Genomic DNA, 144,179 nt, shown 5'->3' on the forward strand with positions numbered 1-144,179 from the left:
AGAGGCTTACTCTGGGAACAGCAAATCATTGTTAATTACAGAACTTTGAGGCATTGGACAGGGAGTCTCCAAGCTGCTGCGATACCCCACCATGTTTATACCTTGGCTGACTCCCAGGACTTAAGGGCTCTTCTCTAAATGGGAGAAAACAAATACAAATTTCCAAAAGTGAAGACAACCAAGAAATGTCCCTCTAATGGATAATGCTTGAGAACCATCACACTTTTTTTTTATGCGAGGATACTAAACAGAAGATTTTTTGGCTTAAGTGGCTCAAGAAAAAGACCTTGTGGGTTCATCAGGGAAACTGTTTCCTGAAGTCGTGGTGAAGTGCAAGAAATGTCAATGAAGAAACTGGCTTCTAGTGAATCATCGAGATGAAGGCAAAGGGCCTTTTGGAAAGGTAGGCTTCCTGCTTAGGGTGTCCATGGGCTAGAACCAACGTCAGGGGATCAATGGGCTCTGATTATAAAAGGGGCAAAATATGCACCCATGTTTTCTTCAGCTAACATAAGGTGCTGTCCTCCATTAAAAGATAAAAATCATTTCCTCCAACAAAGAAAGGAAAATAAAACAGAAATGCAAGTAAAAAAAAAATAGGAGACTATCACACCCAAAACTATCAGTTATTGATTCTTTCATCTGACAATTTTAATTTCTGGAGTCTAAGTTGTTGTTTACAAGGGGCAAAACTCAGGGTAAGGTGCTGGCAACAGGTAAGCTCAAAAGGGAGAAGGCTGCCCACAATAAAGTTGGCTTGTTCAATGTGATTCACGCTGAGCAACCATAGCACCACAGGGCACCTACCTTCAACTGCCAAGGGGGGAAAACAAACAACAGAAACAAATATAAAGGAAACACAAAGCATAACAAAGAGAAAGTATCTAAAATATACTTTAAAAAAATTCCATCCATTTAGGATGAGAATGTATGAAGCCCACCAATCTTGGGTGTGGTACGGTTCCAGGGCATGCATTTATGGCTCAAGTGATTTAAGAGGCCTTGGAATAGGGTGTCAGTCAACATCACTGTGTTCCCCACACCAAGCAGATGGGGAGTACATATTATCGCCTAGCATGATGTGTGACTGTTCTGCACCCTCTTATTGCCTCCTGAGCTTCGCTTCCCTGATAATTATCTTCATCTATACCTTTTGGCTATCATTCCGCCTCACAGGTCTACATTAGGCTGTGCCAGATCAGTTAAGCCTGATTTGTGTGAGTAAAATGAAGAATATTTCTATGTACCTGCTGCCTATGTCCCTCAATCAGAGGGGTAAAGGAAGACAATGGGGGAGCTTCCCACAATAAGTCCATGGGATAGCTCTGCTGGCCATCTCATTTTTCTATGAAAAAGTCATGAGCCTCATTGTCCTTTCCTACCCTCTGTACCAAATCAATTCTCCCGACTGACCACACTCATGCCACATTTTCCCAGCAACTTGGAACCTCGTCACTCCTTGGTGGAATTTCTTTACCAGTCAGTGTTGCCCTAGCAACATCCAGGCTTCTCTCTCAGGTTCCTCTGGCCTACTATGCTCATGGTGAGAGATCTGTTTTTTCTATCTTCTGATGGAGGCTAGGGGCTTCCATTGAGATCCTGGACTGGTGGAGAAGTAAGGAAAACCAGTACAAAATACTACTGAATTACACAACGACCTTCTCTCTGTATTCTTTAAACTGATCTTAGCCTCCAAAGCACTCTCGCTGTAGCCTAGATCTCAGGCATGCCTCTTCCCAGCATCTCAACTGAACAGTTGTGGCCATGGCTCCTTGAGGCTCCTTGTACATTATCTAGGATTTGTGTATCCAACCACATGTGTGCCCAGAAGGGAGAATTGTCCTGAAACAGTCAGAAGGCTGGACCCAGGGAGTAGCAATGCACTGTTATTATTTATTTATTTATTTATTTATTTATTTATTTATTTATTTACTTATTTATTTATTGTCACTTGAAGATATTTTTTTTCCATTGCTTTTTAGAGTGGAAGGGAAGGGGAAGGAGAGAAAGAGAGAGAGACAGTAATATGAGAGAGCCAAATTGATTGGTTGCCTCCCACACACACACTCCTACCATAGCTGGGCATTGAACCTGCAACCCAGATACATGCCCTTGAGTGGGAATCGAACCCATAGCCCATTTGGTGCATGGGATAATGCTCTCGCCACTGAGCACACTGGGCAGGGCATAATGCACTATTATTATTATTTTTAAATTCTTTATTGATTAAGGTGTTATATATGTCTCCTTTTTCCCCCATTGTCCCCCGCCCCAGCATATGCCCTCACCTCCCTTGTTTCTGTGTCCATTGGTTATGCTTATAATGCACTATTATTTAAAGATAACAGAACAAGTAGATGTTGATGAGGGAGAAACTTTCATGATTAAGAGGTTTTCACCTTGACCAACCACATGACTGAAGTCCTGCTGTTGAAAGAGAAGTTTTAAAAAGTATATAATATGAAAAATATAGTAAGTAACTATTAGTATCCTTAATGGGATAACCGCTGAAGGCCACCATTCCTTTGTGTGGTGCCAGGATACTTAGAATAAGACTTTATAACTTAAGTAGATAATGAAGTGAGAATACAAATTTTTGTGTTGGGGAAAGGAAGAGGTCTGCCAAAGGTCTGGCTTCCAGTCAATTAAAAAAAGCCAAAATGCAGAGAGCCTCTTGGAAAGGCAAACTCCTTGTTTAGAGGGTTCCTTGGCCAGGCCTGAAGTTAGGGTTTAAGAAGGAGCAGAATGCTCAGATTAAAACACTTAGGGCTCCAGCCAGGTTGGCGTGGCTCAGTCGTTGAGTGTCGACCTATGAACCAGGAAGTCACGGTTTGATTCCCGGTCAGGGCACGTGCCCGGGTTGCAGGCTCCATCCCCAGTGTGGGGCGTGCAGGAGGCAGCAGATTGATGATTCTCTCTCATCGTTGATGTTTCTATCTCTCTCTCCCTCTCCTCTCCTCTCTAAAATCAACAAAAATATATATTAAACACACACACACACACACACACACACACACACCCCAAAACAAAACACTTAGGGCTCCAGAATATGCAGTCATCCATGAGAAAATGTTTAGGACTTCATGAGGAAATATGTCTAATGCATGATGCACACTTGTAACCAATGACATGTTAGCATTCTTTGTTTTAAATAAAGATAAGAATCTGTCCCTTCCCCAAAAAGTGGAAAAATGAAAGAAGGGGAGTCTACCACATTGAGACTTCCCAGTTGTACATACTTTACATTGCAAAGCCCAAGAGTGCCAAGTCTGTCCCAAGGAGTGTCCCTTGGCCTGACCCAAGGAGTAGGATGTGCTATTACTTAAAGATTAAAGATCTGGTTAGAAAGTCTTTAAGTTTTTAGGACCCACAGGGGTTCACCTTGACTGATAAAACAAAGGAGATATTTTTTTAAATAAAATAAAAGAAACATTTTTAAAACTATATAAAATGGCAACAGAAAGTATTGATGCCAGGGAACACTCATGAATTCTACCACTCCTTTGTGTAATGCCAGGACCTGTCTGAGAAAATAGGACCTGTCACACAAAATTAGATTGACTGTCTAATATGGTGAGGCCTGAGGAATCTCTCAGAATACTGTGAATCAGGGGGAGGGGGTAAAATGAAGAAGCTATCCAAGAAACTGGCAATATTGAAGACACAGAAGGTCTCCTGGGTGAGCAGCTGGCCTAGACTAGGCAGTAAGTGGTAAGGAAGTCGCTTAGCCTTAACCTATCTGACCTGTTCTGAATGCCTGCTTTAGCAAAGCTGAAGTGATCATCCTCTGTTAAAAGATAAATAATAGCTTCCTCACACTACAAAAGGAAAATAAAGTAATTAGCAAACAAACACTGCATATCATTAAAAAGTCACTAAAATGGGGGCTACCACACTGAAACCTACCAAAGATGTTTTTATTTCCTGATAATGTCATTTGTTTTTGTGTCTGTTTGTCTCTTGTGAAAAGCTACCAATTGTTTATTTTCAGTGATACAATATTTTTTTGAGAGCTTCCTTTGTTCCCAAGGGGAAACATTGGAAAACATTCCCTACCCCTGCCCAAAGGAAAAAACAAAACAAAACAAAAATAAAACAACAAAATAAATGGCAATAAGAAAAGCCAGCGGGAAAACCAGGGGCTTATGCACACAATAAACCCTACACTTTGTATAAACTCTACACTTTGTTTACTTGATGTATATATTGAAAGAATCATTTTTATAGAAATTGCTTGAAGAAAGAAAAAGAACACCTGGAGTCTGGGCATTTGGGAATCCCACAAAGGGGAAAATCAGGTTATATGCATCAAGGATCACTGCCCTTTTGGGGAACATGAAGAAAAGCTGATGCAAGACTCAGTTAAAGATACAGTCCTTCTGTGAGTCAAAAATGCAATTGTCATCTCTTATTCTGGGCTAAATTGGAAGCTCTGAAAAGGCAGTGGTTGCTTTGAATAACATCCCATGTTTTAATGATTTTTAGCCAAGCTTAGACCAGATGACCTTCAGGACAATTGGCCCACTAATCAGCAGGATGCCTCATGATTATTTGATGTCATTCAGCTCTCTATTTTCACACAAAACTCTATTATTAGCCTTATTTCTATCAAAGAGCCACAGGAACAAAGCCAGCTATGGCCAACCTGAATATTTGCATTTACAGGAAGAAGCTGTTCTGAAAAGAAGGAAGTCAGTGAGAACTGAAGCTGGCTGTGGTGGGGAGATGAAAGTGGAAGTGCCTGTCACTGGTAGAATGATAGCTGCAGCAGTGAGCTTTATTGCCACTGCCCTGGCTTGTGAGTGGCCTTCCCTACAAGCAGTGTTCTCAGAGATTACTTTGAAGTATCCCACTCGAAATAATTGCCCAGGAGCAGCTGTGGAACACAAGCACTCAGATATAAGCAACAAGGTTCATTCTAAAAGCAGACTGTTATATTAGTTCAGAGGACCTGATTTTCAGATAAGCTGATTACAGATCTAGTAAGAGTACTTATTTTATAAATTCCCTTCCCTATCCTCACAGAAAATACTTCAAAGACCTACACTAGCCTAGACCTCCACCAGCCTTGAGCACAGCCAACTTGGGATTTTAAGGTCACAAAGAACTCTTGGAAAAAGATGAGATGAAGGAGGTTTAAAGGTTTGAGAGTCCATTAAGCTCCATTCCAGTTCAGTAGTGAGAAATATCAAAGACTCTTAAAGAAGGACTTGAGTTTTTGAAGCACCTTCTCATTGGTCAGAAGTGGTTGCGTAGATTCTCTGATATTCTACAAACCTCATTCTCTGACGGTGCCAGACACACCCCTGGGTGGCATAGAACCTGTCCATTAGTACACTGAATTTACAGGAAACATAATAAAATACCTTAATTTACATACCTAACTTCTAGAACAGCGATTCTCAACCTGTGGGTCGCGACCCCTTTGACAGTTGAACAACCCTTTCACAGGGGTCGCCTAAGACCATCCTGCATATCAGATATTTACATTACGATTCATAGCAGTAGCAACATTACAGTTATGAAGTAGCAACGAAAATAATTTTATGGTTGGGTCACAACATGAGGAACTGTATTTAAAGGGCCATAAGGTTGAGAACCACTGTTCTAGAAGGAACTCAGGCACCTTCTCTTACTCCACAAGAGGGGAGCACCACAGAGCCAGAGGGAGACAGTACAATGTGGGGGGCTAAAAGTAAGAGCTGTGCTGCACATTGTAAGCAAAAGAGAGCAGGGATAGCTATACTAATATCAGACAAAAGAGACTTTAAAAAAAACTGTCACAAAAGACAAAGAAGAAAATTGTATGATGATAAAAGGATCAATTCAATAAGAATATATAGTAATTATAAATATTTGTGCAGCAAAGCTCAGAGCTCCTAAATGTATGAAGTAAATTTTGACAGAATTGGAGTTAGACATAGAGAACAAAATAATAATAGTAGGAGATTTCCATATACCACTTTAATAATAGGTAGAACAAACAGACAGAAAATGAATAAGGAAATAGAAGACTTGAATGATACCATAGATTAATTGGACTATTAGACATACATAGAAAACTTTACCAAACAACAGCATAATATACTTTTTTCTAATGGAACACATGGAACATTCTCCAGGATAGACCATATGTTAGGCCACAAAACTAGTCTTAATAATCAAAAAGATTGAAATCATACAAACTATTTTTTCCAATCACAATATAATGAAACTAGAAATCAATAGCTAAAGGAAACCTGGAATATCCACAAATATGTGGAAATAAAACATTCTTAAATGAACAATAGGTCAAAAAAGAAGTCACAAGGGAAATTAGAAAATACTTTGAGACAAATGAAACACAATATACCAAAACTTATGTGATGCAGTAAAAGCAGTGCCAAGAGGGAAGTTTATAGCTATAAAAGTGTACATAAAAAAGGGAGAAAGATTGCAAATCAACAATCTAACTATATCTCAAGAAATAGAAAAACAAGAATAAACTAAACCAAAATCTAGCAGAAAGAAGGAAAAATAATAAAGATTGTAGCAGGGATGAACAAAATAGAGAATAGAAAACTAAAAAGAAAATATATGAAACAACAAGTTTGGTTGTTGTTGTTTTTTAAAAAAATATATTTTTTATTGATTTCAGAGAGGAAGAGAGAGGGAGAGAGAGATAGACATCAATGATGAGAATCACTAATAGGCTGTCTTCTCTCCCCCCTCCCCACTGGGGATCTAGCCCACAATCCGGGCATGTGCCTTTGACCGGAATCAAAACTGGGACCGTTTAGTCCACAGGCCAATGCTCTATCTACTGAGCCAAATCAGTTAGGGCAAAAAGTTTGTTTTTTGGAAAAATAAAGAGAATTGACAAACCCTTAGCTAGATCAACTAAAAAACAAAGAGAAAAAATTTAAATAAGAAAAATCTGAAATGAAAGAGTGAACTTTACAAGTGATACTATAGATATGAAACAGGCTTATAAGATAATCTAATCTAATAAAAGGGGTAATATGCAAGTTAACCATCACTCTGCCACAAAGATGGCAGTGCCCATAGCGGCCAGGGCGGGATGCTTGTGTCATTGCCCCGGTGATGAGGCCAGTGTCCCGTGCCTTGGCTGTGGAGGGAGGGAGGGTGTCTGGGCAGGCAGCACACCCCCAACCCTGCGGACACTATGCAGGGGGGCCTCTGCACATGAGCTGCAGAGGAAACACCTTTTCTGTCTGCTCATTGGCTAAGCTCCCTGTATGCCACTGGTAATGTTCTTGGTAACGTGGGTAATAAGAATCTAAGAAGGTGATCTAGGGTTTTTCCACCACACTCCTGGAGGAAAAAACTTAGGTCCACTGCTGGAGGGGCTAAGAAATGTCATATCCTGCCCTAGCCAGTTTGGCTCAGTGGATAGAGCCTCAGCCTGCTGACCACAGGTTACAGGTTTGATTCTGATCAAGGGCATAGACCTAGGTTGCGGGATCCTCCCTGGCCAGGGCCCAGGTCAGGGCTTCATGCAGGAGGCAACCAGTCTAAGTGTCCCTCTCACATTGATGTTTCTCTCTGTCTTTCCCTCTCTCTTCCAAGCTCTCTAAAAATCAATGGAAACATATCCTCAGGTAAGGATAAAAGAAAGAAAGAAATGTCATATCCTATGAAAGACACATCTTGAAAATGCCTAAAGAAAGTTGTCATTTTTTCGTGGTGAAGGGACTGGAGTCCGTGTTAATGAAAACACTTTGGCGGCTGTGGTGGCTGGCAGTGGCTGCAGCAGAGGGGTGATGGGGCTGGCGCCTTCCCCTGATCAGCCCTGTCACCTCCTGCAGAGGGAGGCCATAATGTCCTAAACCATCAGTAGGACATCCCCTGATGGCTCCCAGTCTGTGATAGGAGGCAGGCTGGGCTGAGGGACCCCCACCCAGTGCACAAATTTTGTGCATTGGGCCTCTAGTACTTTAATAAAAATGTTAAGCTTGATGTAGTTCCATTTGTCAATTTTAGCAAAAGTAAAAAAAAAACAAACAAAAAACATTATCCTAAATTTCATATAGGATTTCAAGGAATTCCAAAATAACCAAAACAATTTTGAAAACAAAGAACACATTTAAAGGTTTCACACTTTCTGATTTCAAAACATATTACAAAGCTACAGCAATTAAAACAGTGCGGTACTAGCAAAAAGACAGACAAATAGACAAATTGAATATAATAGAGAACCTAGAAATACACCCTCAAGTGTATGGTAAAATGATCTTTGACAAGGGTGCCAAGACCACTTACTGGGGACTGCTCTTCAACAAGTTTTATTGGAAAAACTGGATATCAGCGTGTAAAAAATGAAGTTGGACCTTTATTTCACACTATATACAAAAATTAATTTCAAAATGTATCAAAGACCTAAATATAAGATCGCAAACTCTAAAACTTTTAGAATAAAACAGGGGAAAAGCTTCATGACATTGGGCTTGGCAATTATTTCTTGTATATGACACTAAGAGCATAGACAAAAAAAGCAAAAATAGACAAGTGAGACTTAATCATACTAAAGAACTTTTGAACATCAAAGATAAAAAACAGAGTGAAAAGATAACCTGTAGAGGGAGAAAATATTTGCAAGTCATTTATCTGATAAGGGATTAAAATTCATAATACATAATAAGCTCCTACAATTCAAGAATAAAAATCAAAAAACCCAATTGAAAAAATGGGCAAAAGACCTGAATAGGCACTACTCCAATAATGATATACAAATAGCCTACAAACCTATAAAAAGATGGTCACTAATTATCAGAGAAATGCAAATCAAACCACAATGAGATATCACCTCATACTAATGAGGATGGCAGCTATAAAAAATAATAATAAGTGTGGACAAGGATGTGAAGAAATAGTAACCCTTTAGCACTGCTGATGGGACTGTAAAATGGTGTAACCACTACAGAAAACAGTATGGCATTTCCTCCACAAATTAAAAATTAAAGTACCATATGATTTAACAACCTTACTTCTGGTTATATAACCAGAAGATTTGATAGCAAGGCTTCAAAAAGATATTTCCATATCCATGTTCATAACACTATTCACAATAGTCACAAAGTGGAGATAACCCAAAAGTCCATCTATATATATAAAAGGCTAATATGCAAAGTGTCCCCTCGGGAGTTCGACCAGGAGACCGGGAGTTCGATCGTTCCCTATGATATATGCTGACCATAATGGGGAGGCACGGAACATGGCAGGTGACCAGCAGTGGATGAAGGAACAAGGGAAGGAAGAGGCGGGGAGGTGGGGAGGAAGGGAACCTGATCAGCCCTGAATGCCGGCCAGGCCTAGGGACCCTACCCATGCAAGAATTTTGTGCACCAGGCCTGGAGTTGACAAATGAATGGATAAACAAAATGTGGTATATACATTGCTATAGAAGAAATTCATTTGTTAAATTTTGTCATATATGCTCCCAAATTCATATTTTACATTCTAACTTCCAATGAGGTGGTATTAGGGATGGATCCTTTGGAAAATTAGATGATGAGGTGAAGAACTTATGAATGGGATTAGTGCCATTATAAAAAAGACTCCAGAGAGTTCCCTTACCCCTTCTGCCATGTGAGGACACAGGCAGTACATGGCCATCTATGAACCAGAAAGAAGGTCCTCACCAGACACAGAAACTCTGCTGGTACCTTGATCTAGGACTTCCCAGCCTTTAGAACTGCTAAAAATAAATCTATGTTGTTTAAGACATCTAATTTCTGATATTTTGTTATAGCAGCCTGAACAGATTAAGACATACATACAATAGAATATGATTCAGCCTTAAAAACGAAATCCTGTCACATGCTACAACATGAATGAAATAAACAGACATTATGTTAAGTGGAATAAGCTAGTTATAAAAAAAGACAAATACTATATGAATATACTGACATGAGGTATCTAAACTAGTCAAATTCATATAAACAGAAAGTAGAGTGATGGTTAACAGAGGCTAAGGGAGGAGACAAGGGAATATTTATGTTTAATCAGTTTAGAGCTTCAGTTATACAAGATGAAAAAGTTCTGGAGAGCTTTTGCACAACAATATGAATATACTCAACACTGTAAAATTGTACAATTAGAAATGGTTAAGATGGTAATTTTCTTATGTGTGTTTTCCACACAAAAAAAGTTTAAAAATTAAGGGCACTGAGATCTGATGACTAAAATTGGACATTGTTAGGTGTCAGTATTTTTTTTTAAGTTGTTAATCTTTTATTTTTACTTTTTTTTCATAGAATTTAAAAAGTGATCCCCCAATATTTCAAGAACTCACTTGGCACCAGACATAGTTATTACAATATTATTGAATATATTCCATATGCTGTACTTTACATCCCCGTAACTATTTACAACTACCAATCTGTACTTCTCAATCCTTTCACATGTTCCACCTAGTCACCCAACTCCTCTCCCATCTGGCAACCATAAATCTGTTCTCTGTATCTATTAGTTATTTTCAATTTTGTTTGGTTGTTTATATTGCTCCTTAGATTCCACATGTAAGTGAAATCATATGGTATTTGTTTTTCTTGGACTGACTTATTTCACTTAGCATATTACTCTTTAGGTCCATCCATGTTGTTGTAAATGGTAAGATTTCATTCTTTTTTATGGATGAGTAATATTCCATTGCATTTATGTACTACATTATCTTTATCCAATAATACTTTGATGGGTTGCTTCCATATTTAACTATTGTAAATAATGCTGTAATGAACATAGATCGGATACATGTATTTTTTCAAATTAATATTTTATGTTTCTTTGGATATATACCCAGAAGTTTAATTTCTGGGTCATAAGACAGTTCTATTTAAAATTATTTTTAGGAACCTCCATACTGTTTTCCCTCATGGCTGCATCAACCTGCATTCCCACTAACTGCACAAGGGTTCCCTTTTCTCTATGTCCTCACCAACACTTGTTTGTGCATTTGTTGATGACAGGCATTCTGACATCTGTGAGGTGATATCTTATTGTGGTCTTAATTTGTATTTCTCTAATGATTAGTGATGTTGAGCATCTTTTCATATGTCTATTGGCCATCTGTATGTCCTCTTTGGAAAAGTGTCTGTTAAGGTCCTTTGCCCATTTTTAATTGGATCATTTATTTATTTGGTGCTGAATTATATGAGTTCCTTATAAATTTTGGATATTAAGTTCTTATCAGATGTATCATTGGCAAATATGTTCTTTCATTCAGTAGGTTGTCTTTTCATTTTGTTGATGGGTTTCTTTTGTTCCCCTTGTCTGAGCAGGTATATCAGAAAAAAGTAGTACTAAAAATACTGTCTGAGATTTTACTGCCTATGTTTCCTTCGAGTAGTTTTATGGTTTTGAGTATAACATTTAAATATTTAATCAATTTTGAGTTTATTCTTGTGTATTGTGTAAGAAGGTGGTCTAGTTTCATTTTTTTTTTTGCATATATCTGTCCAATTTTCCCAACACCATTTATTGAATAGACTGTCTTTACCCCATTGTATATCTTTGCCTTTTTTGTCAAATATTAATTGACCACATTGGTATGGTTTTATTTCTGGGCTCTCTGTTCTGTTTCATCGATCTATGTGTCTGTTTTTATGCCAGTACCATGCTGTTTTTATTATTATGGCCATAGTATAGCTTGATATCAGGTAGCGTGATTCCTTCAACTTTGTTCTTCTTTCTCAATATTGCCATTGCTATTTGGGGTCTTTTGTGGTTCCATATAAAATTTTGAATTATTCGTTCTAGTTCTGTGAAACACTTGACTTCAGTATTTTTTTGAGCTGAGAAATCTAGGACAAGTTTGTTATAGCCATTTTTCAGTTCTTCCAATTATAAAAAGTGGATGATAACATAGTAGCTACTACACAGGGTTGTTATCAGGATCAAATTAGATAATCTCTGTAAAAGCACTTACCACAGTGCTTACTAGATTGTAAGTACCAGTATTTGTTAGCAATAATTGCTAGCTAAGGACACCTTCAGGCTACAGTTTTGAGTAAAGGTTTTCATATGATAAGTGAAACAAAGCTTAGATGACCAAACACTCTTGCTCTCTTTTCTCACAGACCTCAGGTGGGTCAGAGAAGTAGCATCCTGAAAGGATACAGAGAGGACTTTTTTGTTATCATCTCTAAAGCAGTCAGCTACATAAGTGGTTAACCAAAGTTGTCCATTAAATTCACCAAAAAAAAAAAAAAGGTGTGAAGAGCATACCAGTAACTTCTAGAAGGATTTCAGAGCTCCCTCTCCTCACTCAATAAAAGAGGAGCACTCCTGGGACTTAGAGGAGACAGGCCAGTATGATAATGTGCTTCAGAGCAAGTTTAGATTGACAGAACTTGAGTACTCCTTATTTTTTATAAAATCTTAGGCAAGGGTTTGACCCAGTTTTGCCTCAGATTCCTCAATTTATAAATTGGGCATTTTAACATCTTCACTGGAGTATTGTGTGGATCAAATGAGACAACCTATGTGAATCTAGTTAGCATAATGGCTGGCACAGAATAAGCATGTAATAAATGTAGCTGTTAATGTTAACCAAGGTGATCCTAGGGCCACATTTCTGGAGAGTAGAGGTTTACTAGTAGATGTCAAGCAGGAAGCTATCAAACTTCCATGTCCTTGGAAGCTTACTGTATCCTCTCTCTATTACTCATTTGATTCCGTTGATGTCTCTGGAATATTTAGTGGGGGTTGGGAGGAAGCTTCCACCCTGAATGGGACTAGGGAGGGTAATTGGACTAGCCTTGTTCTAGATACAAGGACGTTTTATTTCTCCCCCAATTGTTTTAGGGCTGTGTGTTCTTGATTTTAGAGTAGTAATTTCTAAAAGGAAAGAAAAGGGCTTGGGCCTAGTGCAGTGGTCGGCAAACTCATTAATCAACAGAGCCAAGTATCAACAGTACAACGATTGAAATTTCTTTTGAGAGCCAAATTTTTTAAACTTAAACTATATAGGTAGGTACATTGTTATTAACTTAATTAGGGTACTCCTAAGGCTTAGGAAGAGCCACACTCAAGGGGCCAAAGAGCCGCATGTGGCTCGCGAGCTGCAGTTTGCCGACCACTGGCCTAGTGCAAAGAGGCCAAGGAAGCTGCTTACTGTATGTTCAAACTTATGAGCCTTAGGTCTGCATGGAATCTTAGGTGGATGGCATCCTTAGGCGATTTCTATGTCTGCCCCTTCACTATTCTCCTATAACATTAACCTGCTGTTTGTGATAACAGCTTATTATGGAGATACTAGTGGCCCGGTGCATGAAATTCGTGCACATTAAAAGGGAATTAATTAGAGGAAATATTTTAATATTGCTATTTTCCCTTTCTCTATAATAGATGTGTCAGAGATGAAAGAAAATTAGTAGAATGTATGTGAAAATCTTGCTCCTATAAGAGTCTGGGGTGCGCTGCAGGACCCAGAGTCAAGTCCTCACCCATCTGCACACCCCTAGAAATCACACGAGACCCAGACCTGGCTGGTCCCCCACCCCCATTGGGTGAGATCCAGACCTGGCTGGCCCCACCCCCATCAAGCCCCACCAGGCATGGGGGCACAGCCTCAGGTCCCCTGGCCTAGTGCCAGGTGGGGGGCACAGCCTCAGATCCCCTGGCCTGGCACCAGGCAGGCGGCACAGCTTCAGGACCACATCAAGCTTTAGGGCCCCTGTAAAGCCCTGTTGGGTGGGGGGGCACAGCCTCAGGTCCCCTGGTGTACCCTCAGGTCACCCAGCCTGGCCCCTGGCAGGGGGTGTGGTCTCAGGTCCCCTGGTGCACCCTCAGGTCACCCAGCCTGGCACCTGGTGGGGGGTGCGGGTTGAGGCCCCCCAGCCCGGGCTGGAGTGGGGGGCATGCCTTGAGGTCCCCCATCAAGCCCCACCAGGCAAGCGGCATGGCCTCAGGTCCCCTGGCCTGGTGCTGAGACGGGGGTCTTGGCGTGAGGTCCCTTGGCCCAGGCCTGGGTGGGGGATGCGCCTTGAGGTCCCCTGTCAAGCTCCGCAGGGTGGGGAGTGTGGCCTGAGGTTTCCTGGCCTGGTGTCGGGTATGGCTTCAGGTCCTCCAGCCTGGTGCAGGGTTGGGGGTGCAGCCGCAGGTCCCCCAGCCCAGAGCTGGGTCATGGGGTGCAGCCTGAGGTCCCCTGGCCTGAGCCAGGGTGGGGGGCATGCCTTGACATCCCCTGTCAAGTCCTGCTAGGTGGGGTGTGTGGCCTCTGATCCCCCTCCCCCCCCACCCAGTCCAGCACTGATCGCTTGTAATGGCTTGTTATGGGAACCCCGCCTCTGCTGTGGGTGCAGCCATTTTGTGTTACGGGGACCCTGCCTCTGCTGTGGATGCAGCCATCTGTGATGGTGTGAGAGTTAATTTGCATATCACCTCTTTATTATATACGGTTATTATATAGGGTCATTCACATACCATTTAATTCACCCATTTAAATGATTTTTACTATAACCACAGTGTTGTGGAACCTTCACCATTGTCTAGTTTGGGAATATTTTCACCATTCCTAAAAGAAAGCTTATACCTATTGAGCAATAACTCCCTCATCCCCTCCCTCAAGTCCTTAGCGACCGTTGATCTACAAATTTGCCTATCCAGGGCATTTCATATAAAGGAAATCATATGAAATATGATCTTTTGTGTCTGGCTTATTTCACTTAACATAATGTTTTCAAGGTTGATCCAGTTGTAGCATGTGTCAGAATTTCTTTTTTTTAATGGATGATTAATATTCTTTTGCATGCATATGCCACAACTTGTTTATCTATTCATTAGGTTATGGACTTTGTGGTTATTTAAATCCTTTTGACAATTGTGAAAAGTGTTGCTGTGCATGTTAATGCACATGTTTTTGTTTGAATACCTGTTTTCAGTTTTTGTTTTTGTTTTTGTTTTTGTTTTTTTGGCATATACCTAGGAGAAGAATTGCTGGATTATATGTTCACACTATGTTTAACCATTTCGAAAAATTGCCAAGCAATTTTACACATAAGCTGCATGATTTTACATTTCCACCAGCAATATACAAGGGGTCTAAATTTTCCACTTCCTGTGACATACTTATTTCCCATTATTATGACTACTAGGGTCCCGGTGCACGAAATTTTTGCACTGGGGGCAGGGGGCGTCCCTCAGCCCAGCCTGCCCCCTCTCACATACTGGGAGCCCTCAGGGGATGTCCTACTGATGGCTTGAGCCTGCTCCCTGATCCCCTTGGGGATAGGGCCTAAGCCGCAGTATGGCCTCCCTTTGTGGGAGATGACCGGGCTGATCAGGGGAAGGCGCCAGACCCATCACCCCACTGCTGCAGCCACTGCCAATCACCGCAGACACCAAGGTGTTTTCATCAACATGAACTCCAGTCCCTTCACCATGAAAAAGTGATAACTTTCTTTAGGCATTTTCAAGATGTGTCTTTCATAGGATATGACATTTCTTTATTATTTTTTTTATCCTCACCTGAGGATATGTTTCCATTGATTTTTAGAGAATGTGAAAGAGAAAGGGAAAGACAGAGAGAAACATCAAAGTGAGAGGAACACTTTGATTGGTTGCTTCCTGCATGAGTGCTGACCTAGGCCTCAGCCAGGGAAGAGCCTGCAACCTAGGTACATGCCCTTGGTCAGAATTGAACCCAGACCCTGTGGTGGGCAGGCTGAGGCATTATCTACTGAGCCAAACCAGCTAGGGCAGGAAATGATGTTTCTTAGCCCCTCTAGCAGCAGACCTTCGTTTTTTTCTCCAGGAGTGTGGTGGAAAAACCCTACATCACCTTCTTGGATTCTTATTACTCAAGTTACTAAGAATATTACCAGTGGCATACAGGGAGCTTAGCCAATGATCGGTCAGAAAAGGTATTTCCTCTGTAGTTCACACCGATCCCTGGTTCGGCCCCTGCCCAGGCCTAAGGCCTTAGGCTGGGCATTAGGCCTGGGCAGGGGATCCCCAGCCCCATGCAATTGCCAGCTCTGCCCCTGCCCAGGCCTCAGGTTTCTGGCAGGGTGTTAGGCCTGGGCAGGGGACTCCCAGCCCCAGGCAATTACCGCCTATGCCCCTGCCCAGGCCTCAGGCCTCTGGCTGGGGCATTAGGCCTGGGCAGGCCACCCACAGCCTGCTCAGATAGCAGGCTCCACCCCTGCCCAGGCCAGAGGGGCATTAGGCCTGGCAGGGGACCCCCAGCCTGCTCCGATTGCAGGCTCTGCCCCTGCCCAGGCCTCAGGCCGCTGGATGGAGCATTAGGCCTGGGCAGGGGACCCATAGCCTGCTCTGATTGCAGGCTCCACCCCTGCTGAGGCCTCAGGGCTCTGGCCGGGGCATTAGGCCTGGACAGGGGACCAACAAACCACTCCAATCACCTACCCAGGCCTTCGGCCTCTGGCTGGGGTGTTAGGCCTGGGCAGGGGACACCCTGGCTGCTCTGATTGCAGGCTCCACCCCTGCCCAAGCCTCAGGCTTCTGGCAGAGCATTAAGCCTGGGCAGGGGACCCCCAGCCCTGTGTGATCGCCAGCTCTGCCCTTGCCCAGGCCTCAGGCTTCTGGCCAGGGCGATCGCCAGCTCCGCCTCCTCGGGTGGCATCTGGCGCTGCCTGCCCACCTCCCGGTCCCCAATCTGCGGCCCGGATCCTTGGGGGCATCTGGTGCTGCCCCCCCACTTGCAGTATGCAAATTTAACAGCCATCTTTGTTGGGTTAATTTGCATACTCTTCTGATTGGCTGGTGGGCGTAGCAAAAGTACGGTCAATTAGCATCTTTGTCTTATTAGTGTAGATTTCTATTATTATTATTATTGACATTCTAGTAGATGTAAAGTGGTATTTCATTATTGCTTTTGCTTTTTTCCTAAATACTAATGATGCTGAGCATCTTTCTATGTGCTTATTGGCAATTTATGTATCTTCTTTGGAGAAATATCTACTCAAGTCCTTTCCCATTTTGAAATTAGGTTTTCTTTTTGTTGTTGAGTTGTAAGTGTTATTTTTGTATTCTGAATACTAAGCACTTATCAGATGTATGATTTGTAGTCATCCCAGTGGGTTGTCCTTTCACTTTCTTGATAGTATCCTTTGCTGCACATTTTTAATTTTGATGAAGTTCAATTTTTTGTTTTACCTTTAATTTCTTATTTTTGGTGTCATATGTAAAACACATTGCCTTATCCAAGGTCATGAAGATTATGTTCAGGTATTCTTCAATGAGTCTTATGGTTTTAAGCTCCTATATTTAGGTCTTTGATCCATTTTGGCTTCATTTTTGTATATGCTTTGAGGTGAAGTCTCTTTCTTTTGTATGTGGACATCTAGTTGTCCTTAAACTGCTTTTAGTTCCTTAAACACTCTAAGTAATTTAATGACATGAGACCTCTTCAATTTCTGTTTCTTTTGCCTGAAAACTTCTTACCTGGCCTTTTCTTAGCTTTTAGGTCTCATGTCAAATATCACCTTAGAACCTCTTCCAACTACCCAGTCTAATCTAAAGTTGCCCTTATTTGCACCCAACACCCTATCTTATAACCACTTTTTGTTTTAGAGCATATCACTGTGTTTTATTAATTGTTCACTTGTTTTATTAGCTTTCTTTCCCACTAGGATGTGAGCTCTGTGAGAGCAAAGACCTTGTCTATCCTGTTTTACCACTGTACCTTCAGTGCCTGACTCATAGGCATTCACATAATCATTGTAGAATGAAAATAATGGTCCTATTATTAGTATAACACTGACAACAATGTCCTCCAAATTATTTTGCAACTTAATGACTTGTGCATGAGGATGGTTTTTTATTTTCAATTTTTTTTCTAGATGGAAAATTAAGTTCTGGAAAGGGTAAAAGTGATTCCTCAAGGTCAACAGAGAGGCTTCGATTTGTGGAATGATTTTTACAGCATCAATTTAACTGGCAGTATCCCACAAGGGAAAAAGGAAACGACACAGGAGACTCTTCAAGGCCAAATCAAAGGTGCTTGAACCTGCATTCAGCCTCCTTGTTGTTCCTCTAAATATTTCTAAAGTCAAGAAGGAAAACCAGGTGGTTATAAGTTGATGGCTCTTTGCCAACCACAGCAAACACTGGCTACTTAAAACTCATTAAAAATGAAAGAAACTTGTTAAACAACCTGAAAATACAGCCGCATTTCTGAGTGAGATTATTTTCTTACAACTCATCCTTGGTTACTTCCAGACAAAGGTTGGTCAATGAAGCTCTTAACAATGAAGAATTTTTAACCATTCAGTCCCCCTCAACCCTTATATCCTCACATCCTTCCTGAACCGCCACCATGGCTGCCTCTGCCTCAGCCCCCACCACCACGGCTTCATCCGGAAGGTCGTCCAGTCTAATTTGCATATTATGCTTTTATTATTATAAATAAGCATCTTGGTCATCTATTCTTAGGACTTGTATTCCACACTTGAACTCTTAGCCCTGAACTTTCCTCCGAACATGTATAACTATTTACTATACACTAGGATGTTCCAGAGATGCTTCTATCTTAATAGCCAAGTCAACTCAATTATTTACAGCTCTTCACTGCCTATCACCAAAGAGAAGGGGTGCAGGCAGGTCACACTGCAATCTACCTTTATTCTTATCTTAATTAAGGATATCTTCATACACCCTGTTTCTCAAAGCAGAAATGTAGGATTCATACCATATTTTCCTTTTCCCTCATACTGCTTCTGGCCCCTCCTGTCTGTTCCCATTTGGCCTGTCTTCTGTCTCCAAGTCCTTTTCTGAATCTATCACTTAGTAGACCTAGAGCTCTGTGGTTTGGGGAAAGTCATTTAACTTTTCTTTACTTGTAATTTTATTTTTCAATTGCAGTTTATATTCAATGTTATTTTGTATTAGTTTCAGATGTACAGTATAGTGGTTAGACAATCATATACTTTACAAAGTAATCCCCCTATATTTCAAGTACCCACCTGGCAGCATACATATTAGTAGTTATTACAATATTATTGACTATATTCCCTATGCTGAATTTTACATCCCTGTAACTACTTTGTCACTACCAATTTATACTTCTCAATCCCTTCACTTTTTTCACTCAGCCCCCAAACTCCTCTCCCATCTGGCAACATCCACCTGTTCTCTGTATCTATGAGTTGTTTCTGGTTGTTATTTCATTTATATTGTTATTTAGATTCCACATATAAGTGAAATCATATGGTATTTGTCTTTCATGAGCTGATTTATTGCACCTAACATAATACCCTCTAGGTCCATCTATGCTATCCCAAATGGTAAGATTTCATTCTTTTCAATGGCCGAGTAACAGTCTATTGCATATTGTATATATGTACCACATCTTTTTTACCCAATCATCCCATTGATGGACACTTGCTTCTATATCTTGGCTATTGTAAATAATGCTGCAATAAACATTGAGGTACATATATTTATTTTTTTTTCAAATTAGTGTTTTCAGTTTCTTTGGATATATACCCATAAGTGGAATTTTTATAAACACAGTCTATTCAATAAATGGTGCCGGGAAAATTGAAAAAATATATGTAAAAAAATGTAACCAGACCATTTTCTTACACCATATACAAGAATAAACTTGAGATGAATTAAAGACTTAAATGTTAGACTTGATAACATAAATATGCTAGAAGAAAAAATAGGCAGTAAAATCTCTGGTATTTCTCTTAGCAATATTTTTCTGATATTTCTCCTTGGGCAAGGGAAACAAAAGAAAAAATAAACACATGGGACTACATCAAACTAAAATGTTTTTGCACAGCAAAGAAAACCATTAACAAGATTTAAAGACAATCTACTGAATGGGAGAAAACATTTGCCAATGATACATCCAATAAGGGGTTAATATCCAAAATTTATAAGGAACTCATACATCTCAACACCAAAAAGAACAAACAATCCAATGAAAAAGTGGGCAGATGACCTGCATAGACAATTCTCTAAAGAGGACATATGAAAATAGACATACGAAAAATTGCTCAGTGTCACTAATCAGCAGAGAAATGCACATTGCATAATGTGCATAATGAAATATCACCTCACACCTGTCCGAATGGCTGTCATCAATAAATCAACAAACAACAAGTGTTGCAAGGATGTGGAGAAAAAGGAACCCTCATGCACTGTCAGTGGGAATGCAGATTGGTGCAGCCACTGTGGAAAACAATATGGAGATTCATCATTTAACTTTTCTAAGTATCAGTTTCTTGCCCTGAAAATGGGGGTAATGTCTACTTCATAAAGATCAACTTTATTATTCAAATTTAAGGGACAATTACTCAGAAAAAGGCAAGTCCTGCTTGCAAAGATTAGGAATGCTTGCCCACAATTCCCAGCAAATATCCATGACAATAATTTCATAGACTAGTCTTCTATTTAGAATCCCTGATATGCCTATGATGTTCCCAGGAACCAGCATTACATCTCAGAAAGAGATAGAACAAAGTTTGTGGCTGTCAGTTGAATTTTCTCACAGCTGCTATGAAAACATGGTATATACTGCAGGTCACTAGGCAAATGCCCAAATGCTAGTATGCTCTGGGGAGGTATTATCCCAGTAGCCACATGCTTACCTAGAGAACAATGCTCAGTTTCATAGAATAGGGCCTTTCTTATTGTGTGGTCCTTGTTTCTTGCAGCTGTTGCTTCATGGGATTTTGTGGGCAAATAGTCTGGTTCATAGTGCTGTCTCCACTGGCCAGCCACTAGCCCTATCAGATTACCCTTGTGGAAAATTCTGTTGTATATTTCCTGAGCTCTACATTTCATTTCCTGAGCATTTTTGCTTATCCTATCACCCTTTTCCTTCAGCCTTTAACCAATACTAAAATGGCAGGAGACACACACATTGTTTCATCTCTTTTAATGCCCTTCTGTTGTGTGGTTTACCCAGGTCTTTTTGAGTAGCCTGGCTGGCTACACCATTGGGAAAAGCCCCAAAGTGTAGTAATGCTGTAATAACCAACTGGATACCTATAAACCAGTCTTTGTGAGTGAAATCCCCAAATTGACAAAGCTCTGTGACTTGCTTTAGGAAGCAGATGCAAGAATAATAAGCATTTGTTGGTTCTGGAATGCCATTTCTCTTGTTTCATTGTAACGCATATACCCTAGTTAGATTATTCTCTGGAAAATGAATCCGGGTGGTTTAGAAAATCAGTTGTGCTACCAGTGACCATGCCTCCACATGGTTTGGCCAACTGTGAAGATGGGAGCGCTAGGGCTAGAAAGGCTTAAAAAATACTGATGGCTTTCCCGGCCTGCAAGGCTCAGTGTTTGAGCTTCGACCTATGAACCAGGAGGTAATGGTTCAATTCCCGGTTGGGGCACATGTCCGGGTAGGGGTCTTGATCCCTGCTATGGGGTGTGCATGAGGCAACCAATCAATGATTCTCTCTCATCATTGATGTTTCTATCTCTCTCTCCTTCTCCCTTCCTTTCTGAAACAAATAAACAAGCAAACAAAGCCACTGATGGCTTTTTGATGAGAGAACTGGGATGAGGAAGTATAACAGGAAATACTGTTGATAGATTTAGGAGGAGACCATTTGTTCTTTCAGGTATCTGGAGCATCATTTAGGACCCTATAGGAAAACAGAATCTTAGTCAAACCTTGATCAACAGGAGTATGAGAGAGTGGACCTACTATTCCTAGGCAAATCAATCTCATAATTAGTTCAGCATCAGGGTACCTTGAATGCAGGGGCTAAAATGGAAATGAAAAATGGAATTTGAAAGTTGTAGATGCAAGATGATCGCTGAGAGAAGAAGAAAGCTTTGAGAAAGATCTGACACCTGAAAATGCCATTATAAATTTCTTATTTTACAAGAAGACAGTTTTCAAATGTGAATCAGATAATGTTTTAAACCAGGTAATAGCTTCCCATTGGTCTGTGATAGGCCAGACCAGAAAGCATGGTCAAGGGTCAAAGAATCGTGAAGATAATGACTCATCCTAGGTCAAGGAAGCCTAATTAATAAAGTTTACTAACCTCAGGCCTAAGTAGCAAATCTCAGCTTACTACTAACAAATCTGTTAAAAATAGTACCTCAAAAATCCTGAGACAAAAATAGGATTTGATGGCTGTTTTTTCCTGTAGCTATTCCTGTTTTTATAGAAGTGTGTCTGAAGTTGTGTGGTCTTTTAAAAATTTTTTATCTTTATTGTTGAAAGTATTACATATGTTCTCCCCTCCCCATTGACCCCATCCACCACACCCCCAACCCCAGGCCTTCACCACACTATTGTCTGTGTGGATGGGTCAAGCATATATGCATATATAAGTTGTTTAGTTAATCTCTCCTCACCCACCCACCCACCCCTGCCTTCCCTCTGAGTTTTGTCAGTCTGTTCCATGCTTCAATGTCTCTGGATCTATTTTGTTCTAGTGATGTGCTAGAACTGGCTTGTACCAGCTCATAAGAGTGTGTATATATATACATATATCTTCCCAACTTCACTTTCATTGAGTTCAAGTTGGTAGCTTGAAATTGGCCATTGGTGGAGTATTTATAGCATGGGAATCAACAAATGCCACAAGCAGCACTTTCTTGCTCACCCAAAACCAGTTATTAAATATTTATCAGCACACCACATTGAAGGTTAACACTATCAGTTCATCCCTCTGAGGTCAATAAGGAAACTCAACAAAAGAATTGTCAGTTCTGCTTTTTATAAAAAAGAAATATCAGTTTAATTTCTAGGTTTTTGATCTCAAACTGAAACTATAGTATAGGCAAGGTGTACCTTCCCTATGCAACCTGCATGGGTGATAGGTCATGGAGTCTATGTGGTTTTACATTTCTAAGCATTTATTTGCAAACTTTCCAAATTTCAAGGGCAATGGGACTCTAGAAATGATTTAAGAAATAAATGACTCCCTCTTCTAAGACTAGAGCAGAACATACACCCACAGTAATAAGAAATTGTATTTATTTTTTTTAATTTTTATTGTTGAAAATATTGTATAGGCCTTCATAGGTCTTCCTTTCCCCCCCATTAACCTCTTCCAGCCTGTTCCCATTCCCCCCGCCCCCCGCCCCGCCCACCATGCCCGGGCCTTCACCACTCCATTGTCTGTGTCCATGGGTTATGCATATATGCATAAAAGTTCATTGGTTGATCTCTTCCCACCCACCCTCCCCTGCCTTCCCTCTGTGAAATTGTATTTAAAAAAACAAAACAGCAACAACAAAAACAAAAGACCCAAGTAGCCCCCAAAGAAGAAGCAGCTCTGACAAAAGAGAAATAACTTAAAGTCTATGCTAACAAGATGGGGTTTGTGTTGGAGGTGATAAAAAATGTTCTTGAATTAGATATTGGTGGTGGGTTGCACAAATTTGTGAATATATGCAAAACAGACCACAATGTTCTATATTTTAAAAAGGTGTACATATGGTATGTGATTTATATCTTAGTAAAGTTTTCAGTAAAAAACTTAGGGTATACAAGAGAACAACATAAACACAGGCTTAAAGGAGAGTTAGCAGAGAAATACATTTTCATAGGTTTACCAAATATTTGGCTTATTTTAATTGATAGTGCATTACCTTTACAGATTCTAAAGAATGGTGAGGGTTGACTGGCACATTAACAAAGCTGAAATCAAGCAGTGTTTATTCTTATTTCACTCCCCTCTTATTTTTCAAACCATTTCTTGTAACAATTAACATAATGTCTCTACTACACTCTATTGGTGTGGGTCTAAACCAGTGGTCAGCTTTATTTTTTTCTGTAGAAAGCCAGATAGTAAATATTTTAGACTTCATGGCTCATAAGATCTTTGCCACAACTACTCAACTCTACAGTTGTAGCATGAAAACAGCCATAGATGATACGCAAATTAATAAATTGTTGCTTTGTGCCAATAAAACTACAAAAATAGGCAGCCTATTGGAGTTGCTGCATACCTAATCCCTTGTCTAGACTGTGAAATGTAGTGGGAACGTTGATTTTTTTTACTGTGTTTTTATTGTTGACACTATTACAGATGTTCCCCATTTTCTCCCTTTTTTCCCCCCTCCCCCCAGCCCCCCCCTCCCCCCTGGCCATCACCACACTGTTGTCTGTGTTTTGCTACTATCTTCTTATTTTTTAAATTTAATTTTGTGTTCACTGTGGGAGAGGATAAATGATTACTGTTTTAAGCTCTTAAATTAGGGGTAATTTGTTACACAACCAGCATCACATTTTTAAAAATGACATGAACAGGTTGACTAGATCCCAGGTTCCTGTCCTAAACACCTGAAGTGATTATTTTTTATTGTTGACTGTATTACAAATGTCCCCCATTCCTCCCCTTTGCCCTCTTCCACCCGGCCCCTGTCCCCCCTCCCCTGGCCTTCACCACACTATTGTCTGTGTCCATGGGCTATGCATATATGTTCTGTGGCTAATCCCTTCACTCTTTCTTTCCTCCAATCTCCTCCATGCCCCTCCCCTCTGAGGCCTGTCGGTTTTTCCCCTGTATCCATGCCTCTGGTTCTCTTTTGTTTGTCAGTTTGGCAGTTTATTTTGTTCATTAGATTCCACATATGAGTGAGAGCATGTGATACTTGTCTTTCTCTGACTGGCTTATTTTGCCTAGTATAATACTCTCCAGTTCCCCCCATGCTGTCTGAGAGGGTAAGGGAGACATCTTTTTTGCAGCCACATAGTATTCCATGGTTAAATGTACTACATCTTTTTTAGCCATTTGTCTACTGATGGGCACTTGGGCTATTTCCAGATCTTGGCTACTATAAATGACTCTGCTATGAACATAGGGGTGCATACATTCTTTCTGATTGGTGTTTCAGGATTCTAAGGATGTATTCCCAGAAGTGGGATCACTGGGTCATTTGCTTGGGAAATTCTATTGTATAGACCAGTGTTTTGTGAATTAAGGGTGGGGGTGGGCATATGTATCAGAATCACCTGTCACAATATCTTGTCTTTGCAGGATCTCTTATTCAAGGCGGATCAAAGACAGAAATGTGGTATTCCCTAGGTCCATGACCAATACCCATTTAAGCAATATTATAAATATTATATATTATCTCATTAATTCCTTACATAAATTACAAGAAGTGTTCGGTTCTCAATCTTTCCCACATGTTCTTTTGTATGCAGGACTGAAGAGTATTTTTATGTGGAAAAAAAAAAAGAGCCACAAGATGCAAGCAATTTTTTTTCTGAATGTTCATCCATTATATTAAAAACAGAAAACAAAACTTTACCCAATAAATTTTATGATTATTTAGTATGCATTTAAGTTTCCATATTATTCAACTTAAGGTAACTGGAGGCATATAGCATAGAGGATAAAAAATGGCAAGTAAAATTTAGCTTTTCTTAGATCTGCAAATAGTAATCAGTTTCTCAAATGATAAGGGCAGCCACTAAGCAAAGGACAATATTTACTTTTGCATAAAGTGGAAGCAACTATTTTCTTATGTCAAAAAATTTAGCCATATTTCACACACAGTTATTATGCATATGTTAATATTGACTTATTTTTTTTAATTAAATCTTTATGGTTCAGATTATTACAGTTGCTCCTTTTTTCCCCCCCAATAGCTCCCCTCCACCTGGTTCCCACCCCACCCTCTGCCCTTACCGCCCCCACTGTCCTCATCCATAGGTGTACAATTTTTGTCCATTCACTTCCCGCACCCCTCACGCCACTCCCTTTCTATGCCCCTGATTCTATTATATTCACCAGTTTATTCTGTTCATCAGATTTTTTATTCACTTGATTTTTAGATTCACTTGTTGATAGATATGTATTTGTTGTTCATAATTTTTATTTTTACTTTTTTCTTCTTCTTCCTCTTCTTAAAGGACACCTTTCAGCGTTTCATATAATACTGATTTGGTGATGATGAACTCCTTTAGCTTTTTCTTATCTGTGAAGCTCTTTACCTGACCTTCAATTCTGAATGATAGCTTTGCTGGGTAAAGTAATCTTGGTTGTAGGTTCTCGCTATTCATCACTTTGAATATTTCTTGCCACTCCCTTCTGGCCTGCATAGTTTCTATTGAGAAATCAGCTGACAATCTTATGGGTACTTCCTTGTAGGTAACTGACTGTTTTTCTCTTGCTGCTTTTAAGATTCTCTCTTTGTCTTTTGCCCTTGGCATTTTAATTATGATGTGTCTTGGTGTGGTCCTCTTTGGATTCCTTTTGTTTGGGGTTCTCTGTGCTTCCTGGACTTGTAAGTCTATTTCTTTCACCATGTAGGGGAAGTTTTCTGTCACTATTTCTTCAAATAGGTTTTCAACATCTTGCTCTCTCTCTTCTTTGGGCACCCCCATAATTCGGATGTTGGTACGTTTGAAGTTGTCCCAGAGGCTCCTTACAATATCTTCATTCTTTTTGTTTTTCTGGTTGGGTGTTTTTTGCTTCTTCATATTTCAAATCTTTGACTTGATTCTTGCAATCCTCTAGTCTGCTGTTGGATCTCTGTATATTATTCTTTATTTCAGTCAGTGTATGCTTAATTTCTAGTTGGACCTTTTTCATATCCTCAAGGGTCTCACTAGATTTATTGAGGATCTCCCTAAATTTATTGGCAGTTTCTAGAAAATTCTTGAAAAACCTTATAACCGTAGTTTTGAACTCTTTATACAGTAGTTTGTTTTCCTCCATTTCTGTCATTTGTGACCTGTTTCTTTGTCTCTGCATTTTGGCTGCTTCCTTGTGTTCATAGAGTGGCTTTCTGTGCCAAGTGTCCTATAGGGCCCAGTGGCTCAGCCTCCCCAATTACCTGAGGTGGACAGTCTTGGTGCACCCCTTTGTGGGCTTTGTGCAAAGTCTTGTTGTAGTTAAGCCTTAATTCTTGTAGGTATCACTGGGAGGACGTGACCTCCAGGCCAATTAGCTGTGAGAATCAGCTGTGTCTATGGTGGGAGAACTTCTGTGTTAGAGACACCCTTATGGGGCAAGACTTGCTTTAATGGGGCTTTGGTGCTCACTGAGTCTGCCCCCTGAGTGTGTCCCTTATGGATCTGAGGAGTTGTAATCTGGATGGTCCCACTCTGACCACTGGGTACACTGGCTCTTGGATCTCTAAGGAGGTGCTAATTTAGCCTCTGCCTGAGGTTACCCAGCAGGAGTTATGGAGAGATCTGCAGATTCCTCTTCTTTGTTTGGGGTTTGGAGGTGCCCAGATGAGGCCCAGCTGTGAAGCAATGCATGCTGCTGTGGGGCTTTGGGCCTTCTTTTGGATGTTCTGGGTCTTTCTGACCCAGCTGCAGTTTGTTAGGTAATTTTAGATTGCAAAAGGCCAGGCCATTCATATGCAAAAGCTCTGCACACAGCTTGGGTGGGGCGGGGTCTCACGGAATCAACAGGGTGGAGCAAACAGCTATGGCTGATCCTCAGCCCTGCCCTAAGAGGCCCCAGGTCTCAGAGTCTCGCGGTAGTCGCTGCAAACACCTCTGAGAGAAAGCCGCCCTAGAGTTCTGCCCGATGCCAAACAGAGCAGTTTCTCCCATTATGAGTCTGGGTCCCCAGAGACTTGCCTGTAACTGGAGTTCATAGCAGTCAGGAGCTTTTGTCTCCCTCCTGATTGAAAAAGACAACCTTGTCCTTAATTGCCAGCCCTTTCCGTGTGCACCTCCATACCTCTGCACTTTACATCTGCACCTCCTCTGAGTCTCAGTGTGCTTTTCTCTTTCCTTCTAGTTGTAGAATTTCCACTCAGCCAGCCTTCCTGTGGTTCTGGGTGATGTCCGTTTTGTCTTTTAGTTGTATTTTTGAAGTGGTTGTGCAAGGCAGCAATTTCAGCTATTTACCTATGCCACAATCTTGGTTTCCTCTAATATTGACTTATTTTTATTGAGAGAGGGTTTGGCATTTCTCTTTACATAGCCCTATATCTGAAGCAGTGATTCTTAAGGGTACACCAACTGAGAAATTATAAAGTTATCTCAGGAGATTACACTGTCAAAAGTCTGACATTCCACTTAAGGAGTCCTCTCTCACTCCCCCCAAAAAACTGTTTTAAGTTAACCTAGTTGCCCTTCATCCTTCCAACTCATTTTGTTATGCAAAGTTATCTGTTCACAAGGTATCCAGGAAATGAGACACATATGCAAACGAACAAACAAACAAACGAACAAACAAACAAAATGCACCTGATTCCCCCCCCCACACACACACACACACGAATACTAGTATAAGGTAGAAAGTGATAAGTTTCCCAAAATAAATATGGAGTGTCAGAGACATTCATAGGTGGGAGAGATGAAATTACGTTGGAGCAGAGTGTCAGGCAAGCTTCATTAATCTTTAGACCTCTCAGCTCCTTTCCCAAGCACTAAAGCAGTTATTGATGTTTTGGGATAAGTTAGACACTGCCTTTTGGCAGTACTGCTATTTTTTAAAAAATGTATTATTAAGCCTTCTCAGTGTGTGATTTTTGGTTTCTTAAATGTGAACTTGTTACATTTTGGAGCCATAAATTTCTCTGTTGGAGTGCCTTACCCATTAGACAGTGGAAATTATTTTGGGAAAAGAGGTTATTCTGTTTTACTCAGTTCAGGCACGTGTTTTCTGAGTCTTTTCCATGCACATATATCTGCTACCCAATATGTATAGTGGAGATAGTTTAGGGCTTTGGGGGAAAGTTAGCGAGAACCACTATTCCTCAGCAGGCATTCGGGCAGCAGATGCAGAAGTGAGACAGTTATGTGGACACTCCTGTACACACGGGCGCGCGCGCACACACACACACACACACACACACACACACACACACACACGTACACACACACAGCTGACTTGGCAGCTGTGAGCATGGGGGTGGGGGGACTTATTGCCTGTTAAGCCAAATCAAGCGCCTGCATGTCTCAGGCTGGATTGAAGCCTCCAGCGTGTTTGGAGTTAATTCCCATTAGGTTGGACTCCGCCCCTCTCTCCCAAAGGTAAAGCAGGGTTTTCAGGCAACCCTGCAAAGAGCAGCTGGGATTCCCATCCCCTTCTGACAAGCTGTAAGGAGAAGTTGTTTCTCAGATCTGAGTTTGAAGAGAGGAAACAAGTCAATCAGCCTTTGTGGCCAGAAGGTAAATTTGCAGCTTGGGCCAAATGCAATTGAAACAGCTGGATAAAAACTGCTTTGCTCTCCCCTTGCTCAGCCTCCTCCTCCCCTTCCTTTCCCAGGCTTCCCGTCCTTTCATCTCACAGCTCAGAGAAGCTGTTTCTTCCCAAAGGCAGCCTGGTACATTTTTGCTTCCACGTAGTTTGTTGTTTGCACAGAGGCTAAACGGAATCAGGGCTGGGTTCCTATTTCATACTGACGTGGTTTGAGGACCTAAGGGTTAAATGCTAGTTGGTTTCCCCAGAAGAATTGGTAACTTGAGGAGAGGAAGTGCATGTCTCTGGGAGTGGACAGAGGGATTTTGTTCTGACTTGTCTGTGGAAGTAAAAGCGGATCTGGTTTGCTGATGTGCTGGGGTTGATCTCTTAGACTTGCCTAAACTGGGGCTATGAGACTGAAATGGGGTAATGGCGTTAAACTGAAATGCAGATGTTGAAATCAGTTGAGGCTAGAAATAAAAGAATGCATTCACTCAGTAAATATTTGTGAGTTCTTAACTATGTGCCAAGCATGATGACTTCCAGAAAACCTGAGATAGTTTAACTATAAATCCGTTCTTGAAAGAACACTGGGCCAAGTGTTTCCATTTTGTGGTGAAAAACTGAAAGCAGAACGAAGACTAGGAGTGAGGAGAAATTACTTAGAGTGTTTGGGGAAACAGAGGGGGAGGGGAGTGATGTTCTACTTCTTAGATGACCTCAAGTCTTCTCTGATACTTATGGGAAATGGAGTATTCTCTGGTAGGGGGAGAATTGACAGCTATCCTAGTGTTAGGTTGACCACAGATATTACTTCACTCTAACTTTACATTCTATTATCTCATTTTATAGAGGAAATTGAACCTCAGAGGTTTTAAGTGATCCTCTCAAGTTCATAGAACCTATAAGGGACAGACCTCAAGACTCTACCAGATCTGATTCCAAACTCTTGGCTCTTTTCCACTAAAACAGTATTTCTCAATCATTAGTTCCCATCAGAATCGATTGAGGATTAAAAAAATGCAAATCCCATAAGTTCTAATTTAGTGAATATGAGAAGGAATGTAATACTCTGCATTTTGAATAAGCATTCAAAGTGATTCTGGTGCAGAGGGTCTAGAGCCCCATTCTGAGAAACAGTCAATATGCCATGCTGCCTCTCATGTCTGCTGAAGTGGTCAGAGAAGCATTTAGCTCACCTTCTTCCTACACTGTCCAGGTTCACTGAATGGAGGTGGTTAACTGTGATGGCATTTTATTCCCAGTTGAGGCCATGGTTAGAGGGACTACTGGGCCAACAATAGCAGAGCTGGGGCTAGAGCTTAAACAAGTGAGTAGATGGTTTACCAGTTAGCTCATTGCTGATAGTGCTTAACAATGTCTTGCCAAAGTAGGCCTGCAGGAATAGTTTCTAACTTGTATAGGGTATGACACCCCTAGCCAATCAATTAAGCACTGAAGATAGTGGTACCTGTCAATCCAGAGTAATAACTACGAAGATCTCCAATTGACACCCTACTTTCCAAAGCAGAAGCTCAATGAACAGCATTTTTTTTTCATGGAAGGGAGAAGGTCATATGAAATTTAGAGACATCATTCTAATCCCTACTTTTCTAACCTCAGACTCTAGAGCAAGAGAATAGCTCAGGGCCTGATATGGAGGATCTTATTTAAAAAAAATATTTTTGTTGTGTTTAGAGAGGAAGGGAGAGGGAGAGAGAGATAGAAACATCAGTGATGAGAGAGAATCATTGATTGGCTACCTCCTGCACACCCACCACTGGGGAGCCAGCCAGAAACCCAGGCATGTGCCCTGACCAGGAATCAAACCATAACCTCCTGGTTCATAGGTTGACGCTCAACCACTGAGCCATGCTGGCCAAGCTGAAGGTTTTTTTTTTTTTCTGTGTTTTTTTAAAGTAAAATTGTCAAATGCTTTCATTAAATTTTGTGTGTGTTTTTCTTTATTTATTAAGGTATTATATATGTGTCTTTATCCCCTCATTACCCCCCACCCCCCACTCTGCCCTCACCCCCCTGTTGTCTGTGTCCATTGGTTAGACTTATATGCATGCATACAAGTCCTTTAGTTGAACTCTCCCTCTTACCCCCACCCTCCCCTACCTTCCCTTTAAGGTTTGATGGTCTGATTGATGCTTCTCTGGATCTGGATCTGTTTTTGTTCATCAGTTTATGTTGTTTATTGTATTCCATAAATGAGTGAGATCATGTCATATTTATCTTTCTCTGACTGGCTTATTTCACTTAGCATAATGCTCTCCAGTTCTATCCATGCTGTTGCAAATGGTAAGAATTGCTTCTTTTTTCTGAAGCGTAGTATTCCATTGTTGTTATGGACTCTTCATCTCTGCATGGCCAACTTGATTGTTTGCAATTGACCTTCTAGGTTGTCAATGACTCGATGGTCCTCTCTCTCTATTTACTCTCTCACTTCTTGTCTTCTAATGCCTTAACTGCTTGTGATCATCCCCACCTCAGGATGAAAATATGAAAATAAATAAATAAACAAGTCCAACACAGTTAGTTTTGCTAGTCTTTATACCCTAGGAAAAAATGAAAAAGAAGGAGAAAGCTTAGAAAGAGGATAGCAAGTATGAAAGCTGAGGAATTTGAAAGATAAGGCTTAAATTAAAAGTGAGGTCTTCTTAAGCAGAGAATAGTAGAATAGTGGTTTCCAGGGGTTTGGTGGAGGGGAAAATGAGGAATTGTTGCTCAATGGGTGCAAAGTTTTAGTTAGGCCATTGAATAAATTTTAGAGATCTTCTGTTCAACTTTGTGTCTATAGTTAATAATACAGTGTTGTGTACTTTAAAATAATTTAAGAGGATAGATCTTATGTTAAGTGCTCTTAATACACACACACACACACACACACACACAGGACTTTTTGAAAGTTATGAATATGTTTAGAGCCTTAATTGTGTTCATGGTTTTATAGATATAGGCATATGTCTAAACTCATTGAGATGTATATTTTAAATATGTACATATTTTTCATATAGCAATTATACCCCAAAAAAGCTTGAAAAAAGTGAAGTGTTCTTCAAGTTGTGGATATACAAATTGGAAATAAAGCCTTTGGTGTAGCTACATCATGATATGATTTCAGGCATAGCAGAACCTGAGGCAACTCTCTTTGTGAAGATACACAGAGAAGGAGAAACTTCCAAGGGACTCTGGTGGCAGTAAGTGAAGGGAGAAATTATTGGGAAGTAGAAATAGATCCCGTTTGAGGTTGTGTCTGAAACAGGCTACTTATATACCCAACTTGACACAAGGAGGCACATTGGGCAAAGACATTTTTCTGGAACAGGACTCTATTTGTGCACTGGAAACGTATGCCTGTTTATCTTGCTCATTTCCTAGGGAAGTCTCAACACTGAGTATTTGTAACAGGGTTGGCACGTAGGCAATGCATACTATCTGGGGGCGTGAGTAGAAAGGCCTGTTCATATTTCTTTGCCAAAATCAGTGACAACAAAGCAGCTCCTTGCAGACCAGTCTGAACCAGCAGTCTTACAGCCATGTTTTCCTCAGCAGCTGCATATCAGAGACTCCCTTTCTGACCACTTCATGTTCTGGTCATTAATTTGCTGGCTGTTTTGCCTGGGCCCTTGGTAAGGTATTGCTTTCTTTAACTCAGAAGTTGTATGGCAAGCTCAAGTGGGAACAAAAGGATTTTTAGTCTTCTGTGGGGACTGGGGAGGAGGCTAGGTAGAGGAATGATTTGGTTCGTTTTTTTTCTCCACCAAGAAAAATATAAGAGCAATGCCTCCAGTTTTACTGATGCTAAATAAGTGCCCACAGTGAGTAGGTACACACAAGAGTGCAGAGGTAAGAACAAATGATTAAAGACTGGGCAATGAGTCACCGCAGGGAGAGCTAGAATACTCACTTTTGGGGAAAAGTGCCAACAGTAAGCTACAGCAATCATAGTTGATGAAGGGCTCTCATCTGGAGGACAGTGGCCAACCTGTTCTCCATTCCCTCTGAGGACCTGACCAAAGGAATTGTCATAAATTTCAGCAGAAAATGTTTAAAATGAGACATAAATAATTCTTGACAGCGAGAATTGTTAAGCTTCTGAGAAAAAAAATGTAGTCTTTTTCTTTAGAGTTCTTTAAAAGCAACCATTTGACATAAACAGGTTAGGTGGGTTTCCTGACTCATAGTTTGAAGTGATCTCTACCCATGATCTGTGTTAGAATAACTACCATATCTCCAAAGTAGTGAACAGTAGTCTTTAGTAAGAATAGTAAATTCAGAACAGATTTTGTGCTTTCACCCTGGTTGTTACAACTTTCTGGCCACTCTCACTGCTTCTCATATAACCACTCTCAGAAACAGGCATGTAAGCCATTTAGGTGATGAACAAACTAATATATGAGGGGCCATATAACACCAAAGAAAGAGGGTCAATAACAAATCTATTAATACCTTGTTACTGGGCCAATTAGTATAACCACATTGTGAATTCTTGATTTCTGAAATCCAGTGTAGCTAGACATTCTAGGACATGGAAACAAAGCTATTGCATATATGAAATATACAAGAAGAATCCTATCTAATAAAAGAGAAACATGCAAATTGACCATAACCCCGACACCCTTCCCATTGGCTAATCGGCAGGATATATGCAAATTAACTGCCAACCAAGATGGCGGCCGGCAGCCAGGCAGCTGAAGTGAATAGGAGGCTTGCTTGCTCCAGTGACGGAGGAAGCCAAGGTTCCCTGCCTGCCGCTGCCAGCCTCTGAGCTGCAACTCTAAGAAACATTGTTGCAAATATAGAAGCTAAACATTCCCCAGAAACCTGCTTTCAGCCAGCCGGGCTTCAGCCAGCAGGATTGCAACAGTGTTACAATTATAGAACAAATGCAGATACCTGCTTTCAGCAGCTGAGGCCTCAGAGCTGCAGCTGGGTCTCACAGATAAAGCCGGCTCTCAGCTCCAGTGACAGCCATAGAAGGTAAATAAATCCCAGAATAAAAAAAGAAAAAGAAAAAAAGGAGAGGTTGGGAGCCTCAGTTGCCTGCCAGCCTGAAAACAGCCCTCAGCCCCTCACCCAGACTGGCCAGGCACCCCAGTGGGGACCCCCACCCTGAAACAACAAGATGGCGGCTAATTTGCATACTGAAGGCAGGCAGTAGTGGGCAAGGCTGTCTGCGGTCCGGGACCGGATCTGTGACCCTGCTGGGTGGGGAGCAGTGCTTGAGGCTGTCCACGGTCTGGGACCTGGATCCATGACCTGGTGGGTGGGGGCAGTGCTTGAGGCTGTCCACGGTCCGGACCCGGATCCGTGACCTGGCAGGCGGGGGGCACCACGGGAGGCTGTCCGTTGTCCCGAACCTGGATCTGTGACTCTGCCAGGTGGGGGGCAGTGCTTGAGGCTGTCCGTGGTCCAGACCCGGATCCATGTCCTGGTGGGTGGGGGGCAGCACTTGAGGCTGTCTGCGGTCCCGGGACCCGGATCTGTGACCCTGCCGGCCGGGGGGCAGTGCTTGAGGCTGTCAATGGGACCAAGACACAGATCTGTGACCCTGCCGGGTGGGGGGCAGTGCTTGAGGCTGTCCACGGGACCAAGACACGGATCTGTGACCCTGCCGGGTGGGGGGCAGTGCTTGAGGCTGTCCACGGGACCAAGACATGGATCTGTGAGCCTGCTGGGCGCGGGGCAGCGCTTGAGACTGTCCGCAGTCCTGGGACCCGGATCCGTGACCCTTCCTGGCGGGGCGGCAGCTCGCACAGGGGTGGATAGGCCGGGGTTGGGCAGGGCAGGATGCCTGGCTTCCGCCCAGCCCCAGTCACTCTGGGCAGGTGAGCAGCGCAGAGAGCCTCTGGACAGGGGAGGCAGGCCGGTGGAGGGCGGCCTGTACTCCCCACATGGCAGTGGTGACAGCTGTGAGTGTGCCAAGCAGAGCCTGCAGGCTGAGCTGAAGTAGCGCCTGCAGGCCATCAGCGCCCAGGAATGGCTGCGCAAGATCCACCTCCTGGCCCAGAAGGTGCAGGATCGCAGGGACAGCCACTGTGGCAGGCCAGACTGACGTCCTCCTGGCCGCACTACGGGGGTTTGCGGATCTGCAAAGCCAGAGGCCTCCAGTGTGCACATCCCCCTGGCATGCAAATATCCCTCAGCACACTGTCACCCTCCTGTGCCTGCAACAGTTGCAAACCAAGGCGTGCACAAGTTCTCCCCGCCTCTCCACTGCACTTCCATCAACCCGGCATGCCTAACACCCCCACAGGATGTACACACATCCCCTCTGATGCGCTCATGTCCTTTGGAGAGTGTCTGGGTGTTCTGGGTGCTGAGGGTGGGCGTCTGTGAGATGACAGTGAGAGGGCGGAGTGGTGATGCCCTGTTCCCACGGAGGCCAGTGCAGCTACGAGATCACCTCTGGGGGGTTAATGCAGGTGCTGAAGCAGGAGCAGGTGCAGACAGACACACCTGGTAGGCACGGGCGGCCCTCGCTGAGGTGCCTTCGGTCAGCGTTCAAGATCAAGAACCCAGAGGCGGAGAGGAATTCCATCCTCTCAGTGAAACAGTGGGATAGTCGGGCGACTGTAGAGGAGGAATGTGCACTTTGGGTGCCAGCACCCATGAGCGAAGGCTGCCCTGACTGAGCCTCGCTTGCTTGGGGCCTAGTGCACTCCTGCCGGGCAGCGGGTGACAGGACGTGCTTTTCCGAATTAATGAGAGAAAAGGTTGATTCTCCTGCTGCCCACAAAGGTGGAAAGTGAAGTGGGGAGACATGTGGGGAGTGAGCGAGGTTCCCTGTCTTGGGGCTCCAAATCTGCTGTTGGTTTCTTTTACCACTGACTAGAGATATACAGGGTGTCCCCCCAAAATGTATACACACTTTGAATACCTACTAATTCCAATGGTTTTAAGCATAAGAAAGAAACAACAATGGAGCTGTTATCTGTTAAAAGTGTGGGCACAAACAGGTAGTTGGACATTCCCTGAGGGGTCTCAGATTGGAGAGGGTGAAGGCCAGACTGAGGAGCCCCTTTCCTCCCCCCACCCCCATACCCCAGTGCACGAATTTTGTGCACCGGGCTACTAGTAAAGATATAAAGAAGCATATATGCCCTAATCAGTTTGGCTCAGTGGATAGAGCGCCAGCCTGCGGACTGAAGGGTCCCGGGTTCGATTCCAGTCAAGGGCATGTACCTTGGTTGCGGGCACATCCCCAGTAGGGGGTGTGCAGGAGGCAGCTGATCGATGTTTCTCTACCATCGATGTTTCTAACTCTCTATCCCTCTCCCTTCCTCTCTGTAAAAAATCAATAAAATATATTAAAAAAAAAAGAAGCATATAATTATTTGTGATTTTTTAAATTATTTTTTTGGTTAATCCTCTCCTGGGATATTTTCCCCATTGATTTTTAGAGAGAGTGGTAAGGAGGGTGGAAGGGAGATAGAGAGAGACAGAGAAACACTGATGTGAGAGAGACAGATCAATTGGTTGCCTCCCCCATGCACCCCAACTGGGGCCTGAGATAGAATCTGCAACCCAGTACATGCTCCTGACTGGGAATCAAACCTGAGACCCTTCAGTGCATAGGCCAAGGCTCTAGCCACTGAGCAACACCAGCCAGGATGATTTTTATTTATGTGAGAGCAAAGACTTAGCTAGTTCCTGTGAATAAACTTGGCTTGCTTTGGAGGGACAAAGGGAAGTTACTCCATTGCAGATTATGCAGAAACTAAAAGCATTTACTTGAATGCACTTTTCTATCTGACACAGGTATCAATGAGCATGCACAGACTCCACACAGCCCGTTGCTTCTCTATCCAGCCATAGAAGAAGCTGGGCTGGGGCTTATTTTGTGTTCAGAAAACACTGAGCCATTGGATCTCTGAGATCTCTTTCTTGACTGCATAAGGTCAAGTCTATGATTCACAAAGGTTTACATTCAAAATATATAGGCTTTATCCCTCCATTGTTTAATTCTGTGATCACTTTTAACTCTTACTAGTATTGCTTGTATCCTGCAGAGAGAACATTGGCAAATCAAGTGTGACAGTGATTTTCAACGTGCTATCCCTGGGCGGTGCTGGTTCACCACCCCTCTAGTCCTAGAGGGACATCCAAGTTTGGGACATTCCTAGTTTTATCACTGAAAGTCCCATATCCCAGGAAACTCCTTAGTCCCAGGCAAACTGGAATGGTTGGTCATCCTAGTCCTAAATGAAATAAGGACAATGAGTTTTTCCTAATGTTGAACATACTTAATTTAAATTTTGAGAGCCAATAAGTTTTTCTAAAACTAAATATATTTAATTTAAACTGAATTTTGTGATCCTGCCTTCCCAAATCTTGGTTTAAAATACCATTTAAAAAATAAACTTATGGTGACAGTGGTTGGTAGTGTTCTAATATTTTTATTAAAGTATTTTGATATACAATATGATATTAGTTTCAGGTGTACAACATAGTGACTCTACATTTATATGTCTTATAAAGTAATCACCACAATATGTCTAGTAACCATCTGTCACTGTACACACTTATTGTGATATTATTGACTATATTAACTATGCTGTACATTGCATCCTCATGACTTATTTTATAACTGAAATTTGTACTTCTTATTTCCATTCACCTATTTCACCCATCTTCCCACCCCCACTCATGTGGCAACCATCGCTTTTTTCTCTATATCTATGAGTCTGGTTCTGTCTTGGTTTGCTTTTTCATTTTTCAAGTACATAAAGGGTGTCCCAAAATTCACACAAGAAGTAATTTTGATAGAAAACACAGGTTTATAATTAAAAATTGTAAATTTTTTATTGATTCATAAAGTATACAGTATAGGGTTATGTATGGAATAGGATATCGGGTAAATGGCCTCCATGGCTTTGCTGGGACATACGCAAATGGATTATGGAACAACAACAAGTGAATGCTGATTTTTCAAACAAAATCATCTTCAGCGATGAGGCTCATTTTCATCTTGATGGCTTGATTAATCGACAAAATTGTCTCATTTGGGGTTCAGAAAATCCATGAGTGATTGTTGAGAAACAACTGCATCCACAACGTGTCACTGTTTGGTGTGGATTTTGGGCTGGAGGCATCATCGGACCATTCTTCTTTGAAAATGCAGCTGCTGAAGCAATAACAGTTAATGGTGCTTGCTATCATGACATGATAATCCATTTACCTGATATGCTATTCCATACATAACCTTATACCAGTGATGGTGAACCTTTTGAGCTCGGTGTGTCAGCATTTTGAAAAACCCTAACTTAACTCTGGTGCTGTGTCACATATAGAAATTTTTTGATATTTGCAACCATAGTAAAACAAAGACTTATATTTTTGATATTTATTTTACATATTTAAATGCCATTTAACAAAGAAAAATCAACCAAAAAAATGAGTTCACATGTCACCTCTGAGACGCGTGTCAGAGGTTCGCCATCACTGCCCTATACTGTATACTTTATGAATCAATTAAAAAATGTACAATTTTTAATTATAAACCTGTGTTTTCTATCAAAATTATTTCTTGCGTGAATTTTGGGACACCCTTTATAAGTAAAATCATATAGTATTTGTCTTTCTCTGTCTGACTTACTTCACTTAGCATAATACCCTCAAGGTCTGTGCATGTTGTTGCAAATGGCAAGATTTCCTTCTTTTTTTTACTGCTGAATAATATTTCATTGTATATATGTGTGTGTGTGTGCATCTTCTTTATACCATAAAGTATCAATAGTATTGTAGTCTTTTAAACAGCTTGATTTGTCACAGATGACATAAGCTTATGTCAGAACCCCTCCTTTTATTTCTAGTATAGTATAAGTACTACTCACTGATATAGTTCCTTTCTCTTCCTTGAGTTCTCTGCCCTTCTATTGGTTGTCATACTGGGACTTTTGGTCTTCAGGTGATGACAGTCATGGAGGACATACGTGGTTAGTTCTGACTACAATTTCTGAGCTTGAAACAACTTATGTTCTTGTTCTGTTGCTTTATACACTGCTTAGAGAGAGTGGCCTTCCTATTTCTTACCATCTCTGTCTTCCCCTCTAATTTTTTCCCACCCTTAAGCATTTTTTTTTCTTGACATTCTGTATGAGAGATCATAGAAGCGTTTAATTGTAATACTTTTGGGGTCATGAGAGAGAATATGGAGGAAGGTTTCTTAGCTTTCTGATCCTCAATTTGATCATTTGTAAATTGGGGTTAATACCTTTCTTACCAACCTAAGGAGATTGTTGGACAGAGCGAATGAAATAATGGACTTGGAAGGGACTGTGATGATGCAGCCGCAGATGTTTATCAGCTTGTTTCCTCTCATTCTCTGGCCTGGGCTTTTTCACCAGGAAGTGAGTCCACAGCAGAGGGCTGCTTGCATTTTTCATAATCTTACCAACTCTACTATAACAAGCAGAGGCATGACCTCATTGTGGCCAAGCATACTTGCTTTCTAGCAGTAATTACTCATAACGAGTTTCACTTCTCCTCCTGTTGACTTTCCATCCCTCATCACATCTTTCTCTCATTCCCTGTGTCCCCCCTCCCCCATTCTCAGGCACAAAGCCTTATTCCCAGGGGCCCAGCTCAGGGCACTTTCTTCCCAAGCCCTAACATTCCAAACTAAGCACCTGCAATTTATGATCTCTGTTCCCTTGCAGCACAAAACACATAGCACACAACACACATGTATCAGGAGAGGAATTGCAGTGGAGTGAAAATAGAACATTATACTAAGACTCAAATAACTGGGCTGTGGTCTGGCCTGTGTATCTCACTAGCCCTTTACCCTTGGGTAAATCACTTCCTTTCTGTGATTCCATCTGTAAGTGATGGGGGTGTGTGTGTGTGTGTAGAAAAGTACTGGCCCAGAAATTTGCAGATCAGGTTTCTTATTCTGGCGTTATTGCTTGCCTACTTACTCTGTGACCTGGGAGAAATCATTTCCCCCTTTACTGGGCCATAATCCTTCATATGTAAAACAAGAAGGTTGAATTAGGTGATTCATTAAGGTCCCAGCCAAACTGGAAATTGGATGCTTTTATGAAATGAGTTTCATTAAATAAACATTACTTGGAGTGCCTACTCTGTGTCAGGCACTATATGATGGTAGTTGAAATTATGACTGGGAACAGTCCTGAGACCCTGAGTACAATTGCTGCTTGCTCCTCACTGTCACAGATTGGACCCGTAGGCCAGTTCCTATACTTTTCTTGCCTTGGGTCTTCCACCCTTGAACCCCTCTTCCACCACCTCTAACTTTAACCAGTAATGATGAAACATGGAGGAACTTCTGAAACATACTCCACCATTTACCTGATGGAGACATTCACAGTGCTGTCATCAAGATCTAGTGTGGTCTCTGGCTGCCCTAATTGAGAAACAGGCCAGTAAGCAATGACAGATTAATGGAATTGGGAGGAAAGTGGTTGATGTTTGACAGATGGGTCTGTGAAAGCCATTTGTGAGCTGGGCTGAGGAGATTAGATCTAAAAAGACTCTTAGCACCTTGGATCTGAGATAAGTTGTTCCAAAGACACCTTGAAAGGTCCCTGTAACTACATCTTCTTGCTGCAGGGCAGGGGACACCTGATAAAAGATGAGAAGCTTCCTTGGTTATATTAAGGAAAGGAAGAGGTAGCTTTTCTTATAATCAGTCTAGAGTTAAACAGCCCTCAATGGTTAGAAAGTTGCCTCACATTTTGATTTTGGGACAAAATGACTGAATGGTATTACTCAGTGATAAGCATAGAGTGTGTGATTAGGCATCCTTTATTTTATTCTACCCATTTCAACCTGGCTGATGCATCCTTGTGAAAAGCCAACATAATCGCACTATTGGACATTCTACCTAGATCAAGTGGACACATCCTGCAACTCCATGGTGAGCTTTTCTTCCCTCTTCTCCCTTGTATTAAGAGCAGGCTCTGTGAGTTGTTTTCCTTCGTCCTTCTCTCACTAAAAACAACTTGGTTTCTGACCCTCTTGAGATATCACCGCCTTTCAGGCTTCCAAGCCAGAAAGGTCATTCAACTGGAAGCTGGAGTCTCTTGGGGAAGCCTGGGTTTCATTTAGGCTCCCCTCTGGCCACTCGTTTCATGCTGGATGTCAAGAGCTAAAAGATGTCAGATCAGGCTGCATTTGAATTGGCAGAAAAGTCACTAATTCAGTTCTATGTCTTTTTTCATTGTAGCCTAGAGACCACAGAACTCTAAATCAGGTGGAAGGAAGGAATGATGGAAAAAGTGCTGGAAAGCAGAAGCCCATAAGGACCCAAATGGTCCTCGAGAGAATAATTTTATCCAAAAGCAAGAGCCAAGTGACACATAAATGAGCCATAGGACTGGCCAGCCAGATGAAAAATAGACTGATGGAGCCTACATGATAACTTTCTGTATTTGATTCTGTGACCCAAAACTAACTCATCTCCCCATACCCGCAGAGAAACCTGGGACCATGAGGAGCAGCCTGACACTGGTGGGGACCCTCTGGGCCTTCCTGTCCCTTGTTACCGCTATGGCCAGTTCTACCAGTTACTTCCTGCCATACTGGCTCTTTGGATCCCAGCTGGGGAAGCCAGTGTCATTCAGCACATTCCGGAGGTGCAACTACCCTGTGCGGGGAGAGGGGCACAGTCTGATCATGGTGGAAGAATGTGGGCGCTATGCCAGCTTCAGTGCCATCCCAAGCCTTGCCTGGCAGATGTGCACAGTGGTGACAGGTGTTGGCTGTGCTCTCCTGCTCCTGGTGGCCATGACTGCAGTCCTGGGCTGCTGCATGGAGGAGCTTATCTCCAGAATGATGGGACGTTGCATGGGAGCAGCACAGTTCGTGGGAGGTAAGACAGTGTTGCTGGGATTGGGTAGGTTGGGGGGTCATTGTGGGGGCAGGGAGAAAAGGGAATGAAAAATGTTACCTCCTCTATTTCCATCTCTAAAGCTACAAAAAAGGAATCATTTAAAATACTCTAGGACCCTCTAAAGCAGTGGTTCTCAACCTTCTTAATGCCGTGACCCTTTAATACAGTTCCTCATGTTGTCGTGACCCCCAATTTCATTGTTACAAACTGAACATAATTAAAGCATAGTGATTAATCACAAAAACAATATGTAATTATATATGTGTTTTCCAATGGTCTTAGGCGACCCCTGTGAAAGGGTCGTTCGACCCCCAAAGGGGCCACGACCCACAGGTTGAGAACTGCTGCTCTAAAGTGTAATCTACTAGTACATGAGGGTTTTATTCACAGTGAAATTGGTTAGTAGGCAGTTGATATGTGTTTTTTAGCCTCCATTTTTATTACCTTCTTCTGCCTGCAGGGTGTCCACTTAAGAATATTATCCAGGTCTACTTTCCAGGGGCAGCAACATATATTCTAGTATTACTGCTTCAAAATACACTTGATTTTTAATAGCCCTGATATCAGAGAACAGTGATCTAATAAACACCTACACACAAGTGCTAATTACAAATAAGAGTTTAATGTAAAGTCCTCAACAAAGAAATACATCTAATAGTGAAATGCTAGGTACCAAACAGACTGTAGATAAATGCTTATTTGGCCCACATATAAGGCTATCCCTGTCTGGTAGCCATTAACAGTCAATCTAGATTTTTTATGGCCCTGTCTTATACTATTTATCTTTTCCCTCATTCAAACTCCCTCTAAATTAGTGCTGGTAAACCACGGATGTTGGAATTGTATGAACGGGCTAGGAAAGACCAAATACCAAATGGCAACCTGCAGGAAGGCAGTGGGAGAAACTTAATTTGAATTGTATAAGGTGAAAAAGCAATTTTACACAGACAGGCAAATATATGTATGAATATGTGAGCTATGTTTTACACCTGGTTGAGGCACTGGGAAAAAGTGCTGATAGGAGCTATTGTTGAAGTGGGTTGTTTTTCATCAAGTTTTGAAATCATTATTTAATTCGTTATCATTCTCATCTCCATTAGCAACACAGTGTGAGCGACTGTAGCCAAGAAATTTGGATCTCACTTCTGGCTCTTCCACTAAATTGCCCTGTGACCATGGGCAAATGACAGTGACCTCTCCTGTGTTCACTTCCTTTCTTTCCTTGAATTTGTTCACTGGCAAGATAGCCCAGATCCCAATTTTCTTCCTTTTTTTTCCAATTACTTGTTCAGGTGGTCTTGGAATGAGATGGTAGTGATAATCTAAGTCAGTGATTCGCAACTGGGGCTGATTTTTTTTTTTTACCTCCTTTCCCTGAGACACCTAATAATATTTTTGAGACATTTTTGGTAATCACAATTTGAAGAGGGTGCTACTGACGTCTAATAGGTAAAGGCTAAGAATGCTGTTACATACCCCACAGTGGACAAGAATAAAACAGCTCCCCATTTCCAGCAACAAAGAAGTAACTGGCTTAAAATGTCAATAATGCCTAGGTTGAGAAACCCTGAGCTAAGGTATCATGGTTTCCTGACCGGCTTATGAAAAGCACCAGATTCTTTTTGCTGAATCACAGTTAAGGTGATGTTTTCAGGTTCTCTCTTTACTCAGACTCATTGCAAAAGTTTGAAATTTGAATTAACATTCTAGTCTCCCCTATCTCTGAATTTGTTTACTCATAGCTATTAATGGTTTTCTGGCCACACTGGCAATTCATTAGATTGTTTATTTCTTCCCCTTGAAAACCATGGTATAGAACTAATTACTAAAGCTAGTCTAAGCCAATGACTTAATTAATCCCCTTTAGGGGCTCCCTGGATATCACAAATAAACCTTAAGCAGGTTCACCTTTCACTTACCTGTCAAGAGTAAGGGGTGGTCCTTGAAACTCATATTTATAGCTCTAGGACCAACCTCAGCGCCAAGCACAGAGAAGGTTTTTAAGAACTGTAGAAAGAATGAACACATGCTAAAGCAATGTCTAGTGACTGTTGGAATAAAATGGACAAATGAGAGCTGGGTTCATTCACATCCTTTCCTTTTTTCCAGGCTTCCATCAAGGGTGTTAACTTTCTGAGTTCTCTTCTGACCTGAGAGTGACAAGTTAGCCTCACTTGCATTTCTAAGAATTTCTGGCAGAGGCTGAGGAAGTATTAACTTGTAGGAATCAGAACTTCAGTAGCAATAACCTCCATCAGACTCCAAGAATTAACAATGGCTCCTACTCCAAGCTTGAATCCTATCTTGGGCTTGGCTGAGATGTTTACAAAACCCTTATGGTTCTATATGTGACATATTTTAGTTGGGCCCACTTCCTAGGTCTAGAAACTCAAAGGAAATTGTTGAGGGGACATGTGGGTAGGTAAAATAGAGATTTAGACACTCATGGACTGAGTGGGGAAGAACTTTGGCTAAGTGCATATAGGGGGAGTCAAAATAGTGCCCTTTTCATCCCATATGATTCTGCCATTCTATATTCCTCATTGACCCGTGCTCATATGAGCATGGTCACAGTATTTACACTGAGATGAGGGTCTTTAAAATTTAAGAATAAAATGCCATTTGACAGTAGTCATGGAAAGAGTCAAGACTCAAGGTGTGCTATAAGGTTTATCCCTTATATTGGACAAGGGAATGAATGATATTGGACAAGGGAATGATATTGGACAGATAACTAATTTTCCAGTTTCCATATCTGTAACACCAACCAACTAATAGTCATTACCACCTACATTTTAGAAACTTATGCCTGTTAAGGTGGCATCAGATGTGAAGGAATGGTGAAAACTGCTTGGATATATCATATTTTCTAGGAGTCCTTTGGCACATGACTATTACCTAAGGCTCTTTAGAGATCTCAGGTCTGACTCCTCAAAGATGGGCTCTACTAGTGGCAGACAGCCAAGCCTGACTCAAGAGAAAGAGCTGCGGGGGATTTAGTTTAAACTTGTTGTTCAACTGAGGGGAATTGATTTTGTTGCTCCAGGCCTGGCTGATTCTCGGCAGCTAGTGCATTAACCGAAATACATTAGGGGGAGGAGCCAATTTGTTTCAGGTCTGGTTTATCTCTGCCAGACCCCAAACCACTGAAGAGATGGAGTATCCATTAAGAACTATCTCCTCCCCCTGCTTGACTCTTATTCCCCAGTTTGGCGGCTTCCCACAGAGATGAGCGGTGGGAAGTGGGAGAGACAGGAAGAAATAAAGATCTGCTTGACTGAGTCATGCTCAGCAAGGTGACCTGATGGGGCCCTTGGGGCCCATTTAACTCCACCTGCAGCTGATCCAGCTGGACAAGCCTGGGGTCCAGAGAGCCTTCCACTGGGACCTTCATGCCCTGCTCCAACCGGTGAAGGAAACATCTGGTCAGGAGATTATTTCAGCCCTGGGGATGCTGAGGTTTCCAACCAGCTGGCCCCCAGCCTCTGAGAACAGGGTCATTATTCACATTCCCCTGTGGATGTATACACAAGATACTTGTGAATTATCCTTTATCTTCAGTGAGAGCTAAACAAAGAAGAAATAAGTGAGAAGTAAATATAAGGAACTTCTTGGCAGGACAAAGTGTAAGATCTTGGATCGGGTTGCTTGAGGGAGGCCAAGAATCTTTCTAGAGTAGAGAATGTATCAGAATCACCTGGGGTGCTTAAATGATGTGGATTTCACACTTTCCCATTCTGATATCCACAGCAAAAGGTGGAAGGCATATTTTGAAAAATCTCCCTAGTGACTCTGATGTATATTCTGTGTTCCCTTTCCCCAACCCAAGTAAGAACCACCACCCTGGAGATTATTTATACAATTTAATACACTCAGACCAGCACCCGTGTTTTATTCTGTGCTACATGCTTCAGGCCAGATGAAAATTGCCACTGGAAACAGATCACTGAGAACTTGATTCGAGGAAAGGGCGCTATTTTTCTAAAAACCATTTCCTGGAAAGTCCTCCGAAGTTTCACCAGAAATTATTTAACTTATCCTTACCAGGCTGAACAAGGATTATAAAAGTGGCTTTATGTTTGGGAAAATGTTTTCAAAGAAGTTAACCTGCTAGCAAAGACTCAGGTACAAATTGAAGCAGGGCAGAGAATATGGTTCAGGGATTCTGATGCTCAGCTCTGGGCTTTATGCACCAGTGCTACTGATTTTTCTTTTTCCCTTTGGAGAAAAAAATGCTATCACAGTGCTTTGCAGAGTGGTCCATGAAGCACTTGTCTAAGTATTACCTGGGGTGCTTGTTAATGCAGCTTGCGTAGGGCCATTCTAAGACCACTGAATCAGAACTGATGCCGGGCACCCTGCGTTTTATACAACCTCTCATGCTGATTTATTTTTGAAGTGATAGTAGGAAATATTTCTGATGTATGTACCACTCAGCGGAAGAAATAGAGTTTTACCAATACAGTTGAAGTCTCCTTCCTATCGTCATCATAGTCCCTTGTCCCCACAGCAAAGGTAACTACTGTCTTGGATTTGTTATTTATGATTCTCCAGCAGATTCCAGTACACATAAAAAGTTGAGAACCTCTGCTAAGTTTTGTTTTAATATTGCTTTTAAAATGGAGTTCCCTTTTCTTCTATGCCTGCTTGTACATAAATATCCCTCTATCTCCCAAAGGCAAAGTCAAATTCATCTTTGCTGTGAAGCCTCCACTGATCTACTTTAGAAATCTCTAGCATCACTGCAATGTCTTATAACTCTGACTGAAAATATTAGGTCAAAAGAATGGAAGACCTGAGTGGGGGAGTTCCCAGGAAAGGGAAAGCTGAGATATAGCTGGAGGGTAGATATAAATTTTCCACTGTGTTTGAGTTGAAGTTGCTACAAGAGCAATAAATTGAGCAAATTAATAGCAAACTAACTCATACTAGGCTTCTGCTCAGGGTAGTAAATTCAAAGTACTAATAACCATATTTGGACAAGTATTTATGGATTGGGTCGGGTAAGTAACAAAATCACTGCACTCTCAAAAGTTACTCTTGTGAATGGGGATGGTTACACCCAGTGAGGAGGCTTTCCCTGGCCAGAGACCAAATTTAGGCATTTGTCTAATTGAGAATGTGCAACTGGGAAGGGGTTACATAGATGCTGCAATATGGGGAAGTAGTGATTCTGGCTGCAGGGAACCTTGAGGGCAGCAGGGATGTAGCTGCAGGTAGGGTTCCAAGATCTGTTTGAGATTGTGCGCCTGAGGGTTTGTATTGGTGTTGAGGTTGCCACAAGGCCCAAAGCTGAGTAAAGTATCCAACTCTGGGCTTCTGCTTGGTCAAAGAAGTGAATTCAAACTATAGCAATTATGTCTGGGGAGAGCATTTGGTATATTTTGTGCAAGTAGATTCTTGTGAAGGGAGAAGTTGAGGAAGGGAAACAAAATGGTAAGCTGCACATGTGCAGTAGGGGAGTGAAGAAGGTAACATATTCTAAAGGGTTTTCTCTCCCCTCCTATAGAGAAGTAGCCAGATGAGCATAATCAGTTGAGACAGACTTCTCCAAAGGGCATACATGGTTCAAAGGGCAGTACAACTGGGGATGAGCAATGGAACACAGAGAAGTGGGAGCCAGGATTTCAACTTCTTTGCCACCAGACCCCCATACTTCTAATATTTGTAGTGGTCATTTTCTTTTTTGGTTGTTCTTGTTAATTCTCACCCAAGGATATTTTTTCATTGGTTTTATTTAGAGAGAATGGAAGGAGGGATGGAAGGTGGAGGGAGAGAGAGAGAACCATCAATGTGAGAGTGACACATTAATTGCTTGCCTCCCACATGCGCCCCCAACTGGGGCAGGGAATTGAACCTGGGACCCTTTGGTGAGTGGGCTGATGCTCTAACCACCAAGCAACAACACCAGATTACTAGGGTACTTTTGAAATGTATATTCCTGAGCTGCAGTTACTGAATCAAATACCTGTGGATGAGGCCCCCAAATTACATGTTATTCATTCATTTATTCATTTATTCATTTATTCATTTATTTATTTATTTATTTATTTATAAATATACTAGAGGCCTGGTGCACAAAATTCGTGCACTCAAGTGGGGTCCCTCAGCCCAGCCTGAGCCCTCTTGCAGTCTGGGAGCCCTCAGGGGATGTCTGACTCACCTCTTAGGCCCACCGCTGCACTCGCCAGCCATGAGCCTGGCTTCTGGCTGAGCAGCACTCCCCCTGTGGGAGCACACTGACCACCAGGGGGCAGCTTCTGCATTAAACGTCTGCCCCCTGGTGGTCAGTGCGCATCATAGTGACCGGTCATTCCATCGTTTGGTCAATTTGCATATTAGTCTTTTATTATATAAGATTTTTTATTGATTTCAGAGAGGAAGGGAGAGAGAGAGATAGAAACATCAGTGATGAGAGAGAATCATTGATCAGCTGCCTCCTGCACGCCCCCCGCTAAGAATCGAGTCTGCAACTTGGGCATGTGCCCTGGACCTGGAATCAAAAGGTGACCTCCTTTTTCATAGGTCAATGCTCAGTCACTGAGCTGCGCCTGCCCAGCCAATCATTCATCATTAATCAGATACCTGCTTTCCAGAGGTTCTATGTTAAATGTTAGTTTCTGCATCCATATTTGTGGCAGGTGACCACTCCATGACCTTTGGGGTAGCACTCAAGTATCATGCTCTCTTGGGTGAAAGTAGGATACTCACTTGAGATCTCTCACTGAAAAGGGAATTTATTATAACATAAGGAAATTTGAACTCAAAAGCCATTGGGAATCACTGGAAAGTGCTACTGCAATCAGTTTTCTCAGATTGCCAAGATGTTATATCTACTCATAACTTTAGATTGAACTTGGCTTCAGCTTGACACAGACTTGATTCTACCTCCTAGTATCTTTTTCTCAACTTCTTCTGTATCTGTTAACTAACTTAGCATTTCTCCTCCTCCTCCTCCTCCTCCTCCTCCTCCTCCTCCTGCTTCTCCTGCTCCTCCTCCTCCTCCACTGTCCTTCTCCTTCTTCTTCTTCTTCTCGCTTCTTCTTCTTCTTCTTCTTCTTCTCTTCTTCTTCTGTCTTCTCTCCTTCTCCCTCTCCTCCTCCTCCCCTCCTCCTCCTCTCCTCCTCCTCCTCCTCCTCCTCCTCCTCCTCCTCCCTCCTCTCCTCCTCCTTCTTCCTTCTTCTTCTTCTTCTTCTTCTTCTTCTTCTTCTTCTTCTTCTTCTTCTTCTTCTTCTTCTTCTTTAATATAGCATTTCTATGTTTCTTGATTAAAACTTTCAGAAACAAGAGCCTGGTCCAGATCATGTCTACATGCCAGGTTATGATGTCACTGATTACTGGCCAGCTAATAAATTTTATTGTTTTGTATCAGATGCCAATACTAGATCCAGTTCACTGTCACCACAGGCATGGTATGGGGAGGTCAGAGGTTATAAAATGTAAACCTAGGCAGCAGCAAGACCTGTGGATTTTGCATTTACCCTTACTTAGAAGGCAGTGCTCACAAGTATCAGATTGGTATTTCTGGTTGGAAGAGTAAGGTTATCAGTAAGATCTCACAAAGTTTCCCTGTAGTGACTAAATGAACTAAACAAAGTGGAGATGAAGACAAGGGACACAGTGGAAGGTATGGGAAGATAAAGAAAGGAGGCATAGCCCTAACCAGTTTGGCTCAGTGGATAGAGCATAGGCCCTACAACTGAAGGGTCCCAGGTTCGATTCCAGTCAAGGGCATGTACCTTGATTGTGGGCTTGATCCCCAATAGAGGGCATACAGGAGGCAGCTTATCCATGTTTCTCTGTCATTGATGCTTCTAACTTTCTAGCCCTCTCCCTTCCTCTGTGTAAAAATCAATAATATATATACATTATATATATATATATATATTACACTTGAAACCTATATCATTTTATTAACCAACTAGAGGCCCAATGCATGATCATTCACCGGTGGGGTCCCTCGGCCTGGCCTGCGGGGATTGGGTTGAAATTGGCTCTCCGACATCCCCTGAGGGGTTCAGGATTGCCAGGCTGAGGGACCCCACCAGTGCATGAATCTGTGCACCGGGCATCTAGTATGCATATAAGATCTTTGGTTAATCCTTCCTGCCCTCCCCCCTCACCCCTTTCCTCTGAGATTCATCAGTTTTTCCATGTTTCTATGCCTGTGGTTTCCACTCCTGCATTGAGTGTCTGCCCCCTGGTAGACAGTGCACATCATAGCTACTGGTCGGCCAGTCAGCCAGTTGGCTGGTTGCTTAGGTTATATATCTATATCTATATCTATATCTATATCTATATCTATATCTATATCTATATCTATATCTATATCTATATCTATATCTATATCGATATCTATCTATCTATCTATCTATCTATCTATCTATCCCCAATAAATTCAATAAAATATACATAAAAAGATACAAAAATAATAAAGGAGTAAGATACGGAAGTGGTCTTTTTGGCACTCAAATTTTTATAAACAGTTAAGCTCAGTGTTTAATACTTACAAATTAATATACTGACCATGAGGAGGTTTTTTTCAGCTTTAGATTTGACTTTATATTTTTTATTTTTTAAGTTTTATTTTATTGTTTAAAATATTACATATAGTATTACATATGTCTCCCTTTTCACCCATTGACCTCCCCCCAGCCACACCCACTGCCCAACACAGGCCCCCACACCCTAGTGTCTGTGTCCATTGATTATGCTTATTGTATATGCATGCATACAAGCCAGTCAGAGAAAGATAAATATCACATGATCTCACTCATTTGTGGAATATAATGAACATTATAAACTGATGAACAAAAATACATACAGACACAAAGAAGCATTAAACAGACTGTCAAACTTCAGTGGGAAGGCATGGGAGGGTTGGGGGTGGGGGTAAGAGATCAACCAAAGGACTTGTATGCATGCAAATAAAATATATATTTTTTTTAAAAAAAAGAAAGGAGGCATGTTTAGCATGAATTTGGAATGATTTCTCAGATGAAGTAATTGTTTCTGGAAGAGGGAGTGTGGTGCCTGCTCACCAGGAGAAGCCTATGCAACATGCATGCTTTGTGTAGAGTGTAGATCTAGTCTGGCAGCTGGTTCCAAGTTACAGAAATCATGACCTACCTTCAACTCCTAGGGACCTAATTTATTGTTAGGAAAGGCTGAATTTTTAGGAAACAGTATTAGTCTCTATATTGTGACTCTGTAAATCTGACCAAGATAGAAGGAGAGGCCAACTTTGCTTTGTAAATCATTGTCAAAAATATTTCGGCTGTAAAAATTACATTGCCTTGTCTCAATTCCCAATACTGCCTTTTATAAGTTGTCCTCTCTACAACTCGCCACTTATGGCATGGCAAAGATACCCTTTTGATTTGGGTAGTGTTATAGACATTTAGGGTAAAAGGGGAGAGGTAAACTCTGAGTGGAAAATGCAGAATTTGAGCTGAGAAAATCTAGAGGGAATATTGGAGTGACACAAGACCTATTTTATTTTTTCTACCTGTGTGTATGTTTTTCTTTCTAGGGTTGCTGATAAGCTCAGGCTGTGCATTATACCCCTTAGGATGGAATAGCCCGGAAGTAATGCAAACATGTGGGAATATCTCCAATCAATTTCAGTTAGGTAAGGTGGCCTGGGCAGGATGGCAATGGTGGTTCATCTGTTTTTCAAAGTGCTTTACATCTTGAATGGGCCTCTGCTTGCTAGTGGTGCTTGCCTGAGTCTCTCTCACTGTGATAGCTTGTGAGATGTGGTGGCTTGGCCAGATTATCTGGCCTTGCTAACTCACAAGGAGTGGACATAAATTCCACTTCCTTGACTATGTCTCTCCACACCCTTTGTATAATTTTACCCAGAGTCTTATTACCAGTTTGGGGCAACCCTATCTACAGTGGGATTTCAAATGCTTGGAGACTGATGATCTGTCATCCTCTGAATAAATCCTACTTCCTATTAATATATCGTTCTAGGCACTTTTTTCAAAGACAAATCAACAGTATCTCTTCTTATTCTCCACTGAGGATATAACAAAGGTTAATTTGGTTTTCATCATGCATTAGGAACCCAGGTTGAATATTGGGAATTGTTACTGGCATGTTACAGACATTGTTACTTTGGCAGTAACTGTTAAGTATTAGAAGGAGTGACAGAAATAGCTCTTGACTCTTCTATGATTGCCAGCTCTCAATGAGAATGGCTTAGATTTACTATTGTGAATAAGGAATAGATTGGGCTCTAATCGGAAGACTTAAAAATATTTTTCTAACTTTCCATGATGGAAGAGAATAAGAAGGGAAATATCTAGGGTGACCCATGGCCTATTTAAAACCGCTGCAGTAGGCTGAGCAGGGGTCTTACCACAATGGTGTTACCTGATAATGAGGATGTCTCTCCTTATGTTGGGGTAATTGGAACTGCAGTGAAGTAAAGACACACCCATGGAGCCTGCAAAGGGTTTCCACGCACACGATGCAATTTACTTCGTGTGGCATCTGAAGAGGGTGAGCAGAGCCTTGGAAGGGCATGAGGTCTCCAAGACCAGGGGCTGGAGGGAAAGTGTGTGCCGAGAACTCCGCACCATGAGTTACAATCTATATATATAAAAGCCTAATATGCTAAGTGTCCGATTGAGAGGTCAACCAACTGGTTGCTATGATGTGCACTGACCACCAGGGGGCAGATGCTCCGACCGGTAGGTTAGCTTGCTGCTGGGGTCCGTCCGATCGGGACTGGGCAAGATGGAGCCAGGCACGCCCTGGACCGCTCCCTCGGTCCCTCCTGTGGTCCCTCCCAGCCAACTGCCCCGATCAGTCCCGATTGGGACTGGGCAAGATGGCCCTGATCGGCCCCAATTGCTGGCCAGGCAGAGGGACCCAACCCGTGTACAAATTTCATACACCTGGCCTCTAGTTGATATATAATTCCCATACCATAAAATTTTTCTTTTTAGAGTGTATAATTAATGATTTTCAGTATATTCACAAGGTTGTGCAATCACCACCACTATTCAATTTCAGAATATTTTTATGACCCCAAAAGAAATCTCCTACCCATTAGCAGTCACTCTCAATTCCCCCCTGTGCCTAACCCCCAGCAACCACTGTCTATATAGATTTGCTTATTCTGGACATTTCATATAAATGGAATCATATAATATGTGGCTTTTTGTGTTTGGCTTCTTTTACTTAGCATAATGTTTTCAAAGTTCATACACATTGTAGCATGTATCAGTAGTTTTGCTTTTCATGGCTGACTAATATTTCACTGTATGGCTATAACACATTTTATTTGTCTACTCATCAGTAGATAGATGGGGTTTTCCACATTTACACTATTATTAATAATACTGCTATGAATATTTGTGTACACATTTTTGTATGCATATATAGTTTGAAAAATTGACTTGAGGGAGAGAGAGACATCAATTTGTTGTTCCACTTGTTTATTTATTCCTTGGTTGATTCTTGTATGTGTTCTGACCAGGGATCAAACCCGCAAACTTGGTGTATCAGGATGATGCACTAACCAACCGAGCTATGTGGCCAGGGGCATATATACTTTCAATTTGTTGAGTATGTATCTAGGTGCAGAATTGCTGGGTCAAATGGTTAAGACTTTGAGGAACTGCCAGGCTATTTTCCAAAGTGACTGCATCATTTTACATACCCAACAACAATGTACCAATGTTCCAATTTCCCCAAATCTTCACCAATACTCACTTTCCATTTTTTAAATTATATCTATCCTAATGAGTGTGAATTAGTAGCTCATTGTGACTTTAATTTGCATTTTCCTTATTATTGATGATGTTGAACATCTTTGTATTTACTTATTGGCCATTTCCTTATCTTTTTTAGAGAAATGTCTATTCAAATTATTTGGCTAATTTTTTTAACTGGGTTATTTGCTTTCTTTTGTTGAGTTGTAAGAGTTCTTTATGTATTCTGGATACTAGATCTTTTTCAGATATATAATATGAAAATATTTTCCCCATTCTGTGGTTTGTATTTTCACTTTTTTATTTTCTTTTATTGCTTAAAGTATTACAAAGAGTAGTACATATGTCTCCTTTTATTTCCCCTTGACCTTCCCCCGGCCTCTACCACCCCCCAGTATCTTGTGTCCATTGGTTATGCTTATATGCATGCATACAAGTCCTTCAGTTAATCTCCTACCCGCTCCCCGCACCCTCCCCAGCCTTCCCGCTGTAGTTTGACAGTCTGTTCGATACTGCTCTGTCTCTGTATTTATTTTTATCAGTTTATAATGTTCTTTATTATCCACAAATGATTGAGATCATGTGGTATTTTTCGTTCATTGACTGGCTTATTTCACTTAGCATAATGCTCTCTAGCTCCATTCATGCTATTGCAAATGGTAAGAATTCCTTCTTTTTTACCACAGTGTAGCATTCCATTGTGTAGATGTACCACAGTTTTCTAATCCATTCATCTGTTGATGGGCACTTAGGCTGTTTCCAAATCTTAGCTATGGTGAATTGTGCTTCTGTGAACATAGGGGTGGATATATCTTTTCTGATTAGTGTTTCTGGTTTCTTGGGATATAGTCCTAGAAGTGGGATCACTGGGTCAAAAGGCAGTTTCATTTTTAACTTTTTGAGAAAACTCCATACTGTCTTCCACAGTAGCTGCACCAGTCTGCATTCCCACCAGCAGTGCAGGAGGGTTCCCTTTTCTCCGCATCCTCTCCAGCACTTGTCGTTTGTTGATTTGTTGATGATAGCCATTCTGACAGGTGTGAGATGGTATCTCATTGTTGTTTTGATTTGCATCTCTCAGATGATTAGTGACTTTGAGCATGTTTTCATATGTCTCTTGGCTTTCTGAATGTCCTTTTTCGAAAAGTGTCTATTTAGGTCCTTTGCCCATTTTTTGATTGGATTATCTTCCTTTTGTTAACTTGCATGAGTTCCCTGTAAATGTTGGGGATTAAACCCTTATTAAACCCAGAGATAACATTGGCAAATATGTTCTCCCATGCAGTAGGATTTCTTGTTGTTTTGTTTTTATTTTCACTTCTTTGATGATATCCGTTGAAGTACAAAATTATTTAATTTTGATGAAATCCAGTTTCATTTTTTTCTTTTGTTGCTTGTGCTTTTGGTGTCATACCTCAGCATATATTGCCAAATCCAAGGTCACGAGGACTATTTTGGCTAATCTTGCATTTCTACGTGAATTTGAGGTTCAGCTTGTCAATTTCTGCACAAAAACCAGTTAGGATTTTGATAGAGATTGTGTTGAACCAATGATTAGTTTGGATAGTATTGCTACTTTAGCAATATTAAGTTTTCCAGTTCATGAACATGAGATAATGTTCCATCGAGTTAGGTCATCTTTATTTTATTTTGATGATATTTTATAGTTATCAGTATACAAGTCTTAGTGGCTTTGTAAAATAAATTCTTGATTATTTTTATTGTTTTTGATAATATTATAAATGGAATTGTTTTCATAATTTTATTTTTGGATATCATTGTCAATGTATAGAAATACAAATGATTTTTTTATTTTGACCTTGTATCTTGCAACCTAGCTGAACTCATTTATTAATTTTAATGATTTTTAGTGGATTACTTAGGATTTTCTATATACAAGATCATGTCATCTGAGAATAGATATAATTTTACTTCTTCCTTTCCAATTTTTGTTTCTTTTGTTTATTTTCCTTGTCTAATTACCCTGGCTAGAACCTCCAGGGCAATATTGAATATAACTTGTGAAAGCACACATTCTTATTTTATCCCTGATCTTAGGGGGGTAAAGCACCCAGTTTTTCACCATCTATGTTTTTTTACATAGATGGTTTTCATTACATTGAGAATGTTCCCTTCTATCCATTCTTAATGTGTTAATGTGTATTCATAATGAAAGTGTCAGGCCTGCATGGCTCAGTAGATTGAGCATTGTCCCATACACAAAGGGGTTGCTGGTTCTATTCCCAGTCAAGGCATATACCCGGGTTGCAGGCTTGATCCCCAGTAGAGGGCATGCAGTAGGCAGCCAATTGATGTTTCTCTATCATCAATGTTTCTATCTGCCCTGGCTGGTTTGGCTCAGTAGATAGAGATTCTGCACACAGACTGAAGGGTCCTTGATTTGATGCCAGCCAAGGGCACATACCTCAGTTGCAGGTTCAATCCCCACCCCTGATCGCCAGGTCAGGTCAAAACTCCTGAGTTAGGCAACCAATTGATAGGTCTCTCTCACATTGATGTTTCTCTCTCCTCTCCCTCTCTCTTCCACTCTCTCTAAAAATATCTTCAGGTGAGGATTTAAAAAAAGTGTACTGAGTTTTGTCAAATGCTTTTTCTTCAGCTACTGAGATAATCATATGAATTTTATTGATTGGTTTTCATATGTTAAAACAACTTTGCATTTCTGGGATAAATTACCATTGGTCATGCTGTATAATCCATTTCATACTTTTCTGGATTTTGTTTGCTAGTATTTTGAGTTGAGGATTTTTGCATCTATATTCATTAGGAATATTGGTCTGTATATTTCTTTTCTTATGATGTGTTTGTTGGACTTTAGAATAAGGGTAATATTGGCCTCATAGATTGCGTTGCTCTGATTCTACTTTGATTAATGTAAAATGCCAAAAGTTAAAAATTAGATACATGATTTGCATGTAGTCATTTGGCAGTTTTCTGCACTAATCAGCATCCCCAGGAACCTAGTTTGCAAAAATGAAATTTTGTGTGTGGCTGTCTCTGCCCCAAGTTGATGGCCTTCAATTGTGTTTATCACAGGATCATTAATTTTCTCTTTCTTCTTTTACTAAATTTTTTGTTATTGCTTCTCTCTCCACTGCATTCTCCTCCTTTACTTACCTTTCTCTTCTGCACCATGTGTCTGCCCAAGGGTGCTAACTCCCCTCTCCTCAGAGCACTGGACAGTGTTATTCTATGAATCCTTATGGATAAAGGTATTGCTGAATCCTGCTTATCAAGCCCTCCTAGTTCTTATTTTGAAAAATCTTTGCATTCTTCCAACTGCCTAAGTGTCTCTCATTCCTCTTAGACTCACATTTCCTGCTGCTCATATTCTCCAATTACATGTCCCCACATTTACACCTTAATGGTTATTGTTGAAAAGAAGAAACAAACTGTGCCATCCTTGGCCCCTTTCTGGTCAGCTGTCCAAACATAACTGTTCCCTTAAAAAATAGAGGTGATCCAGGCACAGCAGAAAAAACATAGAGTAGGATTTAAAAGATTTTTATGATGTGCTGGTTATGCCAAGTTTGTAAATATCAAGGTTCGGGAATGCCATGCTAGAAGTACATCTTTTCTCTCCTTAAAGCTTTCTTTAATACTCTAGAGATTCTGGCAGTGTGGAAGCATCTTCAACACACCTTAGATATTTTTGGGTGGATGAACAAAATAAAAAGAACATACATGAAATGTCCATTTTACAGTCTTTGTTTCTTTTTCATTGAGAGGCAGCATGGTATACTAAAGGAGCATAGGCTTTGGAGTCAAAGATCTCAGTTGGTATCCAGGCTCTTTCGTCTATGTAATACATGGCGGTAAAGTTGCTTGATATTTTTGTCTCAGTTTCCTTATCTGTAAATGGGGGATAATACCTGTACCAGTGTTTTTACAATGAAAAGAAAAGGTATATTAAAGTACCTAGCATAGTGTTTGACTTAAAGTATATGTAGGCTTCTTTAAAATATAGAGTAGAATGTGCTGGAGGTGGGGTGGGGTGGGGTAGACTGTCATTTGATGGCATTGACTTTAATTCTGCTGTAGGCTCTACACTCTATGATGCATTCTTTATTTTGTGAAGGGAGATTCATAGAGCCAAGAAAGACATGGACCTTATTTAAGGAACAAAGCTACTTACCCTGACTTTCTTGAGAGAGATGAAGGGGGTAAGAAGGACATTGTCAGTCTACCAAAATGGTTTTGAGAGTGAGTAAAAGAGATTTCTCACTCTGAGACTCCAAATGGTCTCCTACAGCCTCTGGTATAAAGGGGTAACACCCATGTCTTCAACTCCTCTTTTCCTAGGTCTCCATTCAAGTTAGCCTAAATCATCCACAATTATGATTTTTAGTCTTAATCTGAATTACCAAAGCTATAACTTGTATTAAAGCAGCAGTCTTGATGTCTGCATCTGATAGCCACAGATTCTTTGATAGTCTTCCCATAGTGAGGCTGGGTCCACCTCTAACCTCTCTCTCCTGAATTTGGGCTGGCGCCTATAACTGCTTTAATCAATAGAGCAGGGGTCCTCAAACTTTTTAAACAGGGGGCCAGTTCACTGTCCCTCAGACCATTGGAGGGCCGGACTATAGTTTAAAAAAAAACTATGAACAAATTCCTATGCATACAGCGGAGGCAAAAACACCTGGCGGGCCGGATAAATGTTTTCGGCGGGCCGCATGTGGCCCGCGGGCCGTAGTTTGAGGACCCCTGCAATGGAGTATGGCAGAAGTGACATCAAGCTTGTTCTAGGCCTAACCTCTGTAGAACATGTAGTTTCCTGAAAATCTGAGTCATCATATAATAAAATCTGACTGCTCTGCTGGAGAGATATGGAAAATTTCAGAGATAGATTTAGAGACAGAGAGAGTTCCAGCTGAGGTAAAATTTTCAACCATTTCTGCCAAGGCACCAGATATGTGATTGAAGCAGTCTTGGACCCTCCATAGTAGCCATCTGAATGCCACTGAATGACCCTAGTTAGTGCCAATTGAAGTAGAAGTATCACTTTGCTGAGCCCTGACAAAATTGTGACCTACAGACTCATGAAATATAATAAAATGGTTGTTATTTTAAGTTACTATGTTCTTGGGGTAGTTTGTTATTCAACTAGAGGCCTGGTGCATGAAATTCATGCACTTGGAGGGGGGGTCCCTCAATCCAGCCTGCACCCTCTTATAGTCCGGGAGCCCTTGGGAGATGTCCGCCTGATGGCTTAGGTCCACTCCCTGCTTGGAGAGTTATTAATGTTTATAGATCTCCCCCTGCAGTTGGACATCCTTAGCGCTGCCATGGAGGCGGAAGAGGCTCCCGCCACCACCGCTGAGCTTGCCAGCCGTGAGCCCGGCTCAGGGCTCCTGGCTGAGCAGTGCTCCCCCTGTGGGAATGCACTGACCACCAGGGGACAGCTCCTGCATTGAGCATCTGACCCCTGGTGGTCAGTGTGCATCACAGCGACCGGTCGTTCTGCCATTCGGTCGATTTGCATATTAGCCTTTTATTATACAGGTGGATAACCAGAAAATGCAAAATCATACACATATAAACTTAGAATTATTTATAATAAAACATAATTAACATGTATTTTGGTAATATGTAACAAAACAGTACATAAAGGTTTAAAATGCAAAGTTAGTCTTTTTCCTGACCTCAATCCCATTCCTCAAAGGGACCATTACATTCCTTTTTATCTCTCCAGAATCCTATATAATAAAGAGGTAATATGCAAATTGACCATCACACCCTCGCACAAGATGGCAGCCCCCATGTGATCACAAGATGGCGGCCCTCATGTGGTCACAAGATGGTCACCCCCATGTGGTCACAAGATGGTTGCACCCATGTTATCACAAGATGGCCAGCAAGGGAGGGCAGTTGGGGGTGAACAGGCCAGCTGGGGAGGGCAGTCAGGGGCAACTGGGCCAGCAGAGGAGGGCAGTTTGCGGGGGCCAGGCCTGCAGGGGAGGGCAGTTTGGGGGAACCAGGCCTGCAGGGGAGGGCATTTAGGGGCAACCAAGCCAGCAGGGGAGGGAAGTTAGGGGCAAGCAGGCCTGCAGGGGAGGGCAGTTAGGGATGACCAGGCTGGCAGGGGAGTAGATAGGGGGCGATCAGGCTGGCAGACAGAAGCAGTTAGGGGCAATCAGGCAAGCAGGCAGGTGAGCGGTTGGGAGCCAGCAGTCCTGGATTGTGAGAGGGACATCCGACTGCCGGTTTAGGCCCAACCCACCGGGACATCCCTCGAGGGGTCCCAGATTGGAGAGGGTGCAGGCTGGGCTGAGGGACACCCCCCTCCGTGCATGAATTTCATGCACCGGGCCTCTAGTTGTTAATATTAAAATATGTGTTTCTATGCATATCTTCATTTTTAACCAAGATCATATTATGTATCTATCTAGCCATCTAGCTAGCTATACCATTCTGCACCTTGCATTTTTCACTTACTAATATCTCTTGGAGAGTTATTAATGTTTATAGATCTCCCCCCACAGTTTATGTATGTCATATTTTTACATTGTAGGGATAGTGTAAAGTCCATGAGGGCAGAAATTTTTGTCTATGAGATTGAATAACTCAGCTGGTAGAGTGGCAGAGATGGGATTCAAATTCTAGAAGTCTGGTCTAGGTAGGATCATCCAATAGAAGTGTCTGCAATGATGGAAATGTTCTGTGTTTTACTGTTCAATATGTTAGCCACTAGCCACGTGTTGTTGTTGAACAATTGAAATGTATAAGTTAGTGAGTCTGAATTCATAATTCAATATTATTAATTTAAATTTTATTTAATAAATATTTAATTTTATTAATTTATTTAATTTTATTAACTTAAATGTAATAACCACAAAGTGACTAGTGACTACCATATTGGGCAGCAAGGCTTTACAGTCTTTGCTCTTAACTGCTATGCTCCTCTGTAGAGTAAAAACAGCCTCTTAAAGAGACTCAGAAGGAGTAGCCAGAGAGCCGTGTAAAGAAAATCAAGAAGGTGAGGTCACAAAGGCAAGAGGAGGAGAGTATGTCAAGGAAGAGGGCATAGTCAATTGTGTTTAATGCTGTTGCAAGTTGCTATATGTGGATAGAGAAGTGACCATTTGTGTCAGCCAGACAAAGGTGACCTAGAGGAGCACGTTTGCAGTTATAGATATTGGCGGAATTGTAAGATACAGAAAATGAAAGCAGCATGTGGAGACAATTCTTTCAAAAAGTTTTGTTATGAACAAGAGCTAAAAAACTGAGCAATGGCTGGAGGAGAAAGTGGGAAGAAGAGAGGCTTTTTCTAAGATGGCCAAAAACTTGAATAATGATGGTAATGATTCTACAGAGCAGAGAGATTGATGCAGAAAAACAAGGTATTTGAGAAAGTGAAGGCGCAATGAGAACCCTTGAACTGAGATTTCAAATGTTTTAAACTGATTTCCTAATAAACATATTTCAGCTTTGCTGTGATTTTCAAAATCCTCTTAGAGCCACAAAAACTGCTAGATAATTCCTTCATATCCAATGGCCTATAGACAATGGACACACAAATTAGGCTCATTGAAAATTTAGTAAAGCTAAATATTTCTAATGGAACATAGCTGTTTTCAAACAAGCTTATAAAACCATTGTGTTATCAATAGCACTTAATTCTAAGGTAAGGTCTGTATCATCTATCAATAGATCACATTAGCAACATGTTAACCCGAACATAATCTAATCTGATCCTTAAAAGTGCATGCATAGCAGATGGTAATATGCCCATTTTATAACGAGGAAACCATGAGATATGGAAAGGCAAAGTGATTTGTGTAAGGTCACACAACAAGTTAAAGGTAGAACTCTGAATGGAGCCTAATTCACTGTCCTGTGTGTGCTACAATGACATTTTCCCTTTCTGTTGGTGAGGGTATGTCTTGAGTCATTTGAGAATTCTTTTCCTTTGGACACACTTTAGCTCTATTGTTTTAAAAAACAAATGTCTGGCACATTATGGAAAGTACCCAGTATTTTTTTTTTTTGTAGGGAGTTCTTTTGTCTCCCCATGAGTCCAGCATCCAGGTAATGAACTACTGTTCTTCATCAACAGAAGATTTCTCACAATTAGCTATATGAAAAATATATCTTGAGTGAATGACAACACATATCCTGAATTTTCAATAGTGTTAACTCCCTAATGAATGTTGGGCTCTTTATTTACACATTTGGAGCTTTTGAGATGAATATGACTACATAAAGCAGCGGTTCTCAACCTGTGGGTCGCGACCCCTTTGAGGGTTGAACGACCCTTTCACAGGGGTCGCCTAAGACCATCAAAAAACAAATATAATTACATATTGTTTTGTGATTAATCACTATGTTTTAATTATGTTCAATTTACAAAAATGAAATTGGGGGTCACCACAACATGAGGAACTATATTAAAGTGTCGTGGCATTAGGAAGGTTGAGAACCACTGACATAAAGTAAAAAGCATTTTTTTCACAATGGGGATATTTATTTTAACAATAAAACAATTAAAAATGGTCAAAGGATCTAAATAAACAGCAAAAAGGACATACAGATGACCAAGAGACATATGAAAAAATACTCAATATCACTAATTATCAGAGAAATGCAAATTAAAACTACAATGAGTTATCACCTCTCACCTGCCAGAATGGCTACCATCAATAAATAACAAATGACAAGTGTTGATGAGGATGTGGAGATAAAGGAATCCTAGTGTACCGCTGGTGGGAATGCAGACTGGTGCAGCCACAATGGAAAACAATATGGAGTTTCCTCAAAAAATTAAAAATAGAACTGCTGTTTGACTCAGGGATTCCTCTTGTAGGAATATATCTTAAGAATCCCAAAACACCAATCAGAAAGAATATATGCACCCCTATGTTCCATAGCATTGTTATCCACAATAGCTAAGATCTGGAAACAATGCAAGTGCTCATCAGTAGATGAGTGGATAAAAAACTGTGGTACATTTACACAATGGAATACTATGCAGCATAAAAAAGAAAGATATGTTACCCTTTGAGACAGCATAGAGAGACCCAGGGATTATTATGCTAAGTGAAATAAGCCAGTCAGAGAAAGACAAACATCGCATGATCTCACTTATATGTGGAATCTAATGAACAAAATAAACTGATGAACAGAGGCATAGAAGCATGGAACAGACTGACAATTCTCAGAGGGAAGGGGGTAGAATTGGGAGAGATTAATCAAAGAACTTATATGCATATATCCATTGCCAATGGTCACAGACAATAGTGCAGTGAAGGCCTGGGGTGGGGCATGAACTGGGTGGAGGGGAACAATGGGGGAAAAAGAGGGGACATCTGTAATACTCTTAATAATAAAGATTTAAAAAAACCAACAACATATCCTCCAGTGAGGATTAAAAAGAAAAAATGTTAAAAGGAATAAATACTCAAAATTCATTGTAACTATAAAAAAACAACATATTTCATATTATTCCCTCGGAGTATTTGAGAATTAAATTTTACAATTTTTATTGAAGAGCAGCTTAAACATTTTGTTTATAGGAGAGAGATGTTGGGTATTTGTGAGTGTAACCTCTGTGAGGTGGCTATTTTTTATCCTTATTTAACTGATAAGGAAATTGAGACTCAGAGAGAATTCATATGTAATATGCATATGTGTGTGGGTATGTCTATGTAAATATATATGCATGTGTGTTTGTATATATGTATATATATGTAATTTGAATTAAGAAAAGTAGTGATTATAGAGGGTGGGACAAAAGTAGGTTTATAGTTGTTTGCATGGAAAATAATACATAATAATATAGGAATAAACTGTGTTTTGCATACTCATACCTGCAAACCTACTTATGCCCAACACTGTATTTACATTATGTTAAAACTTGTCTTCTCTGTATGGTTGATATTTCAAGAGGTATACTCATATGTATTTTTATTTTATTTTTTAATTTTTCAATTACAGTCGACAGTCAATATTATTTTGTATGTTTCAGGTGAAGATCATAGTGCTTAGACAAACATATAGTTTAAAAAGTGTTCCACCTGATATTGTCAGTACCCATCTGACACCATACATAGTTATTACAATATTATTGTCTTTATTCCCTATGCTATACTTTACATCCCGATGACTATTTTGCAGCTACCAATTTGTAGTTCTTAATCATTTCACCTCAAACCCCTTCCTCTCTGGCAACCATCAGCCTGTTTCTGTATCTATGAGTCACTTTCAATTTTGTTTGTTCATTTATTTCCTTCTTTAGGTTCCACAAATAAGTGAAATCATATGGTATTTGTCTTTCTCTGAATGACTTATTTCATTTAGCATAATACCATCTATGTCCATCCATATTGTCACACATGGTAGCATTTCATTCCTTTTATGGCTGAGTAATATTCCATTGATTATAAGGGAAAGTAATGGTATTGCATCCTGTCTCCCCCACCACCATCCTCAGACTAAGTCCCCTGTCAATCTTTCAGTATAATCAGAGTATAGATAAATAAGGCAGTGGCTGGACCTGATGGGATTCTCAAAGATATCCTCAGTGGAATAGATAAGTATGGGAAATTTTAAAGTCCCTCTAGATTTGACTTGCACTAATAAAAGCACGTAAATTATCTTGCTAAACTTGATTACAAATGAAATACATATAAAAGCTTTTGTGTTCCACATGTTCTAAAATTAAAAACAGTTACTTAAGGCCTCTCTCTGGTCTTCTGGGATATCTACTTCTCTCTCTTCTTGAGAGAAAGAGATGTGTTTATACGTGTGTGGGGGTGGAGTGGGATAAAAGATTGGAAGGGGGTTAGAATAGACACAAGTCTCAAGACAAAACTTACAGTTGCAAATGAATCCCAAACCCCTTGTCCACTAAATGCTTGATCTTCTTCCTTTCACCACCTCTCCTGTTTTTAGGATCTCGTCTCATGTCTCCCAGTCCAACTTACAGGCCACTGCTATCCCAGTCCCCTGCTCTACTCCCCCCACTGGAATATCACTTACCCGGCTCTCACTCACCAGAGTTATCAGTTTAGTAGTGTAGATAATTGATTCCCTTTCTTATTTTATTCATTTAAAAAAGAATTTGACTTGTATGAAACCCCAAAGGATCCCAAGTAGCCAAAACAATCTGAGAAAGAGCAAAATTGAAGACATCACACTCCCTAATTTAAACTATTACAAAGGTATACTAGTCAAAACAGTATGGTATTGGTATAATGACAGATGTGTAAATCAATGGAACAGAATAGAGTTCAGAAATAAACCTATCCAGATATGGCCAATTAAATTATGACAAGGAACCAAGAATATACAATGGAGAGAGGAGAGTCTCTTTAATAAATGGTGTTGCAGAAACAACAGTCACATGCAAGAAGAAGAAGAAGAGGAGGAGGAGAAAAGAAAGGGGGAGGAGGAAGAGGAGAAAAGAAAGAAAAGAAAAGAAAAGAAAAGAAAAGAAAAGAAAAGAAAAGAAAAGGAAAGAAAAGAAGAGAAAAGAAAAGAAGAGAAAAGAAAAGAAAAGAAAAGAAAAGAAAAGAAAAGAAAAGAAAAGAAAAAAAAAGGAAAAAAAAGAAAAGAAAACACACACTGGCCACTATCTTACACCATACACAAAAAGTAACAAAATGGATTAAGAACTTGAACGTAGGACCTGAAACCATAACACTCTTAGAAGGAAACATTAATGGCAGGCTTGTAGATACTGATCTTGGCAATGATTTTTTGGATTTGAAACCAAAGGCAAAGGCAACAAAAGCAAAAAGAAACAAATGGGACTACATCAATCTAAAGGTTTCTACACAGCAAAAGAAACCATCAACAAAATGAAAAGGTAACCCACAGAATGGGAGAAACTATATGCAAATCATGTATATGATAAAGGGTTAATATCCAAAATATATAAGAACTTATACAACTCAATAGCAAAAAATTGATGAAAAATGGACAGAGAATCTGAGTAAACATTTTTTAAAAGCATATGGTGCATGAAAAGGTACTCAGCATTACCAGGAAAATGCAAGTCAAAATCACAGTGAGCTATCACCTCATACTTGTTAGAATAGCCATTATAAAAAAAAGAAAAAAGAAATAACAAGTTGTGGTGAGGTTGTGGAGAAAAGAGAACCCTTGTACACTGTTGTTGGGAAGGTATATTGGTGCAGCTACTTTGGAAAAAAGTATAGAGCTTCCTCAAGAAATTAAAAATAGAGATCCAAGATGGCGGCCAATGGGACGGCAGTCAGCAAGATAGTGTGAGTGAGTGAGAGAGTGAAAGGAGAGTGTGTGGACATGCAGGGAATGTGCGTATTTGTGAGTGAGGGACAGCTATGTTCCACAGGACTGTCGGGGACTGGCAGCCGGGCAGCCTCTACTATTGCTGAAATCTCTGCTGCTGAAACTGCACCATCTTGAAGGGGAGACTGGCTGTGATTGGAAGCCCAGCCTTACCTTCACCCAGGGAGGCCTCATATACCTTCCAGGACCCTACAGCCACAATACCAGCTGCCTCAGCTGTGAACCCATGAGCACCAAGACTCAAGCCTACCTGGCAGCAGGCACCTAAAAATTCTGTCCAGGGGGAGACAAGGTGGTGGCTGAATACACAGTTGGGTCCTGTGCCTTCTCAGAGAGCAGATAGAAGAAACAGCTGAATTGAATAATATGCACCCAGAGTTGGTGAATTAAACACAGCTGGTGAGGCAATCCATGGGTGGAAAGGTCAGAGATTGCCTAGAGAGAGGTGGGATCTGGCATCTGGGCTGGAGTGAGAAACGCACACAGCCAGGACTAGAATCTCACAGGGAGACTGTGCTGCACCAAATCCACAGCCCTTGGGGTCAGTGTAACCCTCGAATGTGGAAGGGGGTTCATAGGGCTGCTGGCAGGGAGGACTCTAGAACTAAGCCCACAGCCGTGGGAGACTGCGCCCAGAAAGGCAGCCTGAAGTTCTATACTGGCCATGCAGTACTGGGCAGGGGGGCGGAGGAGACACAAGTCAGCACAGTTTCTTTGTCTTTATAACTTCCTTGCTTTTACTTGCTGAACCCAGTGCATAGGGTCTTTCATTTAAAAACACTCACCAAGACTTCAGGGGAAGGTGGTTTTTGTGGAAACTGGGGAGCAGAATAGGGAGAGATGAGCAGGAAACCAGCTCTGGGACAGTCCGTCCCTCCAACCCAGTCTTGAGTGTGGCATGGAAAGGAAGAGTCTAAACAACCCCAGGGAGCCCTGAGGGACTGGGTTGAGGGGCTATTTGGTACCAGAAACTAATACAGAAACACCGCGACCCAGGGGCTGTGTCAGAAATAGATGGTTGTGTAAATACAACTAAAGGCAGGCAGAGAAACAAAGTGAGCAGAGTGATCCCGCCTGCTTGAAACCAACATTGTGGCGTATGACACAGAGGACCTATGGATCGCTGGGAACTTCAACACTGTGCTGACTACCTGACAGGAAACAGATGTGCCAGGCAGAACAGTAGAGAGGGGTCTTAAACTAGCGCTCATGGGTCATTGAAGCTCCACTGAATCGAACAAACTTCACTACTTCACTTTTTTATTTTTTATCTTTCACCTAAGAAACTAAAATTTTGTTCTCTATTTTACTTTTTTATTATTATATTTATTATTACTATTATTTTATCATTTTTAAAGTTTTATTTTATTTTATTTTAGATTAGTGTTCTAGATTCTATTTCTATTTTTATTTTTTATCATTATTTTACTCTATCTCAATTTTTCCATTATGCCAACACTTTCTTCCTCACTTATCCCCTTTTTCACACTCTTTCTCTTCCCCTGTGTCTGCTTTAGTTTTTCTCTATCTTTTCTTTTTACTCCCTGTTAAAAATTGATCTTACTCATATATCTAATTTCCTCTCCCCTGCTCCAAGTCCATACACACTTCTCTTTTCTCTTTCTTCACCAGCCAATTTTTTTTCTTTCTCTCTCTCTCTCTCTCTCTCTCTCTCTCTCTCTCTCTCTCTCTCTCTCTCTTTCTTTCTTTCTTTCTTTCTTGTTGTTTATTTGTTAGTTTGTTTTTTCTGTTTTTTGTTATTTAATTTTGTTATGTTTCTGTTTTTTCTCTCCTCTCTTGTTCTCTTCTTCAACTAATAGCTTAATTAGTTTCAATCACCAACTCAGGCCTATCTACTCTATATTATCCTTTCCAAAAATAGATGAATACATAGATAAATTAAAGAAAGGGGAAAATTTTATATATGCACTTATACAAACAGAAATTGTATTGCCATTGAGATATATATATATATATATATATATATATATATATATATATATATACAACTTACCAAAAGGAAGATAAATAATCCAATCAAAAATGGGCAAAGGACCTAAATAGACACTTTTCAAAAGAGGACACACAAAAGGTCAAGAGACATTGAAAACATGCTCAAAGTCACTAATCATCTGAGAGATGCAAATCAAAACAACAATGAGATACCATCTCATACCTGTCAGAATGGCTATCATCAACAAATCAACAAACAACAAGTGCTGGCAAGGATGTGGAGAAAAAGGAACCCTTGTTCACTGCTGGTGGGAATGCAGACTAGTGTAGCCACTGTGGAAGACAGTATAGAGTTTCCTCAACAAGTTAAAAGTAGACCTCCCATTTGACCCTTTAATCCCACTTCTAGGACTATATCCCAAGAAACAGAAAGACCAGACAGAAAGGATATATGCACTCCTATGTTCATAGTAGCACAATTTACAATATCTAAGATTTGGAAACAGCCTACGTGCCCATCAGCAGATGAGTGGATTAAACAACAGTGGTACATCTGCACAATGGAATACTATGCCGCAATAAAAAAGAAGGAACTTTTACCATTTGCAACAGCATGAATGGAACTGGAGAGCATTATGCTAAGTTAAATAAGCCAGTCTAAGAAAGATAAATATCACATGATCTCACTTATATGTGGGGTATAATGATCAACATAATTTGATGAACAAGAGTAGATCCAGAGACAAATGGCAGGGGAGGGGGAGGGTTAGAGATCAACCAAAGGACTTGTATGCATGCATATTAGCATAACCAATGGACACAGACATTGGGACGATGTGGGCTTGCCTTCGGGGGTGGGAATGGCTGGGGGGGGTCAATTGAAGAAAAAGGAGACATATGTAAAACTTTAGACAATTAAAAAAAAGAAATAAAAAATAGAATGACCATATTATCTAACAATTCCACTTCTACACATTTATCCATGGTGAATGTGTGGAACCAGGCCAAGGTGGGTGTGAGCAGGGGCCTGATAGCCCCGCCAATTGTCCCACAGATGGTGACCAGTGGCCATCAGGCCCTGATCACCCGATCTGGGCCTGGCCCCAGGCTGGGATGGGGAACTGGGGGTGGGTGGTGGCAACCAAACTCCTGCGGCACCCGGGCGGGGTGCTGTGACTTCTCGCCAGTTACCTGGCGGCAGGGGTGATGGGGATGGAGGTGCGGTGAGAATGCGGGGTGTTCACTGAGCTTGCTCTCACTCCCCCTTCTATCTTACCCTGAGACACCAGGACTCGTGCACCAGGGAAGCCCCCATGCTCAGATGCCGGGCGCCCACGAGGAGCCTAGCCTGCACCCATGCAGCTTCTTCCTGGTAAGCCGGGCCACAGCTGCAAGGACCAGAGGGGCTGGTCGGGCTCCCCGTGGGTTCGCGCAGGAGCTGGTGTGTGAAGCCAGCTGGGAGAGAGTGCACTGGCCGCCTGGCTTCTGTGCTGCACCACTGGGCAGCTCAGAGACCCATGCTGTGCCTTGGCCACGGCATCCGGCTGTGCTCACTTCATCTCCACATGGGGACTAAGGCGCCATGACTCAGGCAGAGGCGGGCGCGCAGGAGCCTGGGTGCCCAGGTCCTGCCCAGGGCCCAAAGGTCAGCTGGGACCTGCCTTTCGATGCCAGATGCTCGCGCTTCAACCAACGGCCAGGCCTAGGGACTGCACCCATGCACGAATTTTGTGCACTGGGCCTCTAGTATATATATAAATTATGTGGTACACCCGAAACTAATGTAATGTTATATGCCAATTACAGCTAATAAGAATTTATAATCAAATAGTTAAAAAAAGAAAAAAAAAACAGACATTAATCATGAGCTTGCACTGGAATGTACAATGGAAGGGACCTTGCAGATCAATCAGTGATTTCATTTATAGCTACTGAGACCCAATAAGCGCCATGGACTTTCTCAAGGCCTCACACTAGAGACTTGGGGACTAGATTCCTGACTCTCACATACACTATAGATGTGGCTCAACGGCAATACAATTTCTGTTTGTTGGATGAATCACCCATTCAGTAAGAAGGACAAAGTCAAACAAAGACTCCCAAGAATAGCCCTGTCAATGCACACTTTCCCATACTTTAATTAAGCAAATGAAAGATTTAAGGTAAGAAAGCTATTTTATGGTTGTTAATTGGACTCTAACCATCAAATGAAGTTTTCAGGGACTTGATTCCAAACAAATGAATCCTTCTCAGTCCAACACTAATTTGATGCTTTAACTCCACGTCCTATTTATTCTTCACCAAGCTTCTATTTGACAGTAAGAACAGTGGGAGCCAAGGAAGAAGTCATGGTAGGATTAACTAGTGCTAAGTGTGAGCTTTAGCATAGCCACATCTTTGGCTTTGTGACCCTGGGCTTTTGGGAGCTTATTGCTATCTCATGGGGTTGTTGTGAGGATTAAATTAGATCGCACATGCAAAACATTTACTACAATGTTTGGTTTATAGTAACCCAGCGATTTTCAACCAGTGTGCCACAAAAATTTTTTAAATATTCAATACCAACCCTGGCTAGTGTGGCTCAGTTGGTTGAGTATTGGCCAATGCACCAAGAGGTCATCAGTTGGATTCCTGGTTAGAACACATGCCTGGGTTGCAGCCTTGATTCCCAATAGGGGGCATGCAGGAGGAAGCCTATTGATGTTTTTCTCTCTCATCGATGTTCCTCTCCCTCCCTCTCCCCTCCTCTCTCATTAAAAAAAAAAAATCAATAAATTCTTTCTGATTGGTGTTTCAGGCTTCTTGGAATACTATAGCACAATTGATTACTATGCAGCTATAAAAAGGAAAGATCCATTACCCTTTGAGACAACATGAAGGGACTTGGAGATTTTTATGCTAAGTGGAATAAACCAGTCAGAGAAAGACAAATACCACATGATCTAACTTATATGTGGAATTTAATGAACAAAATAAACTGACAGAAATAGATACAGAGCCATGGAAGCATGCAACAGACTGATGAATCTCAGAAGGAAAGGGGGGTAGGAAAAGATTAACCAAAGAACTTATATGCATAACCCATGGACACAGACAATAGTGCTGTGAAGGCCTGGGGAGAGGGCAGGAGTGGGGAGGAGGGATCAATGGGGCAGGGTGAGGGGGGGGGGAGAAAGGGGATATCTGTAATATTTTCAACAATAAAGATAAATTTAAAAACACACACAAAAAAACTATCCAGTAACTCACAGTCTCACTTAGAAAGAGCCCCCCAAAATCAATAAAAACATATTTTTTAAAAAAGTGCAATGCCTGACAGCTTAGTCAGGGGCAATGACTTCTTTTCCCTTAGATTGTAAAATAACAAAAAATGACAACAGCCAACACAACAATAGTAGTCCAGTGTGAATGAATCAAAATCATACCTATTTTTTTTGTCAGATCGGCAAAAAAGATTTTTTTTTGGTGTGCCACAGAATTTTAGTAATTAGTTTATGTGTGCCATGAGATGAAAAGGGTTGAAAATCACTGTGGTAACCACACAATAGTGCTTTAGTTTTCAGAAAAGAAAGACCTATTACAGCAAGCAGCTACTTTATAACTTGATGGTTATAAACAAAAGTTAATGGTAGAAAATCCCGAGTTCAAATTTGAGCCCTGTCACTCACTAGTTGTGCATCTTTAGGCACTCTACTTAACCTCCCTGTATTTCCATCAAAGGGGATTGATAAAAATATTTTTCTCCATAAGGTATTAAGAAAATTAAGTAATACATACATACAAAGCATTCAGTACAATAGTATGCACTAAATGTAATTTGCTGTTAGTAGGTAGTCAGCCTCTTTCTCAAGAGGCTGTTTGGAGAGGATGCCCAAGACTTGGCTGCTGGGTGGGAGGGAGGGACCCGCTCAACTTGACAAAGGCCTGCAACCGAAGCTACCCAAAGCCCTGGTGTGTGCTCCCTGTTTCCTTTCTCAGAGGGTCATTTCCTTTGTATTCCCATCATTTCCTCTTATTCTTACCAGTTCACAGCCTTTTATGGTGATTTGGTGTTTGGCCTTTGTGGGATCAGTTTCCAGACATTTCCTGATACCTTTAGGCTCTGTCAGTTTCCTTCTTTAAGGACAGTCTGTTTTCTTGTGCTCACCAGAGTCCAATGAGGCAGCTTAATACATCCTCATGTCCACAGAGGGGTAGCAGAGTGTGGTAGAAACAGCTCTGGCCTGGGTATAAAGACAGCTGGGTTTTAATTTTCCCAAGCTTGCTTGGGCACATCACTTTCCCACCCTGAGCCCTGTTTCCTTGTTTTTAGATAGAGTGCACTGGACTAGACTGAAGAGCAACCTGAGATTCCAGATATCTAACTAGTTCCCTGTTGTGATCTGTTTACTTTTAGGGTGAGGCCTTTGTTCTGATTTTATATTTTTCTATTTTGCTCTTAAAGACCGGAAGGATAATGAAAAAATTAACAATCTATTTAAGCAGCCCTTGTAGAGGATAGGAGACTTTTAGTATTACTCATCCATGTGGGGGAGTGTCAGAGATCAGCCGAGGGTATTGCCAAAAGCAACTCATTCATTGGGCAGCATCAGCTAGAATGCTCCGGGCAGCCAGTCTTTCTGGAAAACTCATAACTCAGGTGTTGCTTAAGATTTTTTAGTTGCCTTCTAGCCCACACAGAGAGGAGTCTCCCTCCAGAGGAGAAGTTGGGCTAAACCAGAGGAGGCAGGATAGAATCTGTGGGTCAGCAAACAACTTAATTCAACTGCATATCCCTGGTGTCTGCCACTCTGTTGGCACTCTCTAAATGTTTCATTGAGTGGAATGAAAACATTCTATGGCATCTCTGTTGCCATCTTACTTTGTGATTACAGCCAAGTCAGTTCAGTTCTTGTTTTAAAATTGAAATACATTTGACATATAGCGTTGCGTAAAGCTAATGCGTAATGTTAATTTGATACATTTATATGTATATGTGTATATGTAATATGATTGCACTGTAGCAATAATTAGCACATCGTGTTCCATAATCATCATTATTTTAGTGGTTGGAATAATTAAGTTTTAGTCTCTTAGCAAGTTTGATGATTATAATACAATATCGTTGTACATTAGATCTCTAGATCTTATTTACTACTCATTGCGATGTTGGACACTTAAATAACATCTGTCCTATCTCCAACACCCCCCAAGCTCCTGGTAACCACCATTTTGCTCTGTTTTTTATGAGTTTGGCTTTTTTAGACCCCACACATAGATTTTAGTTCTTTAAAACTATTTCCCCATGACTAATGTGAGGATGATTTTCTCTACCCTCAAGGGGTTGTTTTGACCAAGAAATGACTTAAGTACATATAAATGTGCTTTATGTAAACAATGTCCTACATGTATAAGGAGTGAAAGATAAGAAAGCTGATATACCATTACATTTTCTCCTTCCTATCATTTTATTACCTAAAATTCAGAGCCAGTTTTTTCACTGACCATTTTCTCTTCAAAATAGTGACGTTAAAACGATGAGACTCTATACATCCAAGGGATACTAAGGTCTTTTCGTTTTGAATAAAAATTATGTGATGCTTAGAAACATTTCTCTGTCCTAAAATAGACTGCATGAGAAAATGGTGCTTACCCCTGTAGATAGGTGTAGTTTATTCCTAAGGTGACTTCCAGCCTGGTGACTCCAGAGGAAGACAAGGCTCAAAAAAAGGCTTCAAGCATGTGTTCTGCTTTATGTGGCATCATTTCCCTACTCAGTGCCTTGCAAAGGGTGAGGCTCACTGACTGAGATAATGAATGCAGAATTGCTCAATGGTTGTCTGTATACATCGCATCACCACACGATGGCAGTAAAGTCAGGTGAATTCATTCTGTTCTCAACTTCTTTCACAGCCCTGCCTCTGGGTCTTCAGATCAAAGGATGTGATTCACGCTTAATTTCCTTGTTTCCATTTCCCCCACTCGGTTTCTTTCTATAAACCTCAGCATCGGTTTTCTTTATCCTCCTCACCTTTAGTGAACATTTATCTAGCCCTGTCTACTCTGGAATGATACGGTATTCTAAGCCTTTGTTTAGAAACAGAACATTTTAAAATGGGGTTATTAATACTGTAGCATCCATTTCACGGGGCTCTCATGAGGATTAATGAGGTAACTAAAATATTCAGTACAGGGCTTGAACCCAATAAATGTTAACAATAACTGTTATTATCATTGTTATTATTATAGGTTAGACTGAACCAGAAGGTTTTTAACACCATAAAATAGGTTGCAAAGGTAAGAACCAGAAGGAAAACCAGGGACAACTCCTACACATCCTAGGAGCAATTCTCTGATAAAGTTAAAATATATGTCTGTAGTCTGTGTCATATAACTTTTTCAAACAATTTTTACCAAGTCCCAACCAGGTGAATCAGGAGAATTTACATACAAATATATATTTCCAGAAAAGCCCCTAGCATTGCATTAACCGCAATACTGTAAATATTGGTTTCCTTTCACCTTTCATCTGAAAGCTAGACCAGTTTGGGCTAAGGATATGGTTTGGTTCAGGAGGTTGCCCACTAAACTGTGCATCGGAATCATCTGGGCTCTCTCCTCAGAGATAATAGTTCTGTAGATCTGGAGCAGGGCCTAGGAATCTGTATTATAAAGCTCTCCCCAGATATTTTTTGTAAACTAGTGGACTAGTTGAAAAGTGTTTAGCTGTGAGAAAAGGAGCTGAGAAATATCAATCATTCTTGGTGCTGTTCTAAGTGCTTCATATCTGTCATGTCATTTAACCTTCACAGCTGCTCTGTGAAGTAGGTGTGTCACTTCCATTTTACCCACAGGGAAGATGGAACTCAGAAAGCTTAAACAACTTGCCCAGAGGTTCAGTTTGTAAATGACAGGGCATGTTTTCAAAAACAGTTCCCTGTAACCCTCATCCCAGGCTCTTCTCCCTGTACCACATGACTTTCCAAGCACGCAAGGGCCTGTCCTAGTTCCTACTTCCTGACTAAGTGGAAATCTTGGTCCAACACTTTATTTGGCTGCTTTATAACAATATTCCTGCCCCTAGGTAGGACTTGATAAATGAATAAAACAAATGAAAGAAGATTAAATGAGATAATGGATGGCAAAGGTGCCTTGTAAATTATAAAGCACCACACACACACACACACTGGGTGATATTATTTGTGGAATTGGTTGCTATCTAGGGACCTTGGATCCCAGGAAAGTCCCTGTGGTCTATGTCTCTTGGCCAATGGAGCATGCATAGAAACAGCTGATGCTTAACTCTGGAATTGCTGGTATAGGCCTAAGTCAATGGCTAGAACAATGGTGCACTCGCTCCTGAATAAGTCAGCTTGCCAGGACTGGCCTCATTACATTCATAGGTATTTTAAAACTATGTCAAAAACAGATAACAGTCACTCAATAAGCATATCCTGGACTCTTAACTGTATATAAGATGCTGAATGATGCTGTACATAATTCAGTGAATTCAGGAATAGAGTTTTCGATGAGCTTGTAGTTTAAGGAAACTATATATATGGACATATAACAAATACAACCATAATAATGCCAATTCCAAACTCTAATAATGTCAATCATTAGAAGAAATAAATACTGCTAGCTAAGACACACATGAGTAGGCTCTATCTTCTTTTCCTTAGCATCACTTTTCATTTGGATTCCAATAAACAGCCCCTGACTCTCTCCCTATTCCTGAAGCTATGCATACCATTCCCTTAATTGTTCTCCCATTCTATGGCTAAAATGATGCTTCATAAATGCAAATCTGATGTCATTCCCATTCTTTAGCAGTAATTCCCCATTGCCTTCAGGATAAAGGCCTGTAGGAAACCTGGCCATCACCTCCTTCATCACTCTTTTTTTTTTCTCTTGTCCAGCCACCCTGCAAATACCACATGTCTTCAAATCTTTGCAACCTTGCATGGTTTCTTTCCTTTGTTAGAAATACTCTTCTCCCCTTCCTTACCTAGCTAACTTCTTACTTTTATTTGAAAACTCCCTGCTCCCTTTAATCTGATTTGATACCCCTCTCTTATATCCTCTGATTACCCTATGTCAGGGGTGGGCAACCCCTGGCACGCATGCCAAACATGGCATGCCAGTAACTTTTGCTGGCATGCGAAACCCTCTCTTATAATCTTCCATTTACAATTTTTTTCTTAATATCAACTTTTTTATTTTTCAGATAAATTCAGTGTAGGTGCATCTTAGATAAATAAATAATTTTACATAACAAGTTATCTTAAAGACCATAGACATGGATTGAGGAGAGAGAGGAAGAGCAATTTCTATGCCTCTGCCTTAACTCTCCCTGCCTTCCTAGATCCTACCAGTGTTTTGGTTTCATCCACATATGCTTGTGAGTCTTTGTTCTCAGTGATGAATTTTGTTAAGTCTCATAATAGGAGTAACCTGACGGATGAAAGTAGTAGCTCGTGCATATCTCTGAAGGTCACGAAATATAAACCTGATGTAAAATCTCTGTCATCAGTGATGCAACAGCAAAAGTCCCACTGATAATATCAAATGGAATTATAAAGTTTTCTGTCAGACTATCAGTGTACATGTATACATTTAAAAATAAATGTATTTTTCATCATCATATACTGTGTTTTTGTTGCTCGAATGAATTTTATAATTTCTTCAAGGTTCTTCACATACGTACACCTTAAGCGATATCAAGTAGGCGTAACATGTTCTAAAAATATTAGGGTTGGCACACAGAAGAATTTTGAGTCAGAGATTTTGGCACACACTCACAAAAAGGTTGCCCACCCCTGCCCTATATCATAGTACTTGTCAAACCAGCAGTGTATTTACTTGTCCCACTTCTATCTCTGGCTTCCTTTCATTCATCTGGTTGGTTGATCTTACCTATGTGAGAATATATTTAAAGAATTTACCACAGTGTCTGGCACATGGATGCATTTGACCAATATTAGCTATTACTATTTCAGTTCCATGCTTAATTAGCTGAGGAAGTTCAAGTAGATGCAAACAGAGAACTATTAAGCAGATGTTAGAGGAGAGAGGTCAGTTTCTTAGAGAACAAGTATCCTAGAAAACTCATGCTGAGTAAAAGAGGTCCAAGACTTGGTTAAGTGGGTTTTGACCTGTCTCTTTGGAGAAAGTATCTGTCTTAGTCCATTTGGGCTACTATGACAGATACCAAAGACTGGGTGGCTTATAAACAACAGACATTTATTTCTCACAATTCTGGAGGCTGGGAAATCCAAGATCAAGGTGCCAGCAGATTCAGTGTCTGGTGAGATCCTACTCCCTAATTCATAGATGGTCATCTTCTTGCCATGCACTCATATGGTAGAAGGGGGCAAGGGAGCTTTCTGGGGTCTCTTTTTATAAGGGCACTAATCTCATTTATGAGGGCTCTGCCCTCATGACCTAATCACCTCCTAAAGGCCCCACCACCAAGTACAATCACATTGGGGATTAAATTTAATTTACAAATTTTAGGGGACCCAAAGCTTTTTGAGGAAGCTGCTCCAGTGTAACTGGTGGGTTGCACAAAGGATAACACAGAGTAGCATGGAGGTTTTTTCAGGTACAGGTGTGGATCAATCTTAAGAAAGACCCAGAAGCACAATTTATTTTTTTTTAGACATTTAAATCTTTATTGTTGAGAGTATTACAGATGTCCCTGTTTTTCACCCCCATTACCCCCTCCACCCGGTTCCTGCCCCGCCCCAGGCCTTCACTACCCTACTGTCTGTGTCCATAGGTAAGATCTTTGGTTATTCTTTTCCCCTTCCACCTCCCTCCTTCCCTCTGAGATTCATCACTCTGTTCCATGCTTCCATGCCACTGATTCTGTTTTATTCACCAGTTTATTTTGTTCATTCAATTTCTTGTTCGTTTATTTTGATTTTTAGATTCAATTGTTGATACATATGTATTTGTTGCCATTTTATTGTTCATGTTTTTTATCTTTTCTTTTCCTCCTTCTTCTCCTCCTCCTCTTTTTCCTTCTCCTCTTCCACCTCCTCTTCCTACTTCTTTTTTTTCAATAATGCTGTTCAACATTTCATATAATACTGGTTTGGTGGTGATGAACTTCTTTAGCTTTTTCTTGTTTGTGAAGTTTTTTGATCCTCAATTCTAAATGAGAGCTTTGCTGGGTAGAGTAATCTTGGTAGGTACTTACTATTCATCACTTTGAATATTTCTGGCCACTCCCTTCTGGCCTGCAAAGTTTCTATTGAGAAATCAGCTGAGAGTCATATGGGTGCTCCCTTGTAGGTAACTAACTGCTTTTCTCTCGCTGCCTTTAAGATTCTTTCTTTGTCTTTAACCCTTGGCATTTTAATTTTGATGTGTCTTGGTGTGGGTCTCTTGTTTGATACTCTCTGTGCTTCCCGGACTTGTAAGTCTATTTCTTTCACCAGGTAGGGAAAGTTTTCTGTCATTATTTCTTCAAATAGGTTTTCAATATCCTGCTCTCTCTCTCCTCCCTCTGCACCCCATAATGCGAATGTTGGTATACTTGAAGTTGTCCCAGAGGCTCCTTATACTTTCTTCATATTTGTGGATTCTTTTTCATTTTTGCTCTTCTGATTGGGTGTTTTTTGCTTCCTCATATTAATTTGATTCTCAGAATCCTCTACTGTACTGTTGAATCCCTATAAATTGTTCTATATTTCAGTTAGTGTATGCTTAATTTCTGACTGGTCCTTTTTCATGTCTTTGATCTTTTCACTAAGGTCCTTGAAAGTCTCATGAAGATCCTTGAGTAACTTTATAACCATAGTTTTGAACTCTGTATCCAGTAGTTTGCTTGCTTCCATTTCTTTCATTTGTGACATGTTTCTTTGTCTCTGCATTTTGGTTGCTTCTCTGTGCTTGTTTCTATGTATTAGGTAGAGCTGCTATGTCTCCTGGAATTGGAATAGTGACCTTGTGTAGTAGGTGTCCTGTGGGGCCCAGTGGTTCAACCTCCCTAATCACTTGAGCTGGGCACTCTAGGTTCACCCCTGTGTGGGCTGTGTGCACAGTTTTGTAGTTGAGCCTTGGTTGCTGTTGGCATCTCTGGGAGGAGTTGATCTCCAGGCCAATTGGCTGTAGGGTCAGCTGTGACTACAGTAGGAGAACTGCTGTGCAGGAGGTGAAGCCCAGCTGTCAAGTAAGGAAGGCTGGTGCTAGTCCTGGGTCTTGGGCCTTTTATTGGTAGGTTGGGGCATGCTGTCACCAGTGCAGCTTGTTTGAGAGATTTTAGCAAAGTCTGAAGCCTAAACCAGAACAGTCTATTCATATGGAAAATTTGTTGCAAACAGCTTGGGTGGGGCTGCAAATTGGATTGGGCAGATTCTCAGTGAATCCTCAAGGTGGAGCAAACAGTGTGCTCTAGGCTGATTGAGTCTTAGATATGGCTGCCAGTCAATCCTACGACAGGGGAGGTCCCAGCTCAGGAACAATGACTCTTGCAAGCACCCCTGACCAGGAGAAAGCCACCCCTGAGTTTGTGCTCCACTGCCAGGCAGCCCAGTTCCTACTTGTAAGTATTTGGGTCCCCCAGAGCCAATTGATGCTTGAGCTCAGAAGTCTCGAGTCTGAGTTTGTGCACCAGCCTTTTAAAAGGAACAGCTGGGGCTCCAGCAGCCTCTGTGCCTCTCAGCCCCAATTCCCGCTGGTTTTTCCAGTCCATAGTTACCAGGACTTCTCTTCCAAGCTCTGAAACCCTGGGATGGGGGCCTGGTGTGAGGCTGGGACCCCTTGTTCCACACGGGCAGCCTGTACAGAGACAATCTCCCCCGCGATTAAAAAAGTGGCACATGTGGGTGTCAGACCGGCCTATTCTGCACCTCCTTCTACCAGTTACAATGTGCTTTCTTCTTTACTGTTCTAGTTGTAGGACTTTCATTCAGCCACCTTTCAGGCAGTTCTGAATGATGGTTGTTCTGTATTTTAGCTGTAATTTTGATGTGGTTCTGGGAGGTGGCGAGTGCAGGCATTTACCTACAATGCCATCTTGGCTCTCCAAAAGCACAATTTAAATTGGCCTGAGATATGGTTCCTCCCCTAACTCCCCAATGAATAGAAAAATGAGCAGATTAGCTAAAACTCAGGCTATCTATGCAAGAGGTTATATAAATGAGAAAGACTGGTTGACAAAGTATGAGGATCAGTTAGAAGCAAATGCTCAATAGTGGTGGGGAAGATTTCAATAGAAGGACACAATTTGTTTGGCAGAAGTGTGTGTAAGAGAAAAAAAAAATCAACTATATCAGAGTACCTCTGTCACCATGAGGATTACTAAGTGCTACCCTGACTTTTTAGAAAATACTCTGGTTTCTGCTCTTAGAACATTGGGTTGGATCAAGATGGTGTTTAACACTCAGAATGTACTTCCCCCTAGCAGATTTGACTGAACCAAATAATCACTTTAGCAATAAATAACATGTTTACCTGAACTAATGAAGTTTTCAGAAGATGCTTTTTTCTTCTTTGGCAAGGCAACCTGACAGGTTCCTGGAATCTCTGGCAAGGAAATCTGACAGGTTCCTGGGCCTCCAATCTGGGCTCCTGTTTACACCCAGCCTGGAGAGTGAGAAGAATGTTGTTCACATGGGTTTGGCTATCTTTTTACTGTAGGCTGAGTGTGTGTGTGTGTGTGTGTGTGTGTGTGTGTGTGTGTAGAGTAGGGCATTTGGCAATTGACCTTGAATTTGTTGGCTTTGCTTTATCTCTGATGATTATTCATCTGTGTAGAACCTAAAAGAGAAAATTCTCTGCTCATTTACCTTGGCTGCATTGAAAATATTTTTATGTTGCTACCTGTGGAGACCCTAAAGTCAGCAGTATCTCTCTCAACAGATGGGACTATCAGTGTCTTCCAAACCCCTGCTGATTATTTAACACAAAATTCAGGTCCCAGTGGCAAAAATATGTTAAGTAAGCAAAAAGCAACCCACCCTCTCCCTCCCCTCAACCATACATACCAAACAGCATTTTGGAGGCAGGTTATAGTCCTGGCTTCATAAGCTTAGATGATGACACAGTGATGGGAAGAGCAGCTGGCTTTTCTGAGCTTGGTCCAACTTGGAAAAAAATAATACCCTCTTTAATAAGAGGGCTGTTGAAGAGCCCAATTTCTGCACTTTTCAGCCCATATGGACCGTGTTTTCTGGTGTTCTAATCTTCGAATGTTCTCTAAGCAAACTACCTTCCTTTCTTCCCTTCTTCTTCCATCAAACCAATGGACCCTCCTTTAGTCTCTTTCTCCTCTTTGATCTTTCTCTGGTCCTTTCCCTTTCTATTCCATAGAATTCCAAAGGAAGCTTAGGTGTCCCTCTGTAGCTGAGGATATTGCCCTCAGGGTCAGTGCAGACAGCCTGGTTTGATATGATGAAGGCTGTGAAGGCCACCGCATCCAGGTGGCTCCCAGGCAAACATTTCTGCATATCTGCCCTGTCTCCCTGCTCTGGATGGTGAGGTTGATCGTAATATGCTGGTTCCCATGGCAGGTCCTATTCCATCCTTGGGGTAAATCCTTATTATATTTGGCCTATCTAAGTTTAGAGCAGTGTCTCTCAAATTCCCTGGTTATTGGACTATAGTAGATGAAATAACAGATGTCAATATTGTTTGATTTGAATTCTACCTGAAATACCACCCAACATCCTGATTCCTTGAGTTTCTAGATTTTGAATCTAAATTGTATAGAAATATAATATCCTCTCACATCCTTAAACTGTTTGTTTATATTTTTAAGAAACATTTATCTATATCCATTCTTGAAGTACCTCAAAGCTCCCAGCTATTCTACAATTCTTATCCCCTTTATCACCCTCTCCCTCACCAAACTAAATATTTGTGGCTTCTTACCATTGGTCTTGAGTCACGAGCATGCCTTTTTCTGGAGTATCAGCTTTCAGTCCTTGATATTGGCAACACTTGCATCAAATCAAAACTTCAAATATCTGAAAGTTCCATTACATTTATTCTGTCCTGGTCAGTTTTAGAGGTGTTAGTGGTCGTTATGTGCTTGTCGTTTCCCTGCTTCCCTGTCTCTTCCTCAAATCTTTCTGGGGCCTAGAATTCCATCAGATCATTCTCTAAAAGGGCAGATGTGAGAAACCTAAAAGACACACTTATCTGTCTCTCTCTCTCTCTCTCTCTCTCTCTCTCTCTCTCTCTCTCTCTCTCTGTCTTTAATAAAGGAATTTAAAGTTCATAGAAAAATTGAGGGGGAGGTACATATTTTCTATATGCCCATCACTCCCTAACATGCCTCCCCATTATCAGCATCCTGCACCAGACTGGTACATTTGTTATAACTGATGAACCTACATTAACACCATTATAATCACCTAAAATCCATAATTTACCTTTAGGGTTCACTCTTGGTGTTGTATAACCTATGGATTTAGGCAAATGTATAATGACATGTATTCATCATTAGAATATTGTGCAGAGTATTTTTACTGCTCTATCCATCCTCTGTGCTCTTCCTATTCATCCCTCCCCACACCTCCTAATTCATGGCAGTCACTGACCCTTTTACTGTCTTCATTGTTTTACATTTTCCAGAAAGTCATACAGTTGGCATACTATAAATATGCAGCCATTCCATATTGGCTTCTTTCACTTACTAATATGCATTTATGGTCCCTCCATATCTTTTCATGGCTTGATAGTTCATTTCATTTTTTGGGCTCTGAATAATATTTCATTGCCTGGATATGCCACAGTTTACTTATCCATTCACCTACTGAAGGACATATTGGTTGCTTCCAACTTTTGGCAATTATGAATAAAGTTTCTATAAACACCTGTGTGCAGGTTTTTTTGTGGACATAAGCTTTCAACTCCTCTGGATAAATACCAAGTAGTGGTATTGCTGGATCATATCTATGAGTATGTTTAGTTTTATAAGATAGTGTCAAATTGTCTTCCAAAGTTGTCTCACTCTCTTTTTATACATTCCCCTCTTCCTCAAAGGAGGACAGATTTCTTTACTACACTTGATCTTAGCCAAAAGGCCGAGAAGTGATGAGATTTCTTTAGATTAGATTAGTTCTTTACTATTCTTGGATTCTAAACTGATATTCTGAACATGCCCCCAGCACAGAGAGCCTCTCTTTTAGACTCTTCAGACTCTTTCCTTCTCTGATTCGCAACCCTGAACCCACACCAATGCTAGGCCCCACCAAAAACATTGGTTTGTGGCTAATTTCTCCCAGTAGCTCAGCATGATCCATTAACAGCTGGCCAGATACCAAGTGCCTGAAGGGCATAGGACTGGGGCTCTAGGGAAGGGGGTCAGTTTAAGTAGCAGCCAGTGACAATTTGTTCTCTAAATAACAGAGATGTAATAACAGAAGTTAATGCTGAATCAAAATAAATAGAGCCAAACTTTAAACCAATTTGATTTGCAACTTGGAATAAAAGCAACATGTCTTGATTTAAATGCCAGATCCACTGCTGAGTGATGATTTAATAACTTTTATGAAGAATCTTGTTACAGCAAATTCAACTCTGGGATAGAATGACTCATGATAGGGTGTTAGAAATGATATAGAGGAGTACAAAAAGGAACATGCTTATCTCAGGGCTCATCCAGAATCTTTGCATAAAGCTAATTTGCAATTAGGACTTCTTCTTTCCCCAATCTTTCTCTTCACTGATACCTATGAATGTATGTAGAGATAATCTCCAGGTGCAATGTCAGCTCACATTCAACCTGAAAGGCAAGGCAGCAGTGAGCCTGGCTATTTCTGAAAGGAACCTTAAGAACTCATCTGGTCCTATTTCTCTGTCTCTAGGCAGGCACCTAACTACTTTATCCTATTTTAAGGGTGATGGAGTGTGTTTAAGTGAGGTTAAGAGGTTTCTCCAAAGATTTCAGTCTCCTGATTCCAGTGCTTCCTCCTCAATAAAAGAGGAGACCTTGTGAGGTCTCTTTTCTTGGCCTTCCGCAGCTTCCTTGGGCTAACATACTAGAATGCTCAATGTTGGCCACACTCCAGTTCCACCGAGCTTCCCAAGTCAGTAAGGAACCACACACAGCTGTTTTTAAGAGAGAAGATTCCACTCTGTTGGGCTAATCATTCAGTCATCAAGATTCATTTTGGAGATAATTCAAAGTATAAATATCTGGTGTCTGCCTAGAAGAGGGTGGCTCAACCTTGAAAATGTTGACGTTTTTGGCAAGATAATTTTTGTTGTGAGAGGTTGTTGTATGTGTTGTTGAATGTGTTATCAGCATCCCTGGCTTCTGTTTATCTGGTCTGTGCATATAGTACAACTTCCTCCAGTCCTTTTTAGGTTAATCATCCCAACCATACCTCTAATTCAGTGGTTCTTAATGAAAAGCAATTCACTCTCTCCACCCCTGGGAACATTTGGCAATGGCTGTCGATATTTTTAGTTTCCACAACTTAGGGGAAGGGACAAGTTGTGAAAATCTAGTGGTGGAGGCCATGGTGCTATAATGTGCAGGACAAACCTCCCCACCTTACTCCCATACAACAAAGGAAGTTTTGGCCAAAAATGTCAATAGTTCCAAGGTTGAGAAATCTTGCTCTATCATATCATCCTCTGATCAGAAATGTTTCATTGTTCCCACTGTTAGTGGGAAAGATGACAGGTTTCATGCTCCCCCACCCCCTGGTCTAGATTTAGCTCATTATTTGTCAATAGCACCTTTTCTGAAACAATACTGAATGGAGTGCTTTTTCTGAAACATATGTTCTACTTTCTCACTTATATAACTTTGCTCACACACCAACCACTCCTGCTGCCTAGATGCTCACTTACCACTACTAAAGTAAATTTGAAATACTATCTCATCTACAAAACCTTGTCTGAGCCCAAATTCTCCCAGCTACAAATACTTTCTCTTTCTCTGGATATCCCTATGGTATTTTACTCATATGCCTTTTAAAGCATTTATCACATTCATAGTAGAAAAAAATTGCATTACAGGGAGCTTTTGGAAATCTCTCCAGTAAAATTACCTTCACTTAGAAAAAATGAAAATTGAAAGAAAAAGGTGGATTAGTTAAAGAAATCATATTTTCCCATAAAATTTGGACCAATCGTGTGCCCTTGGCTCTACTCTCTTGGCATGGTTGAAATAAATAGCCATGGACTTCAAGTCCTTGTAAGTTGGTAAAATAATTTGCCTTCCTGAGACTCAGTTTCCTCAACTGCATATGGAAATAATCATGGCTGTTATGAGAATAAAATAAGATGATATATTCAAAGTGACTGGCACATAGTAGGTACTTAATAAGTATTTGTCAGATGAATAGAAGTATTAGCAGTACTTCAAGGAATAGGATATAGGGATGGGTGATAGTTATGGGACTTTATTATAAGGTTATTGGAGGTAACGGGTGGTAGTTCATTGTTCCTGTTCCCTAATTTTGCAGTCTTCCATAGAAAACACAAGTTCTTCTGTAGGCCACTAGAGCAGCATCCAAGCTTTCCATGGAATAGGTGAGTACAAACAGAAGGTCTCAACCTAGAAATGTAGTTTATAGAAGGTATGTTTTTGTTTCCATTTGCAATGATAGTGATACAACCTCTTTGTTTCCTCAGTAAGATAACAGGTAGGGTTGTGGGGATAGAGTTGGATAGAAGATATATTCCCTTTATTTCTTGGATTTCTCTTTGGAGCAGTCTGAGGCTTAGATGCTGTTCAGTGGCCTAATACAAATTTCTGTGGGGAAAACTCAGAATGCACTTGGGGTGGCAATGAGAGCAATTTGGTATTGACTCCGAGCCCAGTGATACTTGGTTATGAGTTGATTTCAGTAAGGTTTATTGACACCGTTCTAGCTAGTTTTCTACTCTGGATCTTCCCATTTTGTTGGCTTTCTTCCTGCTGAAGGTTGTGGGGTAATGGCACGCTATGCATTTATGCCTTTTATTTACAGAAACAAGTCTTTCCCTGGTTCCAGGTTTCACATACCTAATAGAAATATCACCGCTACTCTAATGTGAGTGATGACCTGACAAGCAAATGAAGAAACAGAATGAGGCCTCTGCTGCCTTGTCTAGACTAGATTGGGAGCATGGCAAAGAGGAGGAAGTTACCCAACATTGGGCCTACCCCAGCACTGGCTCCTGTCTACTCTGCCATATGAGCACAGGAGATTTGGGTTGTAACGGAGAAGCTCAGATGATTCTATTACAAATTGACTTAGGAGCCTCCACTTTAGGTCTTACAGGTTAAGGATCCTGTAAGAGGAAAATGGCTTTTGGAAGGATTAGAAAACCAGTAGAGGGCAGGGCACCAGATTGAGAGCACAGAGTTGGTCTGGATTCCTGCCTCTACCCCTCTGATTCTGAGGGCATTACTAGGGTTGTCAACTGAGGCTCACATTCCTGTCTGTGTCGTGGATACAATAAAGCCTCCAGCCTTCCTCCCAAGGAGGGAAGAAATTGAAGGTTTGTCTGTCTCTAGAGTTTTCAACTCTGTGAAACTCAAAGTATTATATAAAACATCCTACTTTTAGTGAAGGAGTAAATATGTGTCTAAGGGGAGGTGCAACAAGATGCAGAGGGGATACAGATCTATTGGCTGCTTGTCTCAATATGGTTTTATTTTTGTAATTAATTTTTTTAATGTTGACCTAATTGCAGATGTCTCCTTCTTCCCACCCTTTGCCCACATCCACTGCCCCCTCCTCCCCCTCCCTTGGACTTCACCAAGCTATTGTCCATGTCCATAGAGTATGCATATATATCCTTTAGCCAGTCACTCCTATGTAGCCATGACACTGGTTCCATTTTGTTCGTTGGTTTATTTTGTTCATTAGATCCACATATTAGTGAGATCATATAGTATTTTTCTTACTCTGACTGGCTTGTTTCACTTAGCATAATACTCTCCAGGTCTATCCATGCTGTTGCAAAGGGTAAAGGTTCCTTCTTTTACACAGCTGCACAGTATTCCATTGTGCAAATGAACCTTATCTTCTTTATCCAATAATATGCTGATGGACACTTGGGCTGTATTCTTTAGTTTACTCTTCCCAGAGTTACATCGTTATTATTCATGTTGAAGCCACTTTATAGATAGTTGGATTTTTTTTTTTAAGAAGGCTCCTCTTTCAAATTCAACCCCTCTCTCTTAAAATTGCATTGTTTCCATAGCTATTGCAGTCTGGCTTTCACCATGATTTTTGGTGGGGCCATGGGACATCAAGAAGTTACATGACTACCTGAGTCCATAGGTAAAATGCTATTTCCTCTGAAAAACTAGGATTTGATACTTGCCATAGGTGGGAATAAGGGGTTCGCTTATTAATTTTAAGTACAGAAGAAAAGATACACAGTGACAATGAGGGCCTGTGATAAAGGAATTTGACTTAGGGAGGTCGGGGAAGGCTTCACTAAGGAATGAATGATTGACCTGAGCTCCAAAATGTGGTTGAACATTGACTAGGCAAATATAACGGAGTGAAGCGTATGTGTACACTTTCACACAAAGCAAGCAGAATGTGCACAGGTTTTATGGTGGGAACGGCCATAGCACATTCCAGAAACACATATTATACAACTATAGCTGGTTTTTAACTTTAATTCAAAATTTAAGCCATAGTTTGGGGTGTTGAGGGTTAAAAATTCAAGTATACTGCCTAGCTGTAGTGGCTCAGTGGTTGAGCGTTGACCTATGAACCAGGAGGTCATGGTTCGATTCCAGGTCAGGGCACGTGCCTAGGTTTCAGGCTCGATCCCTAGTAGGGGATGTGCAGGAGGCAGCCTATCGCTGATTCTCTCTCATCACTTATGTTTCTATCTCTCTCTCCCTCTCCTTTCCTCTCTGAAATCAATAAAAATGTAAAAAAAAAAAAATACAAGTATACCCCTTTAAAGTATTGTTAGGCTAGCCCAGCCGGGTGTGGCTCAGCGGTTGAGAGTTGACCCAGGAACCAAGAGGTCACCGGTTCAATTCCTGGTCAGGGCATATGCCTGGTTTCGGGCTTGATCCCCACTAGGGGGTGTGCAGGAGGCAGCTGATCAATGATTCTCTCTCATCATTGATGTTTCTATCTCTCTCTCCCTCTCCCTTCCTCTCTGAAATCAATAAAAATACATTTAAAAAAATATTGTTAAGCTAAATCACGCATACTGAGTGCCCACTGTTGAGAGAGCATGAGAGGCATTATCAAGAAAGAAACAAGTAGATATGCACTGTAGAGCTAACAATCTGGTAGAAGGTAAAGGGCAGATGAAAATATGTAATATATAAATCTTCCTCCTAATGTTTTACCCACCATGCACATACACATAAAGGGTATATAAACAAATTCCTGGAGGACGACTTGGTTGATGGGATTGAGCCCACTGGAATTAATCAGGGAAGGCTTCCTGGAGGTGCTTAGTCCTGCATAGTGGTCTGAGGGTGATATAAACTGGTGGATAAAAAAGAAAATATTTCTGACAGGAGAGACAGCATGAATGATGACTTTGTGTAGAAAATCTATTTTGAGGTGGGAAATTTGAGATAAATTAGCGTGACCTGACTAGAAAAGCAAAACAGCCTAACTTGGGGCCATCTTACACTCTGTATATGACAAACCAACCAGTCAATTAAAAGAAAAAGTAAGGTTCACTGGGCACCAAGTAAGCAGAAATAATTGCTTATTAAAAAGTAAATTATTGAGGGATCAGAGATTGCTGCCGATGGGACAGGAGGCTGCAAGATAGTGTGACTGTCGGGGACTGGCAGACCAGGCTCCCCTGGCCAGGCAGCCTCTACTACTGCTGAAATCTCTCCTGGAGCAGCCGGCTCTGCCTCAGAGACCATGCCATCTTGAAGGGGAGTCCAGCTGTCATCGGAATCCCAGCCTTATCTTCAACCGGGGAGACCTCGGATACCCCCTGGGACCCTATAACCACAACGCCCAGGAATCAGCTGCCTCAGCTGCGAACCCACGAACACCGAGACTCCAGCCTCCCTGACTGTGGACACCTAAAAAGTCTGTACAGGGGGAGACAAAGCGGCGCCAAATACGCAGACAGGTCCTATACCTTCTCACAGAGCAGATAGAAGGAGCAGCTGAATCGAACAACACCCACCCAGAATTGGAAAATTAAACACAGCTGGTGAGGCAGTCCGTGGACAGAAAGGTCAGATATTGCTTAGAGCAGTGGTTCTCAACCTTCCTAATGCCACAGAATTACAGTTTTAATACAGTTCCTCATGTTGTGGTGACCCCCAACCATAAAATTATTTTCATTGCTACTTCATAACTGTAATGTTGCTACTGTTATGAATCGTAATGTAAATATCTGATATGCAGGGTGTATTTTCATTGTTACAAATTGAACATAATTAAAGCATAGTGATTAATCACAAAAACAATATGTAATTATATATGTGTTTTCTGATGGTCTTAGGCGACCCCTGTGAAAGGATCATTCGACCCCCAAAGGGGTCGTGACCCACAGGTTGAGAACCACTTGCTTAGAGAAAGGTGAGATCTGGGATTCAGGCTGGAGGGAGAAATGCTCACAGTGGGAACTAGAGCCTCAGAGGGAGAATGCGCCTCACAAAATCCATGACCGCTGGGATCAGTGTAGCCCTTGAATGTGGAAAGGGGTCCACAGGGCTGCTGTCAGAAGGGGACTCTAGATATTAGCCCATAGCTGGGCTGGACCCAGAAGGGCATCCTGAATTTCTATACCAGCTGTGCAGTGCCAAGGGAAAGAGATGCAAGTTGGCATGCTTCCTTTGGCTTTTTTCCTTTTTAACTCCTTGATTTTGCTTGCTAAGTCCATTACATAGGATCTTCCATTTAAAAACACTCACCGAGACTGTGGGGGAAAGTTGTTTTTGTGGACACTGGGGATCAGAATAAGGAGAGACGAGCAAGAAACCAGCTCTGAGTCAGTCCATCCCTCCAACCCAGTATTAAGTGCGGCAGGGAAAGAAGAATTTAAACACTGGGTAGAGCAGCCATTTAGTCCCGGATATAAATACAGAAACACTGCCACTCAGGGGTTGTGTCAGAAATTGACTCTTGTGTAAATAGAACTGAAGGCAGGCTGAGAAAAAAAATGAGCAGAGAGATCCTGCCTGCTTGAAAACAAGGTTATGGCTTATGACACAGAGGAGCAGTGGATCACAGAGAACTTCAATAATGTGCTGACTACCTGACAGGAAACAGACATGCCAAGCAAAACAGTAGAGGAAGTGAATGACCTTCACTACTTCACTTTTTTATTTTTTATCTTTTACTTAAGAAACTAAATTATTTTTCTCACTTGATTTTACTTTTTATTATTACATTTTTATTTTTAATTATTATTATTACTACTATTATTTTACCTTTTTTAAAGTTTTATTTTATTTTTACTTTATATTATTTTATTTTTTTCTGGATTAGTATTCTACATTCTATTTTTATTTTTATTTTTTATCATTATTTTACTCTATCTCAATTTTTCCTTTATGCCAACACTCTTCCTCATTTTCTCATTTTTCGTCTTATTTCTCTTACCCGGTTCCTGCTGTCATTTTTCTCTATCCTTTTGTTTTACTCCCTTTTAAAAATTGATCTTACTCATATATCTAATTTCCTCTCCCCTGCTCCAAGTCCATGAACACTTTTCTCTTCTCTTTCTTCACTATCCATTTTTTCCCCATTTTCTTTCTTTCTGTCTTGTTGTTGTTGTTTGATTGATTTTTTGTTAGTTTGTTTTTTTTCTTTTTTTGCTTCTGTTTTTAGTCTCCTCACTTGTTCTCTTCTTCTACTAATAGCTTAATTAATTCCAATCACAAACTCAGGCCTATGTGCTCTCTATTCTCCTTTTCCAATAATAGACAAATACATAGCAGATAGTTTAAAGAAAGGGGAAAATATATATAAATTTTCTTTTTATATATATTTTTAATATAAATATTTTTTCTTTTTTTGTATTTTGCTTTTTACTTTTCTTCTTATACACTCATTCTCTTTCTACCTTCTCTATACTGAATTGTGGCTATTTCCCCATTCATTCAATTCCTTCACCTAACCTTCTGTAAATAAGCTCTGCCTCCTCACATTCATCAGGATGTTTGTTGTTTGCATTTTTTTGGATTAGTTGTTGTTTTTTTGGAGTTTTCTCTCTCTCTCTCTCTCTCTCTCTCTCTCTCTCTCTCTCTCTCTCTCTCTTTCTCTCTCTCTCTCTCTCTCTCTATATATATATGTATATATTCCCCCTTCTTTTTTCTTCTCTTTCTTTTTTCTCTTACATTTTTTTCTTTTCTCAATATCATTTTTGCACTCTTTTCTATCCCCTATGTTTTCTCTGGTGGTCACCTTTTTTTGTGGTTATCAGTATCGTGAATACATTTGTGTTTGGTGCCCTGTGTGTTGTGTCTTGTCATGTTGTATTTTGTCCATTTAAGTCAACGCAGGAGAGTGAGAGCTACCTAACCAGACACCCTGAGAGGAGTGATCATGGGGAGACAAAGAAACAGCCACATATGAAGGAATCACGAAAAGAAGTAAACAAAATGCAGGCAAGCAATATATCAGAGAAAGAATTCAGAGCAATGGTCATAAGAACACTGAAAAGGATAGAAGACAAATTCAACAATATGTGTAAGAACCAAGAGGAAATGAAGAAGAACCAAGAAGAAATGAAAAATGACATCGCTGCAATAAAGAACTCAATAGAAAGCATCAACAGTAGACTAGTAGAAGTTTAGGATCATGTCAGTGAGCTAGAAGACAAGGTAGGAAAAAATAACCAAGCAGAGCAGCATCTAGAAAAAAAAATTAAAAAACAAGTAGAGAGCCTAAGAAAACTTTGTGACAACACGAAATGAAACAACATCTGCATAATAGGGGTGCCAGAAGGAGATGAAACTGAGCAAGGAATAGAAAACCTGTTTGAAGAAATAATGACAGAAAACTTCCCTGATATTGGGAAGAAAAAACTCACAAAAATCCAAGAAGCTCACAGAGTCCCAAACAAGATGAACCCCCAAAGACCAACACCAAGCCACATTATAATTAAATTGGCAAACACCAATGACAAAGTAAGAATCTTAAAGGCTGTCAGAGAGAGATAGAAAGTTACCTACAAGGGATCTCCCATGAGACTATTGACTGATTTCTCAACAGAAACACATCAGGCCAGAAGGGAATGGAATGAAATATACAAAGTCATGCAAAGCAAGGGTCTGAATCCAAGAATACTGTATCCAGCAAGGCTATCAATCAAAGTTGAGGGTGAAATCAGGAGCTTCACAGACATAAAAGAACTAAGGGAGTTTATTACCACCAAACCAGAAGTGCAAGAAATGCTAAAGGGTCTTCTGTAAAAAGAAGAAACAGGAAGGGAAGAAGGAACACAGGCATAAAGAATAAAAATGGCGACAAACAAGTACCTATCAATAATAAATTTAAATGTAAAAGGATTAAATGCCCCAATCAAAAGACATAGGGTAGCTGAGTGGATAAGAAAACATGACCCATATATCTGCTGTCTACAGGAGACCCACCTCAGAACAAAGGACTCACACAGACTGATGGTGAAGGGATGAAAAAAGGTTTCTCAGGCGAATGGAAATGAAAAAAAGAAAAAGCTGGAGTAGCAAGACTTATATCTGACAAATTAGGCCTCAAAGTGAAGGCCATAACAAGAGATAAGGAAGGCCTTAATAATACTAAAGGGAGCAAATCAACAAGAAGCTATAACTCTCATAAACATATGTGCACCCCATACAGGACCACCCAAATACATAAAAAAAACAAATTCTTGAGGATATCAAGGGAGAGATTGACAGCAATACAGTCATAGTAGGGGACTTTAATACCCCACTAACACCACTGGACAAATCCTCTAAACAAAAACTCAGAAAAGAAACATCAATCCTAAATGACTCACCAGATCAGATGGAATGAATTGACATCTGCAGAACATTTCACACCAAAGCCACAGAATATATATTCTTCTCAAGTGCACATGGGCCATTTTCAAAGGTAGACCACATACTGGGACACAGGCAAAGTCTCTTCAAATTCAAGAAGATAGAAATCATATCAAGAATCTTCTCAGATCACAATGGCATAAAATTAAAAATCAACTACAATAAAAACAATTAAAAAATCAAACACCAGGAGGCTAAATAGCATGCTATTAAAGAATAATTGGGTTACCAAAGAGATCAAAGAAGAAATAAAAAGCACCATGTCAACAAATTACAATGAAAACACAACAATCCACAATCTATGGGAAAAAGTAGAAGCAGTCTTGAGAGGGAAGTTCATGGCTTTACAGGCCTACCTCAAAAAACAAGAAAAAGTGGTAATAAATTATCTAACTCTGCAACTCAAAGAGTTAGAAAGAGAGCAACAAGAGAAGCCCAGCATAAGCAGAAGGAAGAAAATAATAAAGATAAGAACGGAAATTAAATGACCTAGAGACCAAAAAAAACAAACAAACAAAAACCAAAAATAAACAAACAAACCAAAAATAAACAAACAAACACCAAAAACCCACACACAAAATATCAATAAAACCAAGAGCTGGTTTTTTGAAAGGATAAACAAGATTGATGAACCACTAGCCAGGCTCACCAAGAAGCAAAAAGAGGGAATGAAATAAACAAAATAAGAAATGAAAGAGTTGAAATAATAACTGATCCCACAGAAATACAAAGGATTATGAAAAAATACTATGAACAACTCTATTCCAACAAAATGAACAACCTAGATAAAATGGACATATTCTTAGAAAAATACAAGCTCCCAAAACTCAATCAGGAAGTATAAAAAAAACCTGAATAGGCTGATAATTACTGAATAAATTGAAGCAGTGATCAAAAATCTTCTAGCAAACAAAATCTCTGGTCTGGATGGCTTTACAGGGGAGTTCTACCAAGCATTCAAAGAAGAACTAAAACCTATCCTCCTCAGACTATTCCAAAAAATTCAAGAGGCACACTTCCAAGCTCTTTCTATGAAGCCAGCATTACCCCAATTCCCAAACCAGATAGAGACACCACAAAAAAGAGAACTACAAGCCAATACCCTTGATGAACGTAAATGCTAAAATCTTCAACAAAATTCTAACAAATCAGCTTCCGCATTACATTAGAAAGATCATACACCATGACCAAGTGGGATTTATTCCAGGGATGCAAGGATGGTACAATATCCACAAATCAATAAATGTTGTACATCACATAAACAAATTGAGACAAAAATCACATAATCATATCAATCAATGCAGAAAAAGCATTTGGCAAAATCCAACATCCTTTCTTGATAAAAACTCTCAGCAAAGTGGGAATAGAGGAATCATACCTCAACATAATAAAAGTCTTATATGACAAACCTACAGCCAACATCATACTCAATGGGCAAAAACTAAACTCATTTCCCTTAACAAGAGGAACAAGTCAGGGATGTCCACTCTCACCATTCCTGTTCGATATAGTACAGGAAATGCTAGCCGTAGTGATCAGACAAAAAGAACTAAAATGCATCAGAATTGGAAAAGAAGAAGTAAAAGTGTCCTTATTCACAGATGACATGATACTGTACATAGAAAACCCTAAAAACTCCATCAAAAAACTACTAGACCTAATAAATGAATTCGGCAATGTAGTAGGATACAAAATTAACACCCAGAAATCTCTGGCCTTTTTACACACCAATAATGAACTCACAGGAAGAGGAATGAGAAAAAACAATTCCATTTACCATTGCACCAAAAAAATTAAGATATCCTAGGAATAAACTTAACTAAGGAGGTAAAAGACCTGAATCCAGAAAACTACAGGACATTGAAAAAAGAGATAGTGGAAGACATAAACAAATGGAAGAACATACCATGTCCATGGATTGGTAGAATCAACATCATTAAAATCTCCATACTACCCAAAGCAATCTACAGGTTCAATGCAATTCCCATTAAAATACCAACGGCATATTTCAAAGATCTAGAACAAACTCTCCAAAAATTCATCCTGAATAAAAAAAAGATTCCAAAGAGCCACAGCAATCTTGAGAAAGATGAACAAAGGTGGTGGGATCACAATACCAGATATCAAGCTATATTACCAAGCCACAGTTCTCAAAACTGCCTGGTAAAGGCACAATAACAGACATATAGACAAACGGAACAGAAGAGAGATCCCAGAAACAGACCCAAGCCATTGTGCTCAATTAATATTTGACAAAGGAGGCAAGAGCAGATAATGGAGTCAAGACAGTCTCCTCAATATGTGGTGCTGGAAAATTTGGTCAGATACATGCAAAAAATGAAACTAGATCACCAACTTACAACATACACACAAACAAACTCAAAATGGCTAAAGGACTTAAATGTAAGACAGGAAACCATACAAATACTACAAGACTCCATAGGCAGGAAAATAGCAGACATATGTCGTAGCAATATCTTTGCAGACACAGCTCCTAGGGCAATGGAGACTAAGGAGAAAATAAACAAATGGGACTACATCAAAATTAAAAGCTTCTGCACAGCAAAAGAAACCATCAACAAAACAACAAGAAAGCCCACTGCATGAGAGAACATATTTGCCAATGATATTACTGATAAGGGTTAAATCTCCAAAAATTACAGAGAACTCATACAACTTAACAAAAGGAAGATAAACAATCCAATCAAAAAATGGGCAAAAGATCTACATAAACACTTTTTGAAAGAGGACATACAGAAGGCCCAGAGACATATGAAAACATGCTCAAAGTCACCAATCATCTGAGAGATGCAAATCAAAACAACAATGAGATTCCATCTCACACCTGTCAGAATGGCTTTCATCAACAAATCAGCAAATGACAAGTGCTGGCGAGCATGTCTAGAAAAGGGAACATTTATGCACTGCTTGTGGGAATGCAGACTGGTGCAGCCACTATGGAAGACAGTATGGAGTTTCGTCAAAAAATTAAAAATGGAACTCCCATTTGACCCAGTAATCCCACTTCTAGGACTATATCCCAAGAAACCAGAAACACCAATCAGAAAGGATATATGCACCCCTATGTTCATAGCAGCACAATTTACCATAGCTAAGATTTGGAAACAGCCTAAGTACCCATCAGCAGATGAGTGGATTAAAAAACTGTGGTACATCTATACGATGAAATACTATCTATAATAATAAAACTGTAATGTACAAATTGACCAAAGGACCTAACAGAAGAATGACCATCCATACAACCTTCTGGATGACCATGCTATGACACCCACTGGTGCCTGGCCAGCCAAGGTGGGTGCAATGCGATTGGTCGGGGGCCCGGCCATTTCCCCATGATCGCCCTGCAGAGGCAGGCTCAGGCCACTGGCCAGTGGGGCAATCAATCAGGGGACTCCATGATCACCCCAAAGAGGGAGGCCCAGGCCACCAATCAGCGGGCTGTGGCAGGTGTGTGGGGCCTCCCCCTGCGGGGGCAATCAATTACGGAGCCCCGGCTGGGTGGGTAGGGCCTACCTCTTTAAGCCAATCAATTGTGGGGTTCCCAGATTGTAAGAAGGCACAGGCCGGGCTGAGGGGACCCCCCCTCCAGTGCACGAATTTCATGCACTGGACCTCTACTGCCGCTATTAAAAAAGGAACTTTTACCATTTGCAACAGCATGGATGGAAATGGAGAGCATTATGCTAAGCGAAATAAGCTAGTTGGAGAAAGATAAGTATCACATGATCTCACTCACATGTGGGATATAATGATCAACATAATTTCATGAACAAGAACTGATCCAGAGACAAATGGCAGGGGAGTGGGGGGCGGGGTTAGAGATCAACCAAAGGACTTGTTTGCATGCATATTAGCATAACCAATGGACACAGACACTGGGGCGGTGGGGGCTTGCCTGGGGTGGGAATGGCTGTAGAGGGTCAATTGGGTAAAAAGGAGACATATATAAAACTTTAGACAATAAAAATAAATAAATAAAATAATAAAATAAAATAATCTAAGATAAAAAATAACATCTAAGTAGGTCTTACTCACTGCACTCATGCATCTACTGCTCAACAAATTCATCTTATAAGCTAAATTCTTATAGATATGAGTGAAATTCAAATGTTACTTTCAGTGCTCTTTAGGACATCTTTGTTCCAACCTGAGTTTAAAAAATGTTTAGAAAGAAGCTGTAAAAGCCATTTAGCATATCCTATAATATTTAAATTTTTATTCTCTTAAAAAATCAAGATCAAATTGAAGGCTTCATAATGATTCCTACCCAAGTTTTTAAACCTTAAACTATTCATGGTGTCTTTTTTTTTTCTTTTTTCTTAAAGACCTTTATTCCCTCTTATTTTATCCTTCTTGGAGATGAAGAACAGTTTGTTATATTCCTTCTTAATTTAAATTGTTCAATAAAAGACTCAATAACTTATGATTTATTAAACTATCTCAACAGCTTTCTCCTTTCCAGAATTAAATGATCTTATTTTTTTTCTAACTTTTTCTCAGAGGTCTTATTTTTCAATCTATATTTTATTCCTTTTCATTGCTGCTATATTCCCTCCCCAGTTCCCATATGATCCTAAGAAACAGCCTCCTCTCAGAAACTGAATCAGTAAGAGGGGTACTTTTTCTCATGCCTTAAAACATGGCCTCTTTAGTGGTCACCAATAAAAGAAAACAAAGGTTCACTACTCATTCATCATCACAAAAAATAAACACAATTAAACAACTTGAAAATAAATAAATAAATAAAAAATAATAGGTAAATTGTTACAAAAATCAGTCTTGACATCCCAAACTGACTGTAGTCGGTACTCCGTTTTTTCCAAGACTGTGAGGCAGGTGAAGGCTGCTGCTTACCTCTTTTCTCGGGACTCCTCTGCAATTTTCTAACACTAGGCATCTATCCCAATTTCTGGAGTTCTGTTTGCTTAAGCATTTGATTTTTTACATTTAGTTGTTATTTTGATCCCTGGTAAAATAATAGCTCTCTGATCTTTGGGCATCATCATTTTCCAAGGGAAAATTCTCTGAAGAAAATTCTCTGAAAAACACACACACACAAATACTTCAAATGAAAGAATATACTTCTGATAAAGTGTCAGGTTGTAGGGTAGATTATTTGAGCAGATGACTTTTCCCATTTCCTTTCAAACTGAAACTACCTGCTTAGTAGCTTGGCCTTGATTCCAATGTATATTTCTTCCCTGGATGTTGAAAAGCTAGGTTGTGAGAGAGACATAGAGTAAGTGGCAAGATATATGATTTTACCTGTCAAATCTCCTGATGATGCAGGATATTGTTCTTTGAAAACAGTCCATGCACTATAGTATACCAATGTGGTAAAAAGTGTGGTGTTAGAATCAAGATGAGCCAGGGTTTATATTTTTGACTCTATGACTTTCAAGCTTTGTTGTTTTTCACTATTAACCTATGCCTTGATTCCTTCACGTTGTATAAAAAAAAAACAAGGATAATAAAAGTATCTGTCTCATACAGTTATTGTAATGATCAAGGAGATGTACTAGTATGTCTGAGGATCTTAGCCTAGTTCTTGACAATTTATCATTGTCTTATTATCATTGTCATTAGCGTCACCACCACTATCACCATCCACATCACTCCCAGATTCCTACTGTAACAGAATAACATTATAACCTCTTGCTAAAGCAACTACCAGCCACTGGCAAAGGAGGAAAAGAGGACACAGGAATCCCAGTTGCATTCACTGCTTCCTACTCTTACACTAATCCTCATGTCTCTGTCCCTGTTTCTACAGGTACCTGTAGGCTTGGTTGGGCCTATTACTGTGCTGGAGGTGGAGCAGCTGCAGCCATGTTGATCTGTACCTGGCTCTCTTGCTTTGCTGGAAGAAACCCCAAACCTGTAATGCTGGTGGAGAGCATCATGAGGAACACCAATTCTTATGCCATGGAGCTTGACTACTGCCTCAAGCCTTGAGCTTTGGTGGAAGACTGGAAAGGGTGGGAAAGAGGAGGGAAGGGAGCCTTGAAAAGAGGTACTAAGACTAGACCAGTTGCCACCCACCTGTCAGCAGTGTAGCCTAGAGTTGCATGCTTTTTAACTCACCAAATTCATCTTATAAGCTAAATTCTTATAGATATGAGTGAAATTCAAATGTTACTTTCAGTGCTCTTTATGACATCTTTGTTCCAACCTGAGTTTAAAAAATGTTTAGAAAGAAGCTGTAAAAGCCATTTAGCATATCCTATAATATTAATTCATTTTCACTTCCCCTTAAGCCAGTGGGTCAGTGACTACTTACAAAATTCATCAAGATATATGATTTTCTCAAATGTTTACCTAGCTGGTGAGTACCCACTAGCCCCCAAGTCCTAAAGTACTCCTTTATGAAAAATAAGGAGAAGATCCTCACTTGAAATGTAACTGCACAAAGCTATATAAGAACACTCGAGCAGGAAGGGACAAGGAGATGAACAGGGCTGGTTCCTGCCATTCCATTCTTATGGCCCTCCCCCTAATACTGATTACTATCTATAAAATGCCACTGATCAAATACTTGAGACTTTCTCAGGAATATACCTTGACTCTTCCTCTTTTATCTGGCCTCTTTTCCTTTTCTTTTGTGAGCTTGTGGTGAGGGTAATTATCAATAAGGAAAATATTAACCAAGGATACTTATTTAGTCTAAGACTCTTTCCTCATTATGCTCTAGAATATTCATAAGAGTTCATTTTGTGTTTTGGCTTGGTGACTGGCAATAAAATATAGTGGCAAGTATTCTGCTAGTCCTTTATATATTCAGAAATGGTGTTCATTAAATGTTGTGAGCATATAATAGCACTTGTTGTGCACTCAATAAACATGGTTTTATGATGATGATGACAAGAATGTTTCTGCTGACTCCTTACTGAAATTTCTATCAGAGTTCATTTTTACTGAGTAAGAAATCCACAGTGGCCTTTTGCCCCTGTAGTCATTCCTACCATGATATGTTTCTCTGCCTATTTCAAAAATTGCTCATCAAATGCTTTCCCCTCCATCTGGGGTGAGCTAGACAAAAGAATACAGCCTTGATGTCACCAAGGGCTGATGTATTTTTAGGCCTGGCCACCATCCCAAATGTGCTCAAGGCTGATGGATGGTATAGAAGAACTTGTCGCTCAGGGACAGAATTTATTTCTCCCCCACACCCAACTAATTCAGGCCAGCTCTACTGTTCCATAACTACAGCTTTAGGGATTAGGCAGGGCCTATGACTCAAAAGGCCAGCTCTTCTGTTTTTATTTTTAATTACTCCAGAGTGTTGGGGTAAAAGAAACCCTGTTGTTACAGTCCATTGAGGTCAGGTTCCTTTGGCACAAAGCATGGCAGAGAAAGGCAGAGCAAGGACCTTGGGGTCATGAGGGGCAAATGGAAAATAGCAGCTCAGTGAGTGTTCTTAGCTCCTGATGCTACCAATTCCTAACCCATTGCTTCCCAAGAAGTCAATGCTTTGCTGCTCTCCCTGGCCCAGATACCTAAACACCAGTGAACTAGTTGCACCCTAGAGAAGTGACTGTTCAAGAAAGGGTTAATTTAAAAAGAGCCATTTTAAATGACTGCCACTTTGTATAAGGTCCTAGTCAGTTGGAATGTTTCCTCTCCTTTTCCACAAAAAGAGGATAGAATTTAAAAAGATTTTTTTTTCTGTCAAGAAACTGGGCCTGCAGGGCCTTACATTCAAAGAGGGATCCAGTCCCTTGTTCAGTTTGAATTTAAATTCCTTCCTGCCTGCGTCTGATATTTTTCTTGCCAGGCCTTGTATTTTGCATAGATGTTTGATTAGCTTGTTTTTTCTCTATGGTCTGGAGCAGGCTCTTGAAAACTAAGCTTACCTGGTCTGGCTTCTGTTGAGCAGAGGAAGTAGAGCCCATAGGTCAGGTGGAGGGCTGAACAAATGAAGTGAGGACCTCAGAGACTGGTTTGTCCTATGCCTGGCTGGTTGTCATGCTCCCTGCATGTACACAAATGGAATGCCTAACCATGGGTCCTTCCTGATTTTTGGAACCACTTAGATCTTATGTGTTTTTTTTTTTTGGGGGGGGGGGCGGGGGGCTGAGAGAGGTGGGAGGTTTTTCACCCGGGCTAGCTCACAATCAACTGAGTATTCATTAAGAGTCCGTTTAGCAGAAATGGTAGTTGGGCAGCAACTGCCTGACTGGCACGTGTCTGTGTCTGCAGGGTTACAATTTCTACACCTGGTGTGGTCCTTGGTATATTGCAAGTGTTAAGTCACTCAGGTCTGTCTTGAGTGGTGCCCTCTCCTTAATATCACTCATCATCCCTGTTCCCATGGGTAGTAAGCACCTCCATTCATTTATAGCTTCTGGTGTCTTCCTGGCAGTGGGTTCTCACCTTGCAAGAGCATGAGCTGTGAACCAAGACAGACAGGACAGGCTCTGGCCTCTGGGAAAAGGAGTTCTGGCTTCTGCAAGAATAGGTGGCAATAGGAGGTTTCTGGAGGAGGGGAACCCTGGAAGGGTAAGAGGATGAGGAAGCTTCTGGCAAGCAGAGGCTTTATACACTCTCCAACAAATTACCCTAAAAGGGAAAGGCCTGCCCCTTCAGAATGTGATAAGGATACTTTCTTCAGTATGGCATTCACTCCTGGTAGAAATTCTAATGTGGAGAAGCTTTAGGACCGTTTTAAGTCCCAAGGCAGACTGTCAGTGGGAAAAAAATGGAAGTTTCAAAAAACACACAATAGTGAATGCATTTGTAAAAGATGGAAGGCATCCCACTTGGTGGCTTGAGGGAAAAGGTGTGCTATTTTTAGAACTCACAATCAATCTCCAACCAGGCCTAGTAAAGCTTTCTTAACAGACAGGAGGCAGGACACTTCCAAAAAGTCATCTCTGCCCTGTGTCCTTGGTTTGAAAGCATTTTTTTTAAAGCTGGATTGGTGCTGATGTTGAAGAATATTTATTACTGGCCTCTCTTTCAGATGTAGAGAGATGCATTTTCAGATTTAATTTTCATTTTGTCTACTTATGAGATTATGCTCTCCCAGAGTTGATCTCTTTTCTAAACACATTGAACCCCCACTGAGTCCTCAAAGCTAACATCAAATAAACAGTTGCTATGTGTGCACACAAATGATTTAGATTTTCATTATACAGAACTGCTGATGTGTCAGGAGGAAGTAGGAGGAGACAAAATGCTTGGTTTTGACTGCAGCACCGTGTCCTGCTCCTCCTCCCTCTACAGAAAGGAGCCCCCAGAGAATAGTACTTGGGGTAGAGGGATATTGAGGTCAACTAGCATCCATAGGGCAGCTCCCAATGTTGGCTCCTTTTCATGTAGTGACTCTCCTTCCTGAGGAGGTGGTGGTAACTACAGAAAGGAAACAAAGAAAGGTAGAAAGATCAAGGGGAATAAAGAGGGGGTAGATAAAGAGGTAAATATTGGAATCATTCCAGAAACATGTTGCCTCCCACTGAGGCCTACTAGAATCTCATTTGGGAACTTTAAATTTATTTCCAAGATATCTCTCTGTATCTTCCAAGCTAAAATATTTCCCCTAGATAACATAGTAAAGTGAAGACAGTAAGGCTTTGGAGTCACACAGACCAAGGTTTGAATCCCAGCCCAAAAACTTCTGAACTCTGTCTTTGGGCAAGTTACATAACTTCTTTGTATTTACTAAATTTTATAAGACAGTATATCCTGTCTGCTGTTGGACTCCACTCTCCCCAGGAACTACAGAAGACATTTACTCTCCAATGACCCCACACCTTCCAGTTTGCACAGTGATTTTTAATCCTGGTTCACAACAGAATCCTCTGAGAGGCTTTTAAAAAGTTTGATGGCAAAAAAAAAAGTTTGATGGCTAGGTGTCACCCCAGTTCAACTGAGTCTGAATTTATGGGTGCTGCTAGACCATACTACAGTATCTTCATCATTGATATAATTTACTGACCTCCTAGTCATCTTTCATTTATTGAAAACTTCAGACACCTATTTTACTCTCTTTTTCATTCCTATTTCTGTCAGCCTTTTGTAAACTTCAACATCCATGCGAACCACTCTACCAACTTCTTGGCTTCTAAGTTCATTGACTTCTTTACCTCCAATGATATTTTTCTTCCACCCAACCACTGCCACTCCCATTCTTGACATCACCAACAAATGCAACATCACCAAAATCCAGCTTTCAAGTCTCCCATTCCTGACCAACACTTCTTATCCTTTCAGCTCATGTTCTTTAATATTTTCACTCTATCAACTCTGACTCCATGCTACTTACCCAGTCTAGAATCCATAGTTCATCAATATATTCACCTCTTAAATAAATATTCCACTTTTTGCCTCTTATTCACCTTGTCATATATTTGTCCAATAAAGCCATAATTGTGGTTAAATGTAATAATCTGCCTGATCTGAACTTCCATCAAATTTTCAAACATTGACAAAAAAAAACACAAGAATTGTTCTTGCGAGGAACCAAGATGGTGGCATAGGTTAACGCTGGAGATTGCTGCCTTGAACAACCAAATCAAAATACACCTAAAAGGCAGAACGGACATCATCCAGAACCACAGGAAAGCTGGCTGAGTGGAAATTCTACAACTAGGAGGAAAGAGAATATCATACCCAGACTCAGAGGAGGCGCAGTGCTGAAGTGAAATACTCAGGTACGGAGTGCGCGCAGAGTGGGCTGGCGGCGGAGGGCACGGTTGGTGCTTTCAATCGGAAGGGAGTCTCAGATTCTGAGCTCCAGATCCAGGTAAGTCTCTAGGGACCCAGACTCAAACGGGAGAAGCGGGACTGTCTGGCTTCAGTCGGAACTCGAAGGCAGCTTTCTTTCCGAGGTTTGCAGCGGTTGCTGGGACTCTGTGAGGCAGAGCTCCTAGGGACGGACCGGAGAGCCGCCATAACTGCTCTCTCCAGCCCACCCTGTTTATCCCGAGCCCCAGCGACCCACCCGCCCCGCCAAAGCCCTGCACAGAGCCATTTGCCAGATAGCCTCAGGCAAAGGCTAGATTAGCACCTCCCTAGAGGACAGAAGTTTTCCCACTGCAGACACAGCTGATTCTCACAGCCAGCTGGCCCGGAGGTCAAATCCCCCTAGTATTAACTACAACAATCAAGGCTTAACTACAGGAGGACTGCACACAAATACCACTAGGGGGTACACCAAGAAAGCATAAAAAATGCGGAGACAAAGAAACAGGACAAAACTGTCAATGGAGGATATTGAGTTCAGAACCACACTTTTAAGGTCTCTCAAGAACTGTTTAGAAGCCGCCGATAAAGTTGAGATCCTCAACAAATCCAATGAGACCCTCGATGTTATGATAAAGAACCAACTAGAAATTAAACATACACGGACTGAAATAACGAATATTATACAGACTCCCAACAGCAGACCAGAGGACCGCAAGAATCAAGGCAAAGATTTGAAATGCGAAGAAACAAAAAACACCCAACCGGAAAAGCAAAATGAAAAAAGAATCCAAAAATACGAAGATAGTGTAAGGAGCCTCTGGGACAGCTTCAAGTGTACAAACATCAGAATTATAGGGGTGCCAGAAGATGAGAGAGAGCAAGATATTGAAAACCTATTTGAAGAAATAATGACAGAAAACTTCCCCTACCTGGTGAAAGAAATAGACTTACAAGTCCAGGAAGCACAGAGAACCCCAAACAAAAGGAAGCCAAAGAGGACCACACCAAGACACATCATAATTAAAATGCCAAGAGCAAAAGACAAAGAGAGACTCTTAAGAGCAGCAAGAGAAAGAAACTCAGTTACCTACAAGGGAGTACCCATACGACTGTCAGCTGATTTCTCAACAGAAACTTTGCAGGCCAGAAGGGAATGGCAAGAAATATTCAAAGTGATGAATACCAAGAACCTACAAACAAGATTACTTTATCCAGCAAAGCTATCATTCAGAGCTGAAGGTCAGATAAAGAGCTTCACAGATAAGGAAAAGCTAAAGGAGTTCATCACCACCAAACCAGTATTATATGAAATGCTGAAAGGTATCCTTTAAGAAGAGGAAGAAGAAGAAAAAGGTAAAGATACAAATTATGAACAACAAACATGCATCTATCAACAAGTGAATCTAAGAATCAAGTGAATAAATAATCTGGTGATCATAATAGAATCAGGGACATAGAAAAGAAATGGACTGACTATTCTTGGGGGGGAAAGGGGTATGGGAGATGCGGGAAGAGACTGGACAAAAATCGTGCACCTATGGATGAGGACAGTGGGTGGGGAGTGAGGGCGGATAGTGGGGCGGGAACTGGGAGGAGGGGAGTTATGGGGGGAAAAAAGAGGAACAAATGTAATAATCTGAACAATAAAGATTTAATTAAAAAAAAAGAATTGTTCTTGCACCTTTTCTCTGTATACACTTACTCTTAAAATATATATATATATATATATATATATATATATATATAATCTAATAAAAGAGAAACATGCAAATTGACCACACCTCTGCTACACCCCAAGCCACGCCCACCAGCCAATCAGAGTGACTACATGCAAATTAACCCAACCAAGATGGCGGCTGGCAGCCATGGAGCTGGAGCAAGCAGGGGGCTTGGCTGCCTCAGAGATGGAGGAAGCCAAGCTTCCCACCTGCCCTGGCCAGCTGTGGCCTCCACTAAAGGCAACAAAGTTTCAATTATAGAAGATAAATAAATCCCAGATACCTGCTTCCAGCCAGCCTCCACTGAGAGCTTGGGTGGCTGGGGGCTGTGGCCAGCCTTCAAACAGCAATCAGCCCCTCACCCAGGCTGACCAGGCACCCAGCAGGACCCCGTCCCTGAAGAGGGTGTGGCCAGCCTAAAAGCAGCCTTCAGCCCCTCACCCAGGCTGGCCAGACACCCCAGTGGGGAACCCCACCCAGAAGGGGGTGTGGCCAGTCTGAAAACGGCCCTCAGCCCCTCACCCAGGCTGGCCAGGCACCCCAGTGGGACCCCCACCCTGATCCGGGACACCCTTCAGGGCAAACCAGCTGGCCCCCACCCATGCACCAGGCCTCTATGCTATATAATAAAAGGGTAATATGCAAATTGACCCTAACAGCAGAGTGACTGGGAATGACTGGTCACTATTACACACACTGACCACCAGGGAGCAGACGCTCAATGCAGGAGCTGCCCCCAGTGGTCAGTGCGCACCCACATGGGGGAGCTCTGCTCAACCACAAGCCAGGCTGATGGCTGCCAGTACAGCGGTGGTGGTGGGTGCCTCTCCTGCCTCCTCAGCAATGCTAAGGATGTCCGACTGCAGCTTAGGCCTGCTCCCTGCTGGCAAGTGGACATCCCTTGAGGGCTCCCAGGCTGCCCGAGGGGTGTCTGACTGCCAGCTTAGTCCCAATCCCCCGGGGAGCAGGCCTAAGCCAGCAGGTGGTCATCCTCCGAGGGGTCCCAGACTGTGAGACGGCACAGGCTGGGCTGAGGGATCCCCCCGAGTGCACAAATTTTTGTGTACCAGACCTCTAGTGTGTATATATATATATATATATATATATATATATATATCCTATCTAATAATAGACAAACATGGTAATTGACTGTACCTTTGCTATGCCTCCCATTGGCTAATCAGTGTGATATGCAAATGAACTCAACCAAGATGGCGGCTGGCAGCCATGTAGCTGAAGCAAGCAGGAGTCTTGCTTGCTTCAGTGATGGAGGCAGCCAAAGTTCCCCACCTGCCACGGCCTGGCTCTGAGCTCCACTGAAAGCAACAAAGTTTCAATTATAGAAGCTAAACAAACCACAGATACCTGCTTTCAGCAGGCCGTGGCCACAGAGCTGGAGTGAGCAGGAGCTTGCTCTCAGCTCCAGTGATGGCAACAAAGTTTCAATTATAGAAGGTAAATAAATCCCAGAATAAGAAAAAAAAGAGAGGCTGGAACTTCAGTCACTGGCCAGCCTGAAAACAGCCCTCAGCCCCTCACCCAGACTGGCCAGGCACCCCAGTGGAGACTCCCACCCTAAAGGGGGTGTGGCCAGCCTGAAAACAGCCATCAGCCCCTCATCCAGGCTGACCAGACACTCCAGTGGGGACCCCAACCCTGAAGGGGATGTGACCAGCTGCATACAGCCATTAGCCCCTCACCTAGGCTGGCCAGGCACCCAAGAGGGACCCCCACCATGATCCAGGACACCCTTCAGGGCAAACCAGCTGGCCCCCACCTGTGCACCAGGCCTTTATCCTATATAGTAAAAGGGTAATATGCAAACTGACCCTAACAGCAGAACGACTGGGAATGACTGGTCACTATGACACACACTGACCACCAGGGGGCAGATGCTCAATGCAGGAGCTGCCCTCTGGTGGTCAGTGCACTCCCACATGGAGGAGCTTTGCTCAGCCACAAGCCAGGCTGATGGCTGCCAGTATAGTGGTGGTGGTGGGAGCCTCTCCTGCCTCCTCAGCAGCACTAAGGATGTCTGACTGCAGCTTAGGTCTGCTCCCTGCTGGCAAGTGGACATCCCCCGAGGGCTGCCCAGCTGATAGAGGGATGTCTGATTGCCAGCTTATACCCAATAACCCAGGGAGCAGGCCTAAGCCAGCAGGTGGTCATCCCCTGAGGGGTCCCAGACTGCCAGAGGGCACAGGCCGGGCTGAGGGACCCCACCTCCCCCCGAATGTACAATATTTTGTGCACCGGGCCTCATATATATATATATATATATATATATTCAGAGAGGAAGGGAGAGGGAGGGAGAGAGACAGAAATATCAATGATGAGAGAGAGAATCACTGACTGGCCACTTCCTACACACCCCACACTGGGTATTGAGCCCATAACCTGGGCATGTGCCCTAACCAGGAATTGAAGTGTGACCCCCCTGGTTCATAGACTGATGCTCAACCACTGAGTCACTGGCTGGGCTACTCTTTTGATGAGTTCATCCAAACTTATGACTTTAAATATCCTATATAATAAAAGCCTAATATGCTAAGTATGCGGTTGTCCAGTTGTCTGTTCAATCATTCAAACCATAATATGCTAATGACATGCTAAGGCCACTCAACCGCTCGCTATGATGTGCACTGACCACCAGGGGGCAGACAGTCAACTGGTAGGTTAACTTGCTTCTGGGATCCAGCCAATCGGGACTGAATGAGACAAGACAGACATGCCCTGGTGCCCTCCCGTGTCCCTCCCGAGCCCCGTTTGTGCACCGGTGGGGTCCCTCAGCCTGGCCTGTGCCCTCTCGCAATCCGAGACCCCTAGAGGGATGTCAGAGAGCCTGTTTTGGCCTGGTCCCAGAGGCCAGGCTGAGGGACCCCACTGGTGCATGAATTTGTGCACCGGGCCTCTAGTTATATATAGTCTTGCTACTCAAAGTGGCAGTATACTCCAAAAGCATGGGAGAGCATTAGAAATTTAGAGTCTTAGGCCCTACGCCAGACCTACTCAATCAGAATCTTCATTTTAGTAAGAATCCCAGGATCTATACTAGTGGTTCTCAGTTCCAATTGCAAATTGGAATCAGTTGGAGAGTTAAAACTCTGCTAATGCTTAAGCTCAATTTTAAAAGTTCTAATTTAATTGGTCTAGGGTAGGGTCTAGACATACATAAATTTTATGTCACTATGTGATTTTAATGTGCGGCCATGTTTGAGAACTACTAACTAAATATTGATGACTCACAAATTAATATTTCTAGGCCAAGCTTCTTTTAACTCCAGGTTCATAAGTCCAATTACATATTCTATATTTCTACTTGGATGTCTAACGGGCTTGATAAATTGTACATATCCACAACCAAGATTCAAATCCTTCTCCCTAAACCTGCTCCTTTTCATTATCCCTATCTTAGTAATTAAATGGCACCATATTTACCTGGTTTTCTCTTCTTTGGTGGCTCTTCCCACCCTTTTCTGACTCTTTGCCTTTGTTCTACCTCTTAATGTTTAAATGCTCCAGGGGACACATTGGTCCTTTAAATTTGCAGAATCTCCCCAGGTGATGTTATAAAATATGCTAATAATGTTCTAATTTAAACATGGTCAGGTTATTCAAATAAAAGAAAATCACTAGTTTATTTTTCATCTTCTCCAATCAGTTGCTTCTGCCAAAAATCTGTAAGAAATATCTGATTTCTTTCTTTCTCTTGGCCCTTACCTCCAATCCATGTGCAAGTCCTATAAATTCTACCTAGAAATATATTCCTTATCTATCTATTTCTCTTCTCTCTACTGCCATCATCCTAAAACATTAATGATAAAAAGCCTTAGAAAACTGGGATTAAATGAGATATTCTAACCTGATAACAGATATCTGTCAAATCTTCAGCAAACATTGTACTAATAAATCTTAGAAACATTCTAATTTAATTCAGAAAAAGACAATGAAAAATATTTAGGCCAATAATAGAAACCAGTAACATCAGGCACCTGCGACTAAATCTAATAAAAGATGCAGAGAATGATACAAAACATCATTCAAGAACATGGGAAAAGACTTAAAAAAGAGATAAATAGGTTACATGGATGAAGACCAAATATTTTAGTGTATCTTAGTTCTCTAAACAAATCTGTAAATTCTAAGCAATTCCTATAACTATCACATCTTTCTATTATTGTAACTTTACTTGCTGATTTTCACATATGTATCTAGATATCAAAACTTAATGCAGATATAGTGAGTAATAATGTAATGTTGACATAGGGATCAACAAATAGACCAATGGAACAGAATAGAGGATCATTATGGATTGAATTATGTCTTCCCAAAATTCATATGTTAAAAGCCCTAACCCACAATTTGATAGTATTTGGAGATGGAGGCCTTTGGGAGGCAATTATGTTTTGATAAGGTCATGATGGTGGGGACCTCATGATGGGATTAGTAGCCTTATAAAAAGAGATAACAGAGAATTTGCTCTCTTCTGTCTCCTCCTCCTCCTCCTCCTCCTCCTCCTCCTCCTCCTCCTCCTCCTCCTCCTTCTTCTTCTCCTTCTTCTTCTTCTTTCAATTTCTCTCTCTCTCTCTCTCTCTCTCTCTCTCTCTCTCTCTCTCTCTCTCTCTCTCTCTCCCCCATACCATGTCCCCTGAGATTATTCCTTCAGTTTCACCCTCAGAAGGAAAGGGAAAGAAAATGTGGAGAAAATCTTCCCCAGCTGACATGTAGACATGTAGACCTGGGAGCAGAAGAATAAATGCTTATTTTTTAAATATGTTTTTATTGTTTTTTTAGAGAGGGGGAGGGATAGAGAGATAGAAACATCAATTAGAGAGAAACATCATAGATCTGCTGTGTCCTGCACGCCCCACTCAGGGGATTGAGCCTGCAATCCGGGCATGTGCCCTGATCAGGAAGTGAATTGGTGGCCTTAGTTCCTGGGTCGATGCTCAACCGCTGAGTGACACCTGCCAGGCAAGATGCTTATTGTTCTATGACACTAGGTTTGATATACAGCCAAACCTGAAAAGTACAATGTTGTTTATGAATACACATGCACTCCCCCCAACACACACATTCACATATATATATTTATGTATATACACTTTATATATACATATACATATACATACACACACATATATACATATATACATATATACATATATACATATATATATATATATATATATATATATATATATATATATATATATATTTGTAATGCATGTGTGTTGCCGGTGGAAGTAGGATTCTTGCAGTGTTGTGAGAAAAAAAAATGTCTAGAGCTCACAAGAAGGGATGAGGTCTGGGGGTAATATTTATTTGTAATGCAAATCAGAAAGAAGCCTCTCCAATGGCCCATCTCCATCAGTCTGATCTTTGTCTGTCCCACCATAAAAATCAGGTCCAGAAATAGAGTCAATGTCCAGTGATTCTGTGCCATATTAAAATTTAGTCCTAGCCCAGCATCTGGCTATCTTAGTTTTTTTAAAAATATATTTTTTATTGATTTTTTTACAGAGAGGAAGAGTTAGAAACATCGATGAGAGAGAAACATTGATCAGCTGCCTCTTGCACACCTCCTACTAGGGATGTGCCCGCAACCAAGGTATATGCCCTTGGCTGGAATCAAACCTGAGACCCTTGAGTCTGCAGGCTGATGCTCTATCCATTGAGCCAAACCGGCCAGGGTTGGCTAGCTTAGTTTTTGTTCCCAGCTGCAATCCATTGCTTTGCTGCTGTACCCAGGCTCCCTCCTGGAGCCTGCATTTGGAGTCTGAAATGGCCAGCTTCTGCTAAGGTCACATGGGTATGGAGAGAGAACAGGCAAATGCATGGGGCGAGGGTGGGTCAGAAGCAAGAGAGGGAGAGGGAGAGATTGAGGCGGGGGGAACTTTGTTTCCTGGCATTATAACCAGGAACTTTTTCAAAATAACCAATTAACTTCCCAAGATTTCCTGCTGGGGTCCAGTCCCAGCAGGTCCAGGGGTTCCCAAAGGTGTGGACAGAGTCGGTGAAGAAGGAATGACACGGAGGCTGGTTTCAGTTGATCAGCATAGTTAGGTTCTCTAGCCAGGTTCTGTAGCCAGGTTCTGTCCAGGATCTCCAGCCAGGTTCTGTGTTTTATTGTCTTGTTATATCTGTATTTATACCAGTTGATTTTAATCCTATCAATTTCTATTCCAAAGGCTAGGGCGTTTCTTATCTCCATTCCAGGGAGTAAAGATTATGTAGCTTAAGTGTGATTGTTCATAGTTAAAGTGATTAACTACCCACCTGGCACTTAGTTAAGGGGTTTTATTCCCTCCCTAACTTCAGGGAAAAATCCCTACCTGGGGAAACAACCTTTCTCAGGGAGGTGACCTTGGTTAAAACACATAGCACCAAGAAGGGGAGCAAACATATTAAGAACAGTATGCCATATACGCCAGGTCCCTTGAAACATATGCTGTGCAGATGTTTCTTCCCTGCAGCGACTGTGTCAAGCAGCAAGGATGGACCAGCTTCCGGCAATTTCTTAGGCTTGCATTGGCTCCACCCCCCAGCCAATGATATTTCTCCCAGGTTACACTGACAGATCTGCACTTGCACCATTTTGACTTTATTGTGCATGTGTTTACCTTCCCCTTTGTTCTGTGATCTGTGGGGAATGTACTGGTGGTTCCCTGGGGATAGTGTGAAGCTATAGCTTCCTGGTGAGACAAACAAGCCTCTGCTTCTCAGCTGACCATGCTTAACAATGTCTGACTCTCCTTTTGCTTCCTTTCCTTTCAATAACTAGCTAAAAATGGTAACGTGTACATAATAAGAACAGGAATAATAAACAGTAAATTTAGGAGAGCGGTTATTTTTGAGAGAGGGAACAAGGAATCTTTTCCCCCCTTTATCCTGATTCATTTTACCACATTTCATGTGTTTGTTTATTGTTTCCCTCACCCTCATATGAAAATGTAAATTCCACAAAAGCAGGAAACTTTCCTTATTTGTTGACTGCTATGGACCAAGCATCCAGAACATTGCCTGGCACACAGTAGGCACTCAATAAACACTTGTTGAAAGAATACAAGTTTTACACATCTGTAAATGGGGACAATACTACTAGCCTTGTAAGGTTATACTGAGGGGTAAATGAGACTATGTCCATGAGAACATGTACTTGTCATCTAGATACTCAATTGTGTTAGTCTCCTTTCTTTTCTTTTTCTATTTTGGATCTGCAGTTTCCCTGTTGAACTATCTCAATAATGTATACAACACTTAAAGTCTAGGTTCCATTGCCTCTTAGCTGTGCAATCTTCAACAAGGTATTTAGCCTCCCTATGTCTCTGTTTCCAGATCTGACATTAATACCTACCTCAAAGGTTGGTTGAGAGTATTTAATGATATAATTATATTAAGCACTTAGCAGAGGGCATTGACACATAGTAAATGCCAAATAAATGTTAGCTGCTTTATTATTGTTTTTGTTGTTATTACTATTATAATTATTACTACTATTAATATTACTACAAAATAGGCAGTTGCTCTGTAGTATAAGTTCAAGAGTATTTGGAAGGCTTCTTTAAGAAAATAATATTTTCCACACTAACCTGTCATTTGCATCATAAATTTCGCCATTATAAAATTATTCTTTTGATTTCTGTCATATCTGTTCCAGCTCCTTCTTATAAACTTTATTGGGAATATGCTCCCAACAGTTTAGCCTCATTCACGTTATGTGATATGAGGGAATTGGGTGCTGGTTTGGGAACAGAAATGAAGGGATACATTTTAAAGGCAACCTTGGGTTATTTACCCCTTTACCTTAAGGATGGCCCTGTTCAGAGTTGCTTCTAGCTGCTCTGTCTTAGGAGTCAACTCTGTAGTGTCTGTCACTTATAATGTGGGTGAGAGATTGGAAACTCTGTAAGAAGTTCTGTTAGGGTTCCCAAGTGTTCCATGTTCTGAGACTATTTCTAGCTGTTTTATGTCCCATTATCTCTCCCCACTATTGGGGACCAGCCAAGAGAAACCAACCTCAAACTCACTACACAGGTGTTACTAGCCAGACTTCTTCCTGGGCCTGGGAATAATATCCTTAGCTCTCCTATTTAGAAGGCTGCATTATTTAGCTAATATTTCATCTTATGGACATGTTTAGGATTCTTTGAAGTGGATTTGGGAGTGATTATAATCAGTGCGCAAACATGTGCAAAGGTTTGTGAAAATATCTGTGCCTAGTTGATTTCTTTATAAAACATTCTTATTAAAGTATAACTTAAACATTAAAAAATTCTCCTGTTTTAACTGTATGCTTCATATACTCTTAGTAAATTTATAAATCTGTGTAACCATCAACACAATCTAATTTTAACATGTTTATGGTTATTGCATTCCTTGTTCCATTACTCAGTGTTCTTGATGGGAATTCTAGAAAATGTCCAAACTTTAGCTACATAGTTTTATGGAATAAGTGCCTTCCAATGAAGTGGTACAAAATTAATTTCTGTAGAATTCATACAAATTTAAATGACCAAGAGCTTTTATAATTTTCAAACAATTAGAAATGCATTTAATGATATGCCTGGAAGGACTATGGTTATCACACAAAGGAGTGACTGCATTGGATATTCTCATGAAAATATTGCATTAGGGCTTGTTTACTGCTAACAGCCACAGAAGATAAATATACATTTCAATGTCTTGACACAACAAATGCTTATTTACCCAAACCTAATTCAAGTTGGTAAAGATTTTTCTCCAACCATGACTCAGGGATGCAGGTTTTGTCCATTTTGTGACACCATTATCTCAACATGTAGTTTCCAAGATCATAGGGAGAAAAGAGAAAGATGGAGGAGGACTACCAGCTCTTAACCCTCTGAACCTAGAATTGGTACACATGACTTCCACTTAGAGTCCATTAGTCAGAACTGGCTACATGACTCCAACCTAAATGCAAGAGAGTTTTGGAAAGTAGGTTAACAGATCATTATGTGACCCACTATAGTGGTCAAGCCTTTGGTGCTTTATTTTCCTCCTTCTGCCCTTTCCTCAAGCCCCTAAAATGTCTCTAATATATCACAATCTTCTGATTTTACATTTTTTGTTTCTAGAAATTAGATTCACTCCTGGTCATTTAAAATGTGTAATTTCAGCTGAACTGAAATACCATTATTCACCAAGAAGTGACACAAGTGAACAAACTTGCTCTTCAGCCTGGAAAAATCCCCCTTTAAGATGATTAGTTCTGTAAAACAAACTGTTTTACTTTACTGGTTCAGTGATAAATTATTTGTAAAATTCATGTACCAATACTTTTATGAATCTTTATGTTTTCCAGCCTTTTAAAAATACTAGAGGCCTGTTGCACGAAATTCGTGCATGGGTAGGGTCCCTAGTCCTGGCTGGGAAGGGCCTTCCTTCCCTCGGCTGCCAGCTGCCAGCTGCCGGCCAAGGCCTTCCTTCATTCCATGCCGCTCCCTGGTGGTTAGCGCACATCATAGTGGGCAGCCAAACTCCCGGTCAGTCGAATTCCCAAGGGGACAATTTGCATATTAGCCTTTTATTATATAGGATAATTGACAAATACAAATTTTATATATTTCAATTGTACAATATAGTTTTTAAGGTATACAACATGATTTAATATATGTACACATTGTGAAGTGGTGAACATAATCAAGTTAATTAACACATCCATAATCTCACATAGTTACCATTCTGTGTGTGTGTGTGTGTGTGTGTGTGTGTGTGTGTGTGTGTATAGTTAAGAATCTTTAGACTGTCATGTATTACATAACCAGCTCAACAAATCACCAATGATTTTGGTCACTGTTTGATTATCCTTATTTAGTGTTCATGATAAATGTAATGAAGGGGTTTCTTTCCCTATCCTCTAATCTCTTTTTCCTCAAACCCTGCCATACTCAATACCATTTAACAATAATGTACTCAAGGTGAAAAGCCTAGATGAAAGCTTCTAAAAAGTTCAGGAGACCTGGGTTCCAGCCTTGGATCTTCTGCTAATTAACTGTGTGACTTTGGATGAATACCTTAACCTCTCTGAGTCTCTGCTTTCTTATCTAAAAAGAAAAATCACAATCATAGCCAATGATAGATATTCATTTGAGACTATTTCTAGCTGTTTTATGTCCCATTATCTCTCCCCCTCTATTGGGGTGACCTCCATAGAACAACCTCATCATCTGCTGCTAGCTAATTCTCCCTTCCTGCATTCCAGAGGTTTCTTTTCTGAGAGTCTTACTTTGGAGTCCCAGTCCTTCTTAAATTTCTGGGCTACTTCTCTTCAATTATTGTACATTGAAATATAAATTGTGTTTTATAGTTTTCATTTGTTTATTAAGTTTCCTTATACTTCTTCTATATGCCCCATCTAATGCCACATCTCTGTCTCAGCTCTCTTGCCTCCCTAAAATTAAAACCCCCTTTTTTTGGCTGAACTTTATATAGTTCATCTTTCCTTTCAAGGAGTACATGTTCTCATTATTTATACAAAATTCAGATACATTAGCATTCCAGGATCCTGGAACAAAAAAACTCCAAAATCTTTGTCATACAACCTAGGAAAAAGGGCCATTCTCATTTTTATGCAAGCATTCCTCCTCTCTCTGACATGGAACTTCCCCAGAGATCTCTTAAGTTCTTTAACAGTTTTTCTCTCTCTGCCAGGTCCACCGTATCCCCACACCATGCTTCTAGGTCTGAGTCAGCAGTAGTTTAGAACATTAACTCACTAACAACAAATTGTCTTTCTTATTTTAAATTCTTGCCTGACTAGGGTTGTTTTCAATTAGCAAACTTGGAGAGAGAGATCCCTCCCCGCTTTTATGTATAGCCATTCTTTTTACTGGGGAGTTGGGAAGTTCAAATGAATTCATGTAAACATACATGGCATATATACATATTATATTTATAAAACACAACTCAGATATAGGGTGGAGATATATAGAGGTCTATCCTCTATAATTTATCTTTCCTTGGTTGCTTTTAGAAATAAAAAGGCTAGAAAAAAAAACCCAAGATGGCGGCATAGGTAAACACCGGAGATTGCTGCCTTGCACAACCACTTAAAAAATACAACTAAAAGACGGAACGGACATTATCCAGAACCACAAGAAGGCTTGCTGAGTAGAAATTCTACAACTAGAAGGACAGAGAAAAGCATACCGAGACTCAGAGGAGGTGTGGTACGGAAGTAAAATACAGAGGTACAGAGGTGCATGCAGAGAGGGCTGGCTGCTGAGGACACGGTTGTCTTTTTCAATTGGGAGGGAGTCTCAAGCTCTGATCTCCAGTTCTGGGTGAGTCTCTGGGGACCCAGACTCATACAGGAGAAACTGGACTGTCTGGCATCGGTCAGAACTCAAGGGCAGCTTTCTCTCAGAGGTGCTTGCAGTGATTGCCAGGACACTGAGAAGCAGGGCCTTTGAGGGCAGGACTGAGGGCAACCATAACTGCTCACTCTGCCCTGTTGATCCCCTGGGACCCCGCCCCGTTCCAAGCCGTGCATGGAGCCGTTTGCATATGAAAGGCCTGGCCCTTTGCAATCTCATAATTACCTAACAAACTGCAGCTGGCCCAAGGCCCCGGGACAACTTGCATTGCATCACAGCTGGCTCCTGCTGGGTAGCCTCAGACAAAGGCTAGATTAGCACCTCCTTAGAGATCCAGGAGCCAGTGTGCCCAGTGGTCAGAGTGGGACCATCCAGATTGCAGCTCCTCGGATCCATAAAGGACACACTCAAGGGGAAGACTCAGTGACCACCAAAGCCCCATTGAAGCAAGTCTTGCCCTGGAGGGGTGTCTCCAGCACAGAAGTTCTCCCACTGCAGACACAGCTGATTCTCACAGCCAAATGGCCAGAGGGTTAATCCCTCCCAGTGTTACCTACAACAATCAAGGCTTAACTAAAACAAGACTGTGCACAAAGCCCACAAGGGGGTGCACCAAGAGTGTCTACTTCAGGTAATTGGGGAGGCTGAGCCACTGGGCCCTATATGACACCTAGCACAGAAAGCCACTCTATTGACACAGGGAAGCATAAAAAAATGCGGAGACAAAGAAATAGGTCACAAATGACAGAAATGGAGGAAAGCAAACTACTGGATATAGAGTTCAAAACCACACTTAAGGTTTTTCAAGAATTTTCTAGAAACCACTAATAAACTTAATGAGACCCTCAAGAAATCTAACGAGACCCTTGAGGTTGTAAAAAAGGACCAACTAGAAATTAAGCATACACTGACTGAAATAAAGAATATTATACAGACTCCCAACAGCAGACTAGAGGATCACAAGAATCAAGTCAAAGATTTGAAATATGAAGAAGCAAAAAACACCCAAACAGAAAAGCAAAATGAAAAAAGAATCCAAAAATACGAAGATAGTGTAAGGAGCCTCTGGGACAGCTTCAAGCGAACCAACATCAGAATTATAGGGGTGCCAGAAGAAGAGAGAGAGCAAGATATTGAAAACCTATTTGAAGAAATAATGACAGAAAACTTCCCCTACCTGGTGAAAGAAATAGACTTACAAGTCCAGGAAGCACAGAGAACCCCAAACAAAAGGAAGCCAAAGAGGACCACACCAAGACACATCATAATTAAAATGCCAAGAGCAAAAGACAAAGAGAGACTCTTAAGAGCAGCAAGAGAAAGAAACTCAGTTACCTACAAGGGAGTACCCATACGACTGTCAGCTGATTTCTCAACAGAAACCATGCAGGCCAGAAGAGAGTGGCAAGAAATATTCAAAGTGATGAATAGCAAAAACCTACAACCAAGATTACTTTATCCAGCAAAGCTACCATTCAGAATTGAAGGTCAGATAAAGAGCTTCACAGATGAAAAAAAGCTAAAGGAGTTCATCACCACCAAACCAGTATTATATGAAATGCTGAAAGGTATCCATGAAGAAGAGGAAGAGGAAGAAAAAGGTAAAGATACAAGCTATGAACAACAAATACACATCTATCAACAAGTAAATCTAAAAATCAAGTGAATAAATAATCTGATGAACAGAATAAACTGGTGATTATAATAGAATCAGGGGCATAGAAAGAGAGTGGACTGACTATTCATGGGGGAGAAAGGGGTGTGGGGGATGCGGGAAAAGACTGAACAAAAATCATGCACCTATGGATGAGGACAGTGGGGGGGGGTGAGGGCCGTGGGGGGGTGAGAAATGGGTGGAGGGGAGCTATGGGGGAAAAAAGAGGAACAACTGTAATAATCTGAACAATAAAGATTTAATTAAAAAAATAAAAATAATAAAAAAATAAAATAAATAACTAAAAGGAGGAAAAAAAGAAATAAAAAGGCTAGAGTCATAATACACCTTAAGTTTTAAAGACTTTTATCATTTGTATGGCTGGCACATTACCATTCAAAAATAATCATATTTATTTCCATTCCTATAGAGTTCTAAAGAATAATGTGCATCTTTTTTTCTTCTGTAAATCATAGCAATTCATGGACATTAGCCCTCTACCTAACCTGATTCATAGCTGCACCATTAACTCTAACATATCCTGCTTTCATGTCTTCACTCATGCATTGCCTTCTCTTTGAATTTATATCAGGTGTACAAGATAGTGATTCAACATTTATATAAGACGTGATAACCACAATAAGTCTAGTAATCATCGATTTCCATACAAAGTATTACAATATTGTCGGTTATTTACCTATACTATACATGACATCCTTATGACTTATTTATTTTATAACTGGGAGTTTGTACCTCTTATTCCTCTTAACCTTTTCATCAATCCTCCCACTTCTGCCCTAGGGCAACTATCAGTTTGTTTTCTGTATCTATGAGTCTGTTTCTGTTTTGATCATTTTTTAAGTCCATATATAAGTGAGACCCTTATATTTGTCTTTCTCTACCTGACTTATTTCACTTAGCATAATACTCTCTAGGCCCATCTAAGTTGTCAAAAATGGCAGTTTGAGCCTATGTGGCTCAGTGGTTGAGCATCAACCCACGTACCAAAAAATTGCTGGTTCGATTCACCGTCAAGGCACATACCTGAGTTGAGGGCTTGAGCCCCAGTAGGGGGCGTGCAGGAGGCAGCTGATTGATGTTTCTCTCTCATTGATGTTTCTATTTCTCGCTCTAAAAATCAATAAAAACATATTTTTTTAAATGGCATGATTTGATTCTTTCTTTTTTTATTGTATTGTTTAAGGTATTATAAATAGTGGTACATATGTCTCCTTTTTTTTCCCCCATTGACTTCTCCCCACCCTCCCCTAACCCCCGGCACTTGCCCTCCCCCTCCACCCAGTGTCTTGCGTATATGGGTTATGCTTATATCCATGCATACAAGTCCTTTGGTTGATCTCTTACCCCCGCCCCAACACTGCCCTACCTTCCCCCTGTAGTTTGGCAGTCTGTTTGATGCTTCTTTGCATCTATCTACTTTTGTTCAACAGTTTATAATGTTCTTTATGTTCCATAAATGAGTGAGATCATGTGGTATTTATCTTTCACTGATTGGCTTATTTCACTTAGCATAATGCTCTCCAGTTCCATACATGCTGTTGCAAATGGTAAGAATTCCTTCTTTTTTTACAGCAGTGTAGTATTCCATTGTGTAGATGTACCAAACTTTTCTAATCCATTCATCTGTTGATGGGCATTTAGGCTGTTTCTAAATCGTAGCTATGGTAAATTGTGCTGCTATGAACATAGGGGTGCATATATCCTTTCTGATTGGTGTCTCTGTTTTCTTGGGATATAGTCCTAGAAGTAAGATCACTGGGTCAAATGGGAGTTCCACTTTTTTTTTATTATTATTATTATTAGTTAAGGTATTACAAATGTGTCCTCAACCCCCAAGGGAGTTCCACTTTTAATTTTCTGAGGAAACACCATACTGTTCTCCACAGTGGCTGCACCATTCTGCATTGCCACCAGCAGTGAAGGAAAGTTCCTTTTTCTCCGCATCCTCTCCAGCACTTGTCGTTTGTTGATTTGTTGCTGATAGCCATTCTGGCAGGTGTGAGATGGTACCTTATTGTTGTTTTGATTTGCATCTCTCAGATGATTAGTGACTTTGAGCATGTTTTCATATGTATCTTGGCTTTCTGAATGTCCTTTTTCGAAAAGTGTCTATTTAGGGTCTTTGCCCATTTTTTTATTGGATTGTTTATCTTCCTTTTGTTAAGTTGTATGAGTTCCCTGTAAATGTTGGAGATTAAACCCTTATTGGAGATAACATTGGCAAATATATTCTCCCATGCAGTGGGCTTTCTTGTTTTGTTGATGGTTTTTTTTTGTTGTTGTTTGTTTGTTTGTTTTTGCTGTGCAGAAGCTTTTTATGTTGATGTAGTCCCATTTGTTTATTTTCTCTTTAGTTTCCATTGCCCTAGGAGCTGTGTCTATAAAGGTATTGCTATGACAAATGTCTGCTATTTTGCTGCCTATGGCTTCTTCTAAGATTTTTATGGTTTCCCGTCTTACGTTTAAGTCCTTTATCCATTTTGAGTTTATTTTTGTATATGATGTAAGTTGGTGGTCTAGTTGTTTCATTTTTTTGCAAGTATATGTCCAGTTTTCCCAGCACCATTTATTGAAGGGACTGCCTTGTCTCCATTGTATGCTCTTGCCTCCTTTGTCAAATATTAATTGAACATACTGGCTTGTGTAGATTTCTGGGTTCTCTGTTCTGTTTCACAGTGAAGCAGGGAGTCCCTCGGGGGTGAGGACGACGGAGCCCCAATGCACTAGGGCGTCTGCATGCACGACTCCAGGGACCAGGTTCATTGACACAGATCCGTTTAATTGAGGAACTACAGGGGTATATATAGCATGAGGGGACCAATCAGAGGGAGACACATTGCTATAGGCGACCAATGGCTGAAAGGCTGGGGTACTATGCATGTGGCTCTAGGAGTTAGTTCAGGCGAGCGTTGCTACTTCCTGGTGTGCCGAGGAAGCATGTCATGGTGGAGTGTGCTCACACCATTGTAACAGCCACAGCGCTGAGACATACTTCCTGAGCTCTACTACACCACTGGTCTATACCAGGATGTCTGTTCTTGTGCCAGTACCAGGCAGTTTTGAGAACAGTGGCTTTGTAGTATAGCTTACTATCTGGTATTGTGATCCCTCCAACATTGTTCTTCTTTCTCTGGATTGCTGTGGCTATTCAGGGCCTTTTATTTTATTCCAGATGAATTTTTGGAGAATTTTTTCTAGGTCTTTGAAGTATGCCATTGGTATTTTAATGAGGGTTGCATTGAATGTATAGATTGCTTTGGGTAGTATGGACATTTTAATGATGTTGATTCAACCAATCCTTGAACATGGTATATTCTTCCATTTGTTCATGTCTTCCTCTATCTCTTTTTTTAGCATCCTGAAATTTTTTGAGTACAGGTCCTTTGTCTCCTTGGTTAAGTTTATTCCTAGGTATCTTATATTTTGTTGTTGTTGCAATGGTAAATGGGATTGCTTTTTAAATTTCTCTTTCTGTGATTCTTTCTTATGGCTGAGTAATATCTATCTATCTATCTATCTATCTATCTATCTATCTATCTAATTATACACACACTGACATTTTTCATAGAACTAAAACAAGTAATCCTTAAATTCATACAGAACCACAAAAGACAAGTAATAATTAAAGCAATCTTGAGAAAGAAGAACAAATATGGAGGTATCATGCTCTCTGATTTCACAAGGAAGGAAACCATCAATAAAACAAAGACGACCTACTGAGTGGAATATATATTTGCAAATAATCTACTTGATAAAGTGTTCATATCTAAAATATATGTCTCATAAAACTCAACAGCAAAATCCCCCCACAAACAATCCAGTTAGAAAATAGGCAGAGGACCTGAAAAGACATTTCTCCAAAGAGGACATACAGATGGCTAACAGCCATATGAAAAGATGCTCAACATCACTAATCATCAGGGAAATGCAAATAAAAGCCACAATGATATATCACCTCATACCTGTCTGAATAGCTAGTATCAAATAGACAATAAATAACAAGTATTGGCAAGGATGTGGCAAAAAAGAACCCTCTGGCACTGTTGCTGGGATTATAAATTGGCACAGCCATTATGAAACACAGTATGGAGGTTCTTCAAACAAATTAAAAATAAAGCTACCATATAATCCAGCAAATCTGTAACCAGGCAATCAATGGGTCTGAGCTTCCTGTCACTACTTGAGCCGATTCAGCAGCGACAGGGTTGAATCATATATGAGTGTTTATTCCAACAATGCTGGCAGTATGGGAGAGCAGCAGGTCATCCACAAAAACATGATCGGCTCCCCACCATAATCCAGCTTCTTATAATGGGTAGAAGGACAAAGATTGCATGGGGAAGTAGGCAAAAGGGTATGCCAAATGGACAGTTTACAGTTAATGCGGGCTGGGCATTTGCAAAGGCCTGCGAGTGTACGAAATGCTGGGGGTCTTCCAAGTGCTGGTGGCTCTGATTTCTGTGAAAAGGTTGGTAATCTTTCCATCATAATAGGCAGCTCCTAGATATAGAGGATGGACTGAATTTCCAGGTGAGCTCCCAGGTCCCTTGTGCAACTCCCAGCCAGGTTAGAATGTGCTTTCTTTAATCATGGTTAACAGAGCATGATTAATATTTCTTACAATTATAGCTGGTCCCCAATATTCTATTTCTGCCCCCTATCAATTCCCCTCTTGGATATTTATCTGAAGAAAACAAAAACACTAATTTGAATTTATATTTTAATCTATTGTACGTGGCAGCAGTCAGAAACCCATTTTACTTCTAAATAATAGAAAATCGCAAGCATTTAGGTAAATTGCAGTATTTTCATAATCAGCAACTTAAAAAGATCTGAGGTTCCAGGGAGCGTATGAAATGTAAGTGGTCACCACTCACTGCTACACAGGATTGAGAACTTTTATAAACCAAAACAAAACAAAACAAACAAATAAAAATGGTTTCCATTCTACTGGCCAACCATAAGGGAGAATTTGTTCTCAAATTGTGTTCTCTGTCATTCTTTTGCAGTTTAAACTCAAGAACTACACTCGTATCTGAAATAATGGGAACAGTAGCATCTGCTATATTCCAGAATCATGACAAGAAAAGGAGAGATTCAGGATAATTCTGACTATAGCCAGCTCATGAATTTGTACTGATTTATGTACTCATAGGTCTACAAACCTGTGCATGATGAAATGGGAAGGGTAAAGAGTTTATAACGGTACACACACATACAAATGTCCTTTTATTTTCTGTGTTAGGAAGAAATCTAAAAATACATTCCCTCCCTGCCTAGATCCACTCTCTAATCTGATTAGATATCTGAGATTATATTATGTTATTTGGCATAGTTGACCTTTAGATAGGAAGCTTATTCCAGTGGGCTTAATGTAATCACAAGAACCCTTAAAAGCGGGAAAGTTTTCGTGGTTGGTGGCAGAAAGGAAAGGCAGAAATGGAAGTCAGAGAGATTCAAAGGATGATAAGGATTTGTAGTGCTATTGCAGATTCGAATATTGAGGGGCCATATGAGAAAGAACGCAAGTGGCCTCTGGGAGCAGAGTGACCCTCTGGCTACCATCAGCAAGAAGATGGGGACCTCAGTCCTCTAGCTGCAAAAAACTTAATTCTGCCACAACTACACAAGCTTGGAAAAGAGCCCTGGACTTCAGCTGAGAATGCAGTTCAGCTGACAACTGGATTTTAGCCTTGGACGACCTTAAGCAGAGATTCTAGTCACAACATGTAGCACTTCTTACCTACAGACCTATGATCTAATACAGTGATTTCTAAACATGTGTGCTGTGGTGTGCCACAATACTTTTTAAAACATGTGATACCTGACTATTTAGTCAGGGGCACTGACCTCTTTTCCCTTAAATTGTCAAATTTAAAAGATGACAACAGCCGACACAATGGCCATCTGGTTTAATGCCCTGCCTTGAACCATAAATATATAGGTCACATAATAGTGTTATAGCTTATTGATTATGTGATGTTGATACCAGAAGTCATTATATACAAGTTTAGGCACCTGCTATATTTTTAAAAGTCACTTTGGAGCAAAAACTATGTTTTTTGGTGTGCTACAGAATATTATTAATTAATTTATGTGTGCCACGAGGTGAAAAAGGTTGAAAATCACCAAGCTAATAAATGGGTGTTATTTAAAACACAGTTGATACTAATTTGTTAGCAATAACTACAAATGAATACATTACTGAATTAATCTTGTCCCAGGATCTTGGAGCTCCTGAAGGCATAGATCATGCCATCTCTATGTAAAAAACCAACTGTCCCTACTGCAAAGTCTTGTGTTCAGTAAATACTCCAGAACTGTTAGCTGGTGACAAATAACCTCACTGGGCCAGGTGTAATTGCTCAGTGTGCTCATTGGACTTGGAGTGTCATTGAGCTGCTTCCTGGCTCACTGCTACTATTAAACCACTGGCTGGAAGACAAGGGCCAGAGAATCAAGGAGTTCAGTTTAGGTTCTCTCTTTTCCTGCAACAGATAGGAAGTGTCCTTCAGGAACACACGAATTTAACCGCAATGTCATGTGATCTTACATAAGCCAGGCTGGACTCCCTCTGGGATCTGGGAGGTGATATCAGGCATAAAAATAACCAAGGAGGTGGGAAGGTATTAATCAAAGAACTTATATGCATATATGTATAAACCATGGACACAGACAATAGTGCCTTGAAGGCCTGGGGGTGAAATGTGGGGGTGGGGTGGAAAGGGTCAATGGGGAGAAAAATTGGGACATCTGTAGTACTTTCAATAATAAAGATAATTTTTTAAAAAATCACTAGGCAATTGCTGCCCTCCTTCTTGGGCTGAAGAGGACCCAGATGATGAAGTTACACTTTTAACATGAGCATAAGAATGAAAAAGGACTCATTTCATTTTCAGTTCTCATTAAGATCTTTGTCCAAAGAAAGGCTATATTTACAGGTACTTTGCAATATGTAGCTCCCTCACTGTTAGCACAGAGGGCAGCAGTGGGCAATGTAATGTTGGCTTAGCTTTCTCTTTCATCTCTATTCCTTCTTTTTCTTCCTCCTTTTTTCCCTTCTCCCTATTCCTAATATCATTTTATTTATTTATTTATTTATTTATTTATTTATTTATTTATTTATTTATTTATTGTTATTAAGCTGTTTGGTTGGGAGAGCGAGAGTCCCAGAGCAGCAGCAGAAAAAAACTCAGTCTCTCAGAGTGAGATAAATGCCCTTTAGTCTTATTTGAGTTTCTCACTGCCTAGCGTGTAAGGACAGAAAATAGAACAGTCTAACAGAAGCAAAGAGCAAGACCTTTTCCTTGGTGTTTGGAAAAGACTAAAAAAGGAAGCAGAAAGGAGGATGAGATGACCCTGTTCCCGTTCCCGTCCCTTGGCAGTCACTCAGTCAACATTTCTGGAGTGTTGTGACATTTACTATCATTTCATGTCATGTCATTAAACAGGGTATAATGTGGCTTAAGTGCAAGTGCCCATGTGTGTCCAGACATTTTCTGTCTCTTGTGCCCCAAAGGAAACAGATGATTTGGTCCCTGCCCTTAGAAAGCTAACAGAGTTGCTGGGGAACAGAGAACCCATATGAAAAAGACATGCAGAAGACACATGCAAAAGAACTGAAGGGGCAGGGTGCTGTGGGGCTGGAGAAGAATGCAAGGGATGTGACAGTGGAAGAAGCAGTGATGGTTTTAGAGGGATGGAATAAGGCTCTTTCTAGTATGGTGTTGGAAAGGAGGACTTAAATGTAGTTTCATGAATGTAGGCTGAGTTGGGGATAAGCATTCTTTGCACACAGTTGTCACAGAATTCTTATGCTCTTCTGGACTGAATTCTGTCCCCTCAAAATTAATATGTTGAAGACCTAACTCCATAACAGTGTGATTTTATATGGAGATAGGTCCTTCAGAGAGGTAACTAAGGATAAATTAAGTCATAAGTGAGGGGACCGAATCCAATAGGAATAGTGTCCATATAAGAAGAGGAAGAGACACTAGGGAGGCAAGTGCACAGAGGAAAAGGCCATGTAAGGAAAAGGCCAGTATAAATAGGTGGCTGGCCATCTATAAGCCAAGGAGAGGTGCCTCAGCAGAAACCAATTCTGATGACCCCTTGATCTTGGACTTCTAGCCTCCATAACTGTGAGAAAATAAATATCTATTGTTTAAGCCACCCAGTGTCTGGTATTTTGTTTTGGTAGCCCTAGGTGACTAATATACATGTGGAGAAAGACTATTCTGAAACCCTGGTTCTCAGTGCTGATTGAGAGTTGCTCTAAGTCACTTATTCTCATAGGCAAAGGCTTAAGCAGGCTAACAGTGATGAGTGTGTTAGCTCTTGAGGATATAGGCAGGTTCTGGCATGGCTGTCAGCTAGGTGACCTTTTGTAGGTCATGTTACTTATCTGGGACAGTTTTGTCTCTTCAGTGAATTAGGAAATTAATAAATGTAACTTGCTAACGGATGGATATAAAGTGCAAGGTGAGCATCATAATAAGCTTAATCTGTGTTTTTTTTAAAATACTGCTTTGCTTCCTATTCCTATTAAGAATCCCTGGTTTTGATATTACATGTCATTTAAGGTCAGAAAGGTCTGCAGTCTTACAAACCCAAATGTCCCTACTTCTTGTTATTGGTAAGTCTTCTAATCCTAAAAACCAGTACCTTCTGCCTTTGGGTTAGCCAGAGTCAAAAATTTAGTCCAGCCTATGGTACCACCATTATGTGCTAGGTGAGAGGAAAATGTCTCTTCTGAAGTGACAGTTGTGAGTAACCATGAGAAGGGTGAGTGGGTGCTCTTGGATGTCTCAGCTGTCAGATTGTTAAATAGTTGAGACTCAACTTAGAAAACACCAATACCTTTATCTCCTGCCTTGTGTTCACTCTTAGAAAAGGTGTCTCCAGATCTGGAAGAGGTGGTATGAAATAGTTAACAGTATGGTCAGAGAGGGCCCCCATTCTTTTTTAATATATTTTTATTGATGTCAGAGAGGAAGGGAGAGGGATAGAAAGATAGACACATCAATGATGAGAGAGAATCATTGATCGGCTACCTCCTGCATGCCCCACACTGGGGATCGAGCCTTCAACCTGGGCATGTTCCCTGCCCGGGAATCGAACCATGACCTCCCGGTTCATAGGTCAACGCTAAATCACTGAGCCATGTCAGCCGGGCAGGAGCCCCCATTCTTAGCAACCATTGCTTCCCATTAACCAGGCACATATTTGCTGCAGTTGTCCATTCCGACAGCCTGAGTAAAAACACCAGGGTCCTGAGTACAAGAATGAAGTTTTCAGTTTATGATCATAGACCTCTTGTTTCTTCCCTGCCACTAAGCTTAGTTACCTCCACCAACCTGTTCCCAACCTTCTCTACTCAAATGCACACACCACTCTCCTGAACTGGGTGAGTCCAAAAACTACTGAAGCCCACACTAGAAATCCTGAGTGCATTGGAGCAAGTAGCAGAATGATTGAGCATCTCTTCCTTTGGCTTTGATGATCCTCTAACCCAGGCAAGAGATTTATTTCTGTAGTCTTTGTTATTCCAGGGATCAGGAACTAGTTGTCTACCTGGCTCTTCAGCCAATCATATACAGTGCTAATGAGGGGTTGAAGGCAACAAGGTCTGCTGGGAATAGTGCAGGTTATTTTGAGCTTAATTTATTCTTAGCCAGCAGCCTGGGGCTTTGGTGCCTGCACATGATTTGGTGGTAGCAGCAGTAGGACACTTAGTTTCAGGTGCTTGGTGTTTAGTATCACAGAAGTGAATTATGGGAAAAGCAGTTTCCTGATGCCAACTCAGTCTCTCAGTAGACGTGGGGGGTCAGGGGGAAGATTTCATGTAGGCAGCCTGCTATGTGAGCAGACACAGAATGTCAGTGCCCACAGGACATCCTAGCTTAAAACAGAAAACAACCAATTGGCACCACAATATTTCTGGTCTGATTGAGAGATGCAAGAAACTAAGCCCCCCATCATTCTGATGTGGCAAGAGTTTCAAGGAACTTGGAACTGGGAGAGGGCACTAGGGAAAGACTGCCTTGCTCTTTGTGTTCATCTCTCTGAGAGAACAGGGATGGAGAGCCAACACCTGTGCCTTCTGAGTGCATCACACACCAGGTCAGTGATGGCGAACCTTTTGAGCTCGGCGTGTCGGCATTTTGAAAAACCCTAACTTAACTCTGGTGCCGTGTCACATATAGAAATTTTTTGATATTTGCAACCATAGTAAAACAAAGACTTATATTTTTGATATTTATTTTATATATTTAAATGCCATTTAACAAAGAAAAATCAACCAAAAAATGAGTTCACGTGTCATAGGTTCACCATCACTGCACTAGGTGATTAGCTGTACTGGTTCCCAGAAAGCCCGTCCCCATTATCTCTACACTTCCAAATCTTTGGTGTATATAAGTCCTTAATAACTCAAATACCTTGCCTAACTGGCCATAGAAATGCTTAGCACAATGTTGGCCTCATAGTATATATTCAATAACTGAATGAATGAACAAATGAATAGTCAATTAGTGACTTTCACACTTAAGGAAATCAAGAGAACCCTTTCCTTCACATATAATCTTACCCTGAAACTCAAAATACAGAATGAAAAAAAGAACTACTCTGATTATTCTGGTGCTGGGGGCAGGGAGTGGGGGTTGAAGATATGCCTCTCAGTCTTCCCTTTACTTTCTCCTGTAGGAAAGAAAAGAATGCTAAGAATATCTCAGCAAGGGTTCATTATGGTTTTTTCAGCCCCATAAGCATTCCTGAGTTTTTTAAAAGAAGTAGAAAGCTTTATCCTAGGAAAGACAAAGTTTAAGATGGACCATAAAATGTATACATCAGAGAGAGACCCATGGTGGTGGCTGAGTAGGTGGAAATTACATGCTCTTCCTCTGAGGACCAAACTGGAATTATAAGCAATTATAGAAAATCATCCTGAATAACTAACTGAAGACTAGATGAAGAGAAGTCTTATAACCAAGGATTTACAAAAGAATCCACATCGGTACTGGTAGGAAGGGTGGAAAAACGAAATGGGCTCACCCCACTTCCATGAAAGGTGGCTGAGGTTCTGATGGGATTGCAGCTGCATGGTGTTCTCCCTGAAAAGCTTGGGTTTCAATCCCAAGCAGGACTCCCTAGCCCAGAGCACCAGAGCTAGGAAGAGGTGCCCACATAACATCTGGCTGTGAAAAACAATGGGGATTCTGTCCATCATGGAGAGACAGGAGTCCACTAGTGACACAGGTGGTCTCTTAAAGGGCCAATGCACAAATTCTCATTTGCAGCCACTCACCCCTGGCTCTGGTGGAGGAAAGGTGGTCCAAGCTGAGTCATGTGTAAGATCTGGGGTTTGTGGCTCTGGGGAGAGAGCTTAAGGGATAACCACCAGAATGTGCTGAGTCATTTTTCCATATGATAGATGCTATCTTTCTTAGGTGGAGCACTCTCCTTCATACAGCATCTGCCTGGGAGAATGCAATAGCCCCACCCTCTAAATGTCCTCTTGCCTCACCCTGCAGAGCTCATGTCTTTCTGAGGTGTCAGCTGCCTTGGCCAGGGTAGCGGTTTGTGTAGACTCAGGGGCTTTCAGTGACTGAGTTTTGTGGCTTTGGGTTAGAGGTCATTTCCCCTACTTTTCCATGAACCTGACTGGTGCATCCTCCCACAGGAGATCAACTAGCCCCACCTTCTAAGCTCCCTGCAGATACACCTGCTAGACTTTTGGTGGATCTGCCCTGAGTAGGGCTTGGTTGTGTGACTCTGGGGTGGGTTGTCCCACCCCATCTTCCCTGAAGCCTGACGGACACATTCCCCTCATGGGAGATCTACTAGCCCAAACTTTCTGACTCCTGGAGGCCCTGCCCTGCTGAGCTCAGGCTCCTTCTGGCAGAATCTGGGACAGACTAAATTGTGTGGCTCTAGGACAGGGGCCTTTTTTCATCTCACTCCTGAACAGTGAAGAGCCCTTCATTCATATAAACAAATCTTGGTGGATTGAGCCTGATAAATTCTGCTGGCCTCACCCTGATGACTCCCTGAGAAGCTGCCCCACCACAAAAGCATGAGCACTCAGCAGATATGACAACTAGACTTGGTATACCTGGGGACTTTTGCTGAGTGGCCTCAGACACAGCACTAACACTTAGTTTGAATATGCATCAATCTGGTGAATCCCAATTGCCCCTACCTGGTGACTCACCAAGAACCTACCTCATGAAATTTGAGTACCACCAGAGGCTTTTTCAGCAACTGAGTCAGGCAGCCAGCAGGCAGAGACAGGCAGAGGCAGATTTAGGGGTGCCTTGGAAATTTTGCTGCCCTGCCCCTGGGCCCAGTACTAATAATAGTTGGCCTTGGTGCTCAACTTGGTCCTTCCCATGCACATTCAGGTCCAGCAGAGGCAGCCAAAAATCTTTGGATCACTTTGTAGCTCCAAAAATGTTGCCCAGGGACAGCCACAAGAAGTGTCTGACATTGGCCTGCACCAGAGTCCCTAGCAGAGGCATAGAAACAATATACCCAGTTGCCAGCTTCAGCCAACATCAGAGCAGGATCCAATAGGTTTTTCAAGGGGCATACCCAAAGGAAGATTTCAACAGGCACAAGATCATGCTGAGGCGAATTCTGCATAGTGTGGTCAGTACCTGCACAGCAGCTCACACACCATGGTCAGGGTTGAGTAACACAGTCAGCCAGTCTGAGGGACAGTCCCATTCACAAACAGGCAAATAACAATCAAGATTCAATTATAAAGGAGGGCTCACATAACCCACAAAAGGGACATTCCTGGACACCCAGGTCAGGTGATCAAGGAGATTGCTCCACTAAACCCTACAGCATACCTACTATATAAGGCCACCCTACTAAGACTTGGAGTCATAGTTGATCTACTTAATGCATAGAAACAAACAAAAAGAGGTAGCAAAAAGGGGGAGACAAAAAAAAGGCCCCAAATGAAAAAAGCAGGGTAAATATCCATAAAAAAAAGCTAAATGAAATGAAGGCAATCAACTTATCACATAGAGAGTTCAGAAAAATGGCTATAAGGATATTCAAAGAACTTAGTGAGAATTCCAACAGTATGAAAAAGGACATACAAACCATAAAAAAGAGTCAGAAATGAAGAATACAATATCTCAAAAAAAAGGGAATACACTAAAAGGAATAAATGGTAGGTTAGATGAAACAGAGGATCAGATCAGTGATTTGGAAGACAAAGTAGCAGAAAGCACCCAATCAGAGCAGCAAAAAGAAAAAAAGAATGAAAAAAATAGCAAGGATTGTTTAAGGGACATTTGTGACAACATGAAATGTAACAACATGTGCATCAGAGGGGCACCAGAAGGAAAAGAGAGAGAACAAAGAGAGAATCTTAAAAGGACCAAGAGAAATATAGTTAGTTAAGTACAAGGGAGCTCCCATAAGACTGTCAGCTAATTTCTCAATAGAAACATTTCAGGCCAGAATGAATTTGCATGAAATATTAAAAGTGATGAAAAGAAAAGACCCACAACCAAGATTGCTTTATCCAACCAGGCTACCATTTAAAATTGAAAGAGAAATAAATAGTTTCTTAGATAAGAGAAAGCTAGACAACATTGCTAACACCAAACCAGTATTACAACAAATGTTAAAGGGTGAAGAAGAAGAAGAAGAAGAAGAAGAAGAAGAAGAAGAAGAAGAAGAAGAAGAAGAAGAAGAAGAAAAGGAGGAGGAGGAGGAGGAGGAGGAGGAAGTGGAGGAGGAGGGAGAGGGGGATGAGGAGGAGGAGGAGAAGGAGAAGAAACAGAGGAACATAGTTAAAAGAATAAAATGGCAGTAAATATATACAATCAATAATCACTTTAAATGTAAATGGCTTAAAAGCTTTAATCAAAAGACATAGGGTAGCCCTAACTGGTTTGACTCAGTGGATGGAGTTTCAGCCTGCAGACTGAAGGTTCCCAGGTTTGATTCCAGTCAAGGGCAAGTATCTTGGTTGTGGGCACATTCCCAGTAGGGGCGTGCAGGAGGCAGCTGATTGATGTTTCTCTCTCATTGATGTTTCTAACTCTCTATCCCTCTCCCTTTCTCTCTGTAAAAAATCAATAAAATATATATATTTTTTTAAAAAAGACATAGGGTAGCTACCCTAGCTGATTTGGCTCAGTGGATAGAGTGTCAGCCTGTGCACTGAAGGGTCCCAGGTTTGATTCTGGTCAGGGGCACATGCCCAGGTTGCAGGATTGATCCCCAGTGGGGGGCATGCAGGAGGCAGCTGATCAATTATTCTTTCTTATCATTGATGTTTCTATCTCTCTCTCCCTCTCCCTGCCTCTCTGAAATCAATAAACATATATTTTTAAAAATCCTATATAATAAAAGGGTAATATGCAAATTGACCCTAATGGCAGAACGACCAGTCACTATGATGTGCACTAACCACCAGGTGGCAGACACTCAATTTGGAAATTGCCCCGTGGTGGTCAGTGCACTTCCACAGGGGAGCACCGCTCAGCCAGAAGCCTGCTCATGGCTGGCCAGCACAGGGGTGGTGGCGAGAACCTCACCCACATCACGGCAGTGCTAAGGATGTCTAACTAACGGCTTAGGCCCACTCCCTGAGGACATCCCCCAAGGGAGTGGGCCTAAGCCGGCAGGTGGACATCCCCTGAGGGGTCTCCGACTGTGGGAGGGCACAGGCCAGGCTGAGGGACGCCCCCCCCCCCAAGTACACGAATTTTTGTGTACCAAGCCTCTAGTAAATAAATAAAAAAAGACATAGGGTAGCTGAAATGATAAGAAAATAAGATCCATATATATATGCTGTCTATAAGAGACCAACCTCAGAACAAAAATTACACACACCAAAATGAAAGTGATGGAAAAAGATATTTTATGCAAATGGGAAGGAAAAAGAAGCTGAGGTAGCAATACTTATATCTGACAAAATAGACTTTAAAACTAAGAAGGATACTACATAATGATAAGAGGAATCCAATGAGAAGATATAACCTTTGGGAACATTTGTGCACCCAACATAGGAGCACTTAAATATGTAAAGCAAATCTTGATGAACATAAAGGGAGAAAGTGACAGTAATACAGTCATAGTAGGGGATTTTAACACTGCATTAACCTCAGTGGACAGATTTTCCAGACAGAAAATCAATAATGAAATGGTGGCTTTAAATGAAACACTAATTCAGTTTGATTTATTGGATATATTCAGAACATTTCATCACAAAGCAGCAGAATATCCTTTACTTTCAAGGGAACATGGGCTATTTTCTAGGGTAGACCACATGTTAGGACACAAAACAAGTCTCAATAAATTCAAGAAGATTGAAATCATATCAAGCATCTTCTCTGACTATAATGGTATACAACTAGAAATCAATCAGAATAAAAAAAAACCTGAAAAACACATAAAGACATGGAGGCTAAATAACATGTTACTAAACAATAAATGGGTTAACAATGAGATCAAAGAAGAAATCAAAATTTACCTTGAAACAAGTGAAAATGAGAACACAACAACCCATAATGTATGAAAAATAGTGAAAGCAGTCCTAAGAAGGAAATTCATAGCATTATAGGCTTATCTCAAAAAAACACAAGAAAAATCTCAAATAAGCCCTTTAATTGTACACTCAAAGTCACTTGAAAAAGAACAACAAACAAGCCCAACATGAGTAGAAGGAAGGAAATAATAAAGATCAGAGGAGAGATAAATAGAGTCTAAAAAAAAATCAATGATCAATGAAACCAAGAGCTGGTTATTTGAAAAGATAAACAAGACTGACAAACCTTTGGCCAGACTCATCAAGAAGAAGAGAGGATCCAAATAAAATTAGAAATGAAAAAGGAGAAGTAAAAACTGAAACAAAAGAAATACATAGGATTGTAAGAAAACATTACAAACAGCTATAAGTCAACAAAGTGGACAATCTGGAAGAAATGGATAAATTTCTAGAAACATACAATCTTCTAAAACTAAATCAGGAAAAATCAGAGAATCTGAATAGACAAATTACAACTAGTGAAATTGAAGCAGTAATGAAAAAGCTTCCAACAAACAAAAGTATTGGGTATTATGGCTTCACAGGTTAATTTTACCAAATATTCAAAGAAGAACTAACACCTATCCTTCTCAAAATAGTCCAAAAAAGTCAAGAGGGAGGAAAGATTCCCAAGCTCATTTTATGAGACTAGCAGTATCTGAATTCTAAAACCAGATAAAGACACCACAAAGAAAGAAAGTTAAATGCCAATATCCCTGATGAACATAGGTGCTAAAATCCTAAACAAAATATTAGCAAACCTGATCCAGCAACACATTAAAAAGATCATACATCATGATCAAGTGCAATCTTTTTTCTGGGGATGCAAGGGTGCTACAATATCTGCAAATCAATAAATGTGATACACCACAAAAACAAAATGAAAGATAAAAACCTCATGATCATATCAATAGATGCAGAAAAAGCATTTGATAAAATCTAACACCCATCCCATATAATAAAGAGGTAATATGTAAATTGACCATCATTCCAACACACAAGATGGCCACCCCCATGTGGTCAAAGGTGGGCACCCCCATGTGGACAGTTGTGGACAATCAGGCCAGCAGGGGAGGGCAGTTGGGAGGGACCAGGCCTACAAGGGAGGGCAGTTGGGGGTGATCAGGCCTGCAGGGGAGGGCAGTTGGGAGTGACCAGACCAGCAGGATAGAGCAGCTAGGGGCAACCAGGCCTGCAGGGAAGGGCAGTTGTGAGTGACCAGGCCTGCAGGGGAGGGCAGTTGGGGTGACTGGGCCAGAAGGGGAGGACCATTTGGGGGGGGAACAGGCCTGCAGGGTAGAGCAGTTAGGGGCAACCAGACCTGCAGGGGAGGGCAGTTGGGGGTGACCAGACCTGCAGGGGAAGACAGTTAGGGCTTACCAGGCTGGCAGAGTAGGGCAGTTAGGGGCGACCAGGCTGGTAAGGGAGGGCAGTTAGGGGTGACTGGGCCAGCAGGGGTGGGCAGTTGGGGGCGACCAGGCCTGCAGGGGAGAATAGTTAGGGGTGACCAGGCTGGCCAGGGAGGGCAGTTAGGGGCGACCAGGCTGGTAAGGGAGGGCAGTTAGGGGTGACTGGGCCAGCAGGGGTGGGCAGTTGGGGGCGACCAGGCCTGCAGGGGAGAATAGTTAGGGGTGACCAGGCTGGCCAGGGAGGGCAGTTAGGGGCAATAGGACCAGCAGGGGAGCAGTTAGGCATCGATCAGGCTAACAGGGGAGTGGCTAGGGGGTGATATGGCTGGCAGGCAGAAGTGGTTAGGGGCAATCAAGCAGGCAGGCAGGCGCGCGGTTGGGAGCCAGCAGTCCTGGATTTGAGAGGGATGTCCGACTGCCCCCAAGGGGTCCCAGTTTGGAGACGGTGCAGGCTGGGGTGTGGGACACCCCCCCCCCCAACGCTGTGAACAAATTTCATGCGCCAGGCTTCTGGTTTATGATAAAAACTCTCAGCAAAGTGAAAATAGAGGGATCATATCTCAACATAATAAAGGTCATATATGACAAAACTACAACCAACATCATTCTCAATGGGCAAAAACTACAAGTGTTTCTCTTAAAATTGGGAGCAAGAGGGGAATGTCTGCTCTTAATACTCATATTCAGTCAATATAGTAACAATAAGAGAAGAAGAAGAAATAAAACACATCCAAATTGGAAAGGAAGAAGTAAAAATGTCATTATTTGCAGATGACGTGACACTCTATATAGGGAACCCTAAAGAGTCCACCATAAAACTACTAGAACTGATAACTGAATTCAAAATAAATATTCAGAATCCATGTCATTTTTATATAAGCAAGAATGAACTATCAGAAAGAGAATTTAATAAAACAATCCCAATCACAATTGTTTCAAAAATATACCTTGGAATAAATTTAACCAAGGAGGTAAAAAACCTGTACTCAGAATATTATAAGACACCTAACAAAGAAATTATGATGACACAAATAAGTGGAAGAAAATACTTTGTTCATGGATAGGAAGAATTAACATTATTAAAATGTCCATAATACCCAAAGTAATCTATAGGTTCAATGCAATTCCTATCAAGTGACCAATGGCATGTTTCACAGAACTATAACAAATATCCCAAACATTTTTATGGAACCACAAAAGACACCAAATAGCCACAACAATTTTGAGAAACAAGAACAAAGTTGAAGGAATCATGCTACCTGATATCAAACTATAATACAAAACCATAGTAATTAAAACAGCATGGTAGTACTTGCATAAAAACAGACATATAGATCAAATGAACAGAATAGAGAGCCCAGAAATAAACCTATGCCTTTATGGTCAATTAGTACTTGACAAAGGAAGCAAAAACATACAATGTGGCAAAGAGTCTCTTCAATAAATGATGTTGGGAAAATTGGACAATACCTGCAAAAAATGAAGCTCGACCACCTTCTCATACCATATATAAGAATAAACTCAAAATAAATTAAAGACTTAAATGTTAGGCTTGAAACCAAAAACTCCTGGAAGAAAACATAAGCAGTAAAATTTTGAACATTTGTCATAGCAATATTTTTTTTTCTGATATATCTCCTTAGGCAAGGGAAACAAGAGAAAAAATAAACAAATTGGAATACATCAACCAAAAAAGGTTTTGCACAGCAAAGGAAACCATCAATAAAATAAAAAAGTAACCCCCTGATGGGATAAAATGTCCACCAATGATACATCTGATAAGGGATTAATATCCAAAATTGATAAAGAACTTATAAAACTCAACACCAAAAAAACAAACAACAACAACAACAAAACCAACAATCCCAAAACAATCAAATTAAAAAATGGGCAAAGTACCTGAATTGACACTTCTCCTAAGAGGACATACAGATGGCCAGTAGGCATATGAAAAGATGCTCAATGTCAGTAATCATCAGAGAAATGAGAATTAAAATCACAATGGGATAGCACCTTACATCTATCAGAATGGCTATTATCAGTAAATCAACAAACAACAAATGTTGGTAAGGATGTGGAGAAAGGGAACTCTTTTCTGTTGTGAATTCAGATTGGTGCAGCCACTATGTAAACAAAAAAAAACAAAATAGAAACAGATGCAAAGATAGAGAACAGACACAGCTGTCAGAGGGAAAGGGGTTGGAAGACTGAGTGAAAAAGGTGAAGGGATTAAGGGGGGAAAATGTCATAGACACAGACAATAGTATGGTGATTACCAGAGAGGAAGTGGGGCCAGGGAAGATAGAAGAGGGTATATGGGTGATAAATGGTGATGGAAGGAGACTTGGGGTAGTAAATACACAATATAATATACATATGATGTATTATTGAATTGTACAACTGAAACCTATATAATATTGTTAAACAATGTCACCCCAATAAACTTATTTTAAAAAGAAATATGATGAAAGGATGAGGAAATCATGAGGAAGGAAAATATTGCAATGAGCTGGATTCCACAGAAAAGGTTTGCTTTAAGCTAGGCCTTAAGTAAATGAAAGATTTCAGTTTAAATGAAGAGTGGAAGTTCTTCAGATTGAGGCACAGAAGTAGGAATGAGCATAGCACTGGCACCAGGATGGAGGGGATGGTAGAAAAGATACTCTGTGTGTGATTGTGTGTGTGTTGGGGGGTGTTGAGAGGGATGGGATTTATTAGGCAGCAAATTCGAGTCAGATTAAGGTAGTTTTGAAAGGCTGTTAGAAGAATGGAGAAGCTGAGAGGATAAAGGGTAGTCATTGGAGGTTTTAAATATGTAAATAGCCCAATGAGAAATGTCTCTAGCAGTGAACCAGAGAACACATGAATGGAAGGGGTGAGTCTATAAGTTCATATAAGACGTTACTGCATTCATTCAAGTTAGAGGCGTGTCTCTTTACTTTTCTACTTAATGTGACTTAGTCCCTATTGAGTTGGGTTGGGTTAAACCAATCTGGAAAATTACTATATGCTCCATTGCAGGGTGTATGGCCTGCTCAACTTCAATTAATTTTTAAAGCAAGTAACATCATTATTCTACACAAGCACTAGCCATCTGACTGTTTCAGGCAGTTCCATAAGTTTCTGTAAAGGGAAACAGCCTAGGGAAAGCCTCTTCTAACAGCACTGTCACTGAGTACTGGCTTGAACCCAAACAGGCATGTGTTGAGGCATTGACTTAGTGGGGCATTATGTTTGGTGACACTCAGATTGGACATGCACTGAGGATTTGCTTTAAAGTATGTGAAGAAAATTATATAGTACAATTGGATTACAAGGATCCTGGGAACATTTGCTGGAATTAGAAGCTCTAGATAATAAATTTAAGCAGCTCAATCTGTGCAAACAGTAAGCTGCTTTGGCCTCAAGGAATGTAATCAAATTTGGAGTTAATGCATTTACTCCATTTTGTTTCTGTAGTGCTGCATGCAGCCTTTGCCAATTCTCAACCTGACCAGGATTCAGATGCCTCCATGTGGAGTCCAATTTTAACTGTCCTCTCTAGATGTTTGGGCAAAGAAGTGGGAGTGGTGATTAGTAAAAAAGTCACAAGGTCTAGGCAAAAGAAGTTCACAGAAAAGAATACATCAGCAGAGACAGATATGATCAGCTAAGAACTTTCCTTTGACCTTGGAGATGTGACATTTGTCAGTATCATGAGAGAATATTATGAGAGAAACAAGAAAGAATAAAGAAACAAGCGATGAGAGTCTAGCTGAGGCCAAATGTGGTTGTGAGGTCATCCATTGAGAGGTATTTAATGAGACACTTAAAATCATGAACTCTACATATTCAATAATTTTTAATAAGTGAACTATTATAGGCACTGAAGAATCTCCAATGAATAAAAATACTTGCCACCACAGAGTTTATATTCTAGTGTGGGGCAAGAAACAGTGAAGAAACAAAATAGACTTTCCCTGAATGACCTCATCCAGCTCCATGGTTTTAGTTACTATCTATATTCTGACTCCTAAATTTACATATCTAGCCCTGATGTCTCTCTGGAACTTGAAACTCATTTATCCAATGGCCAATTCAATGTCTCCTCTCCAGTTGAACATAATCAAAATAAAAATCTTGACATTTTCCCCCAAATCTGTTTCTCCCACAGCATACCCCATCTTGATAAATGGCCTCACTACTCCTCTAATTGTTCAGGCCAAGAATCCTTGATTCTTCTCTTTTCTTCACCATTCAGCTTCTGATCTGTCAGCAAATCTTCTTGGTTCCACTATCAAAATACATAATGAATCTGATCATTCCTCACTACCTCCATGACTATCACCCCAATCTACTATAAGCTGTTATCATCTGTCACCTGAATAACTGTAAGCAATTCCAAATTGATCTCTCTGATTCCACTTTTCCCTCCACCTAATCCATTTTCCACATAGCAGTCAAATGATCTTATATACTATGAATTAGACCACATCACTCCACCACTTAAAAACTAATTACTTCCCTTGCCTCGTCAGTGTTGCTCAATGGTTGAGCATTGACCCATGAACCAGGAGGTCACAGTTCAATTCCCAGTCAGGGCACATGCCCAGGTTGCAGGCTCAATCACCAGTAGGAGGCATGCAGGAGGCAGCCTATCAATGATTCTCTCTCATCATTGATGTTTTTCTCCCTCTCCCTTTCTCTCTGTGAAATTAATAATTAAAAATATATTTTTAAAAAACTAATGACTTCCCAATACTCTAAGAATTAAATGGAAACACTTATTCAAGTCCACCCACAGATCTGTCAATATCTGGTCGCAGGTCATTCTTACAAACAAATTTATTGGTGTAGCATGTAGTCACAGATGGTCAGGGAGCCAGGAAAAGATTTAATATGGCTTTCTTCAAAGAATGCCACAAATGCAGTACAATCAAAAGAAGTCACTTAGCTTCAGAATGAGGGCATACATTCTGAGAAGTAATAATACCAATAGTTGTTCTTGATCATAATACAGAAGCAGCAGAGAATTATCAATCCAAAAATTAGCGAGGAATATTTTCTATAAAATTTTACTTCATTGTTGACTTTTGAGGCTCATTAAACAAGTACTAAAATATGGAATTTTATGACTACTTTGTGTAATTATATATAAACAGAAAGAGCCAAACACTCTTTAAAGTCAATAAAAGATATGCATGAAGAACGAGAGATAAAATTGTTCCCTATGTATTTTTAATTTTGCTGGATGTAGAATTTAATATTTTGAAATGACAAAAGACTCATTTTGTTTTCAAATAGAGTATGTATAAAGCACAATAACGCTAATTTTTTAGATAGCTGTGTTCTTCAGGGAGCCCATAACATTTTGCAGCTGTTGTCTTAGTTCATTTCATAATGGAAGGGGTAAGAGGTTTTAATACCTGCTTTTATCCAGCTATGAAAACTGAGGGACAGAGAGGTCAAGTCATTTACTAAAAACAACACAATAGGTTGTTGACACATTTGTCTTTCACAATGAGATTAATAATAATACCTGTCCTATCTCATAATGTTGCTATAAAGGGCATTATAATGTGCCTCCTGTGTAACCTTACCTACTACTCCAGATACTACTGCATTGTTTATTTCCTGCTATTTCTTGCTCTTTGCCCTGTGGTTTTGAGAATACCTTGGGGTTGGATATCCTTGGAACAACTCTTGACCAATGGGAGCCAGAGTTGATGTATAAATGCTTTCTGCATTTTCTCCTTGGCCTGGTAGTGCTGAGACACAGTCTTTGTTTCTTCAGCTTCCCAACCATCTACATAGATACCAACTCAAGAATGCTTCCTTGTATTTTCTTTCCCTATTTCATGGCTCCATCTCTCTCCCTGGAATTGCTTCTCAAATATACTACCTACACTCAGGCTCTGCTTTCAGGATAACTAAGGGCAAGAAAAAACTCCCCAAGGAGTATCATGCAAAAAGAAAATGAAGAGAATCAATTTCTAGCATCATCTCAACTTCCATATATACAATTCCTAAAATTGATCTGCCAGAGAACATGCCTGCAGTCAAGGTATCCTATACATAATGACAGAATAAATCATGTTTTTGTTTGCTAAAAGCTGTCTTTGTGCGATATACTTTGTTGCATATACAGTACTGAGGCATACAGATATGAGAGACAGCCTCTTATCTTTTTTGCTTATCATATATCTCAGCATCTAGAATGACATTTGGCATATAATAGATGCTCAATAAATATTTGTTGAACAAATGCATGAACAAATGAATGAATAAAACTAATTATGCTGTATTGTAAATATTTATTTATTTGTTTGCTTTCCACATTAGACTGTGAGCTCATTGACAGCAGAAACCATGTCTTGTTCATTTCTGTGTCACTGGCACATGACCTGATGCACAGTATGCACTTAATATTTGTTGAATAAATGAATGAATGCAAATCAGGTGTAAAACCTTGCACAGGACTAGAAAAGAAGAATGGGTTTTGTCACTTATTGTCACCTGAGGATAAAGAACCCCTTTTGACATCAGTTTTGTCATCTGTTAAAAAGGCATAATAGCATCTGTTGTGCCCACCCCATAAGATTGTTTTAAGTATTACTAGAGGTCATGGATGACTAAGTCTACTGAGAATCCTACATAATAAAGAGGAAATATGCAAAATAACCCTCACGTCCCCACAAGATGGCTGCCTACGACTAGGCTGGCACAGGGGTTAGTGAGGGACGACCAAACAACTGAACAGCAGGCTGTGTGGGGTGACCAGGCCAGTGGGGGGGCAGTTGGGGGTGACCAGGCCAGCGGGGGGGGCAGTTAGGGGCAACCAGGCCGGCAGAGGGGGGCAGTTAGGGGCGACTGGGCCAACAGTGGAGGGTAATTATGGGTGATCAGGCCAGCACACAGAGGAAGTGAGGGGCAATCAGGCTCGCGGGGGGGTGGTGGGTTAGTTGGGGGCGACCAGGCAGGCAGGCAGGTGAGTGATGAGGAGCCAGCGGTCCAGGATTGTGAGAGGGATGTCTGACTGCCAGTTTAGGCCCAATCGGTTTAGGCGGGGATCAGGCCTAAACCAGCAGTTGAACTTTCCCCGAAGAGTCCCGGATTGGAGAGGGTGCAGGCTGGGCTGAGGGGACCCCCCTCCCGCATGCATGAATTTCATGCACCGGGCCTCTAGTTATGTTATAAAAAATGCAAGGTATTTCTTATTAAATTAATGGACTTGATAGAATGAGCATAATTTTCCCTCCCAATCTGGATACAGTTGGAAGTAAAATAATTATTAATGGTTTTAATGATTTACAATAGGCATAAACTGGGACTGTCCTAGGCAAATCCAGACTATGGTCACCCTTATATTGATTTTTATTTCATTCTCTCTATCCTGCCCACTTCTTCATTCAGCTCATCTCCCACTCCATTCTAAAATGCTCTGCTTTATCTTCTGCTTTATGTTCAGGGAGAGCAGGAAAATGTATGTGTATAATTGTGTGTGTGTGTGTTTTGAAATATCTGACCCAGAAAAGAGTTGGGCCATAAATAAACATATCTCTATTACAACCTAAAGATTCCCAAATAAATAGCTGCAATGCTCAGCTTTGGTTGATGATTGATTACTCAAACAGGATCCAGTTCTCCCCTGGGCTCCCTTTGTTTCCTCCCCTCTAATACTAGTATTTTTGCCTCTGACATGTTGCTAAATATAGAGCAAGGCAGAACTAGAATACTGAACCAGGCTGGTCTGGACAGCCTCCCTAGATGAGTATTCAGAGACAATGAATGGCCTGCGCCACATCTTGGGTGGGTATCCAGTGGAGAAGCTAACAAGTGGTCCCCTTTTGTTCTTGTAACAGAATAAGCGGGTGTCCAGCTTTGCATAGGCTCATAGCTTAGGGGCTGGCCTCACCCTTTCCTGATGGGCTTTAATTTCAAAATTTACATACAGGAAAAAGGGAGGAGCATACCCCTCTTTAGGAGATTGGAAAAGCTACCCTCAAATTGAAATTGGTGAGAAATGATAAAGCAAAAGGCCAAGTGGCTGGCTGAGTTTCTCCACTGTTTCTTTATCATCATAATGAGCACCAAATACAGGAGGCAGGGTAAACATACAAGAACAAAATTCATTGGTTTAAATGAAGTAAAATTTATAGCATAATTAATATGATACATATTTAATAGTAAATGTTTATACTGCTGTTATATATATGTATATATAACCATTCATAAAAATGCCATAACTGGAATTACTTTTAGACAGTAATACAAGTATTTCTGAAGTCAGATATGTATGTACATCTGTCTCTCCACCCCCCCTTTTATTAAAAAATCCAAACCAATTTGGTTTGGCCCAACATGGCACACACAAGCTAGTATAACAACCATCTAGCTGGTCTCTTTGCTTCCCTTGCCCCATATTCCATGGCACCTAAATCATAATACTCTTGCCCTAGCTGGTTTGGCTCAGTGGATAAAGCCTCTGCCTGTGGACTGAAGGGTCCCAGGTTCAACAGCCAAGGGCACATGCCCAGGTTTCAGGCTCGACCCCCAGTAGGGGGTGTGCAGGAGACAGCCAATCAATGATTCTTTCTCATCATTGATGTTTCTATCTCCCTCTCCCTTCCTCTCTGAAATCAATAAAAATATATAAAAAATAAATCATAATACTCTTTTATTCAAGATTGTGAATGAATTTTCTTTGTGTTCTAAAATCTGACCCCAATTGATGTTTCCTACCGGATCTATTGGTATCACCCTACTGACACCTTGTCTTCTAGTCACATACACAGATTTTTATTTTATGAGCAGTTAAAAATGTTATGGCAAATATTGCATGGTACATCTGTCCCTCCCCATAGAATGCCAAACTGCAGATACAAAATCTTGCCTTTAAAGTAGAAAGAATACTGAGCCAGGAAACAGTAGGTCTAGATATTGGTTGTGGCTTCGTCATTAACTTGCCATGTGACTATAAGCGAATCAATTCGC

The 144,179-nt window shown here is 40.9% G+C and overlaps 1 protein-coding gene across 2 annotated transcripts; it reads left to right on the top strand.

The window, feature by feature from the left end:
* The first annotated feature begins 28,870 nt into the window (after positions 1-28,870).
* On the top strand, positions 28,871-99,690 carry LHFPL1 (LHFPL tetraspan subfamily member 1). Of its 2 annotated transcripts, none has more exons than XM_036303946.1 (4): positions 28,871-29,035; positions 41,500-41,895; positions 51,449-51,547; positions 98,600-99,690. In XM_036303946.1, the coding sequence occupies exons 2-4, from the start codon at positions 41,514-41,516 to the stop codon at positions 98,779-98,781; spliced, it is 663 nt and encodes a 220-aa protein (XP_036159839.1). In that variant the 5' UTR covers positions 28,871-29,035; positions 41,500-41,513; the 3' UTR covers positions 98,782-99,690. The 2 variants fall into 2 exon arrangements, with proteins under 2 accessions (XP_036159839.1, XP_036159838.1); XM_036303945.1 differs by having other exon boundaries at positions 28,872-29,035; positions 41,251-41,895.
* The last annotated feature ends 44,489 nt before the right edge of the window (positions 99,691-144,179 follow it).

This window comes from Myotis myotis, unplaced genomic scaffold (genome assembly GCF_014108235.1).
Source record: "Myotis myotis isolate mMyoMyo1 unplaced genomic scaffold, mMyoMyo1.p scaffold_m19_p_4, whole genome shotgun sequence".
NCBI lineage: Eukaryota > Metazoa > Chordata > Mammalia > Chiroptera > Vespertilionidae > Myotis > Myotis myotis.

Bases quoted from the DNA above. Each gene is read 5' to 3' on its own strand.
- LHFPL1 (XM_036303946.1), top strand. From the start codon at position 41,514: ATGAGGAGCAGCCTGACACTGGTGGGGACCCTCTGGGCCTTCCTGTCC. The intron at 41,896-51,448 runs GTAAGACAGTGT...TTTTCTTTCTAG, and splicing joins AGCAGCACAGTTCGTGGGAG to GGTTGCTGATAAGCTCAGGC. The intron at 51,548-98,599 runs GTAAGGTGGCCT...CTGTTTCTACAG, and splicing joins CTCCAATCAATTTCAGTTAG to GTACCTGTAGGCTTGGTTGG.